General features: G+C 44.6%; 1 protein-coding gene, 2 long non-coding RNA genes and 1 other non-coding gene across 4 annotated transcripts; 1 reads left to right on the top strand and 3 right to left on the bottom strand.

The window, feature by feature from the left end:
* Nucleotides 1-44,509: 44,509 nt before the first annotated feature.
* Nucleotides 44,510-44,995, bottom strand: LOC115201781 (uncharacterized). The gene is made up of 2 exons (XR_003879818.1): nt 44,943-44,995; nt 44,510-44,628 (listed from the first exon to the last, which is right to left on the bottom strand). It is a non-coding gene; the product is annotated as an uncharacterized LOC115201781 (long non-coding RNA).
* Nucleotides 44,996-50,307: 5,312 nt separating this feature from the next.
* Nucleotides 50,308-130,209, bottom strand: LOC115201779 (kelch domain-containing protein 3). Its single transcript, XM_029765668.1, has 11 exons — nt 130,121-130,209; nt 116,505-116,804; nt 111,492-111,668; nt 99,101-99,216; nt 96,946-97,017; nt 88,088-88,301; nt 86,684-86,770; nt 77,952-78,060; nt 74,037-74,110; nt 58,980-59,058; nt 50,308-51,117 (listed from the first exon to the last, which is right to left on the bottom strand). Exons 2-11 carry the CDS (start codon nt 116,656-116,658, stop codon nt 51,051-51,053), a joined length of 1,149 nt encoding a protein of 382 aa, XP_029621528.1. The 5' UTR covers nt 116,659-116,804; nt 130,121-130,209; the 3' UTR covers nt 50,308-51,050.
* LOC115201780 (uncharacterized) lies at nt 83,219-84,188 on the bottom strand. The gene is made up of 2 exons (XR_003879817.1): nt 83,698-84,188; nt 83,219-83,329 (listed from the first exon to the last, which is right to left on the bottom strand). It is a non-coding gene; the product is annotated as an uncharacterized LOC115201780 (long non-coding RNA).
* Nucleotides 96,769-96,843, top strand: trnas-uga (transfer RNA serine (anticodon UGA)). The gene has a single exon. It is a non-coding gene; the product is annotated as a tRNA-Ser (tRNA).
* Nucleotides 130,210-144,179: the final 13,970 nt, after the last annotated feature.

Genomic DNA, 144,179 nt, shown 5'->3' with positions numbered 1-144,179 from the left:
AGACAACACCTTCTGGTGTAAAGAACAGTATCTCTAGACTGTAAAAGACAACACCTTCTGGTGTAAAGAACAGTATCTCTAGACTCTGTTAAAGACAACACCTTCTGGTGTAAAGAACAGTATCTCTAGACTCTGTTAAAGACAACACCTTCTGGTGTAAAGAACAGTATCTCTAAACTCTGTTAAAGACAACACATTCTGGTGTAAAGAACAGTATCTCTAAACTCTGTTAAAGACAACACCTTCTGGTGTAAAGAACAGTATCTCTAGACTGTAAAAGACAACACCTTCTGGTGTAAAGAACAGTATCTCTAGACTCTGTTAAAGACAACACCTTCTGGTGTAAAGAACAGTATCTCTAGACTCTGTTAAAGACAACACCTTCTGGTGTAAAGAACAGTATCTCTAAACTCTGTTAAAGACAACACATTCTGGTGTAAAGAACAGTATCTCTAAACTCTGTTAAAGACAACACCTTCTGGTGTAAAGAACAGTATCTCTAGACTCTGTTACAGGCTTCCTTTCCCCTGTGGATTTATTGAATAATGAATGTTTTATAATTAAACAAAAAAACAAGAAGTAAAATACAGGTTAAGATAAATACTTGCATTATTAGAATATAACAATAGATGGTTGTTTCTATGCTGTAGTGTACAATTCAGTTTTAATCAGTTGAGTGTTGGAGTCATTGATACTACAGAGTTGGGAGCTAATGGGCACGTTCCAAGCTGACTGCATTGCAAACATTTCATTTCATCAAATAATAGTTGTGAGCATCAGCTTACTTTATCATATGGTATGGAATGCTGATATGTTAAAGCTATCCAGGCTTGTAAGATCTGGCATGGTCCGCAATGTAGTCATTTTGGAATACCAGCATTGACACAGAGAATTAAAAGGATTTACATTTTAAACAAAATGCTTTGGCATTAAATGAAAGTGGTTTTCTATGTCATTATTTGATCAAGTATTATGTATATACAAGACCCCTGATCTGCTGTGCTTTACTGCTCTCCTGTGGGTTTCAGTACAGGGGCCATTCAATGCTTATGTAGTCATTTACCGGTTATTGAGTTGATTTCATTTTAGAATTAGAATTCAGTGGAGTCTTTTTAATTAAGAAGAATTACAAAGGAAATAGCCTAACAGTGTTGTGACAGTCTCCTGCCTGGTTAGTACTGAGTATAATAAATGAGGGATGGAGAGGAAAAGGAAAAAATGAAATTAGAGGTAAAGAGAGATTACAGCTACTGCTATTACGAACGGTGATGTATTGGAGATTACAGCTACTGCCATTATGAACAGTGATATATTGGAGATTACAGCTACTGCCATTACGAACAGTGATGTATTGGAGATTACAGCTACTGCCATTACGAACAGTGATGTATTGGAGATTACAGCTACTGCCATTACGAACAGTGATGTATTGGAGATTACAGCTACTGCCATTACGAACAGTGATGTATTGGAGATTACAGCTACTGCCATTATGAACAGTGATGTATTGGAGATTACAGCTACTGCCATTATGAACAGTGATGTATTGGAGATTACAGCTACTGCCATTACGAACAGTGATATATTGGAGATTACAGCTACTGCCATTATGAACAGTGATGTATTGGCGATTACAGCTACTGCCATTATGAACAGTGATGTATTGGAGATTACAGCTACTGCCATTACGAACAGTGATGTATTGGAGATTACAGCTACTGCCATTATGAACAGTGATGTATTGGAGATTACAGCTACTGCCATTATGAACAGTGATTTGTATGTGTATTTATTATGGATCGAAGAAGCTACTCTTCCTGGGGCAAAATTAAGGCAGTTATACAATTTTAAAAACATTACAACACATTTCCCACAGAATTCACAACACACTAAGTGTGTGCCCTCAGGCCCATACTCCACTTCCACATATCTACAACGCAAAATCCATGTGTACGTGTGTGTATAGTGTGCATGTTATCATGTGTTTGTATGCATGTGTCTGTGCCAATGTTTGTGTTGCTTCACAGTTTCCAATGTTCCATAAGGTGTATTTTTACCTGCTTTTTAAATCTGATTCTACTGCTGCATCAGTTACCTGATGTGGAATAGAGTTCCATGTAGTCATGGCTCTATGTAGTACTGTAAGCCTCCCATAGTCTGTTCTGGACTTGGGAACTGTGAAGAGACCTCTGGTGGCATGTCTTGTGGGTGGGGTATGCATGGGTGTCAGAGCTGTGTGCTAGTATTTTAAACAGACAGCTCAGCCCGTCAGGAAGTCCAGGATGCAGTTGCAGAGGGAGGTGTTTAGTCCCAGGGTCCTTAGCTTAGTGATGAGCTTTGAGGGCACTATGGTGTTGAACGCTGCGCTGTAGTTAATGAATAGCATTCTCACATAGGTGTTAATTTTGTCCAGGTGGGAAAGGGCAGTGTGGAGTGCAACAAAGATTGCATTATCTGTGGATCTGTTAGGGTGGTTTGCAAATTGGAGTGGGTCTAGGGTTTCTGGGATAATGGTGTTGATGTGAGCCATGACCAGCCTTACAAAGCACTTAATGACTACAGACGTGAGTGCTACGGGTCGATAGTCATTTAGGCAGGTTATCTTACTGTTCTTGGGCACAGGGACTATGGTGGTCTGCTTGAAACATGTTGGTATTACAGACTCAGTCAGGGACATGTTGAAAATGTCAGTGAAGATACTTGCCAGTTGGTCAGCGCATGCTCGGAGTACACGTCCTGGTAATCCGTCTGGCCCTGCGGCCTTGTGAATGTTGACCTGTTTAAAGGTCTTACTCACTTCGTCTGTGCAGAGCATGGTCACACAGTCGGCCTAAACGGCTGATGCTCTCATGCATGTTTCAGTGTTACTTGCCTCGAAGCGAGCATAGAAGTAATTTAGCTCGTCTGGTAGGCTTGTGTCACTGGGCAGCTCTTGGCTGCGCTTCCCTTGGTAGTCTAATAGTTTGCAAGTCCTGCGTCGGAGCTGATGTAGTACGATTTACTCTTAGTCCTGTATTGATGCTTTTCCTGTTTGATGGTTCGTTGGAGGGTATAGCGAGATTTATTATAAGCTTCCGGGTTAGAGTCCCGCTCCTTGAAAACGGCAGCTCTAGCCTTTAGCTCAGTGTGAATGTTGCCTGTAATCCTTGGCTTCTGGTTGGGGTGTGTACGTACAGTCACTGTGGAGATGACGTTATGGATGCACTTATTGATGAAGCCAGTGACTGATGTGGTGTACTCCTAACTGCCATCGGAAGAATCCCGGAACCTACACTACCGGTCAAAAGGCACATTTGTACCTTTTCAAAAGCGATAAGACTGTATGTAAGAAAGGTACTATGTACCTACACTACCGGTCAAAAGTTTTAGAACATCTACTCATTCAAGAGTTTTTCTTTATTTTTACTATTTTCTACATTGTACAATAATAGTGAAGACATAAAAATTATGAAATAACAAATATGGAATCATGTTGTAATCAAAAAAGTGTTAAACAATATATTTTATATTTGAGATTCTTCAAATAGCCACCTTTTGTCTTGATGACAGCTTTGCACACTCTTGGCATTCTTCAACCAGCTGCATGATGTAGTCACCTGGAATGCATTTCAATTAACAGGTGTCCCTTCTTAAAAGTTAATTTGTGGAATTTCTTTCCTTCTTTTGAGCCACTCAGTTGTGTAGTGACAAGGAAGGGGTGGTATACAGAAGATAGCCTTATTTGGTAAAAGACCAGTCCATATTATGGCAAGAACAGCTCAAATAAGCAAAGAGAAATGACAGTCCATCATTACTTTAAGACATGAAGGTCAGTCAATATGGAACATTTTAAGAACTTTGAAAGTTTCTTCAAGTGCAGTCGCAGAAACCATCAAGAGCTATGAAGAAACTGGCTCTCATGAAGACCACCACAGGAATAGAAGATCCAGAGTTTCTTCTGCTGCAGAGGATAAGTTCATTAGAGTTACCAGCATCAGAAATTGCAGCCCAAATAAATGCTTCACAGAGTTTAAGTAACAGACACATCTCAACATCAACTGTTCAGAGGAGACTGCGTGAATCAGGCCTTCATGGTCGAATTGCTGCAAAGAAACCACTACTAAAGGACACCAATAAAAAGAAGAGACTTTCTTGGGCCAAGAAACATGAGCAATGGACATCAGACCGGTGGAAATTTGTCCTTTGGTCTGGAGTCCAAATTGGAGATTTTTGGTTCCAGTGTGGGTGAACAGATGGTTGAGGATCTCTGCATGTGTATTTCCCACCATGAAGCATAGAGGAGGAGATGTTATGGTGTGGGGGTGCTTTGCTGGTGACACTGTCTGTGATTTATTTAGAATTCAAGGCACACTTAACCAGCATGGCTTACAAAGCATTCTGCATCAATACGCCATCCCATCTGGTTTGGGCTTAGTGGGACTATCATTTGTTTTTCAACAGGACAATGACCCAACACACCTCCAGGCTGTGTAAGAGCTATTTTACCAAAAAGGAGTGTGATGGAATGCTGCATCAGATGATCTGGCCTCCACAATCACCCGACCTCAACCAAATTGAGATGGTTTGAGATGAATCAGACCACAGAGTGAAGGAAAAGTAGCCAACAGTGCTCAGCATATGTGGGAACTCCTTCAAGACTGTGCAAAGCTGTCATCAAGGCAAAGGGAGGCTATTTGAAGAATTTCAAATATAAAATATATTTGATTTGTTTAAAACTTTTTGGGTTACTACATGATTCCATATGTGTTATTTCAAAGTTTTAATGTATTCACTATTATTCTACAATGTAGAAATAGTAAAGATAAAGAAAAACCCTTGAATGAGTAGGTGTTCTAAAACTTTTGACTGGTAGTGTATTCCAGTCTGTGATAGCAAAACAGTCCTGTAGTTTAGCATCTGCTTTATCTGACCACCTTTTTTATTGACCGAGTCACTGGTGTATACTGCTTTAATTTTTGCTTATAAGCAGGAATCAGGAGGATAGAATTATGGTCAGATTTGCCAAATGGAGGGCGAGGGAAAGCTTTGTACGGGTCTCTGTTTGTGGAGTAAAGGTTGTCTAGAGTTTTTTTCCCTCTGGTTGCACATTTAACATGCTGGTAGAAATGAGGTAAAACTGATAAGAGTGCTAAGGAAAAAAACACAATGCTATTTCCGGTCGCAACTTGTGGACTTGTTAACGTGCTGCTGTGCGGTTTGTTGCTAACGTTACTGTGCTACCTGCCAACTTTACGTTTTTTAATTACAGTTTTATATTTAAAAAAATTCCTCTCGCTCAACGATCCGGCTGGCGACGGTGAAACTCCCGCAGCAGTTCGGGGTCCAAAACATCCGCAACCGGGACCCAGCACCTCTCCTCCAGACCGTAGCCCTCCCACTCCATGAGGTACTGAAGGCCCCCTGCCCGACGCCTCGAATCCAGGATGGAACAAACGGAGTACGCCGGGGCCCCCTCGATGTCCAGAGGGGGCGGAGGGACCTCCCGCACCTCAGATTCCTGGAGCGGACCAGCCACCACCGGCCTGAGGAGAGACACATGGAACGAGGGGTTAATACGGTAATCAGAGGGAAGCTGTAATCTGTAACACACCTCGTTCACCCTCCTCAGGACTTTGAATGGGCCCACAAACCGCGGACCCAGCTTCCGGCAGGGCAGGCGGAGGGGCAGGTTTTGGGTTGAGAGCCAGACCCGGTCTCACTGCGGTGACGGTCCGCGCTGGTCTTTTGGCAAAGCTGGAGGTGAACATGGGCGGCCTCCCATGTCTCCTCCATGCGCCTGAACCAGTCGTCCACCGCAGGAGCCTCGGTCTGACCCTGATGCCACGGCGCCAGAACCGGCTGGTACCCCAATACGCACTGAAAGGGGGAGAGGTTAGTGGAGGAGTGGCAAAGTGAGTTCTGTGCCATCTCGGCCCAGGGCACGAACGCCGCCCACTCCCCCGGCCGGTCCTGGCAATAGGATCGCAGAAACCTGCCCATGTCCTGGTTGACTCTCTCTACCTGCCCGTTACTCTCAGGGTGAAAACCCGAGGTAAGGCTAATCGAGACCCCCAGACGTTCCATGAACGCCTTCCAGACTTTCGACGTGAACTGGGGACTCCGATCAGACACTATATCCTCAGGCACCCCGTAGTGCCGGAAGACATGAGTAAACAGGGCTTCCGCAGTCTGTAGGGCCGTAGGAAGACCGGGCAGAGGGAGGAGACGACAGGACTTAGAGAAACGATCCACAACGACCAGGATCGTAGTGTTTCCCTGTGAAAAAGGTAGATCGGTTAAAAAAATCCGCAGACAGGTGTGACCTAGGTCATTGTGGAACGGGTAAGGGGTGTAGCTTACCTCTGGGAAGGTGTCTCGGAGCCTTACACTGGGCACACACCGAGCAGGAGGAAACATAAACCCTCACGTCCTTAGCTAAGGTGGGCCACCAGTACTTCCCAGTCAGACAGCGCACCGTCCGACCAATCCCCGGATGACCAGAGGAGGGTGACGTGTGGGCCCAATAGATCAACTGTCACGGACAGAAGACGGAACGTACATACGCCCGACAGGACACTGGAGGGGAGCGGGCTCTGTACGCAATGCCTGCTCAATGTCCGCGTCCAGCTCCCACATGACCGGCGCTACCAGGCAAGAGGCCGGGAGTATGGGAGTCTGATCCATGGGCCGCTCCTCTGTGTCATACAGCTGGGACAGTGCATCTGCCTTCGTATTCTGGGAATCTGGTCTGTAGGACAGGGTAAACAAAAAACGAGTAAAGAACATGGCCCACCTTGCCTGATGAGGATTCAGTCTCCTCGCTGCCTGGATGTACTCCAGGTTGCGGTTGTCAGTCCAGATGAGGAAATGGTATTTAGCCCCCTCAAGCCAATGTCTCCATGCCTTCAACGCATTAACCACAGCCAACAGCTCCCGGTTCCCCACATCAGAGTTACGCTCTGCTGGGCTGAGCTTCTTCCAGAAGAAAGCACAGGGGCGGAGTTTTGGTGGCGTACCCGGGCGCTGTGAGAGCATGGCTCCTATCCCAGCCTTGGAACGCGTCCACCTCCACTATGAACGCCAAAGAGGGATCCGGATGGGCCAGCACGGGAACCAAAGTAAACAGAGCTCCTAGCTTCCCAAAAGCCCTGTCCGCCTCAGCCGACCACTGCAACCGTACAGGACCCCCCTTCAGCAGTGAGGTAATGGGAGCAACCACCTGGCCAAAACCCCGGATAAATCTCCGGTAGTAATTGGCAAACCCTAAAAATCGCTGCACCTCCTTTACCGTGGTGGGAGTCGGCCAATTACGCACGGCTGCAATGCGGTCACTCTCCATCTCCATCCCTGATGTGGAAATGCGATACCCTAGGAAGGAGACGACCTTCTGAAAGAACAGGCATTTCTCGGCCTTGATGTACAGTTCATGCTCCAACAGTCGTCCAAGTACCTTGCGTACCAAGGACACATGCTCGGCGCGTGTAGCGGAGTATATCAGAATGTCATCGATATATACCACTACACCCTGCCCGTGCAGGTCCCTGAAAATCTTGTCTACAAAGGATCGGAAAACTGATTCATTCATCAACCCGTACGGCATGACTAAGTACTCATAATGCCCTGAGGTGGTACTAAACGCTGTCTTCCACTCGTCTCCATCCCAGATACACACCAGGTTATACGCACTCCTGAGATCCAGTTTCGTGAAGAAGCGCACCCAATGCATTGACTCAATCGCCGTGGTGATAAGAGGTAGCGGGTAACTGTACCTCACCGTGATTTGATTGAGACCCCTATAGTCAATGCACGGGCGTTAACCTCCATCCTTCTTCACAAAAAAGAAACTCGAGGAGGCGGGTGAAATGGAGGACTGAATATACCCCTGACGCAGGGATTCAGAGACATATGTCTCCATAGCCACCGTCTCCGCTTGCGACAGGGGAAACACGTGACTCCTGGGAAGCACAGCGTCTGCCATGAGATTTATCGCACAATCCCTCCGTCGATGAGGTGGTAATTTAGTCGCCTTTTTTTTACAGAAGGCGAGAGCCAAATCGGCATGTTCTGGGGGGATGCGCACGGAGACCTGGTCTGGACTTTCCACCGTGGTAGCACCAACGGAAACCCCTACACACCTCCCCGAGCACTCTTGCGACCACCCCGTGAGAGCCCTCTTTTGCCAGGAAATAGTGGGGTTATGATGAGCTAACCAGGGAAGGCCTAGTACCATGGGAAACGCAGGACAGTCAATGAGGAAGAGACTGATTTTCTCCTCGTGACCCCCCTGCGTCTCCATGGCCAGGGAGATGGTGGCTTCCCTGATTAGCCCGGACCCTAATGGTCAACTTTCCAGGGCGTGAACCGGGAAAGGTCTAACTACAGGAATAATGGGGATCCCTAAACTAACGGCTAACGCTCTGTCGATAAAATTCCCAGCTGCGAATCGACGAGCGCCTTATGCTGGGAATGCGGGGAAAAATCAGGGAAACAAACAGGTACAAACAGGTGGTCAACAGAGGACTCTGTGGTGCAGTGTGGTGCAGACTCACCTGACACCAGAGTGCCCTGCCTGTTGCCTTGACGCCCAGAGGAACCGACATGGCACCGACCGGCAGTGTGCCCTCTGCGGCCACAGATGGTGCACGTGATGGCTCCTCCTCCAGTCTCCCTACGCCCTGTCGTTCTAGCCTGCTCCGGCGGCCAAGGTCTGGAATTCCAGGACGAATTCCTGGGCGCTACTCGTCCCCTGCCTCAAATGGAAGAGCCGTTCCCCCGCCGCTCTACCTTCGGGCGGATGGTCGAAGATGGCCTGGAAGCGACGGGTGAACTCCTCGAAGTGGTCCAACGCCGCGACTCCTTCTCCCCACACGGCGTTTGCCCACTCCAGAGCTCTCCCCGAGAGGCATGAGACGAGGGCAGACACTTTCTCCCTTCCCGAGGGAGCTGGGTGCACAGTGGCCAGGTAGGGGTCCAGTTGTAACAGGAATCCCTGGCACTATGCTGCCGTTCCATCATACTCCCTGGGAAGGGAGAGACGCATCCCACTGGGACAGGCTCCGGACGGGACAGGTAGAGGTAACCCCGTTTGCGCTGGTCGAGGCTCCTGCTGACTCCATGGTTTGGTGTGTAATTCTGGTAGGAGTGTGTACGGAGGTGAAGTCAGGTGCAGGTTATCAGAGTGTAGTAAACAGGCGCACTTTAATTCCAGTCCAAAAACACGGAACATAACAAAAGTATGGCGCTTGACAATATCCACATAACAATAAATAATTACACACAAAGACATGGAGGGGAACAGAGGACACATGCAGTGTGATTATGGAATGAAAACCAGGTGTGTATGGAACAAGACAAAACAAATGGACATATGAGAAATGGAGTGGCAATGGCTAGAAAGCTGGTGATGTCGATCGCCGAACGAACAAGGAGAGGAGCCGACTTCGGCGGAAGTCGTGACAGTAACATTAACATTATGTCTTCTAATTGCAGTCGCTGTACTCATAATATACAGAAGAACGATCGGCTTATGGTGAGGATAGTTGTGCTGCAAGCCCAACTTCAGATGCAATCGTTAGGCAAGGGTAATTTAAGTGTAGGAAAGGGTGAAACAGCATCTGTGCCACCAATAAGTACAGATAGTAATATAAATCCCCTCGCACAGTCCCTGCAGCCGGACAATTTTCTCATGCCTTCTGGAAGGAAATGCTGTAGGAATGCTTAACCAGTGTCGCTCATTCAAACGACAGAAACTTTCAACCGGTTCTCCCCATTAAGCAACGAGTCGGAGTCAGAGGCCGAGCCTTCTCTGGTCTCTCCTTCAACCGTTACAGGGTCTGAGATGCCGAAGCCTCCCACCATTAGCTCTGACAAATTGAAAACCCTAGTCATTGGTGACTCCATTACCCGCAGTATTAGACAAAAAAAATAAAAATCATCCAGTGATCATACACTGTTTACCAGGGGGCAGGGCTACCAACGTTAAGGCTAATCTGAAGACGGTGCTGGCTAAGGCTAAAACTGGCGAGTGTAGAGAGTAAAGGGATATTGTTATCCACGTCGGCACCAACGATGTTAGGATGAAACAGTCAGGAGGTCACCAAGCGCAACATAGCTTCAATGTGTAAATCAGCTAGAAAGATGTCGGCATCGAGTAATTGTCTCTGGCCCCCTCCCAGTTAGGGGGAGTGATGAGTTCTACAGCAGAGTCTCACAACTCAATCGCTGGATGAAAACTGTTTTCTGCCCCTCCCAAAAGCCAAGGCTTTCGACTCTGTTAATCACCACATTCTTATCGGCAGACTCAATAGCCTTGGTTTCTCAAATGACTGCCTCGCCTGGTTCACCAACTACTTCGCAGACAGAGTTCAGTGTGTCAAATCGGAGGGCCTGTTGTCTGGACCTCTGGCATTCTCTATGGGGGTACCACAGGGTTCAATTCTCGGGCCAACTCGTTTCTCTGTATATATTAATGATGTCGCTCTTGCTGCTGGTGATTCCCTGATCCACCTCTACGCAGACAACACCATTATGTATACATCTGGCCCTTATTTGGACACTGTGTTAACTTGTTATGGATAGAGGGCAGTATTTTCACGGCCGGATAAAAAACATACCCGATTTAATCTGATTATTACTCCTGCCCAGAAACTAGAATATGCATATAATTATTAGCTTTGGATAGAAAACACTCCAAAGTTTCTAAAACTGTTTGAATGGTGTCTGTGAGTATAACAGAACTCATTTGGCAGGCCAAAACCTGAGAAGATTCCAAACAGGAAGCGCCCTCTCGGACTATTTCTTGGCCTTCTTGATCATCTCTATCCAAAACAGGGGATCTCTGCTGTAACGTGACATTTTCTAACGCTCCCATAGGCTCTCAGAAGGCGCCAGAACGCTGAATGATGACTTTGCAGGCCATGGCTGAAAAACAGTAGCGCATTTGGATAGTGGTCGATCTGAGAACAATGAGACTGGGGGCGCGTGCACGAGAAGACTTATCGCTTTTTTACGAGAAAAATCGCATAAAAATGGATTTTAAACAGCGTTTGACATGCTTCTAAGTACGGTAATGGAATATTTTGAATTTTTTTGTCACGAAACGCGCTGGGTGCGTCACCCTTCTTTACCCTTCGGATAGTGTCTTGAACGCACGAACAAAACGCCGCTATTTGGATATAACTATGGATTATTTGGAACCAAACCAACATTTGTTATTGAAGTAGAAGTCCTGGGAGTGCATTCTGACGAAGAACAGCAAAGGTAATCCAATTTTTCTTATAGTAAATCGGAGTTTGGTGAGTACCACACTTGGTGGGTGTCAAAATAGCTAGCCATGATGGCCAGGCTATCTACTCAGAATATTGCAAAATGTGCTTTCACCGAAAGGCTATTTTAAAATCGGACATAGCGATTGCATAAAGGAGTTCTGTATCTATAATTCTTAAAATAATTGTTATGTTTTTTGTGAACGTTTATCGTGAGTAATTTAGTAAATTCACCGGAAGTGTTCGGTGGGAATGCTAGTTCTGAACGTCACATGCTAATGTAAAAAGCTGGTTTTTGATATAAATATGAACTTGACTGAACAAAACATGCATGTATTGTAATACATAATGTCCTAGGAGTGTCATCTGATGAAGATCATCAAAGGTTAGTGCTGCATTTAGCTGTGGTTTTGTTTTTTGTGACATTATATGCTAGCTTGAAAAATGGGTGTCTGATTATTTCTGGCTGGGTACTCTGCTGACATAATCTAATGTTTTGCTTTCGCTGTAAAGGCTTTTTGAAATCGGACAGTGTGGTTAGATAAAGGAGAGTCTTGTCTTTAAAATGGAGTAAAATAGTCAGATGTTTGAAAAATTGACGTTTTTGGATTTTTGAGGAATTTGTAATTCGCTCCACGCCGATCATTGGATATTGGAGCAGGTGTTCCGCTAGCGGAACGTCTAGATGTAAGAGGTTATTAACTAACCTCCAAACGAGCTTCAACGCCATACAACACTCCTTCCGTGGCCTCCAACTGCTCTTAAACGCTAGTAAAACCAAATGCATGCTTTTCAACCGTTCGCTGCCCGCACCCACCCGCCCGACTAGCACCACCACTCTGGATGGTTCTGACCAAGAATATGTGGACAACTACAAATACCTAGGTGTCTGGCTAGACTGTAAACTCTCCTTCCAGACTCATATTAAACATCTCCAATCCAAAATCAAATCTAGAATCGGCTTTCTATTTCGCAACAAAGCCTCCTTCACTCACTCCGCCAAACTCACCCTAGTAAAACTGACTATCCTACCGATCCTCGACTTCGATGATGTCATCTACAAAATAGCTTCCAATACTCTACTCAAAAAAGTGGATGCAGTCTATCACAGTGCCATCCGTTTTGTTACCAAAGCCCCTTATTCCACGCACCACTGCAACCTGTATGCTCTCGTGGGCTGGCCCTCGCTACATATTCGTCTCCAAACCCACTGGCTCCATCTATAAGTCTTTGCTAGGTGAAGCCCCGCCTTATCTCAGATCACTGGTCACCATAGCAACACCCACCCCTAGCACGTGCTCCAGTAGGTATATTTCACTGGTCCTCCCCAAAGCCAACACCTGCTTTGGCCGCCTTTCCTTCCAGTTCTCTGCTGCCAGTGACTGGAACGAATTGCAAAAATCGCTGAAGCTGGAGACTTATATTTCCCTCACTAACTTTAAACATCAGCTATCTGAGCAGCTAACCGATCGCTGCAGCTGTACATAGTCCATCTGTAAATAGCCCACCCAATCTACCTACCTCATCCCCATATTGTTTATATTTACTTTCTGCTCTTTTGCACACCAGTATCACTACTTGCACATCATCATCTGCTCATCTATCACTCCAGTGTTAATCTGCTAAATTGTAATTACTTCGCTACTATGGCTTATTTATTGCCTTACCTCCTCACGCCATTTGCACACAGTGTATATAGACTTTCTTTTTTTTCTATTGTGTTATTGACTGTACGCTTGTTTATTCCATGTGTAACTCTGTGTTGTTGTTTGTGTCGCACTGCTTTGCTTTATCTTGGCCAGGTCGCAGTTGTAAATGTGAACTTGTTCTCAACTAGCTTACCTGGTTAAATAAAGGTGAAATTAAAAACTAAATAAAAATTATTTTGTGAGTGATTGGAAACCCAAATTGGTCAACACCAGGGCTGCCCAACCCATTTCCTGGAGATCTACCATCCTGTGGGTTTTCAGTCCAACCCTAATTTAACACATCGGAATCTACTAATTAGCTGCTCAACAAGACCTTAACTAGCTGAATCAGATATGCTAAATTAGGGTTGGACTGAAAACTACAGGACAGTAGATCTCCAGGAAGAGGGATGGGCAGCCCTAGTCAGCACGGACAAGTTCTGGCCTGGTTTTATCTGTTGGAAAGATATCAGTTTGTCTCTGTGGAAGGTTTGTCCTCTGACAAATCAACTGTAAATGTTAGTGTTCCGCAAGGTTCCGTTTAAGGACCACTGTTGTTTTCACTAAATATTTGACCTCTTGGTGATGTCATTTGGAAACATAATGTTAAGGAAGAGGATGGCGGCAATTTTTTTAACTTTAAAACTCAGACAAAACATAGATGCTTGCTTTAGGTCACAAGAAACAAAGATAACTTCTGTTGGATCTGACAATTAATCTTGATGGTTGTACAGTCGTCTCAAATAAAACTGTGAAGGACCTCGGCGTTACTCTGGACCCTGATCTCTCTTTTGACGAACATATCAAGAATACTTCAAGGACAGCTTTTTTCCATCTACGTAACATTGCAAAAATCAGAAACTTTCTGTCCAGAAAAGATGTAGAAAAATTAATCCATGCTTTTGTCACTTCTAGATTAGACTACTGCAATGCTCTACTTTCCGGCTACCTGGAAAAAGTATTAAATAAACTTCAGTTAGTGCTAAACACGGCTGCTAGAATCTTGACTAGAACCAAAAAAATTGAGTGCTAGCCTCTCTAGACTGGCTTCCTGTTAAGGCAAGGGCTGATTTCAAGGTTTTACTGCTTACCTACAAAGCATGATATGTGTTTGCTCCTACCCATCTTTTTGATTTGGTCCTGCCGTACATACCTGCACGTTCGCTACAGTCACAAGACACAGGCCTCCTTATTGTCGCTTGAATTTCTAAGCAAACAGCTGGAGGCAGGGCTTTCTCCTGTAGAGCTCCATTTTTATTGAATGGTCTGCCTATCCGTGTGAGAGACAAACTCAGTCTCAACCTTTAAGTCTTTACTGAAAGACTCATCTCTTCAGTAGGTCCTATGATTGAGTGTAGTCTGGCCCAGGGGTGTGAAGGCAAATTGAAAGGCACTGGAGCAACGAACCACCCTTCCTGTCTCTGCCTGGCCGGTTCCCCTCTCTCCACGGGGATTCTCTGCCTTTAACCCTATTACGGGGGCTGAGTCACTGGCTTACTGGTGCTCTTCCATGCCGTCCTAAGAAGGGGTGCGTCACTTGAGTGAGTTGAGTCACTGACGTGATCTTCCTGTCCTGGTTGGCGCCTTCCTTGGGTTTGCGCCGTGGGGGAGTTCTTCGTAGGCTACACTCGGTCTTGTCTCAGGATGGTAAGTTGGTGGTTGAAAAATATCCCCCTAGTGGTGTGGGGGCTGTGCTTTGGCAAAGTGGGTGGGGTTATATCCTGCCTGGTTGGCCCTGTCCAGGGGTATCATCGGACAAGACCCCTTCTGTCTCAGCCTCCATTATTTATGCTGCCATAGTTTATGTGTCGGGGGGCTAAGGTCAGTCTGTCTTATCCGGTGTCCTGTGTAAATTTAAGTATGCTCCCTCTAATTCTCTCTCTCTTTCTCTCCGAGGACCTGAGCCCTAGGACCATGCCCCAAGACTACCTGGCCTGATGACTCCTTGCTGTCCCCAGTCCACCTGGTCGTGCTGCTGCTCCAGTTTCAACTGTTCTGTTTGCGGCTATGGAACCCTGACCTGTTCACCGGATGTGCTACCTGTCCCAGATCTGCTGTTTTCAACTCTCTAGAGATAGCAGGAGCGGTAGAGATACTCTGAATGATCGGCTATGAAAGCCAACTGACATTTACTCCTGAGGTGCTGACCTGTTGCACCCTCTACAACCACTGTGATTATTATTATTTGACCCTGCTGGTCATCTATGAACGTTTGAACATCTTGGCCATGTACTGTTATTATCTCCACCTGGCACAGTCAGAAGAGGACTGGCCACCCCTCAGAGTCTGGTTCCTCTGTAGGTTTCTTCCTAGGTTCCTGCCTATCTAGGGAGATTTTCCAAGCCACCGTGCTTCTACATCTGCATTGCTTGCTGTTTGGGGTTTTAGACTGGGTTTCTGTATAGCACTTTGTGACATCGGCTGATGACAAAAGGGATTTATAAATACATTTATTTGATTGATTTAAGTTTCCCTGCATTAAAGTCCCCGGCCACTAGGAGCGCTGCCTCTGGATGAACGTTTTCCTATTTGCTTATTGAGGTATACAGCTCATTGTGTGCGGTCTTAGTGCCAGCATCAGTCTGTGGTGGTATGTAGACAGCAAAAATACAAGATAAACTCTCTAGGTAGATAGTGTGGTCCATAGCTTATCATGAGATACTCCACCTCAGGCGAGCAAAACCTTGAGACTTCATTTAGGGTTACATTTACATTTAAGTCATTTAGCAGACGCTCTTATCCAGAGCGACTTACAGTAGTGAATACATACATTTCACAGATTTTTTTTTGTTTTTGTACTGGCCCCCCTGTGGGAATCGAACCCACAACCCTGGTGTTGCGCACACCATGCTCTACCAACTGAGCCACAGGGAAGACTTCCTTAGATATCATGCACCAGCTGTTGTTTACAAATATACATAGACTGTCACCCCTTGTCTTACCAGAGGCTGCTGTTCTATCCTGCCGATACAGTGTATAACCCGCCAGCTGTATGTTATTCATGTCGTCGTTCAGCCACGACTCTGTGAAACATAAGATATTACAGTTTTTAATGTCTCGTTGGTAGGATATACGTGCTTTTAGGATATACGTGCTTTTAGTCCAATTTATAATCCAGCGAGTGTACGTTGGCTAATAATACGGATGGCAAAGGCAGATTAGCCACTCGTCGGCACATCCTCACAAGGCACCCCGATCTCCTTCCACGAAGCCTCTTCTGTCTCTTTCTCCTGTGAATGACGGGGATGAGGGCCTGTTCAGGTCCCTCGCGTCCAACTCATTAAAGAGAAATTATTAATCCAGTTCAAGGTGAGTAATTGCTGTTCTGATATCCAGAAGCTCTATTCGGTTATAAGAGACGGTAGCAGCAACATTATGTACAAAATAAGTTACAAAAAATGGGAAAAAAATATCAAAATAGCACGACTGGTTAAAAGTCCATAAAACGGCAGCCATCCCCTCCGGCACCATTGTGGCCAAATGTCTGACCATATTAGAGACACAGTGTATGTCCCTCAGATTACACAGATCCACAAAGAATTCAAAAACAAACCCCATTTTGATAAACTCCCATATCTAATGGGTGAAATACCACAGTGTGACATCACAGCAGCAAGATTTGTGACCTGTTGCTACAAGAAAAGGGGAACCAGTGAAGAACAAACACCCTTGTAAACACAACCCATATTTATGTTTATTTTCCCTTTTGTACTTTAACTATTTGAACATCGTTACAACACTGTAAAAAGACAATTACATTTTAAATGTCTCTATTCCTTTGAAAGTTTTGTGAGTGTAATGTTTACTGTTCATTTATGATTGTTTATCAAGTTGCACCCCTACATTTTGCCCTCAGAACAGCATTCGAAAAGCCTCCCACAGGGATACTGGCCCATGTTGACTCCAATGCTTCCCACAGTTGTGCCAAATTGGCTGGATGTCCTTTGGGTGGTGGACCATTGTTGATTCACACAGGAAACGGTTGAGCGTGAAAAACCCAGCAGCGTTGCAGTTCTTGACTCAAACCGGTCTTTTGTCTTGCCCATTCACTCACTGAATGGCACACAATCCATGTTTAAATAGTCTCGAGGCTTATAAATCCTTCTTTAACCTGTCTCCTCCCCTTCATCTACACTGATTGAAGTGGATTTAACAAGTGACATCAATAAGAGATCATAGCTTTCACCTTGATTCAACTGGTCAGTCTATGTCATGGAAAGTGCAGGTGTCCTTAATGTTTTGAATGCTCCGTATGTGTTTCCCATGCCAATAAAGCCCTTATGGATTGAGAGAGGCAGGTAGCCTAGAGAGATAGCGAGAGAGAAGACTGCAACTGGAGATTTGCCGATTCAAATCCCAAGTCCAACGAGGAAATCCAGGTGGGATTCTCGGTATCCTAGGTGCCATCTCTTGATGTTGTGCCCATTGTGTTACGACTGGGTAAGCTTGGAAACTCAGAACCAAACCTTGTGTGAGCGTTAAGGGACTGGGTGAGGAGTGAACAAGAGGGTGAGAGACAGGGTGAGAGGGAGTCTTGTCTGGCGGAGTTGGGTTGATGACAGGGTGAGAGTGAGCCTTGTCTGGGGAGTTTTATCTGGGTCCTGAAGGGAAAATCCTCCTCTTCTCAAGGACCAGGGAGGTTTATCTGGGTCCTGAAGATAATTAAGCTTAGTGTCTCCCTGCATTAGAGCCTGGTGCCCCCTGGGCTGGGCTAGGCTGGGGCCCCTGGGGTCTGGGGTCAGACGTGGATTCAGTGCGTCTGCTAGGGACCCACTTCCTGTGTGCAGCATGGACCGAGGCCAGGAGAGGTGCAAGGGCCAGGTGGGACAGGGGGTCTCTGCCTCTCCACCCTAAGCTGATCTGCCATCTGGGACCTGCACTTAACACTGCAGATAACACAGGCTGCTGACAGACAGGAACAAACTGCCGGAGAGAGAGAGGGGTTGGCAGTGAGACACCACATTATGATTGCAGTGGCTTGTCTCCCAGTTTAAGCTGCCTGGTGTGTGAGGGAGGAGGTGGGGCGCTGTAAGACGGGACATCCCAGAGTACCAGTTGGTGTCCAACCATCCGAGTGGTCTGTCCGGGGCCAGTCAGACGGGACATCCCAGATCACCAGTTGGCATCCAACCATCCGAGTGGTCTGTCCATGGCCAGGCAGACGGGACATCCCAGAGTACCAGTTGGTGTCCAACCATCCGAGTGGTCTGTCCATGGCCAGGCAGACGGGACATCCCAGAGTACCAGTTGGTGTCCAACCATCCGAGTGGTCTGTCCATGGCCAGGCAGACGGGACATCCCAGAGTACCAGTTGGTGTCCTACCATCTGAGTGGTCTGTCCATGGCCAGGCAGACAGGACATCCCAGAGTACCAGTTGGTGTCCAACCATCTGAGTGGTCTGTCCGGGGCCAGTCAGACGGGACGACTAGAGCAGAGGGTGAGTCAGCCACTAGCTTTCAGCAGGACCCTGCAGCTAGGGGCCAGGGAGCCTCAGGGGCCACATGGCAGTAGTCCGGGGACCATGAAGTACCACAAGATGGGATTTATAACAGACTGACAAGAGACTGTTTAATGGCCACGAACACCTTAGACACTAAGAGAGACTCTATGACAGAAGTGAGTGGGACCCTACTGGTAGATAGAACATAGACTGATGGTTGGTCCCCAGTCAGATCTAATGGAATAATAACAGAGGTAACAGGATACTACATATCTCCACTAAACAAGATTTAAATGTCTCAGATCAGGTGGTTGACAGTGGCTAAATCTCTTAACTAATCCCTTTTTTGTAACAGACTAGTAAGTGTTTAGCGTCATGGCTTGATAATCATAATGTTGAACTTCACTAATTTAGAATCAATCTAGAATGGTTGTGAGTTTTGGGACACTGCCATGGGAACACCAAGCCATAACAACCCTCAGCCTGATTCACACGTCATTTAGATCCACAGCCTTAAGTACTTCACAGGCCATTAGGAGCCACACACAGGGAAGTAGCAGAATGAGTCCATCAGGACTGACCCGCACTGACACTTAACCTCTGTCATTTATCAACCTTGACCACAAACTGCAGTTAGGAGACTAATCGCTGTGGTCAACACGGTCAATAACTTTGATGACAGGCTGCATTAAGAGATAAACCTTAACAACTTGACCAACAATTAGCATTTATTTAGGTATACAGGAGAACATCCTTCTAATTTGAACTATTTGCAGTTCGTGACTTGGACTGCAATGGGTGCAGCCCGGTACTGTTTACATTTCGATGTAGGAACGGCGCAGCAATTTTTAACCAATTATCGTGTCTTTGGCATCATTAAAAGTGAAGACTGTTATTTTATCAAATCAATTCCCTGTAATTATTATCACGTGATTAAACTAATCATGTAAATGAATTAACTAGGAAGTTGGGGCACCAAGGAAAATCTTCAGATTACAAAGTTATAATTTTCCTAATATAACTCTTCAGATATTTTATTATCTGATCAATTAGTCTTCTAATTAATGAATTATTCTTTACCCCACGTCAGTCTTATTCCAAACGTCGTAAATTGTTGGTTATCTGCAGCCTTTACTATGAATCATCCGTACATCAATTGGCTTAATTATTTATTTACTAACTAACTAACTAAATAATCACAGAAATGCATAAACAAACAAACAGTGGACCTGTTACTAACAAATGATAGGGAAGATTCTCTAGTGGGCTAAGCCGACATGACGGCTTGGTGGACAAAGGGAAGTGGGTGTGGACTGAGCAAGAGAGAGAAAGACAAAAGGGCTCACTACACACAGTTGATGATTATATTAATAGAAATGTTTATCCTTTGAATTTAATCCTTTGCACACTCACTCATTCGGGAATAATTGCAATCAATATATATTTACGCCCATGTGTCGTAAACTTTTATGTTGGAATCCGGTCCGTCTGCTGGAGAGTCAGTTCATCTGCTTCTCTTTCTCTCTCTCTGTTTCCCTGAAGATCAGTATTTCGTGGTTAGAAATGATACTTCCGAGTACCCTTCAGAAATGTTCTCATATAATAGATGTTTCGGCGGTTGTCAGTCTTCGCATCCCAGGTTTTCATAATTGATAGCTGCAGACTAGTAATTAGTGTCTAAGATTCTCTTATTCTGTCGGGATCGATAGTCTCAGAGTTGAACCATTTCCAGCTGTGTAGCCAATGCTCCACCTGGTATGGTTAGGAATTCAATGACTATTCACAACCACCAGTCACGCTGTGGGTTTGCTTAGTCTTGATACTCAAACCTGTGCCACCTCAGTTTACACCGAGGTACGCGTGGTCTCAAGAGGATTTCCTCGGGAGGGGGTTTTATTCGTAACAGTAGAAAAGGTGGTTCTATGACGCCTGATCATGTCTGTGTTCACGGGGGCGGGCCAGTGACTTAGTTAAACTTTAAAGGGAATACAATTCTCTCACATTAAAGGTTTAACATCACATTACATCATTTCACAAATAGTTTCATCTTTACTCATTTATTTTATACAAGTATTAGATGCAAACCCCATAATTGAGAAATGTACACATTCAGAGATATAGTTGTGTTTCCTGTCCTCTCTGAGGTCACCAAATGAAACACACTCATCATACCCATCTCTTAAATGTCCACGGACTATTCCCACAAGTGGACATTTTGTTTCATATTGCCATTTTGGGGATTTAGGAGTTTGCCATGTGAAATCCTTTGTTCTCTCTGTGTCTCTCTTTCTGCATGGCCAGGGGTAGAGAGTCTCCGCCAGGAATTTACAACCTGAGAACAGAACCTGGGTGTAGGAAAGAGTGATCTATACCCAGAAAGGGCCACGTCATGACACAATATTTTATAAGAGGTACAGGAACTCAAGCAGTAGAAAATGTGAATTGCCAGAACCACAGAACTAGAATGATATTATGGTCGAGCATTGACTATATGTACAGCCAGATACAGAAACCCAACACAACAGAATGGTGACAGCTGACAGGAAAAAAAACTCTCATCCATTTGATTCTTTATACAGTGAGGAAAAAAAGTATTTGATCCCCTGCTGATTTTGTACGTTTGCCCACTGACAAAGAAATGATCAGTCTATGATTTTAATGGTAGGTTTATTTGAACAGTGAGAGACAGAATTACAACAAAGAAACCCAGAAAAACGCATGTCAAAAATGTTAGAAATTGATTTGCATTTTAATGAGGGAAATAAGTATTTGATCACTCTGCAAAACATGACTTAGTACTTGGTGGCAAATCCCTTGTTGGCAATCACAGAGGTCAGACGTTTCTTGTAGTTGGCCACCAGGTTTGCACACATCTCAGGGCGGATTTTGTCCCACTCCTCTTTGCAGATCTTCTCCAAGCCATTAAGGTTTCGAGGCTGACGTTTGGCAACTCGAACCTTCAGCTCCCTCCACAGATTTTCTATGGGATTAAGGTCTGGAGACTGGCTTGGCCACTCCAGGACCTTAATGTGCTTCTTCTTGAGCCACTCCTTTGTTAGTCTTGGCCATGTGTTTCGGGTCATTGTCATGCTGGAATGCCTATCCACGACCCATTTTCAATGCCCTGGCTGAGGGAAGGAGGTTCTCACCAAAGATTTGACGATACATAGCCCCGTCCATCGTCCCTTTGATGCGGTGAAGTTGTCCTGTCCCCTTATGTTTGACGGTGGGGATGGTGTTCTTGGGGTCATAGGCAGCATTCCTCCTCCTCCAAACACGGCGAGTTGAGTTGATGCCAAAGAGCTCCATTTTGGTCTCATCTGACCACAACACGTTCACCCAGTTGTCCTCTGAATCATTCAGATGTTCATTGGCAAACTTCAGACGGGCATGTATATGTGCTTTCTTGAGCAGGGGGACCTTGCGTGCGCTGCAGGATTTCAGTCCTTCACGGCGTAGTGCGTTACCAATTGTTTTCTTGGTGACTATGGTCCCAGCTGCCTTGAGATCATTGACAAGATCCTCCCATGTAGTTCTGGGCTGATTCCTCACCGTTCTCATGATCATTGCAACTCCACAAGGTGAGATCTTGCATGGAGCCCCAGGCCGAGGGAGATTGACAGTTCTTTTGTGTTTCTTCCATTTGCGAATAATCGCACCAACTGTTGTCACCTTCTCACCAAAATGCTTGGCGATGGTCTTGTAGCCCATTCCAGCCTTGTGTAGGTCTACAATCTTGTCCCTGACATCCTTGGAGAGCTCTTTGGTCTTGGCCATGGTGGAGAGTTTGGAATCTGATTGATTGATTGCTTCTGTGGACAGGTGTCTTTTATACAGGTAACAAACTGAGATTAGGAGCACTCCCTTTAAGAGTGTGCCCCTAATCTCAGCTCGTTACCAGTATAAAAGACACCTGGGAGCCAGAAATCTTTCTGATTGAGAGGGGGTAAAATACTTATTTTATTATTTGATTTGATTTACTGCACAGGGAACCTTCATGACTCCTTGCCAGATAGATAACATTGCTTTCCCCCAATATTTAATAAATGTAAAAACACAACTTCAGTACTGGGACCTAAATACAACCAACTCACTGAGACCTCTGGACCTCTCCTGAATACAACCAACCCACTGGGACCTCTGGACCTCTCCTGAATACAACCAACCCACTGAGACCTCTCCTGAATACAACCAACCCACTGGAACCTCTGGACCTCTCCTGAATACAACCAACCCACTGGGACCTCTCCTGAATACAACCAACCCACTGAGACCTCTGGACCTCTCCTGAATACAACCAACTCACTGAGACCTCTCCTGAATACAACCAACCCACTGGACCTCTGGACCTCTCCTGAATACAACCAACCCACTGAGACCTCTCCTGAATACAACCAACCCACTGGACCTCTCCTGAATACAACCAACCCACTGGGACCTCTCCTGAATACAACCAACTCACTGAGACCTCTGGACCTCTCATGAATACAACCAACCCACTGGGACCTCTGGACCTCTCCTGAATACAACCAACCCACTGGACCTCTCCTGAATACAACCAACCCACTGGACCTCTCCTGAATACAACCAACTCACTGAGACCTCTCCTGAATACAACCAACCCACTGGGACCTCTGGACCTCTCCTGAATACAACCAACCCACTGGACCTCTCCTGAATACAACCAACCCACTGGACCTCTGGACCTCTCCTGAATACAACCAACTCACTGAGACCTCTCCTGAATACAACCAACTCACTGAGACCTCTGGACCTCTCCTGAATACAACCAACCCACTGGGACCTCTGGACCTCTCCTGAATACAACCAACTCACTGGGACCTCTGGACCTCTCCTGAATACAACCAACCCACTGGGACCTCTCCTGAATACAACCAACCCTCTGGACCTCTCCTGAATACAACCAACCCTCTGGACCTCTCCTGAATACAACCAACTCACTGAGACCTCTCCTGAATACAACCAACCCACTGGGACCTCTGGACCTCTCCTGAATACAACCAACCCACTGGACCTCTCCTGAATACAACCAACCCACTGGACCTCTGGACCTCTCCTGAATACAACCAACTCACTGAGACCTCTCCTGAATACAACCAACTCACTGAGACCTCTGGACCTCTCCTGAATACAACCAACCCACTGGGACCTCTGGACCTCTCCTGAATACAACCAACTCACTGGGACCTCTGGACCTCTCCTGAATACAACCAACCCACTGGGACCTCTCCTGAATACAACCAACCCTCTGGACCTCTCCTGAATACAACCAACCCTCTGGACCTCTCCTGAATACAACCAACCCACTGAATTTGAATAAAACAATTTAATTTGTGTTAGAGCTCCTGGTGTAAAAACAATACAGAGTGGCTAACGTTGTATACTTCCTGGTTACTTCATGGCAACCCAGTACAGGTTTTAATGATGGCTGTGATGAGGTTGATCATGAATGTGATGTCCATGTCTCTGTGAAGTAGTGGGACTGATTGGCACTTGCTAGTCTGGAAATAAACCTTTAAACAAACATCCATCCTCAGACTTTTATTGAGCATGCAGCTTGAGTGATATTTTAGGCAAAAAAACAGCATTGATCTCCTCATTAAGGCCTGAACAGGTCTAGAGTGTAGAATTGATTAGACAAAAACTGCATTGATCTCCTCATTAAGGCCTGAACAGGTCTATAGTGTAGAATTGATTAGACAAAAACAGCATTGATCTCCTCATTAAGGCCTGAACAGGTCTATAGTGTAGAACTGATTAGACAAAAACAGCATTGATCTCCTCATTAAGGCCTGAACAGGTCTATAGTGTAGAACTGATTAGACAAAAACAGCATTGATCTCCTCATTAAGGCCTGAACAGGTCTAGAGTGTAGAATTGATTAGACAAAAACAGCATTGATCTCCTCATTAAGGCCTGAACAGGTCTATAGTGTAGAATTGATTAGACAAAAACAGCATTGATCTCCTCATTAAGGCCTGAACAGGTCTAGAGTGTAGAATAGATTAGACAAACACTGTGTGAATCATGTTTAGCCAGACCAGCGTTTCACTGTGTTCCCACAACTATATGTAAATACGCTAGATGAGCACAGCAACTCTGCCGGCATGTGATGTAGACCGCAACTCTGGCCAGCTTACATTAGTCAGTTCACAAGACCGCTCTCTCTAACCATGGTGCATTCTGTGACTACTACAAACAGGGTCTGAACTATTAGGATGAATCCAAAACACTTTCAGGTGTAGAGTGGTCAGGTAGGCTGTAGGCCAGTCAGGTAGGGTGTAGGCCAGTCAGGTAGGTTATAGGGTGGTCAGGTAGGGTGTAGGCCAGTCAGGTAGGTTATAGGGTGGTCAGGTAGGGTGTAGGCCAGTCAGGTAGGTTATAGGGTGGTCAGGTAGGGTGTAGGCCAGTCAGGTAGGTTATAGGGTGGTCAGGTAGGGTGTAGCGCAATCAGGTAGGTTGTAGGGTGTAGGCCAGTCAGGTAGGTTATAGGGTGGTCAGGTAGGGTGTGGGCCAGTCAGGTAGGTTATAGGGTGGTCAGGTAGGGTGTAGGCCAGTCAGGTAGGTTGTAGGGTGGTCAGGTAGGGTGTAGGCCAGTCAGGTAGGTTATAGGGTGGTCAGGTAGGGTGTAGACCAGTCAGGTAGGTTATAGGGTGGTCAGGTAGGGTGTAGGCCAGTCAGGTAGGTTATAGGGTGGTCAGGTAGGGTGTAGGCCAGTCAGGTAGGGTGTAGGGCGGCTAGGTAGGTTGTAGGCCAGTCAGGTAGTGTGTAGGGCGGCCAGGTAGGTTGTAGGGTGGTCAGGTAGAGTGTAGGCCAGTCAGGTAGGTTATAGGGTGGTCAGGTAGGGTGGTCCGGTAGACTGTAAAGTTGTCAGGTAGGGTGGTCAGGTAAGGATTAGGGTGGCCAGGTAAGGTTGTCAGGTAGACTCTTGAGTGTAGGGTGTTCTGGAAGGGTGGTCATGTAGGCTGTAGGGTGGTCAGGTAGATTGGTCAGGAAGGCTGGAGGGTGGTCAGGTAGGCCGTAGGGTGATCAGGTAGAGTGGTAATGTAAGGTGTAGGGTCATCAGGTAGGCTGTAGACTGGTCAGGTAGGGTGTAGGCTGGTCAGGTAGGCTGTAGGCTGGTCAGGTAGGCTGGAGGGTGGTCAGGTAGGCTGGAGGGTGGTCAGGTAGGGTTGAGGGTGGTCAGGTAGGCTGGAGGGTGATCAGGTAGGGTTGAGGGTGGTCAGGTGTGGTGGTTCAGTAGGCTGTAGAGTGGTAAGGTAGGATGTTTAGGTAGGCTGTAGGATGGTCAGGTAGAGTGGTCCAGTAGGCTGTACAGTGGTAAGGTGTTAAGGTAGAATGTTTAGGTAGGATGTAGGATGGTCAGGTAGGGTGGTCCAATAGGCCATACAGTGGTCAGGTAGTGTGGTCCAGTAGGCTGTACAGTGGCCAGGTAGAGTGGTCCAGTAGGCTGTACAGTGGTAAGGTAGGGTGTTAAGGTAGGATGTTTAGGTAGGCTGTAGGATGGTCAGGTAGGGTGGTCGAATAGGCTATACAGTGGTCAGGTAGTGTGGTCAGGTAGGGAGTGTATAGGTAGGCTGTAGGATGGTCAAGTAGAGTGCAGGGTGGTCAGGTATGGTGGTCCGGTAGGGTGTTTAGGAAGGCTGTAGGATGGTCAAGTAGAGTGTAGGGTGGTCTGGTATGGTGGTCCGGTAGGGTGTTTAGGTAGACTGTAGGATGGTCAGGTAGAGTGCAGGGTGGTCAGGTATGGTGGTCCGGTAGGGTGTTTAGGTAGACTGTAGGATGGTCAGGTAGAGTGCAGGGTGGTCAGGTATGGTGGTCCGGTAGGGTGTTTAGGTAGGCTGTAGGATGGTCAGGTAGGGTTGAGGGTGGTCAGGTAGGCTGCACAGTGGTCAGGTAGAGTGGTCAGGTAGGGTGTTAAGGTAGGCTGTAGGGTGATCAAGTAGAGTTCAGGGTGGTCAGGTAGAGTGTAGATTGGTTAGGTAGTGTGTAGGGTGGAAGGTGTCAGGTAGGGTGTAGTAAGATAGGGTTTCGGGTGGTCAGTTAAGGTAGAGGGCGTTCAGGTCGGCTATAGGGTGGTCAGGTAGGGTGTAGGGTGGTCAGGTAGGGTAGAGGGTGGCCAGGTAGGGTGGGGCCAGGTAGGGTGTATGGTGGTTAGGTAGAGTGTAGTATGGTGAGCGAGGTTGGTTCCGGTAGTCTGTAGGGTGGTCCGGTAGGTTGTAGGGTGGTCAAGTGGGGTGTATGGTGGTCAGGTCGGGTGTAGGGTGTTCAGGTAGGACGTATGGTGGTCAGGGAAGGTAAATGGGGTCAGGTAGGGTATAGGGTGGTCAGGTAGGGTGTAGGTTGGCCAAGTAGGGTGGTCAGGTAGGGTGGAGGGTGGTCAGGTAGGCCGTAGAGTGATCAGGTAGAGTGGTAATGTAAGGTGTAGGGTCATCAGGTAGGCTGTAGACTGGTCAGGCAGTGTGGTCAGGTAGGGTGGAGGGTGGTCAGGTAGGGTGGAGGGTGGTCAGGTAGGGTGGTCAGGTAGGGTGGAGGGTGGTCAGGTAGGGTGGTCAGGTAGGGTGGTCAGGTAGGGTGGTCAGGTAGGGTGTAGGTTGGCCAGGTAGGGTGGTCAGGTAGGGTGGAGGTTGGCCAGGTAGGTTGGCCAGGTAGGGTGGTCAGGTAGGGTGGTCAGGTAGGTTGGCCAGGTAGGGTGGTCAGGTAGGGTAGTCAGGTAGGGTAGTCAGGTAGGGTGGTCAGGTAGGGTAGTCAGGTAGGGTAGTCAGGTAGGGTAGTCAGGTAGGGTGGTCAGGTAGGGTAGTCAGGTAGGGTGGTCAGGTAGGGTGGTCAGGTAGGGTAGTCAGGTAGGGTGGTCAGGTAGGGTAGTCAGGTAGGGTGGTCTGGTAGGGTAGTCAGGTAGGGTAGTCAGGTAGGGTAGTCAGGTAGGGTGGTCAGGTAGGGTGGTCAGGTAGGGTGGTCAGGTAGGGTGGTCAGGTAGGGTAGTCAGGTAGGGTGGTCAGGTAGGGTGGTCAGGTAGGGTAGTCAGGTAGGGTGGTCTGGTAGGGTAGTCAGGTAGGGTAGTCAGGTAGGGTGGTCTGGTAGGGTAGTCAGGTAGGAATGGAGATGGCCAGGATAACAGAAACAGTGAGAAAAACACTGCAAAGCTCAATGCAAAAGAGGAATACAACTACTGGATCAACAAAATAGTTACATAAAGATCTAATAGATATCCAGGAAATTGCAGTCCTTCCTGCAAGTTGCAGTCCTTCCTGCAACCCTTTATGGATTCTACCAACAAAAAGGTTGATGATCTGTTTAAGGATGTAATGGAATTTAAACACAGTTTGGAATTTATCCAGTCAGAGGTGGGGGAGCTAAATGGCGTGAATGTCACTAGCCAGACCACAGCCAGCCAGAGTGAGGAATTCACAATTTTCCAAACATCACTTGACTCTTCTAAAGGAGACTACCTCGAAAATCAATCGAGGCACATTAACATTTCAATCGATGGAATTGTCAATGTCGACTAAACAACGGAGCTGGTCGTGGACTTCAGGAAACAGCAGAAGGAGCATGCCCCTATCCCCATAGACGGGACAGCAGTGGAGAAGGTGGAAAGCTTCAAGTTCCTCGGCATACACATCACTGACGATCTGAAATGGTACCCACACAGACAGTGAGGATGAAGAAATTTGGCTTGGCACCTAAAACCGTCACAAACTTTAACAGATGCATCCTGTCGGGCTGTATCACCACCTGGTATGGCAACTGCACCGCCCGCAACAGCAGGGCTCTCCAGAGGGTGGTGCAGTCTGCCCAACACATCATCGAGGGCAAACTACCTACCCTCCATGACACCTACAGCATCTGATGTCACAGGAAGGCCAAAAAGATCATCAAGGACAACAACCACCCGAGCCACTGCCTGTTCACCCCGCTATCATCCAGAAGGCGAGGTCAGTACAGGTGCATCAAAGCTGGGGACCGAGAGACTGAAAAACAGCTTCTATCTCAAGGCCATCAGACTGTTAAACAGCCATCACTAACATTGAGTGGCTGCTGCCAACATACTGACTCAACTCAAGCCACTTTAATAATTCAAAATTGGATGTAATAAATGTATCACTAGTCACTTTAAACAATGCCACTTTATATAATGTTTACATACCCTACATTACTCATCTCATATGTATATACTGTACTCTATACCATCTACTGCATCTTGCCTATGCCGTTCGGCCATCGCTCATCCATATATTTATATGTACATATTCTTATTCATTCCTTTACACTTGTGTGTAAAAGGTATTTGTTGTGGAATTGTTAGATTACTTGTTAGATATTACTGCATTGTCGGAACTAGAAGCACAAGCATTTCGCTACACTCGCATTAACATCTGCTAACCATGTGTATGTGACCAATAAAATTTGATTTGATTTAAGATGGGGAGAAGTCTGTCCATAATAAAGCTCTACCTTCTTAACAACACTATCAACAAGGCAGGTCCTACAGGCCCTAGTTTTGTCGCACCTGGACTACTTTTCAGTAGTGTGGTCAGGTGCCACAAAAAAGGATTTAGGAATATTGCAATTGGTTCAGAACAGGGCAGCATGAGAGCTAATATTAGTAATATACATGTCAATCTCTCCTGGCTCAAAGTGGAGGAGAGATTGACTTCATCACTACTTATATTTGTGAGAGGTATTGACATGTTGAATGAACCGAGCTGTCTGTCTAAACTACTGGCAGACAGCTCAGACACCCATCCATACCCCACAAGACATGCCACCAGAGGTCTCTTCACAGTCCCCAACTCTAGAACTGACTATGGGAGACGCACAGTACTACATAGAGCCATGACTACATGGAACTCTATTCCACATCAGGTAACTGATGCAGCAGTAGAATCAGATTTAAAAAGCAGGTAAAAATACACCTTATGGAACAGCGGGGACTATGAAGCAACACAAACTTTGGCACACACACGCACACGCACACACACACACAGTAGCATATGCACTATACTCACACGTACACATGGATTTAGTACTGTAGATATGTGGTAGTGGTGGAGTAGGGACCTGAGGGCACACAGTCTGTGAATGTATTGTAATGTTTTTAACATTTTATAAACTGCCTTAATTTTGCTGGACCCCAGGAAGAATAGCTGCTGCCTTGGCAGGAACTAATGGGGATCCATAATAAACCCCAGGAAGAGTAGCTGCTGCCTTGACAGGAACTAATGGGGATCCATAATAAACCCCAGGAAGAGTAGCTGCTGCCTTGGCAGGAACTAATGGGGATCCATAATAAACCCCAGGAAGAGTAGCTGCTGCCTTGGCAGGAACTAATGGGGATCCATAATAAACCCCAGGAAGAGTAGCTGCTGCCTTGGCAGGAACTAATGGGGATCCATAATAAATACAAAAGGTGTTTCTAACATCTATTGACCCGGGGAGCAGAATACTTATGCAATGACTATACTTTAGTTAGACATTTTTTCCCCACTTTTTAACACAATGTGAAGAAATCCAAGGGGTCTGAATTAGGGATGCACAATATAATGTTAAGCAATTTAACAACTTGTATAGCAGTTTATCTAATTCCAATACAACCTTATTTTCTACCTTTCATTTGAATGTTTGCAGTCTTCCTAAAAAAATCATGACCACCTTGTTCATTATCTGTCTTCTCTCAGTCATGAATGTTCCATTGTTGCCCTTTCAGAAACATGCTTTATGACACGTCTCCTTATAATGCTGTTTACCACTGTAGTGTCTATTTTTGTTCATAAACGTGTTTAAATTCTTTGTAAGAGAATCTGATAACATTGATGTCGAATCTCTTTTCATAGAAATTCCTTCCTGTTCATTTCTTGGTGGTAAAAAGTGGTCATTGGATGCATCTATCAGTCACCCGATTCTGACATTGGTAGTTTCATTGATATCCTTGTATCAACCTTGGATTTGATTAATAATGAAGATACTATTTGTTTTCTATTGAGTGATTACATCATAAACGTATTTAAAAGTGAGAACCACTCACTGACATCTGACTTTCTGAATACTTTATACTCCATCTATCAGAGTGAATACTTTATACTACATCTATCTGTATTCCCTCATCTACAAGACCAGAGACTGAATACTTTATACTCCATCTATCTATATTCCCTCATCTATCAGACTGAATACTTTATACTACATCTATCTGTATCCCCTCATCTATAAGACCACAGACTGAATACTTTAAACTCCATATATCTGTACCCCCTCATCTACAGTGAGGGAAAAAAGTATTTGATTCCCCTGCTGATTTTATACGTTTGCCCACTGACAAAGAAAGGATCAGTCTATAATTTTAATGGTAGGTTAATTTGAACAGTGAGAGACAGAATAACAACAAAAAACGCATGTCAAAAATGTTATAAAATTATTTGCATTTTAATGAGGGAAATAAGTATTTGACCCCCTCTCAATCAGAAAGATTTCTGGCTCCCAGGTGTCTTTTATACAGGTAACGAGCTGAGGTTAGGAGCACACTCTTACAGGGAGTGCTCCTAACCGCAGCTTGTTACCTGTAAAAATGACACCTGTCCGCAGAAGCAATCAATCAATCAGATTCCTAACTCTCCACCATGGCCAAGACCAAAGAGCTCTCCAAGGATGTCAGGGACAAGATTGTAGACCTACACAAGGCTGGAATGGGCTACAAGACCATCGCCAAGCAGCTTGGTGAGAAAGTGACAACATTTGGTGCGATTATTCACAAATGGAAGAAACACAAAAGAACTGTCAATCTCCCTCGGCCTGGGGCTCCATGCAAGATCTCACCTCATGGAGTTGCAATGATCATGAGAACGGTGAGGAATCAGCCCAGAACTACACAGGAGGATCTTGTCAATGATCTCAAGGCAGCTGGGACCATAGTCACCAAGAAAACAATTGGTAACACACTACGCCGTGAAGGACTGAAATCCTGCAGCGTCCGCAAGGTCCCCCTGCTCAAGAAAGCACATATACATGCCCGTCTGAAGTTTGCCAATGATCATCTGAATGACTCAGAGGACAACTGGTGAAAGTGTTGTGGTCAGATGAGACCAAAATGGAGCTCTTTGACATCAACTCAACTCGCCGTGTTTGGAGGAGGAGGAATGCTGCCTATGACCCCAGACCACCATCCCCACCGTCAAACATGGAGGTGGAAACATTATGCTTTGGGGGTGTTTTTCTGCTAAGGGGACAGGACAACTTCACCGCATCAAAGGGACAATGGACGGGGCCATGTACCGTCAAATCTTGGGTGAGAACCTCTTTCCCTCAGCCAGGGCATTGAAAATGGGTCGTGGATGGGTATTCCAGCATGACAATGACCCAAAACACACGGCCAAGGCAACAAAGGAGTGGCTCAAGAAGAAGCACATTTAGGTCCTGGAGTGGCCTAGCCAGTCTCCAGACCTTAATCCCATAGAAAATCTGTGGAGGGAGCTGAAGGTTCGAGTTGCCAAACGTCAGCCTCAAAACCTTAACTTCACTACGGTAGGGGGCAGTATTTTCACGGCCGGATGAAAAACGTACCCACTTTTACAATTATTTTTTTAAACATTTTAGTCATTTAGCAGACGCTCTTATCCAGAGCGACTTACAGTAGTGAATGCATACATTTCATATTTTTTTTTCTCCGCACTGGTCCCCCGTGGGAATCGAACCCACAACCCTGGCGTTGCAAACACCATGCTCTACCAACTGAGCCACACGGGACCACGTTAAACGTCCTACTACTCGGGCCCAGGAACTGGAATATGCATATTATTAGTAGATTTGGATAGAAAACACTCTGAAGTTTCTAAAACTGTTTGAATGATGTCTGTGAGTATAACAGAACTTGTAGGTTTTTCAAGTCTTGCCAATCGAACACACAGTGACTAAGGATTCATTTTGTGACTAAGGATTCACTTCCTAAGGCTTCCACTAGATGTCAACAGTCTTTAGAACCTTGTTTGAGGCGTCTACGATGAAAAGAGACCCAACTGGAAGGCTGGGAAGTTGGTAACCCAAGGAATGACATCACTTCATTAGTGCGCGTTCATGAGAGTGTTAGCTCTGTTCCAAAACCTTTTTCAAGACACAGGAACCGTCCGGTTGAAATATTACTGAATCTTCACGTTCTATAGGCCCTAAAGATTGATCTTTTACAACGTTTGACATGTTTGAACGAACGTAAATACCATTTTTTTTAACTTTTCGTCGTGACATTTCCCTCGCGCACCCTACATTTGGAGTACCTTACTGACATAAATTATGGATTTTATCGAACAAAACAACATTTGTTGAGTACCTGGAAGTGCTATTTTGAAATCGGGCAATGCGGTTGCATTCAGGAGATATTAATCTATAATTCTTTGAATGACAGTTTAATATTTTATCAATGTTTTTGACGAGTATTTTTGTAGAATGTGGTGCTGATTCACCGGCAGTATTGGAGGCAAAATATTTTCTGAACGTCATGTGGCAATGTAAAATGCTGTTTTTATATATAAATATGAACTTTATCGAACAAAAAAATGCATGTATTGCATAACAATGTCCTAGGAGTGTCATCTGATGAAGATCGTCAAAGGTTAGTGCTTCATTTAGCTGTGTTTTGTGTATTTGTGATGCATGCTAGTTGCTTAGAAAATGGCTGTGTGGTTATTGTGTCGATGTACTCTCCTAACATAATCTAATGTTTTGCTTTCGCTGTAAAGCCTTTTGGAAATCAGACAACATGGTTCGATTCAGGAGAAGTGTATCTATAAAATGGTGTAAAATAGTCCTATGTTTGAGAACTTTGAATTATGACATTTTGTGGTTTTAAATCTGGCGCTCTGATTTTTCACTGGCTGTTGAATAGGGTGGGATTTCGTCCCACCTTCCCTAGAGAGGTTAATGACTTGGAGAAGATCTGCAAAGAGGAGTGGGACAAAATCCCTCCTGAGATGTGTGCAAACCTGGTGGCCAACTACAAGAAACGTCTGACCTCTGTGATTGCCAACAAGGGTTTTGCCACCAAGTACTAAGTCATGTTTTGCAGAGGAGTCAAATACTTATTTCCCTCATTAAAATGCAAATAATTTTATAACATTTTTGACATGCGTTTTTCTGGATTTTTTTGTTATTATTCTGTCTTTCACTGTTCAAATAAACCTACTATTAAAATTATAGACTGATCATTTCTTTCTAAATGGGCAAACGTACAAAATCAGCAGGGGATCAAATACTTTTTCCCCCCACTGTATAAGACCACAGACTGAATACTTTATACTCCATCTATCTGTGTCCCCTCATCTATAAGACCAGACTGACCAGTTCATCTGCTAGCCTTATTGATCATATGTTTACTAATTATATTAATAATGTGGCTAATAGAGGTATACTTTATACTGACATTTCTGACCACTTTCCATTTTTCCAAGTCGGAAGCCAATTACATTTAAAGTCAGTTTTTCACAATTCCTGATATTTAATCCTAGTAAAAATTCCCTGTCTTTTTTTTCCCTTCTTTTTTTCCAAAGGGGTGGATCAGCTTAATATTGCGTAAAGAATGTTGCTTCCATCAGTGTAATTGTCTGCATCATTTCCAATCCCCCATATATTTTGGGGGAAAATATATATATCCATATACATACACGCATGCATACATATACACATACATACATATACACATACCTATATAGACATACCTATATAGACATGCCTATATAGACATACATACTTTTTAAAGAATATACCTTTATTATTATTCCCCAAACCCTACCACCCTTCCCCCAACTGGAGTAAACTAATAAACACTTAGGCTTTTACCTTCAGTTTATACATCTTATACACATTTTACAGACACAATCTATTTTACAATAGTTATATTTTGTTTGTTTTTAGTCCTTCCTCTATTTCTGATGTCCATCCAGTTTGATTTCTATTTGTAACTGTGCCATTTCACAAAAGTTCTGAACCTTTATCCATTTTACAGACCCTGTATGTTTTACATTGTTTATCTTGTTATTAGTCCCACCCTTCAGCTCCATTCAACCCCTCCCATCTATCTCTCAACATCATCCATTTTGGATTTCTATTTGCCATCTATTTTTCAACTGTGCTGTGATGCTTCACAAAACTATTTCTAACCTTTCTATTCTCATAGCTTCTACAGATTGTAAATTAAAAATGTTTTTTTTTTGCTAAAATAATTATTATATTATTGATTGACTATGGCTTTTCAAATCACCCAGTATTGCTATATGCAGCATTAGTTCTAGGCAAATGTTGCAATTCTTCAGCCATTCCTGGACCTGTGACCAAAAACGAGCTACATATGGACAGTGCCAAAACAAATGATCTAATGACTCTGCCTCCTCACAGCAGAATCTGCAGAGCTGGGAAGATTGTATCCCCCATATATATAACATTCTATTGGTTGCAATAATTTTTTATAGTAATTTAAATAGAAAAATTCTAAGTTTTGAATCCGGCGTTGTTTTCCGTATCAATTCATAAACCATGTGCCATGGAATGGGTACATCGAAAATCTCTTCCCAACTATTTTGCAATTTATATGGCACAGCTGTCAGTTTTTTGGTCCTTAAATGAAATTAGAATATGTTTTTATTTATCACACTTTTCTTTAACCATTTATGTTCTTTAATACAGGGCCGACAGACAAGTTCCTTACTTTTTTCCCCTTCTACTTGCCTCTTCCATTTTTGTGGTAAAGCTGCAATTAATTGGTCGTAATTGTGGGTAGAGCAGACATTTCCATATGTCTGTGTTAGCTGCATGTGTGACATAACTCCACCAGCCCTATTTATGATATCATTCACTAAAATTATACCTTTATTAGACATTTCTTAAAAAAAATACGTTTTTTTTTTAAATCAATTAGTATATTTGAGTTTAACCACAATATTTGTTGTATTATTTGTTCTGTCTTTTCAGGTGGATTAAACTGAAATTGCAACCAACTTTCTAAGGCTTGTTTAAAAAATAACGATATTTAGGAGATTATTTCCTTTTCAAACAACCGAAAGTGAGCAGGTGTAATCTGAATAAAGGGAAAAAGGCCATTCTTGAACATAGGACGAGACATTCTTACCAATTTACTAGAGAACCAGTTTGGATTTAAGTATAACTTTTGTTTGACTAATGCCTTTAGTGAGAGGTCTAATGCTTTAATATTTAATCATTCCTGCCCTCCGAATTAATATTCGTTATATAAATAGGCCCTTTTAATTTTGTCTGACTAAAGAGTTCATCAGTGTGATTTTTCCACAAATAGACAGGTATTTTCCTTTCAATAGTTGCAAGATCTTATCTATTTTTGCTAACTTTCTATAAAAATGTATTGGAGTGAGATCATTTCTTTCTTTTTGGAATTTGTATACCTAGTATTTCCACATCTCCGTCAGACCATTTAATTGGTAAACTACATGGTAATGTAAAATGTGCATTTTTTTGTGATCCAATACGTAATATTATCATAATTTGGTTTTAATCCAGAGAGGAGAGCAAAATGTATCTAGATCCTCTATGAGGTGGAGAGACTCTAATTGTGGATTTAAAAGAAAACATGAATCATCGGCGTACAATGACACCTTGATTTTTAAGCCACGGATTTCTAATCCCTTAATATTATTATTTGATCTAATTTTAACAGCTAACATTTCGATGGCAATAATAAATAGATATGCCGATAGTGGACAACCTTGTTATACTCCTCTAGATAGTTTAAAACTTTCTGAGATGTAGCTATTATTTACTATTTTACACATAGGGTTACTATACATAACTTTAACCCATTTTATAAGAGATTCTCCAAAATTTAAATATTCTAGGCATCTATATATAAACTCCAGTCGTACTTTATCAAAAGCCTTTTCAAAGTCAGCTATGAATAGCAGGCCTGGTTTCCCAGATTTTCATAGTGTTCTATTGTTTCCAGTACTTGTCTTATATTATCTCTAATGTATCGTCCATGTAAAAAACCTGTCTGATTAGGATGAATAATATCTGACAATACATTTTTAATTCTATGAGCCAAGCATTTTGCTAGGATTTTTGCATTACAACACTGAAGAGGTCTCCAATTTTTTAAATGGACTGGATCTTTATATATACCACTTGGGTCCTGTTTCAGTAATAATGATATCAGACCTTGTTGCGTGTCTGATAATCTACCATTAATATAGGAGTGGTTAAAACATGCTAATAATGGTCCTTTGAGTATATCAAAAAAGGTTTTGTATACTTCCACTGGTATACCATTCAGCCCTGGAGTTTTCCCATCCTTAAAGGCCCCAAATGCATCAAGAAATTCCTCCTCTGTAATTTGGCCTTCACATGAGTCTTTCTGTACAGATGTTAATTTTACATTATTATTAGGAAAAAAATCCATACAAATAGTTTCAGTTAGTGGAGATGGAGGAGACTGAAATGAAAACATATTCTTAAAGTACTTTACTTCCTCTTTCAAAATATCATTTGGTGAATCATGCGTGACTCCATCATTTGTAACAAGTATTAATTTAAAAAAAATTGGTATCATTTCTATATTGAAGTTTGAAAAAGAATTTGGTGCATTTTTCCCCAAATTCCAACCAGTTCGCTTTATTTTTTATAATATACTGCTCAAAAAAATAAAGGGAACACTTAAACAACACATCCTAGATCTGAATGAAAGAAATAATCTTATTAACTACTTTTTTCTTTACATAGTTGAATGTGCTGACAACAAAATCACGCAAAAATAATCAATGGAAATCCAATTTATCAACCCATGGAGGTCTGGATTTGGAGTCACACTTAAAATTAAAGTGGAAAACCACACTATAGGCTGATCCAACTTTGATGTAATGTCCTTAAAACAAGTCAAAATGAGGCTCAGTAGTGTGTGTGGCCTCCACGTGCCTGTATGACCTCCCTACAACGCCTGGGCATGCTCCTGATGAGGTGGCGGATGGTCTCCGGAGGGATCTCCTCCCAGACCTGGACTAAAGCATCCGCCAACTCCTGGACAGTCTGTGGTGCAACGTGGCGTTGGTGGATGGAGCGAGACATGATGTCCCAGATGTGCTCAATTGGATTCAGGTCTGGGGAACGGGCAGGCCACTCCATAGCATCAATTCCTTCCTCTTGCAGGAACTGCTGACACACTCCAGCCACATGAGGTCTAGCCTTGTCTTGCATTAGGAGGAACCCAGGGCCAACCGCACCAGCATATGGTCTCACAAGGGGTCTGAGGATCTCATCTCGGTACCTAATGGCAGTCAGACTACCTCTGGCGAGCACATGGAGGGCTGTGCGGCCCCCCAAAGAAATGCCACCCCACACCATGACTGACCTACCGCCAAACCGGTCATGCTGGAGGATGTTGCAGGCAGCAGAACGTTCTCCACGGCGTCTCCAGACTCTGTCACGTCTGTCACATGTGCTCAGTGTGAACCTGCTTTCATCTGTGAAGAGCACAGGGCGCCAGTGGCGAATTTGCCAATCTTGGTGTTCTCTGGCAAATGCCAAACGTCCTGCACGGTGTTGGGCTGTAAGCACAACCCCCACCTGTGGACGTCGGGCCCTCATACCACCCTCATGGAGTCGGTTTCTGACCGTTTGAGCAGACACATGCACATTTGTGGCCTGCTGGAGGTCATTTTGCAGGGCTCTGGCAGTGCTTCTCCTGCTCCTCCTTGCACAAAGGCGGAGGTAGCGGTCCTGCTGCTGGGTTGTTGCCCTCCTACGGCCTCCTCCACATCTCCTGATGTACTGGCCTGTCTCCTGGTAGAGCCTCCATGCTCTGGACACTACGCTGACAGACACAGCAAACCTTCTTGCCACAGCTCGCATTGATGTGCCATTCTGGATGAGCTGCACCACCTGAGCCACTTGTGTGGGTTGTAGACTCCGTCTCATGCTACCACTAGAGTGAAAGCACCGCCAGCATTCAAAAGTGACCAAAACATCAGCCAGGAAGCATAGGAACTGAGAAGTGGTCTGTGGTCACCACCTGCAGAACCACTCCTTTATTGGGGGTGTCTTGCTTATTGCCTATAATTTCCACCTGTTGTCTATTCCATTTGCACAACAGCATGTGAAATTTATTGTCAATCAGTGTTGCTTCCTAAGTGGACAGTTTGATTTCACAGAAGTGTGATTGACTTGGAGTTACATTGTGTTGTTTAAGTGTTCCCTTTATTTTTTTGAGCAGTGTATATTACACTGAATCTTTCTTGAATAAGTTCCTCCATTTCTTTTTGTTTTTCCTCTAACTTTTTCTGTGCCTCTATGGTACAGTTTTTATTTTTATCTAACTGTACTGTTAGTCCTTCAATTTCCTTTGTTAATATGGACTCATTTGATATAATTTTTTTTGTTTTATAGATGAGTACTGAATTGCATGGCCACTAAAGTCACATTTAAAAGTGTCCCATACAATAAGGGGATCTGCTGTACCTGTGTTATATCTGAAAAAGTCAGTTATAAATTCTTCTGTCCTATTTCTGAACAATTTATCATCTAGTAGGCTTTGATTAAATGTCCAATATCCTCGCCCACGTGGAAATTCTGTAAGAGTAATATATATGCCAATTATGTGATGATCCGACCGCATTCTGTCCCCATCACCGCATTCTGTCCCCATTACTTTTGGTTCCAGAGAGAATGACATAAGAAAGTAGTCAAGACGACTAGCTTGATTAAGCCTCCACCATGTATATCTCACTAGGTCAGGGTATTTAAGTCTCCATATATCCACTAATTCCAATATATCCATGACATTCATGATTTCCTTAAGTGCCTGAGGGTGATAGTTTGTAGTGTGATGTCTAGTGTTGCTTGTTGAGTTGATAAATTCTTATATTTTCAAAGAAGCTTGGATCATCATTATTCGGACCGTATAGGTTAATAAGCCATATCTGTTTATTGTCTAATAACATATTTAAAATAATCCATCTACCTTGATCATCTGTTTGGACAATTTGCACATTTGGATCAAAATTACTGTTAATTAAAGCCATCACCCCTTTTGAATTTCTTTGCCCCATGGGAGAAATATATTTCACCCCCCCAGTTCTTTTTCCACAAAACTTCATCTAAAATTGTTGAATGAGTTTCCTGTAAACAATAGATACTATATTCCTTCTCTTTTAACCAGGTAAATACTGATCGTTTTATCTGCTAGGCCATTACAGTTGTAACTGGCTATACTTATTTCACCACTTACCATAATGAGACACAACTTTAAATTCTATTTATCAAAATATATGTTTGTAAACGTACCAAAGTAACATGATGATTGAGTGTCTATATAGCTGTACCATGATATTTGCATTGTTACTAAGTAAACCTCCAATTGGTCCCCACTATTCCACCCGCTAAAAGCCCTCCTCATCCCGAGTTGGGTTGTCATCCCAATGCCCGGCAGACCACCCCCGACCCCCCGTATCCCAGGGCCCTGAACAGACTGGGATCCATCCTGGGAAAAGAGCACACAGAGCCATTTACAGAACAGAAGTAGATCAACCACCAAATGCATTTCCATCACCCTCACCTCCATTTGTATTATATATAGCTGTGGATCATCCTCTATCGTCCCTAACGTCTTTTACTCCTTCGCAACAGTTGTGGGATACACACATACACCCACCCACACACTCATACACACACTCATACACCCACACACTCATACACCCACACACTCATACACCCACACATACACCCACACACACACTCATACACCCACACACTCATACACACACACACCCACCCACACACTCATACACCCACACACACACACACCCACCCACACACTCATACACCCACACACTCATACACCCACACACACACTCATACACCCACACACTCATACACACACACACCCACCCACACACTCATACACACACACACCCACACACTCATACACCCACACACACACTCATACACCCACCCACACACTCATACACCCACACACTCATACACACACACCCACACACTCATACACACACACCCACACACTCATACACCCACACACTCATACACCCACACCCACACACTCATACACCCACACCCACACACTCATACACACACACTCATACACACACCCACCCACACACTCATACACCCACACACTCATACACACACACCCACACACTCATACACACACACCCACACACTCATACACACACACCCACACACTCATACACACACACACACACTCACACACCCACACACGCAACCCTTTCCCCCCACACACTCATACACACACACACCCACACACTCATACACACACAACCTTTCCACCCACACACTCATACATACACACACCCACACACACACACACACCCACACACTCATACACACTCATACACACACACACCCACACACTCATACACACCCACACACTCATATACACACACACACCCACACACTCATACACACACAACCTTTACCCCACACAACCATAGGCTCACATTCTCAACAGTTGCACCATCCCAGAGCCCAACTCAAGAAAGGTCTTGATTTACGAATGCATATACAGTTGCAGCTGTATGAGAAGGCATGCAAGACCATGCAGAGAAAATGGGCAGTAATGGAGAGATTTTATTAACCATTGTCACATCCTAGATGATGGAGGTCAAACCTTTTCCCTGAAACACCCACAACACGGTCCCCCCTATTGACCATATTCCCAAGCATCTCCATGCAGTCAGACTTTAGATTTTGTGCCACCAGGGCCACAATAATATACCCCCTCTCCGAGTGTGACCCCTCCCCCATGGGTTACTGCAGCTAGTGTTGCCAGCACTGCCACTGCCTGGGTGGGGGGGCACCGGAAACCCCACCGGCTAGGTACAAGGACGTCAAGGTTCTCATTAGCAGCTTTGAGAATTTCCTTGTATATTATGCTCTCCCTTTAGGGGGCTTGGGCTTTGCAGGACCAACCCTGCCAAGCAGGATCAGAATCTGGAGGGGGCAGTGCTGCTCTAGGTCTCTGACCACATTTTGGCTGCATAGAGACTGCTTATAGCAGGCCCATAAAACAGTTAGGGACTTCTCCTTAGTATCTGGGTCGTTCAGGTGAGTGTCTAGGGTATAGGGTTGTGTACCGTGCCATTAATATAGGATCATAAATAAATAAATTAGATATATAATTTATTTTAAAAATGTAGTTCCCCATGATAGGACAATAAATAAATAAGACATTTAATTTCATTATAAAAGTATATCCATCATCTGAACAACATTGAAAGCTCTCACACCCCGGCTCTCAGCAATACATTGGTTCTAGGATATGCAACCATCTCATTACTAACTCACTCAACTTTCCCAAACATAACAAATAAAATAAAAAATAAACACACCCACCATCCACACATACTGCGCCTTCTGTTTACTGAGTTTTTATCTTCACCGTGTTGAATTAGTGCTTTTGTGTTCCAATTAGTTATATTTGAAGATATATAGAAAAGCTATATTTTTTTACTGTATTGTTACAATCCATAACCGGGCTAGAATTGTGTTTCATTATTTTCCTCATCTATGAGAACTTTGTAATTTTTAAAATAGCCATGGAGTAGTCTTTGTGTCTCTGAACAACTGGTTATCAATATATAGTTTATCAACGACGAGATTATTTTATCTTTAAAGGAAGCAAATTTGGCAACGATTGGGCGTTCATACCTTTGCCCTCTCTGTCCGAAGCGGTGTACACGTTTGAGTTGGATTTTGTCAATAGCTTCGCGTGGAATCTGAAGCGCTGTAAGGAGGCTCTCTCTAACGACAGATTCAGGAACTTCTCCTTCTTCTCTTGGATACCTGTAAGTACCAGATTCTCTCTCATGGATCTAGTCTGTATGTCAAGTAAGGCTTCTCTCAGAACGGTGTTCTCCTTTTTAAGTTCATTCACTTCGGTTTCAATCCTTCTCCAATGTCACGGCTTTTTCATCACTCATCTCGAGGCCTTCAGCTCTTTTATATTCTTACTGACTAATTCAAGTATACCCAGTTTGTCATTTATTGATTTTAACAGATCTGTTTTGACCTTTACCATTCCTGGTGAAAATATTAAATTGTCTGTAAGAGAGTCACGTTTTTGTTTTGAAATCGGTTGCCCTGTCTTACTCTCCGTGATGTTTGGGTGTTGCTTGTCTTCGTAATACTTGTCGATAAATGTCTCTAGTCTTAAGATTTGTTTTGTGTTGTTATCCAGATTGAAGGTTATCACCCACCAGATTGTGTAGTGATAATATTTAGTCTAACTTGCCGATATTGAATATAACGTTTTTATCTTGAGGTGCTCTACATAACTTCGTTCAGTCCGCCATTACCTGTCTCAGTCCCGCCTCCAAAGAATGCATCTTTGCTTGTGTTTGAGTGAGTGCAAACATTCAACAACAATGAAACATCTTAGGTCAGTTAGGATCACCACTTTATTATAAGAATGTGAAATGTCAGAATAATAGAAGACAGAATTATTTATTTCAGCTTTTATTTCTTTCATCACATTCCCAGTGGGTCAGAAGTTTACATACACTCAATTAGTATTTGGTAGCATTGCCTTTAAATTGTTTAACTTGGGTCAAACGTTTCGGGTAGCCTTCCACAAGCTTTCCACAATACGTTGGGTGAATTCTGGCCCATTCCTCCTGATAGGACTGGTGTAACTGAGTCAGGTTTGTAGGCCTCCTTGCTCGCACACACTTTTCCAGTTCTGCCCACAACCTTTCTATGGGGTTGAGATCAGGGCTTTGTGATGGCCACTCCAATACCTTGACTTTGTTGTCCTTAAGCCATTTTGCCACAACTTTGGAAGTATGCTTGGGGTCATTGTCCATTTGGAAGACCCATTTGCGACCAAGCTTTAACTTCCTGACTGATGTCTTGAGATATTGCTTCAATATATCCACATAATTTCCCTCCTCATGATGCCATCTATTTTGTGAAGTGCACCAGTCCCTCCTGCAGCAAAGCACCCCCACAAAATGATGCTGCCACCCCTCGTGCTTTACAGTTGGGATGGTGTTCTTCGTCTTGCAAGCATCCCCCTTATTCCTCCAAACACAACGATGGCCATTATGGACAAAATGTTATATTTTTGTTTCATCAGACCAAAGGACATTTCTCAAAAAAGAACAATCTTTGTTCCCATGTGCAGTTGCAAACCGTAATCTAGCTATTTTACGGTGGTTTTGGAGCAGTGGCCTCTTCCTTGCTGAGCGGCCTTTCATGTTATGTCGATATAGGACTCGTTTTACTGTGGATATAGATACTTTTGTACCCGTTTCCTCCAGCATCTTCACAAGATCCATTGCTGTTGTTCTGGGATTGATTTGCACTTTTCGCACCAAAGTACGTTCATCTCTAGGAGACAAAACGCGTCTCCTTCCTGAGCGGTATGACGGCTGCGTGGTCCCATGGTGTTTATACTTGCGTACTATTGTTTGCACAGATGAACGGGGTACCTTCAGGCGTTTGGAAATTGCTCCCAAGGATGAACCAGGCTTTTGGAGGTCTCAAATTTTCTTCTGAGGTCTTCTCTGATTTCTTTTGATTTTCCAATGACGTCAAGCAGAGGCACTGAGTTTGAAGGTAGGCCTTGAAATATATCCACAGGTACACCTCCAATTGACTCAAATGATGTCAATTAGCATATCAGAAGCTTCTAAAGCCATTACATCATTTTCTGGAATTTTCCAAGCTGTTTAAAGGCACAGTCAACTTAGTGTATGTAAACTTCTGACCCACTGGAATTGTGATACAGTGAATTATAAGTGAAATAATCTGTCTGTAAACAATTATTGGAAAAATTACCTGTGTCATGCACAAAGTAGATGTCCTAACCGACTTGCCAAAACTATAGTTTGTTAACAAGAAATTTGTGGAGTGGTTGAAAAACGAGTTTTAATGACTCCAACCTAAGTGTATGTAAACTTCTGACTTCAACTGTATATCAATAACCTTGCTGCTGGTTCTTCTACCATTCCATACTAATCTATATCAATAACCTGCTGGTTCTTCTACCATTCCATACTAATCTATATCAATAACCTGCTGGTTCTTCTACCATTCCATTCCATTCCATACTAATCTATATCAATAATCTTACTGCTGGTTCTTCTACCATTCCATACTAATCTAAATCAATAACCTGCTGGTTCTTCTACCATTCCATACTAATCTATATCAATAACCTGCTGGTTCTTCTACCATTCCATACTAATCTATATCAATAACCTGCTGGTTCTTCTACCATTCCATACTAATCTATATCAATAACCTTACTGCTGTGTCTTCTACCATTCCATACGAATCTATATCAATAACCTGCTGGTTCTTCTACCATTCCATTCCATACTAATCTATATCAATAACCTGCTGGTTCTTCTACCATTCCATACTAATCTATATCAATAACCTGCTGGTTCTTCTACCATTCCATACTAATCTATATCAATAACCTGCTGGTTCTTCTACCATTCCATACTAATCTATATCAATAACCTTACTGCTGTGTCTTCTACCATTCCATACTAATCTATATCAATAACCTTACTGCTGTGTCTTCTACCATTCCATACGAATCTATATCAATAACCTGCTGGTTCTTCTACCATTCCATACTAATCTATATCAATAACCTGCTGGTTCTTCTACCGTTCCATACTAATCTATATCAATAACCTGCTGGTTCTTCTACCATTCCATACTAATCTATATCAATAACCTGCTGGTTCTTCTACCATACTAATCTATATCAATAACCTGCTGGTTCTTCTACAATTCCATACTAATCTATATCAATAACCTGCTGGTTCTTCTACCATTCCATACTAATCTATATCAATAACCTTGTTGCTGGGTCTTCTACTGTACTTCTCATTCTCTTTGCTGATGACACCAAATAGATTTTATAACACAATAATTTTGATTCACTAATTAATGAAGCTAACTCAGGCATTGCCAAATTTTCTGAATGGTTCCAAATACACACTTCATCTTTAAATGTTAAAAACTCCTACGTCATTGTATTCACTAGTAAGAATAAGAAATATTATTTAAAAAAGAGACAGAATCTCAATTGGTTGGAATGAAATGGAACAAGTCACATCCACTAGATTCCTCAGTTTTAATAGATGAAAAGTTATCCTGGAAAGATCACATTCAGTCTGCAGTAAAGTGATGAAATGTGTTGATATCAGAGAGATGAGGGGTTTGGTTCATCATGCTTGCTTCCTAACTCTATACTAGAGCTTCATTTACCCATATCTCATTTACTGTAATATTGTCTGGGCCAGTAGATATGCCTTCTACCTACACAAATTACTCATCATACGAAAGAAATGTGCAAGACTAGCCACTTCTTCTAATTACCTGGCTCCATCTGCACCTTTGTTTAAGAAACTCAATATCTTGTCTATTTACAACATTAATGTACACCAATTATGCCCTTTCATCTACATATACTCATACCTCCCAGACAGTTTATCCAAACCCTTCAATGGATTCTTCCATGTCCAAGACAGTTTACCTAAACCCTTCAATGGATTCTTCCATGTCCCAGACAGTTTACCGAAACCCTTCAATGGATTCTTCCATGTCCCAGACAGTTTACCGAAACCCTTCAATGGATTCTTCCATGTCCCAGACAGTTTACCGAAACCCTTCAATGGATTCTTCCAGGTCCCAGTTTACCTAAACACTTCAATGGATTCTTCCAGGTCCCAGTTTACCGAAACCCTTCAATGGATTCTTCCAGGTCCCAGTTTACCTAAACCCTTCAATGGATTCTTCCAGGTCCCAGTTTACCTAAACCCTTCAATGGATTCTTCCAGGTCCCAGTTTACCTAAACCCTTCAATGGATTCTTCCAGGTCCCAGTTTACCTAAACCCTTCAATGGATTCTTCCAGGTCCCAGACAGTTTACCTAAACCCTTCAATGGATTCTTCCAGGTCCCAGTTTACCTAAACCCTTCAATGGATTCTTCCAGGTTAATTCTGAAATCCATCTATATAACCTTCACCCTCCCCACTGTCGGACATCATCTAGTCAATTCTCTATCAGATACAGAGGTACCACACACTGGAATTCTTATCTTCACATTGCCAAAACATCATCATCCCTCAATAACTTCATGTGAAGACTGGAGGTCAGCCTGATGAACCAAACTACTCAGTAATCTCCTCCATGAAGACTGGGGGTCAGCCTGATGAACCAAACTACTCAGTAATCTCCTCCATGAAGACTGGGGGTCAGCCTGATGAACCAAACTACTCAGTAATCTCCTCCATGAAGACTGGGGGTCAGCCTGATGAACCAAACTACTCAGTAATCTCCTCCATGAAGACTGGGGGTCAGCCTGATGAACCAAACTACTCAGTAATCTCCTCCATGAAGACTGGGGGTCAGCCTGATGAACCAAACTACTCAGTAATCTCCTCCATGAAGACTGGAGGTCAACCTGATGGTAGTCAGGTAGGGTATAGGGTGGAGGGTAGGGTGGAGGGAAGTCGGGTAGGGTGGAAGGTAGGGTGGAGGGTAGTCGGGTAGGGTGGAAGGTAGGGTGGAGGGTAGTCAGGTAGGGTATAGGGTGGAGGGTAGTCGGGGAGGGTATAGGGTAGTCGGGTATAGGGTAGTCAGGTAGGGTGGAGGGTAGTCAGGTAGGGTATAGGGTGGAGGGTGGTCAGGTAGGGTGGAGGGTAGTCAGGTAGGGTGGAGGGTAGTCAGGTAGGGTAGAGGGTGGTCAGGTAGGGTAGAGGGTGGTCAGGTAGGGTAGAGGGTGGTCAGGTAGTCAGGTAGGGTGGAGGGTGGTCAGGTAGGGTGGAGGGTGGTCAGGTAGGGTGGAGGGTGGTCAGGTAGGGTGGAGGGTGGTCAGGTAGGGTGGTGGGTGGTCAGGTAGGGTGGAGGGTAGTCAGGTAGGGTGGTCAGGTAGGGTGGAGGGTGGTCAGGTAGGGTGGAGGGTGGCCAGGTAGGGTGGAGGGTAGTCAGGTAGGGTGGAGGGTAGTCAGGTAGGGTGGAGGGTAGTCAGGTAGGGTGGAGGGTGGTCAGGTAGGGTGGAGGGTAGTCAGGTAGGGTGGAGGGTAGTCAGGTAGGGTGGAGGGTAGTCAGGTAGGGTGGAGGGTAGTCAGGTAGGGTGGAGGGTAGTCAGGTAGGGTGGAGGGTAGTCAGGTAGGGTGGAGGGTAGTCAGGTAGGGTAGAGGGTGGTCAGGTAGGGTGGAGGGTAGTCAGGTAGGGTAGAGGGTGGTCAGGTAGGGTAGAGGGTGGTCAGGTAGGGTAGAGGGTGGTCAGGTAGGGTAGAGGGTGGTCAGGTGGTCAGGTAGGGTAGAGGGTGGTCAGGTGGTCAGGTAGGGTAGAGGGTGGTCAGGTAGTCAGGTAGGGTGGAGGGTGGTCAGGTAGGGTGGAGGGTGGTCAGGTAGGGTGGAGGGTGGCCAGGTAGGGTGGAGGGTAGTCAGGTAGGGTGGAGGGTGGTCAGGTGGTCAGGTAGGGTAGAGGGTGGTCAGGTAGTCAGGTAGGGTGGAGGGTGGTCAGGTAGGGTGGAGGGTGGTCAGGTAGGGTGGAGGGTGGTCAGGTAGGGTGGAGGGTGGCCAGGTAGGGTGGAGGATGACCTGCCCCAGCTCAACTCTCTGTTTTTGTCTATCTGCAGTCCATTTCTACGCTAGCTTTAGTCCTCATCCATTGGCCATTAGGGTTAGCTGTAGCATGAAACCATTAGGGTTAGCTGTAGCATGAAACCATTAGGGTTAGCTGTAGCATGAAACCATTAGGGTTAGCTGTAGCATGAAACCATTAGGGTTAGCTGTAGCATGAAACCATTAGGGTTAGCTGTAGCATGAAACCTAACTATATTTGGCACAAAATAAACAGGAACAGAATAGAATATCCCACCTCCTTGGCTTTGAGCAGGGGCTGAAGGTATGCATGTTGATCAGTCGGGCTGAAGGTATGCATGTTGATCAGTAGGGCTGAAGGTATGCATGTTGATCAGTAGGGGCTGAAGGTATGCATGTTGATCAGTAGGGCTGAAGGTATGCATGTTGATCAGTAAGCTGAAGGTATGCATGTTGATCAGTAGGGCTGAAGGTATGCATGTTGATCAGTAGGGGCTGAAGGTATGCATGTTGATCAGTAGGGCTGAAGGTATGCATGTTGATCAGTAGGGGCTGAAGGTATGCATGTTGATCAGTAGGGCTGAAGGTATGCATATTGATCAGTAGGGCTGAAGGTATGCATGTTGATCAGTAGGGCTGAAGGTCTGCATGTTGATCAGTAGGGCTGAAGGTATGCATGTTGATCAGTAGGGGCTGAAGGTATGCAGATTGATCAGTAGGGGCTGAATGTATGCAGATTGATCAGTAGGGCTGAAGATATGCGGGTTGATCAGTAGGGCTGAAGGTATGCAGGTTGATCAGTAGGGCTGAAGGTATGCAGGTTGATCAGTAGGGCTGAAGGTATGCATGTTGATCAGTAGGGCTGAAGGTATGCATGTTGATCAGTAGGGCTGAAGGTATGCATGTTGATCAGTAGGGCTGAAGGTATGCATATTGATCAGTAAGGCTGAAGGTATGCATGTTGATCGGTAGGGCTGACGGTCTGCATGTTGATCAGTAGGGCTGAAGGTATGCATGTTGATCAGTAGGGGCTGAAGGTATGCAGATTGATCAGTAGGGGCTGAAGGTATGCAGATTGATCAGTAGGGCTGAAGGTATGCGGGTTGATCAGTAGGGCTGAAGGTATGCAGGTTGATCAGTAGGGCTGAAGGTATGCAGGTTGATCAGTAGGGCTGAAGGTATGCGGGTTGATCAGTAGGGCTGAAGGTATGCAGGTTGATCAGTAGGGCTGAAGGTATGCATGTTGATCAGTAGGGAAGCACCTAGGGGTTAATTAAATAGCTGTTCTTCTGCCTGGGCTAAAATAGATGGCTAATGTCAGGAAGGTCTAGTGTAGGACAGCTGTTTCTAGTATAGACGATAGTACCCTAGTATTGTAGTAGTATAGTATACTAGTAGTACAGTAGTATAGTACCCTAGTAGTACAGTAGTAGTATATTACTACAGTACCCTAGTCGTAGTATAGTATTGTACTACTACTGTATTACTAGGGTACTATCATACTATACTGCTACTAGGGTACTGTAGTACTACACTACTACTGTACTATTAGGGTACTATCATACTATACTACTACTAGGATACTGTACTACTACACTACTACTAGGGTACTCCAGTAGTATAATACTATAGCACCCTAGTAGTGTCATATAGTACCCTAGTAGTATAGTACTATAGCACCCTAGTAGTATAGTATTATAGTACCCTAGTAGTGTAGTATAGTACCCTAGTAGTATAGTAGTTGTAGTAGTATAGTACCCTAGCAGTGTAGTAGTAGTAAAGTACTATAGTAGCCTAATACTATAGTACCCTAGTAGTATAGAAGTAGTATATTACTATAGTACCCAGTAGTATAGTACCCTAGTAGTAGTATAGTACTGTAGTACCCTGGTCGTAATATAGAATAGTACTATAGTACTCTCCTCTACACCCAATGACCTGTTGTATTCTAGGTTGGTTCAACAGGCAGGCTCCCTGTGGTGGGTCCAAAACCTGTTGCATGAATGACAGTTAAAGACCAACCAGGAGATGAATGGAACGTTTAACTTTGTTAAGCTAATTCTAACTTCTAGAGTCAGCTGGAAGCAGTGAGCAGCACAGCCGTACGGGGCTCTATGGTGGTTGGCTGTGACAGATGCATTCTAGAGGCTGATGACACATCCTACACTTCCACAGAGAGAAGAGAGGTTAGTTATCCACTCAGGACATTCAGAGTTCAGAACTTCTGTCCCTTCCCTGATGAGAAAACTAAATGTCAAAATGTCAGCATTCACTTCTGCAACTCTTTCAAAAAAAGAGAAATCCGTGTTGAGTGAAGAATATGTTCTGCTTGTCGTAATACTGGTAAAACAATCAAGGTGATTCACATTGAGTTGTGAGTAATAGAGCAACACAAACCCAGATACTAATGCACCAGTAGAACCCCCTCCTGATAGTGTCCAGGGAGGACAACAAGAGAAGCGAGAGCGATAGAGAAAAAGAAAGAGAGAGAGCGATAGATAGACAAACCAAGGGAGAAGAAAACTCCAATCCAGACCAGATCAAAATGTTACTGTAAAAACAGACAGGCAGACAGCCTCCAGGTCTACAGGTCCAGTAAATTCAAACAACCCTGGCAGGTGGAGAACCAGACCTAGGACAACCAGACAGGTTCTGATGTAGAACTAAGAGAAACATGGTTTTACTGACAGGACTTCAGAGCGTTAAGGTTCTGGGTCAGTTCAGCCCTGAGACTGCTGGAGCTCTGTGCTGTTGGCTAAGGCCAGACCGTAGGGTTCTCTGCCAGGTTCTAGTAGGGTCAAAGGCCAGCTCAGATGGCAGATCATCTTCTGGTCCAATAAGAGCCCAGCTAGCTTCTGGGTCAGTTCAGCCCTGGTGTTCTGGTACTGTGGTAGCTCTGGGTCAGTTTAGCCCTGGTGTTCTGGGTCAGTTCAGCCCTGGTGTTCTGGGTCAGTTCAGCCCTGGTGTTCTGGGTCAGTTCAGCCCTGGTGCTCTTTGTCAGTTCAGCCCTGGTGTTCTGGGTCAGTTCAGCCCTGGTGTTCTGGCTCAGTTTAGCCGTGAGAGGAGAAGATGGGTCTGCTGATGTTACTGTTGGTGGTCATGGCGTTCAGCTCCCACCTAAAACAGAGACAGTGACAGTTAAAGACACAGGCCGAGTGTCCTGCTGTGGAACTGAGGGTTAGGACCAGTGAGGGAGCATTTTAGGCTGAGGGTCCTGCTGTGGGACTGAGGGTTATGACCAGGGAGGAGCATTTTAGGCTGAAGGTTAGGACCAGGGAGGGAGCGTTTTAGGCTGAGGTTCCTGCTGTGGAACTGAGGGTTAGGACCAGGGAGGGAGCGTTTTAGGCTGAGTGTCCTGCTGTGGGACTGAGGGTGAGGACCAGGGAGGGAGCGTTTTAGGCTGAAGGTTAGGACCAGGGAGGGAGCGTTTTAGGCTGAGGGTCCTGCTGTGGGACTGAGGGTGAGGACCAGGGAGGGAGCGTTTTAGGCTGAGTGTCCTGCTGTGGGACTGAGGGTTAGGACCAGGGAGGGAGCATTTTAGGCTGAGGGTTAGGACCAGGGAGGGAGCGTTTCAGGCTGAGGGTTAGGACCAGGGAGGGAGCGTTTCAGGCTGAGGGTTAGGACCAGGGAGGGAGCGTTGTAGGCTGAGGGTTAGGACCAGGGAGGGAGCGTTTTAGGCTGAGTGTCCTGCTGTGGGACTGAGGGTTAGGATCAGGGAGGGAGCGTTTCAGGCTGAGGGTTAGGACCAGGGAGGGAGCGTTGTAGGCTGAGGGTTAGGACCAGGGAGGGAGCGTTTTAGGCTGAGTGTCCTGCTGTGGGACTGAGGGTTAGGACCAGGGAGGGAGAGTTTCAGGCTGAGGGTTAGGACCAGGGAGGGAGCGTTGTAGGCTGAGGGTTAGGACCAGGGAGGGAGCGTTGTAGGCTGAGGGTTAGGACCAGGGAGGGAGCGTTTTAGGCTGAGGGTTAAGACCAGGGAGGGAGCGTTTTAGGCTGAGGGTTAGGATCAGGGAGGGAGCGTTTTAGGCTGAGGGTTAGGACCAGGGAGGGAGCGTTTTAGGCTGAGGGTTAGGACCAGGGAGGGAGCGTTTTAGGCTGAGGGTTAGGACCAGGAAGGGAGCGTTTTAGGCTGAGGGTTAGGACCAGGAAGGGAGCGTTTTAGGCTGAGGGTTAGGACCAGGGTTGGAGCGTTTTAGGCTGAGTGTCCTGCTGTGGGACTGAGGGTTAGGACCAGGGAGGGAGCGTTTTAGGCTGAGGGTCCTGCTGTGGGACTGAGGGTTAGGACCAGGGAGGGAGCGTTTTAGGCTGAGGGTTAGGACCAGGGAGGGAGCGTTTTAGGCTGAGGGGCCTGCTGTGGGACTGAGGGTTAGGACCAGGGAGGGAGCGTTTGGAACAGCGAGGGAGCGTTTTAGGCTGAGGGGCCTGCTGTGGGACTGAGGGTTAGGACCAGGGAGGGAGCGTTTTAGGCTGAGTGTCCTGCTGTGGGACTGAGGGTTAGGACCAGGGAGGGAGCGTTTTAGGCTGAGGGTTAGGACCAGGGAAGGAGCGTTTTAGGCTGAGGGTTAGGACCAGGGAGGAAGCGTTTTAGGCTGAGGGTTAGGACCAGGGAGGGAGCATTTTAGGCTGAGGGTTAGGACCAGGGAGGGAGCGTTTCAGGCTGAGTGTCCTGCTGTGGGACTGAGGGTTAGGACCAGGGAGGGAGCGTTGTAGGCTGAGGGGCCTGCTGTAGGGCTGAGGGTTAGGACCAGGGAGGGAGCGTTTTAGGCTGAGGGGCCTGCTTTATGGCTGAGAGTCCTGCTGTATGGCTGAGGGTTTTAGGCTGAGGGTTAGGACCAGGGAGTGAGTGTTTTAGGCTGAGGGGCCTGCTTTATGGCTGAGAGTCCTGTTGTATGGCTGAGGGTAAGGACCAGGGAAGGAGGTTGAAACATGAGAAGCAGAGAGCAGGCTGACGATGAAGACGACACTAGAGGGGCTGAGGGCCAGGGAGGGACGCTGATGGAGACTGATGGCCAGGGAGGGTCACAAAGGGAGACTAGAGGGACTGAGGTTAGAGAGGGCGACTGATAGAGACTAGAGGGACTGAGGGTTAGAGAGGGTGACTGATAGAGACTAGAGGGACTGAGGGTTAGAGAGGGTGACTGATAGAGACTAGAGGGACTGAGGGAGAATGATGGAGACTAGAGGGACTGAGGGTTAGAGAGGGTGACTGATAGAGACTAGAGGGACTGAGGGTTAGAGAGGGTGACTGATAGAGACTAGAGGGACTGAGGGAGAATGATGGAGACTAGAGGGACTGAGGGAGACTAGAGGGACTGAGGGTTAGAGAGGGCGACTGATAGAGACTAGAGGGACTGAGGGAGAATGATGGAGACTAGAGGGACTGAGGGTTACAGAGGGAGACTGATGATTAGAACATTGGTAGTAGTGGTAGCAGCTGACATGCAGAACATTATCAGAACATTAGTAGTAGTGGTAGCAGCTGGCATGCAGAACATTATCAGAACATTAGTGGTAGTGGTAGCAGCTGGCATGCAGAACATTATCAGAACATTATCAGAACATTAGTAGTAGTGGTAGCAGCTGCCATGCAAAACATTATCAGAACATTAGTGGTAGTGGTAGCAGCTGGCATGCAGAACATTATCAGAACATTAGTGGTAGTGGTAGCAGCTGGCATGCAGAACATTATCAGAACATTAGTAGTAGTGGTAGCAGCTGGCATGCAGAACATTATCAGAACATTAGTAGTAGTGGTAGCAGCTGGCATGCAGAACATTATCAGAACATTATCAGAACATTAGTAGTAGTGGTAGCAGCTGCCATACAGAACATTATCAGAACATTAGTAGTAGTGGTAGCAGCTGGCATGCAGAACATTATCAGAACAGTAGTAGTAGTAGTGGTGGCAGCTGGCATGCAGAACATTATCAGAACATTATCAGAACATTAGTGGTAGTGGTAGCAGCTGGCATGCAGAACATTATCAGAACAGTAGTATAAGTGGTATCAGCTGGCATGCAGAACATTATCAGAACATTAGTAGTAGTGGTAGCAGCTGGCATGCAGAACATTATCAGAACATTAGTAGTAGTGGTAGCAGGTGACATGCAGAACATTATCAGAACATTAGTAGTAGCGGTAGCAGCTGACATGCAGAACATTTTCAGAACATTATCAGAACATTAGTAGTAGTGGTAGCAGCTGGCATGCTGAACATTATCAGAACATTAGTAGTAGTGGTAGCAGCTGACATACAGAACATTATCAGAACATTAGTAGTGGTGGTAGCAGCTGCCATGTAGAACATTATCAGAACATTAGTAGTAGCGGTAGCAGCTGACATACAGAACATTATCAGAACATTAGTAGTAGCGGTAACAGCTGACATGCAGAACATTATCAGAACAGTAGTAGTAGTGGTAGCAGCTGGCATGCAGAACATTATCAGAACATTATCAGAACATTAGTAGTAGTGGTAGCAGCTGACATGCAGAACATTACTAGAACATTAGTAGTAGTGGTAGCAGCTGCCATGCAGAACATTATCAGAACATTAGTAGTAGTGGTAGCAGCTGACATGCAGAACATTATCAGAACATTAGTAGTAGTGGCAACAGCTGACATGTAGAACATTATCAGAACATTAGTAGTAGTGGTAGCAGCTGACATGCAGAACATTATTAGAACATTAGTAGTAGTGGTAGCAGCTGGCATGCAGAACATTATCAGAACATTAGTGGTAGTGGTAGCAGCTGGCATGCAGAACATTAGTAGTAGTGGTAGCAGCTGGCATGCAGAAGATTATCAGAACATTATCAGAACATTAGTAGTAGTGGTAGCAGCTGAAATGCAGAACATTATCAGAACATTAGTAGTAGTGACACGCAGAACATTATCAGAACATTAGTGGTAGTGGTAGCAGCTGGCATGCAGAACATTAGTAGTAGTGGTAGCAGCTGGCATGCAGAACATTATCAGAACATTAGTAGTAGTGGTAGCAGCTGACATGTAGAACATTATCAGAACATTAGTAGTAGTGGTAGCAGCTGCCATGCAGAACATTATCAGAACATTATCAGAACATTAGTAGTAGTGGTAGCAGCTGCCATGCAGAACATTATCAGAACATTAGTAGTAGTGGTAGCAGCTGACATGCAGAACATTATCAGAACATTAGTAGTAGTGGCAACAGCTGACATGTAGAACATTATCAGAACATTAGTAGTAGTGGTAGCAGCTGGCATGCAGAACATTATCAGAACATTAGTAGTAGTGGTAGTAGCTGACATGCAGAACATTATTAGAACATTAGTAGTAGTGGTAGCAGCTGGCATGCAGAACATTATTAGAACATTAGTAGTAGTGGTAGCAGCTGACATGCAGAACATTATCAGAACATTAGTAGTAGTGGTAGCAGCTGGCATGCAGAACATTACCAGAACATTAGTACTAGTGGTAGCAGCTGGCATGCAGAACATTATCAGAACATTATCAGAACATTAGTAGTGGTGGTAGCAGCTGGCATGCAGAACATTATCAGAACAGTAGTAGTAGTGGTGGCAGCTGCCATGCAGAACATTTTCAGAACATTATCAGAACATTAGTAGTAGTGGTAGCACCTGGCATGCAGAACATTATCAGAACATTAGTAGTAGTGGTAGCAGCTGACATGCAGAACATTATCAGAACATTAGCAGTAGTGTTAAAAGCTGGCATGCAGAACATTATCAGAACATTAGTAGTAGTGTTAAAAGCTGGCATGCAGAACATTATCAGAACATTAGCAGTAGTGTTAAAAGCTGGCATGCAGAACATTATCAGAACATTAGTAGTAGTGGTAGCAGCTGACATGCAGAACATTATCAGAACATTAGTAGTAGTGTTAAAAGCTGGCATGCAGAACATTATCAGAACATTAGTAGTAGTGGTAAAAGCTGGCATGCAGAACATTATCAGAACATTAGTAGTAGTGGTAGCAGCTGGCATGCAGAACATTATCAGAACATTAGTAGTAGTGGTAAAAGCTGGCATGCAGAACATTATCAGAACATTAGTAGTAGTGGTAGCAGCTGACATGCAGAACATTATCAGAACATTAGTAGTAGTGTTAAAAGCTGGCATGCAGAACATTATCAGAACATTAGTAGTAGTGGTAAAAGCTGGCATGCAGAACATTATCAGAACATTAGTAGTAGTGGTAGCAGCTGGCATGCTGAACATTATCAGAACATTAGTAGTAGTGGTAGCAGCTGACATACAGAACATTATCAGAACATTAGTAGTGGTGGTAGCAGCTGCCATGTAGAACATTATCAGAACATTAGTAGTAGCGGTAGCAGCTGACATACAGAACATTATCAGAACATTAGTAGTAGCGGTAACAGCTGACATGCAGAACATTATCAGAACAGTAGTAGTAGTGGTAGCAGCTGGCATGCAGAACATTATCAGAACATTATCAGAACATTAGTAGTAGTGGTAGCAGCTGACATGCAGAACATTACTAGAACATTAGTAGTAGTGGTAGCAGCTGCCATGCAGAACATTATCAGAACATTAGTAGTAGTGGTAGCAGCTGACATGCAGAACATTATCAGAACATTAGTAGTAGTGGTAGCAGCTGACATGCAGAACATTATTAGAACATTAGTAGTAGTGGTAGCAGCTGGCATGCAGAACATTATCAGAACATTAGTGGTAGTGGTAGCAGCTGGCATGCAGAACATTAGTAGTAGTGGTAGCAGCTGGCATGCAGAAGATTATCAGAACATTATCAGAACATTAGTAGTAGTGGTAGCAGCTGAAATGCAGAACATTATCAGAACATTAGTAGTAGTGACACGCAGAACATTATCAGAACATTAGTAGTAGTGGTAGCAGCTGGCATGCAGAACATTATCAGAACATTAGTAGTAGTGGTAGCAGCTGACATGTAGAACATTATCAGAACATTAGTAGTAGTGGTAGCAGCTGCCATGCAGAACATTATCAGAACATTAGTAGTAGTGGTAGCAGCTGACATGCAGAACATTATCAGAACATTAGTAGTAGTGGCAACAGCTGACATGTAGAACATTATCAGAACATTAGTAGTAGTGGTAGCAGCTGGCATACAGAACATTATCAGAACATTAGTAGTAGTGGTAGCTGCTGACATGCAGAACATTATCAGAACATTAGTAGTAGTGGCAACAGCTGACATGTAGAACATTATCAGAACATTAGTAGTAGTGGTAGCAGCTGGCATGCAGAACATTATCAGAACATTAGTAGTAGTGGTAGCAGCTGGCATGCAGAACATTATTAGAACATTAGTAGTAGTGGTAGCAGCTGACATGCAGAACATTATCAGAACATTAGTAGTAGTGGTAGCAGCTGGCATGCAGAACATTACCAGAACATTAGTACTAGTGGTAGCAGCTGGCATGCAGAACATTATCAGAACAGTAGTAGTAGTAGTGGTGGCAGCTGCCATGCAGAACATTTTCAGAACATTATCAGAACATTAGTAGTAGTGGTAGCACCTGGCATGCAGAACATTATCAGAACATTAGTAGTAGTGGTAGCAGCTGACATGCAGAACATTATCAGAACATTAGCAGTAGTGTTAAAAGCTGGCATGCAGAACATTATCAGAACATTAGTAGTAGTGTTAAAAGCTGGCATGCAGAACATTATCAGAACATTAGCAGTAGTGTTAAAAGCTGGCATGCAGAACATTATCAGAACATTAGTAGTAGTGGTAGCAGCTGACATGCAGAACATTATCAGAACATTAGTAGTAGTGTTAAAAGCTGGCATGCAGAACATTATCAGAACATTAGTAGTAGTGGTAAAAGCTGGCATGCAGAACATTATCAGAACATTAGTAGTAGTGGTAGCAGCTGGCATGCAGAACATTATCAGAACATTAGTAGTAGTGGTAAAAGCTGGCATGCAGAACATTATCAGAACATTAGTAGTAGTGGTAGCAGCTGACATGCAGAACATTATCAGAACATTAGTAGTAGTGTTAAAAGCTGGCATGCAGAACATTATCAGAACATTAGTAGTAGTGGTAAAAGCTGGCATGCAGAACATTATCAGAACATTAGTAGTAGTGGTAAAAGCTGGCATGCAGAACATTATCAGAACATTAGTAGTAGTGGTAGCAGCTGACATGCAGAACATTATCAGAACATTAGTAGTAGTGTTAAAAGCTGGCATGCAGAACATTATCAGAACAGTAGTAGTAGTGGTAGCAGCTGGCATGCAGAACATTATCAGAACATTATCAGAACATTAGTAGTAGTGGTAGCAGCTGACATGCAGAACATTATCAGAACATTAGTAGTAGTGGTAGCAGCTGGCATGCAGAACATTATCAGAACATTAGTAGTAGTGGTAGCAGCTGGCATGCAGAACATTATCAGAACATTAGTAGTAGTGGTAAAAGCTGGCATGCAGAACATTATCAGAACATTATCAGAACATTAGTAGTAGAGAGTGGAATATAAAACGATGACCACATTATCGGACGAGACACTGGCAAGGCTGTGCTATAGTAACAAGAATATAAAGCTGTGATAAAATAACCCACATGAGTACCGGTTGGGGGAAGAAGAGAGAAGAAGAGAGAAGAGAAAAGGAAAAGAGAAAAAGAGGAGAGATGAAATAAGAAGAGATATGGAGTGATGAAGAGGAGAAGAAGATATATGGAGCGATGAACAGGAGAGAAGAGATATGAGGAGATGAAGAAGAAGAACAGAGATGAGAGGAGAAGAAGAAGAGATGAGAGAAGAAGAGAGATGGCGAGAAGAAGAGGAGAGAAGGAGAGGAGAAGAGAGGAGAGAAGAGACAATATGTCTGGTTTGATGAGGAATAGGAGATAAGAGGAGGAAGAGGGGAAAGAGGAAGAGTGAAAAGGAGGATAAAAGGAAGGGAAGGAAAGAGAAGAGAGGAGGACAAAAGGAAGAAGCGTAGGAAAGAGAAGGAAGAATTACCTGATGTCGTGTGGTAGACCACCCTGGTCAAGACTGTAGTTAATAACAGCTAGCTTGCATAATGTCTTCAGATTAGGACCTGGTACAGGAGAAGACATAAACACCTTTAACATGATGAGTCACAGGAGGTATCATAGCTCTAATATAATCATTCACACAAAGACACACAGAGAGAGTCAATTTATTTGAGCGATTAAACATATTCAGTAGAAGGTCAGAGGGGGGGTAGAATTCAGACTGATTCAGTAGAAGGTCAGAGGGGGGGGGGGGGTAGAGTTCAGACTGATTCAGTAGAAGGTCAGAGGGGGGGTATAGTTCAGACTGATTCAGTAGAAGGTCAGAGGGGGGGTAGAGTTCAGACTGATTCAGTAGAAGGTCAGAGGGGGGGGGGGGGGTAGAGTTCAGACTGATTCAGTAGAAGGTCAGAGGGGGGGTAGAGTTCAGACTGATTCAGTAGAAGGTCAGAGGGGGGGTAGAGTTCAGACTGATTCAGTAGAATTCCTCAGGCATCCTCTACTGACGGGATGAGGTCAATATCCTTCCAGGATATCCGGGCCAGGTGGATTAGAAAGGCCTGCTCGCAGAAGTGTTTTAGGGAGCGTTTGACAGTGATGAGGGGTGGTCTGACCCCAGACCCATAACGGATGCAGGCAATGAGGCAGTGATCACTGAGATCCTGACTGAAAACAGCAGAGGTGTATTTGGAGGACAAGTTGGTCAGGATAATACCTATGAGGGTGACCATGTTTACGGATTTAGGGTTGTACCTGGTGGGTTACTTGATCATTTGTGTGAGATTGAGGGAATCCAGCTTAGATTGTAGGACGGCCAGGGTGATAAGCATATCCTAGTTTAGGTCTCCTAACACAACTAACTCTGAAGATAGATGGGGGGGAAATCAAATCAAATTGTATTTGTCACATACACATGGTTAGCATGTGTTAATGTGAGTGTAGCGAAATGCTACACTTCTAGTTCCGACAGTGCAGTAATATCTAACAAGTAATATAACCTAACAATTTCACAACAACAAATACCTTTTACACACAAGTGTAAAGGAATGAAAAAGAATATGTACATAAAAATATACGAATGAGCGATAGCTGAACGGCATAGGCAAAATGCAGTAGATGGTATAGAGTTCAGTATATACATATGAGATGAGTTATGTAGGGTATGAAAACATTATATAAAGTGGAATTGTTTAAAGTGGCTAGTGATACATTTATTACATCCATTTTTAATTATTAAAGTGGCTAGAGATTTGAGTCAGTATGTTGGCAGCAGCCACTCAATGTTAGTGATGGCTGTTTAACAGTCTGATGGCCTTCAGATAGAAGCAGTTTTTCAGTCTCTCGGCCCCCGCTTTGATGCACCTGTACTGACCTCGCCTTCTGGATGATAGCGGGGTGAACAGGCAGTGGCTCGGGTGGTTGTTGTCCTTGATGATCTTTTTGGCCTTCCTGTGACATCGGGTGCTGTAGGTGTCCTGGAGGGCAGGTAGTTTGCCCTCGATGATGTGTTCGGCAGACTGCACCACCCTCTGGAGAGCCTTACGGTTGTGGGGGGTGCAGTTGCCGTGGCGGTGAAACAGCCCGACAGGATGCTCTCGATTGTACATCTTTAAAAGTTTGTGAGTGTTTTGGTGACAAGCCAAATTTCTTCAGCCTCCTGAGGTTGAAGAGGAGCTGTTGTACCTTCTTCACCACACTGTCTAACCATTTCAGTTAGTCCGTGATGTGTACGCCCAGGAACAACTTTCCACCTTCTCCACTACTGTCCCGTCAATGTAGATAAGGGGCTGCTCCCTCTGCTGTTTCCTGAAGTCCACGATCAGCTCCTTTGTTTGTTGACAATGAGTGAGAGGTTATTTTCCTGACACCACACTCCGAGGGCCCTCACCTCCACCCTGTCGGCCGTCTCGTCGTTATTGGTAATCAAGCCTACCACTGTAGTGTCGTCTGCAAACTTGATGATTGAGTTGGAGGCGTGCATGGCCACACAGTCGTGGGTGAACAGGGAGTACAGGAGAGGGCTGAGAACGCACCCTTGTGGGGACCCAGTGTTGAGGATCAGTGGGGTGGAGATGTTGTTTCCTACCCTCACCACCTGGGGGCAGACCATCAGGAAGTCCAGGACCCAGTTGCACAGGGCGGGGTCGAGACCCAGGGTCTCGAGCTTAATGCCGAGCTGTAATCGATGAACAGCTTTCTTACATAGGTATTCCTCTTGTCTAGATGGGTTAGGGCAGTGTGCAGTGTGATTGCGATTGCGTCGTCTGTGGACCTATTGGGGCGGTAAGCAAATTGGAGTGGGTCTAGGGTGTCAGGTAAGGTGGAGGTGCTATGATCCTTGATTAGTCTCTCAAAGCACTTCATGATGACGGAAGTGAGTGCTACGGGGCGATAGTCATTTAGCTCAGTTACCTTCGCTTTCTTGGGAACAGGAACAATGGTGACCCTCTTGAAGCATGTGGGAACAGCAGACTGGGATAAGGCTTGATTGAATATGTCCGTAAACACACCAGCCAGCTGGTCTGCGCATGCTCTACGGATGCAGCTGGGGATGCCGCCTGGGCCGGCAGCCTTGTGAGGGTTAACACGTTTAAATGTTTTACTCACGTTCGCTGCAGTGAAGGAGAGCCCACAGGTTTTGGTAGCGGCCGTGTCAGTGGCACTGTATTGTCCTCAAAGAGAGCAAAGAAGTTGTTTATGTGGGTCTGGGAGCAAGACATCGTGGTCCGCGACGGGGCTGGTTTTCCTTTTGTAATCTGTGACTGCCACATACCTCTCGTGTCTGAGCTGTTGAATTGCGACTCCAGTCCACGTGATCGAAGCAATCTTGAACCGTGGAATCCGATTGGTCGGACCAGCGTTGAACAGACCTGAGCACGGGCGCTTCCTGTTTTAGTTTCTGTCTATAGGCTGGGAGCAACAAAATGGAGTCGTGGGGGAGGGCTTTATATGCGTCGCGGAAGTTAGAATAACAATGATCCAGGGTTTTGCCAGCCTGGGTCGCGCATTCGATATGCTGATAAAATTTAGGGAGCCTTGTTTTCAGATTAGTTGTTAAAAGCCCCAGCTACAATTAATGCAGCTTCAGGATATGTGGTTTCCAGTTTACATCAATGAAGTTCTTTCAGGGCCGTCAATGTGTCTGCTTGGGGTGGGGGGATCACGATTGTGATTATGATCGAAGAGAATTCTCTTGGTAGATAATGCGGTCGGCATTTGATTGTAAGGAATTCAAGGTCAGGAGAACAATAGGACTTGAGCTCCTGTATGTTGTTGTTATCACACCACGTCTCGTTAATCATAAAGCATACACCCCCGCCCTTCTTCTTACCAGAGAGATGTTTGTTTCGGTCAGCGAGATGCGTGAAGAAGCCAGGTGGCTGTACCGACTTTGATGACGTATCCCGAGTGAGCCATGTTTCCGTGAAACAAAGAACGTTACAATCTCTGATGTCTCTCTGGAAGGCAACCCTTGCTCGGATTTCATCTACCTTGTTGTCAAGAGACTGGACATTGGCGAGCAGTATGCTCGGGAGTGGTGCGCAATGTGCCCGTCTACGGAGCCTGAGCAGAAGACCGCTCCGTCTGCCCCTTCTGCAGCGCCGTTGTTCTGGGTCGCCGGCTGGGATCCAATCCATTGTCCTGGGTGGTGGACCAAACAGAGGATCCGCTTCGGGAAAGCCGTATTCCTGGTCGTAATGTTGGTGAGTTGACATTGCTCTTATATCCAATAGTTTCTACGACTGTATGTAATAAAACCTAATATTTCCTGAGGACCTGAGCCCTAGGACCATGCCTCGGGACTACCTGGCATGATGACTCCTTGCTGTCCCCAGTCCACCTGGCCATGCTGCTGCTCCAGTTTCAACTGTTCTGCCTGCGGCTACGGAACCCTGACCTGTTCACCGGACGTGCTTGTTGCACCCTCGACAACTACTATGATTATTATTATTTGACCATGCTGGTCATTTATGAACATTTTAACATCTTGACCATGTTCTGTTATAATATCCACCCGGCACAGCCAGAAGAGGACTGGCCACCCCTCATAGCCTGGTTCCTCTCTAGGTTTCTTCCTAGGTTTTTGGCCTTTCTAGGGAGTTTTTCCTAGGGAGTTTTTCCTAGCCACCGTGCTTCTTTCACATGCATTGCTTGCTGTTTTGGGTTTTAGGCTGGGTTTCTGTACAGCACTTTGAGATTTCAGCTGATATACGAAGGGCTATATAAATAAATTTGATTTGATTTGATTAACTATGTAAGAAATAACACATAAATAAACAAAACACTGCATAGTTTCCTAGGAACGCGAAGCGAGGCAGCCATCTCGGTCGGCACCGGAAATCAATTCACATATGGTGTCCAGGGCACAGCTGGGAGCTGAGGGGGGGTCTATAACAGGCGGCAACAGTGAGAGTTATTTCTGGAGAGATTAATTTTTAACATAGAAGCTCGAACTGTTTGGGCATAGACCTGGAAAGTATGACAGAACTTTGCAGGCTATCTCTGCAGTAGATTGCAACTCCTCCCCCTTTGGCAAAATGTTGTAGTTGGGGATGGAAATCTCAGAATTTTTGGTGGCCTTCCTAAGCCAGGATTCAGACACAGCAAGGACATCAGAGGACATGGCGGAGTGTGCTAAAGCAGTGAGTAAAACAAACTTAGGGAGGAGGCTTCTGATGTTAACATGCATGAAACCAAGGCTTCTACCGTGAAAGAAGTCAACAAATGAGAGCACCTGGGGACACACAGGGTCTAGGTTAACCTCTACATCACCCGAGAAACAGAGGGGGAGTAGGATGAGAGTATGGCTAAAGGCTATCAAAACTGGTTGTCTAGTACGTTGGGGACAGAGAATAAAAGGAGCAGATTTCTGGGCGTGGTAGGATAGATTCAGGGCATAATGTACAGACGGGTATGGTAGGGTGCGGGTACAGTGGAGGTAAACCTAGGCATTGAGTGACGATAAGAGAGGTAGGACCAAATCGGAACGATAGGTAGGAGCAAGCCCATGTAATGCTTTGTAGGTTAGCAGTAAAACCTTAAAATCAGCCCTTGCCTTAACAGGAAGCCAGTGTAGACAGGCTAGCACTGGAGTAATATGATCCAATTTTTGTTGGTTCTAGTCAAGATTCTAGCAGCCGTGTTCAGCACTAACTGAAGTTTATTTAGTGATTTATCCGGGTAGCCGGAAAGTAGAGCATTGCAGTTGTCTAATCTAGAAGTGACAAAAGCATGGATTTTGCAATGTTACGTAGATGGGAAAAAGCTGTCCTTGAAGTATTCTTCATGTGTTCGTCAAAAGAGAGATCAGGGTCCAGAGTAACACCGAGGTCCTTCACAGTTTTATTTGAGATGACTGTACAACCATCCAGATTAATTGTCAGATTCAACAGAAGATATTTTTGTTTATTGGGACCTAGAACAAGCATCTCTGTTTTGTCCGAGTTTAAAAGAAGAACATTTGCCGCCATCCACTTCCTTATGTCTGAAACACAGGCTTCCAGGGAGGGCAATTTTGGGGCTTCACCATGTTTCATCGAAATGTACAGCTCTGTGTCATCCACATAGCAGTGAAAGTTAACATTATGTTTCCAAATTACATCACCAAGAAGTAAAGTATATAGTGAAAACAATAGTGGTCCTAAAACAGAGCCTTGAGGAACACCAGAATTTACAGTTGATTTGTCAGAGGACAAACCATCTACAGAGACAACCTGATATCTTTCCGACAGATAAGATCTAAACCAGGCCAGAACTTGTCCGTGTAACCCAATTTGGGTTTCCAATCTCTCCAAAAGAATGTGGTGATCGATGGTACCAAAAGCAGCACTAAGGTCTAGGAACGCGAGCACAGATGCAGAGCCTCGGTCTGACGCCATTAAAAGGTCATTTACCACCTTAACAAGTGCAGTCTCAGTGCTACGATGCGGTCTAAAACCAGACTGAAGCGTTGCATATACAGGAACTGATGGGTGGCCTCTTCTGGCTACCGAAAAGTTCCTTTCTTAAACGTACTAGGATCCCGTATGCAGCTTGAAGGTTTAGAGGCCATGATTATTTTCATCAATGTGACAAAGAGATATAGTACTTGAGTGTCTCCCTTGATCCTAGGTCCTGCCAGAGTTGTGCAGACTCAGGACAACTGAGCTTTGGAGGAATACACAGATTTCAAGAGGAGTCTGTAATTTTCTTTCTAATGATCATGATCTTTTCCTCAAAGAAGTTCATGAATTTATCACTGGTGAAGTGAAAGCCACCCTCTCTTGGGGAATGCTGGTTTTTAGTTAGCTTTGCGACAGTATCAAAAATAAATGTTGGATTGTTCTTATTTTCCTCAAATAAGATGGAAAAATAGGATGATCGAGCAGCAGTGAGGGCTCTTCGATACTGCACGGTACTGTCTTTCCAAGCTAGTCGGAAGACTTCCAGTTTGGTGTGGCGCCATTTCCGTTCCAATTTTCTGGAAGCTTGCTTCAGAGCTTGGGTATTTTCTGTAAACTAGGGAGCTAATTTCTTATGACAAATGTTTTTGTTTTTAGGGGTGCGACTGAATCTAGGGTATTGCGCAAGATTAAATTGAGTTCCAACTGATTTTTGTACTCTGACGTCCTTGGGTAGGCGGAGGGAGTCTGGAAGGGCATCTAGGAATCTTTGGGTTGTCCGAGAATTTATAGCACGACTTTTGATGATCCTTGGTTGGGGTTTGAGCAGATTATTTGTTGTGATTGCAAACGTAATAAAATAAAATGGTGGTCCGATAGTCCAAGATTATGAGGAAAAACATTAAGATGCACAATATTTATTCTACGGGACAAAACTAGGTCCAGAGTACGACTGTGGCAGTTAGTAGGTCCGGAGACATGTTGGACAAAACACACTGAGTCGATGATGGCTCCGAAAGCCTTTTGGAGTGGGTCTGTGGACTTTTCCATGTGAATATTAAAGCCACTAAAAAATTGGAATATTATCTGCCATGACTACAAATAGGAATTCAGGGAACTCAGTGAGGAACGCTGTATATGGCCCAGGAGGCCTGTAAACAGTAGCTATAAAAAGTGATTGAGTAGGCTGCATAGATTTCATGACTGGAAGCTCAAAAGACAAAGCGTCGTTTTTTTTGTGTAAATTGAAATTTGCTATCGTAAATGTTAGCAACACCTCCGCCTTTGCGGGATATGGTCACTAATGTAACCAGGAGGTGAGGCCTCATTTAACACAGTAAATTCATCAGGCTTAAGCCATGTTTCAGTCAGGCCAATCACATCAAGATTATGATCAGTGATTAGTTCATTGACTATAACTGCCTTGGAAGTGAGGGATCTAACATTAAGTAGCCCTATTTTGAGATCTCTTTCAATAAATGGCAGGAATGGAGGAGGTCTTTATTCCAGTGAGATTGCTAAAGCGAACACCGCCATGTTTAGTTTTTCCCAACCTAGGTCAAGGCACAGACACGGTCTCAATGGGGATAGCTAAGCTGAATATACTGACTGTGCTAGTGACAGACTCCACTAAGCAGGCAGGCTGGTTAACAGCCTGCTGCCTGGCCTGCACCCTATCTCATTGTGGAGCTAGGGGAGTTAGAGCCCTGTCTATGTTTGTAGATAAGATGAGAGCACCCTTCCAGCTAGGATGGAGTCTATAACACTTCAACAGGCCAGGCTTGGTCCTGTTTGTGGGTGAGTCCCAGAAAGAGGGCCAATTATCTACAAATTCTATCTTTTGGGAGGGGCAGAAAACAGTTTTCATCCAGCGATTGAGTTGTGAGACTGCTGTAGAGCTCATCACTCCCCTAAATGGGAGGGGGCCAGAGACAATTACTCGATGCCGACACATCTTTCTAGCTGATTTACACGCTGAAGCTATGTTGCGCTTGGTGACCTCTGACTGTTTCATCCTAACATCGTTGGTGCCGACGTGGATAACAATATCTCTATACTCTCTACACTTGCCAGTTTTAGCTTTAGCCAGCACCGTCTTCAGATTAGCCTTAACGTCGGTAGCCTTGCCCCCTGGTAAACAGTGTATGATCGCCGGATGATTCGTTTTAAGTCTAATACTGCGGGTAATGTAGTCACCAATGACTAAGGTTTTCAATTTGTCAGAGCTAATGGTGGGAGGCTTCGGCATCTCAGACCCTGTAACGGATGGAGGAGAGACCAGAGAAGTCTCGGCCTCTGACTCCGACTCGCTGCTTAATGGGGAGAACCGGTTGAAAGTTTCTGTTGGCTGAATGAGCGACACCGGTTGAGCATTCCTACAGCATTTCCTTCCAGAAGCCATGAGAAAGTTGTCCGGCTACAGGGATTGTGCGAGGGGATTTATACTACTATCTGCACTTACTGGTGGCACAGACGCTGTTTCATCCTTTCCTACACTTAAATTACCCTTGCCTAACGATTGCGTCTGAAGCTGGGCTTGCAGCACAGCTATCCTCGCCATAAGGCGATCGTTCTCCTGTATATTATGAGTACAGCAACTGCAATTAGAAGGCATCATGTTAATGTTACTACTTAGCTTCGGCTGGTGGAGGTCCTGACGAACCACGTCCAGATAAAGCGTCCGGGGTGAAAAAATTGAATGAAAAAAGTTGAGTGAGGGAAAACTAAAAATATAAACGTAATTAGAAAGTAAAAACCATAAAGTTGGCGGCATATTGACAGAGAGAGACATAAAGCGAGGCATAAAGCAATCACAGGTGTTGAGTGGGAGAGCTAGCTAAGTCAACAACAGCTAATCAGCTTAAGACAACAACAGGTAAAATGGTGATGAATGGGCAGAGAGGTCAGTTAACTACACACAGGGCCTGAGTTCGAGGCTGGGGCCGACAGATAAACAAAATAAAACAAAATGGAGTACAGTGATTAATGAACAGTCCAGCAGACATCAGCTATGTATTAAAGTGATCATAGGGTCCAGTGAACAGCAATAGATGAAATAGGGAAGCCGTTATGTAGTCGTTACTAAGCTTGCAAGCGGGAAACACGGCGTTCATAAAGTTAGCAGGCCAGGGTTAGCAGAAGCGTCTTCACCGACGTCCGGCAAATGCCGGTTGAGGGCACATCGGACGGAATTACGCAGACAGACCAGCCGTGATGGATCGGCGGGGCTCTGTGTCGACAAAGGGTCCAGGCCAATTGGCAAAAGAGGTATTGTAGCTGGAGTCATTTTGTTTGCTAGCCGGGAGATGCGCCTGGCTCGAGGCTAACTGGTGCTAGCTTCGAGACAAGGGCGTTAGCCACTATAGCCACTCAGTAGCAGCTAGCTAGCTACGATGATCCGATGCAAAGGTCCAGAGCTTACGGCAGGAATCTGGTGATGTAGTGGCTTTTAGTTGTGTTAGTGAAGAGTCTGGGAGGCATCAGCTGTGTAGCCGAGTGATCATGGTGTCCGCTGAGCAGGCCGGGACATGGGCTTTGCTCAAGGCTAGCTTCGGGGCTGGGCCACTCGGTAGCAGCTAGTTAGCTGTGATGACCTGGAGTAATGGTCCAGAGCTTACGGCAGGAATCTGGTGATGTAGTGGCTTCTAGTCGTGTTAGTGAAGAGTCCAGGAGGCATCAGCCGAGTAGCCGAGTGGAGAAAAGCAGTCCGATATGCTCAGGGTTGATTTCGCACTGTGCAGACTGGCAGGTATTATCCAGGCTAAAAGCGGCTGGAGTCTGAGCTAAAGGTAAAGGCCGCTAGCAGTGGCTAACAATGGCTAACAGTGGCTAACAGCTAATTAGCTGGTTAGCTTCTGATGGCTAGCTTCTGATGTAGGTTCTAGCTATAAGGTCTAAAAATAGCAGATCCGTATCACATTGGGTGAGGCGGGTTGCCGGAAGGTATATTTAATTAATAAATGGAAAAAGAGATTGAAATATACAAAAAAAGACAAAACAAAACCAATAGATTTACACGAGACAACAACAAACAGTCAGGAACTGTTCTCCCGCTCCGGTGGGAGAATTCAATAGGCCAATATCAAAACCAATTACAACACTGGCAGGTAAGTAATACTGTGAAACACTATCATTCCATTATTACTGCAGATATAAACTGCGTGTTCCAAACATTAACACATTCCTAATATTGAGTTGCACTCCCTTTTGCCGTCAGAACAGCCTTAATTTGTTGGGACATGGACTCCACAAGTTGTCGAAAGCGTTCCACAGGGATTCTGGCCCATGTTGACTCCAATGCTTCCCAAAGTTGTATCAAGTTGGCTAGATGTCCATTGGGTGGTGGACTATTCTTGATACACACGGGGAACTGTTGAACGTGAAAAACCCAGCAGGGTTGCAGTTCTTGACTCAAACCGGTGCAGCTGGCACCTACCGGTACTACCATACCCCGTTCAAAAGCACTTAAATATGTTGTCTTGCCCATTCACCCTCTGAATGACACACATACACAATCCATGTCTCACTTGTCTCAAGGCTAATAAATCCTTAATTAACCTGTCTCCTCCCCTTCATCTACTCTGATTGAAGTGGATTTAACAAGTGACAATAAGGGATAAGGGATCATAGCTTTCACCTGGATTCACCTGGCCAGTCTGTCATGGAAAGAGCAGGAGTAATTCATGTTTTGTAAAGAGTGTATTATGGACATTTTCTGAAATTACAACAAAAATATTGAAGTAGAAGTCCTGGGAGTGCATTCTGACGAAGAACACCAAAGGTAATCAAACTTTTCTAATAGTAAATCGGAGTTTGGTGAAGGCTAAACTTGCTGGGTGTCTAAATAGCTAGCCCTGTGATGCCGGGCTATCTACTTAGAATATTGCAAAATGTGCTTTCACCAAAAAGCTATTTTAAAATCGGACATATCGAGTGCATAGAGGAGTTCTGTATCTATAATTCTTAAAATAATTGTTATGCTTTTTGTGAACGTTTATCGTGAGTAATTTAGTAAATTGTTAGTAAATTCGCCGGAAGTTTGCGAGGGGTATGCTAGTTCTGAACGTCACATGCTAATGTAAAAAGCTGGTTTTTGATATAAATATGAACTTGATTGAACAAACATGCATGTATTGTATAACATAATGTCCTAGGTGTGTCATCTGATGAAGATCATCAAAGGTTAGTGCTGCATTTAGCTGTCTTCTGGGTTTTTGTGACATTATATGCTAGCTTGAAAAATGGGTGTCTGATTATTTCTGGCTGGGTACTCTGCTGACATAATCTAATGTTTTGCTTTCGTTGTAAAGCCTTTTTGAAATCGGACAGTGTGGTTAGATTAACGAGAGTCTTGTCTTTAAAATGCTGTAAAATAGTCATATGTTTGAGAAATTGAAGTAATAGCATTTCTAAGGTATTTGAATAACGCGCCACAGGATTCCACTGGCTGTTACGTAGGGTAGGTGCCACCTACCCTAGAGAGGTTAAACAATTTAAAGGCAATGCTACCAAATACTAATTGAGTGTATGTAAACTTCTGACCCACTGGGAATGTGACGAAACAAATAAAAGCTGAAATAAATAACTCTACTATTATTGACATTTCACATTCTTAAAATAAAGTGGTGATCCTACCAGACCTAAAACAGGGAATTTTTACTAGGATTAAATGTCAGGAATTGTGAAAAACTATGTTGAAATTTATTTGGCTAAGACTTCAACTGTATTAATTACACTTTGGATGGTATATTAATATACCCAGTCACTACAAAGATACAGGCGTACTACCTAACTCAATTGCAGGAGAGGAAGAAAACCACTCAGGGATTTTACCATGAGGCGGCCAATGGTGAGGTTAATGGCTTTGATAGGAGAAAACTGAGGATGGATCAACAACATTGTAGTTATTACTCTACAATACTAACCTAAATGACAGTGAAAAGAATGAAAATATTCCAAAACATTTATCCTGTTTGCAATAAGGCACTAAAATAAAATATGCGTTATGTCTGGGGCAGATCCAACACAACACTTTCTTATTTACCTTCATTTAACTAGGCAAGTCAGTTAAGAACAAATTATTATTTTCAATGACAGCCTACCAGAAGGCAAAAGTTTTACCTAATTTCTATCAGCATGTTACACGTGCAACCAGAGGGAAAATAATTCTAGACCACCTTTACTCCACACACAGAGACGCATACAAAGCTCTCCCTCGCCCTCCATTTGGCAAATCTGACCATAATTCTATCCTCCTGATTCCAAGTAAACATTAAAGCAGGAAGCACCAGTGACTCGGTCTATAAAAAAGTAGTCAGATGAAACAGATGCTACACTACAGGACAGTTTTGCTAGCACAGACTGGAATATGTTCCAGGATTCTTCCGATGGCATTGAGGAGTACACCACATCAGTCACTGGCTTTATCAATAAGTGCATTGAGGACATCGTCCCCACAGTGACTGTACGTACATACCCCAACCAGAAGCCAAGGATTACAGGGAACATTCACACTAAAGGGTAGAGCTGCCTCTTTCAAGGAGCGGGACTCTAACCCGGAAGCTTATAATAAATCCCACTATGCCCTCTGACGAACCATCAAACAGGCAAAGCATCAATACAGGACTAAGATCGAATCGTACTACACCAGCTCCGGCGCTCGTCGAATGTAGCAGGGCTTGCAAACTATTACAGACTACAAAGGGAAGGACAGCTGAGATCTGCCCAGTGAAACGAGCCTACCAGACGAGCTTAACTACTTCTATGCTCGCTTCGAGGCAAGTAACTGAAACATGCATGAGACGACTGTGTGATCATGCTCTCCGCAGCCGATGTGAGCAAGACTTAAATAGGTCAATATTCTCAAGGCCGCAGGGCCAGACGGATTACCAGGACGTGTACTCCAAGCAAGCACTGACCAACTGGCAAGTGTCTTCACTGACATGTTCAACCTCTCCCTGTCTGAGTCTGTAATACCGACATGTTTTAAGTCCCTGTGCACAAGAAAGCGAAGGTAACCTGCCTAAATGATTACCACCCCGTGGCACTCACGTCTGTAGCCATGAAGTGCTTTGAAAGGCTGGTCATGGCTCACATCAACACCATTATCCCAGAAACCCTAGACCCACTCCAATTTGCATACCGCACCAACAGATCCACAGATGATGCAATCTCTATTGCACTCCACACTGCCCTTTCACACCAGGACAAAAGGAACAACTATGTGAGAATGCTATTCATTGACTACAGCTCAGTGTTCAACACCATAGTGCCCTCAAAACTCATCACTAAGCTAAGGACTCTGGGACTAAACACCTCCCTCTGCAACTGGATCCTGGACTTCCTGACGGGCCACCCCCATGTGGTGAGGGTTGGTAACAACACATCCACCACGCTGATACTCAACACAGGGGCCCGTCAGGGGTGCGTGCTTAGTCCCCTCCTGTAATCCCTGTTCACTCATGACTGCACGGCCAGGCACGACTCCAACACCATCATTAAGTTTGCTGATGACACAACAGTGGTAGGCCTGATCACCGACAACGATGAGACAGCCTATAGGGAGGAGGTCAGAGACCTGGCCGGGTGGTGCCAGAATAACAACCTCTCCCTCAACGTAACCAAGACTAAGGAGATGATTGTGGACTACAGGAAAAGGAGGACCGAGCACGCACCCATTCTCATCAACGGGGCTGTAGTGGAGCAGGTTGAGAGCTTCAAGTTCCTTGCCGTTCACATCACCAACAAACTATCATGGTCCAAACACACCAAGACAGTCGTGAAGAGGGCACGACAAAACCTATTCCTCCTCAGGAGACTGAGAAGATTTGGCCTTGGGTCCTCAGATCCTCAAAAGGTTTGTCAGCTGCACCATCGAGAGCATCCGGACGGGTTGCATCACTGCCTGGTATGGCAACTGCTCGACCTCCAACCGCAAGGCACTACAGACGGTAGTGTGTACGACCCAGTACATCACCGGGGCCAAGCTTCCTGCCATCCAGGACCTCTATACCAGGCGGTGTCAGAGGAAGGCCCTAGAAATTGTCAATGACTCCAGCCACCGTAGTCATAGACAAGTCTCGGTCCAAGAGGCTTCTAAACAGCTTCTACCCCTAAGCTATAAGACTCCTCAACATAACATTTGATTTGAAAGCCATCACTGAGTACCACTTCATATTTCAAGCATGGTGGTGGCTGAATCATGTTATGGGTATGCTTTCCATTTTCTTGTCGTGATGTGTTTTGTCCTATATTTTTAATCCCAGCCCCCAACCCCGCAGGAGGCCATCATTGTTCTTAACTGACTTGCCTAGTTAAACAAAAGTTTAAAATAAAATAAATTAATTGGCAAGGACTAGGGAGATGTTTTTAGGATGAAAAGGAATGTAATAGAGTGAGGCACAGGCAAAATCCTAGAGAAAAACCTGCTTCAGTCTGCTTTCCACCAGACACAGGGACATGAAGCACAGGCAAAATCCTAGAGCCTTCCCTGTGGCTCAGTTGGTAGAGCAAGGTGTTTGCAACGCCCGCATGGTGTGTGCAACGCCAGGGTTGTGGGTTCGATTCCCACGGGGGGCCAGTACAAAAAATAAAAATGTATGAAATGTATGCATTCATTACTGTAAGTTGCTCTGGATAAGAGCGTCTGCTAAATGACTAAAATGTAAATGTAAAATGTGGTTCAGAAAACCTGGTTCAGTCTGCTTTCCACCAGACACTGGGAGACAAATTCACCTTTCAGCAAGACAATAACCTAAAACACAATGCCAAATATACACTGGAGTTGCTTACCAAGAGTGGCCTTGTTACAGTTTTGATTTAAATCGTCTTGAAAATCTATTGCAAGACTTGGAAATGTCTGTCTAGCGATGATCAACAACAAATTTGACAGAGCTTGAATCTTTATAAATTACGGGGTATTGCGTGAGAAAAAAATCTATTTAATCAATTTTGATTTCAGGCTGTAACAACAAAATAAGTCAAGGGTATGAACACTTTCTGAAGGCACTGTAGGTGTTTACTATGGCCAGGCCATTCACTCTCATTCATTCATTGTTTATTTCACTTTTGTTTATTATCTATTTCACTTTCTTTGGCAATGTAAACATATGTTTCCCATGCCAATAAAGACTTTTGAATTGAAAGAGAGAGGGGATACTTACTGAAGTCTAGTATGTAGAGGTCAGAATGATCCATGAGGTTAAACTCATCTCCCATCCCCTGTTCTGGACATGGACTGTAGAGAGGAGACACCATGTTATACTGCTGTTCTGGACATGGACTGTAGAGATGAGACAACATGTTATACTGCTGTTCTGGACATGGACTGTAGAGATGAGACAACATGTTATACTGCTGTTCTGGACATGGACTGTAGAGAGGAGACACCATGTTATACTGCTGTTCTGGACATGGACTGTAGAGAGGAGACACCATGTTATACTGCTGTTCTGGACATGGACTGTAGAGATGAGACACCATGTTATACTGCTGTTCTGGACATGGACTGTAGAGATGAGACACCATGTTATACTGCTGTTCTGGACATGGACTGTAGAGAGGAGACAACATGTTATACTGCTGTTCTGGACATGGACTGTAGAGAGGAGACATGTTATACTGCTGTTCTGGACGTGTAGCTTCAGAGCATAATATCCACGTATACGCTGATTCGGTGAGTGAGTTTATAAGGAAGTGTAAAGGAGATGTTGTACCTACTGTGACTATTAAAACCTTCCCTAACCAGAAACCGTGGATAGATGGCGGCATTCGTGCAAAACTGAAAGCGCGAACCACCTTATTTAACCATGGAAAGATGACCGAGAATATGGGCGAATACAAACAGTGTAGTTATTTCCTCCGCAAGGCAATCAAACAAGCGACATGTCAGTATAGAGACAAAGTGGAGTCAAAATTCAACGGCACAGACACAAGACGTATGTGGCGGAGTCTACAGACAATCAAAGACTACAAAAAGAAAATCAGCCACGTCACGGACACCGACGTCTTCCTTCCAGACAAACTAAACACCTTCTTTGCCCGCTATAACGCAGTGCCACCGACGCGGCCCGCTACCAAGACCGTGGGCTCTCCATCTCCGTGGCCGACGTGAGTAAGACATTTAAACGGGTTAACCATCGCAAGGCTGCCGGCCCAGACGGCATCTCTAGCCGCGCCATCAGAGCATGTACAGACCAGCTGGCTGGTGTGTTTACGGACACATTCAATCTCTCCCTATCCCAGTCTACTGTCCCCACATGCTTCAAGATGGCCGACCTTTGTTCCTGCAAAGACAACTGAACTAAATGACTATCGCCACGTAGCACTCACTTCTGTCATCATGAAGTGCTTTGAGAGACTAATCAAGGATCATATCACCTCCACCTTACCTGTCATCCTAGACCCATTTCAATTTGCTTATCGCCCCAATAGGTCCACAGACGACGCAATTGTCATCACACTGCACACTGCGCTATCACATCTGGAGGAATACCTATGTAATAATGCTGTTCATCGACTACAGCTCAGCCTTCAACACCCTAGTACCCTCCAAACTCGTCATTAAGCTGGAGGCCCTGGGTCTCAACCCCGCCCTCTGCGATTGGGTCCTGGACTTCCTGACGGGCCGCCCCCAGGTGGTGAAGGTAGGAAACAACATCTCTACTTCACTGATCCTCAACACTGGGGCCCCACAAGGGTGCGTTCTCAGCCCCCTCCTGTACTCCCTGTTCACCCATGACTGCGTAGCCATGCACGCCTCCAACTCAATCATCAAGTTTGCAGACGACACAACAGTAGTAGGCTTGATTACCAACAAAGACTAGACAGCCAACAGGGAGGAGGTGAGGGCCCTCGGAGTGTGGTGTCAGGAAAACAACCTCTCACTCAACGTCAACGAAACAAAGGACATGATTGTGGACTTCAGGAAACAGCAGAGGGAGCACCCACCTATCCACATCGACAGGACAGTAGTGGAGAAGGTGGAAAGTTTTACGTTCCTGGGCGTACACATCACAGACAAACATAAATGGTCCACCCACACAGACAGTGTGGTGAAGAAGGAGGCTGGTGAACCTCAGGAGGCTGAAGAAATGTAGCTTGTCATCTAAAACATTCACTAACTTTTACAGATGCACAATTGAGAGCATCCTGTCGGGCTGTATCACCGCCTGGTACAGCAGCTGCTCCGCCCACAACTGCAAGGCTCTCCAGAGGGTAGTGAGATCTGCACAACACATCATCGAGGGCAAACTACCTGCCCTCCAGGACACCTACAGCACCCGATGTCACAGGAAGGCCAAAAAGATCATCAAGGACAACAACCATCCGAGCCACTGCCTGTTCACCCCGCTATCATCCAGAAGGCGAGGTCAGTACAGGTGCATCAAAGCTGGGACTGAGAGACTGAAAAACTGCTTCTATCTCAAGTCCATCGGACTGTTAAACAGCCATCACTAACAGAGTGGCTGCTGCCTACACTGAGACCCAATCACTGGCCACTTTAATAAATGGATCATTAGTCACTTTATACAATGCACTCTAAATAATGCCACTTTAATAATGTTTACATACCCTACATTACTCATCTCACATGTATATACTGAACTCTATGCCATCTACTGCATCCTGCCTATGACGCTCGGTCATCGCTCATCCATATATTCATGTCTAGATTCTTATTCCATTCTTTCACACACACACACACACACACACACACACACACACACACACACACACACTGAACAAAACACACACACACAAACAGGACAAAACACGCACACACAGTGAACACACACACACTGAACAACACACACACACACAGTGGACAAAACACACACAGGACAAAACACACACAAACACAGGACAACACACACACTGGACAAAACACACACACTGGACAAAACACACACACACACTGGACAACACACACACTGGACAAAACACACACACACACACACACACACACACACACTGGACAAAACACACACACTGGGCAACACACACACACAAAGGACAACACACACACACAGACACGCACGCTGGACAACACACACACACACACACACACTGGACAACACACACACACACACACACACAGGACAAAACACACATAGGACAACACACACTGGACAACACACACACACACTGGACAACACACACACACTGGACAACACACACACACACACACACACACACTGGACCACATACACAAACACACACTGGACAACACACACACACGCAAACACACACACACACACACACTGGACAACACACACACAAACACACACACACACACACAGGACAACACACACTGGACAACACACACACACACAAACACGACAACACACACACACACACACACACACACACACACACACCCCCCAATACACTACTACCACACACCACTACAACTACTGAACACCACAAATACTACTACACACTACAAAACACTACTACTAATACGTGTACTAAACAATACTACTAATACGTGTACTAAACATTACTGTGTGTACTAAACACTACTACTGCTACTGTGTGTACTAAACACTACTACTGCTAATGTGTGTACTAAACACTACTACTGCTACTGTGTGTACTAAACACTACTACTGCTACTGTGTGTACTAAACACTACTACTGCTACTGTGTGTACTAAACACTACTACTGCTACTGTGTGTACTAAACACTACTACTGCTACTGTGTGTACTAAACACTACTACTGCTACTGTGTGTACTAAACACTACTACTGCGTGTACTAAACACTACTACTACTGTGTGTACTAAACACTACTACTGCTACTGTGTGTACTAAACACTACTACTGCAACGTGCACTAAACACCACTACTACTACACACTACTCCTACTACTAAGTGTACTAAACACTACTACTACATGTACTAAACACTACTACTAACTACTGCTAACTACTACTATGTGTACTAAACACTACTACTACTATGTGTACTAAACACTACTACTACTACAACTACTACATATACTAAACACTACTACTACTGCTAACTACTACTGTAAACACTATTACGATGTGTACTCAACACTACACCCTCTTACCTGGTTCCTCCGAACAGGATGATCCGATCTCCCACCATGCAACAGCACTGTCTTCTCCTGGGGCACGGCCCTTTACCCTGCGGCTCTACCTTCTTCCACGAAAACGTCTCTGGAGGACGTGTTCACACACAGGCACACGCAAAACACACACACACGAACAAATACATTTAAACACTCAGACAAACATACACAAATCACATGTAGACATTTATAGTAAAACATTGTATATCCACTACTCCATGCCATTTCAGTGGGATCTGAATAAAACATCTACAGCTATATTCTATGTAAATGTATAAATAGCTACAATGCTACTCTGGATAAGATCAGGGCAAAAGGTGTTGTATCCCTTTATGGCTGTAGACAACCTCAGGTAGATATGAGAGAGAGAGAGACGTAAACTTGCTTTGACAATGTAAACATGTTTCCCATGCCTATAAACCCCATTAAATTAAAATTGAATTGAGAGAGAGACAGGGAGAGACAGAAAGAAAAGGTCAGAGAGACAGAGAGAAAGACAGAGACGGAGAGAGACAGGGAGAGAGAGAGAGACAGGGAGAAGGTTAGAGAGTGAAAGAGAGACAGAGTCAGAGAGAGACAGCCAGGGAGAGAAAAACAGAGACAGAGAGAGACAGACAGGGAGAGAAAAACAGAGACAGAGGGAGAGAAAAACAGAGACAGAGAGAGAGAACAGCCAGGAGGACAACATGAGTTTATTAATATAGAACTTTGAGGATCTGTGTGGCTGCCAGGAGAGTGCCTGCTGAATGTCGATGTGGTGCATCATCCCTTATAAAACAGCACCATGGACATCCACTTAGACTGGCTAGCTATGTAATCACTACGACAACGTCTATTACATCGATAGACAGACAATGGAATGTGGATGGAACAGGTTACACTGCTGTCTAGTGGACAGATTTAGAACTGCAGATGGCTTCGTGACTCAGTCAAATCCAATCCCCCAAAATATTGTCACATGCTTCATAAACAACAGGTGTAGACTAACAGTGAATTGCTCTCTTACGGGCCATTCCCAATAAAGCAGAGACAACATTTGAAAAATAATAACACAAGGAGATAAATACACAAAGAGTAACGATAAATAGGACACAGGTTACTAGTTCCAAGTCGATGTGCATGGGTACGAGGCAATACAATGTGTACAAATAGGTAAGAATAAAGTGACTAGGAAATCAGGATAGATAATAAACAGCAGTGTATGTGATGAGTCAAAAGAGTTAGTGCAGAAAGCATCAACACAGTTAGTCCAGGTAGCTATTAGTGAAATAGTTGACCAATAGCTACCCGGACTAACTATTTGACTTGAGGGTATAAGCGATTCATGGTCCTGTCGGTCCCAGACTTGGCCTTCCGGTACCGCTTGCCGTGCGGTAGCTTGGCCTTCCGGTACCGCTTGCCGTGCGGTAGCTTGGCCTTCCGGTACCGCTTGCCGTGCGGTAGCTTGGCCTTCCGGTACCGCTTGCCGTGCGGTAGCTTGGGCTTCCGGTACCGCTTGCCGTGCGGTAGCTTGGCCTTCCGGTACCGCTTGCCGTGCGGTAGCTTGGCCTTCCGGTACCGCTTGCCGTGCGGTAGCTTGGCCTTCCGGTACCGCTTGCCGTGCGGTAGCTTGGCCTTCCGGTACCGCTTGCCGTGCGGTAGCTTGGGCTTCCGGTACCGCTTGCCGTGCGGTAGCTTGGGCTTCCGGTACCGCTTGCCGTGCGGTAGCTTGGCCTTCCGGTACCGCTTGCCGTGCGGTAGCTTGGCCTTCCGGTACCGCTTGCCGTGCGGTAGCTTGGGCTTCCGGTACCGCTTGCCGTGCGGTAGCTTGGCCTTCCGGTACCGCTTGCCGTGCGGTAGCTTGGCCTTCCGGTACCGCTTGCCGTGCGGTAGCTTGGCTTCCGGTACCGCTTGCCGTGCGGTAGCTTGGGCTTCCGGTACCGCTTGCCGTGCGGTAGCTTGGCCTTCCGGTACCGCTTGCCGTGCGGTAGCTTGGCCTTCCGGTACCGCTTGCCGTGCGGTAGCTTGGCCTTCCGGTACCGCTTGCCGTGCGGTAGCTTGGCCTTCCGGTACCGCTTGCCGTGCGGTAGCTTGGGGCTTCCGGTACCGCTTGCCGTGCGGTAGCTTGGGATTCCAGTACCGCTTGCCGTGCGGTAGCTTGGGCTTCCGGTACCGCTTGCCGTGCGGTAGCTTGGGATTCCAGTACCGCTTGCCGTGCGGTAGCTTGGGCTTCCGGTACCGCTTGGGCTTCCGGTACCGCTTGCCGTGCGGTAGCTTGGGCTTCCGGTACCGCTTGCCGTGCGGTAGCTTGGGCTTCCGGTACCGCTTGCCGTGCGGTAGCTTGGCCTTCCGGTACCGCTTGCCGTGCGGTAGCTTGGCCTTCCGGTACCGCTTGCCGTGCGGAAGCAGAGAGAATATAGGAGTACATTCTGTTGGCTTACAGCCCTATACAGCTTGTTGAGTTAGGGTTAGACTATATAGCTATAGTCTAGATATATTATAAACACAGTAACACACATAATAAACACGCATTATAAACACACTAACAATCATAAACACGCATTATAAACACACAGTAACAAATATTATAAACAAACATTATAAACACACATAATAAACACTGTAATACACATTATAAACACACAGTAACAAACATTGTAAACAAACAAACACACAGTAACAAACATTATAAACAAACAGTAACAAACATTATAAACAAACAAACACAGAGTAACAAACATTATAAACACACTGTAATACACATTATAAACACACATTATAAACACACTAATACACATAATAAATACACATTATAAACACACTGTAATACACATAATAAACACACATTATAAACACACGAATACACATTATAAACACACAGTAACAAACATTATAAACACATTTTAAACACACTGTAATACACATTATAAACACACATAAACACACATTTTAAACACACTGTAATACACATTATAAACACACATTAATACACATTATAAACACACATTATAAACACAAATACACATTATAAACAAACATTATAAACACACATTATAAACACACAAATACACATTATAAACAAACATTATAAACACACATTATAAACACACAAATACACATTATAAACACACATTATAAACACACAAATACACATTATAAACAAACATTATAAACACACATTATAAACACACTCTAATACACATTATAAACACACATTATAAACACAAACACACTGTAACACACATTATAAACAGGGATGCACAATATATCGGAAAGCATATCGGAATCGGACGATATTTTATAAAAAATGTCAACATCGGCATCATGTCTAGTTTAATGCCGATGTGCAAAATCAATGTCAAAGCTGCATACCTATGTGCATACCTATGTGCATACCTATATAACGTAGGTAGATGACGTAATGACGCCACAAAAAATACAGCGCTACACAGAACAAAGAAAAATACTAAGCGCACACTTCCAACAACTGAACAAGTTCAAGTCCAGCAGTCTTTTGAAAGAGTAAGAACATTTCAGCGAGACAACTCAAAGGCCAAATCCATTTTGCCAGACGGTAATTGTGCAAATGACTGCCGGTTTAGCGTCTCAGGGCTTCCACGCACACAAGCTGCTTGGATCAGCTACATTTCAAAGGCCAAATCCATTTCATATAGCCTACACCATCACAATAATATAGATTATTTATTTAGTGGCCTAGAAACCTGGGAATGTCTTCGAAATCAAAACACAAGGGTTGCATGATGTGACTAACAACTGATTGATTTGAAAAAAGGTTTTTTAAAAGGCATGCTCTCTGATCCTTCCTGCAGAGAGAGAATGCATTACATTGCTGCTCTGCTTGTGTGGCAAGCAATTTAGTGGATATCAATGGAAGATGGAATTAAAATGACAGAATTAAAAGTGAAATGAGAAAGGCTACAATGACCAAAAGCCAACAGGTAGGATGCTATTTAGGCTATAATCTGAATGGAGTTGTTATCTGTAGATAACTGTATGACGGTGCATTATCTTCTCTCTGCATAGGTGCTCTGAGCCTCCTCTGCTCCGGTGCTCTGAGCCTCCTCTGAGCCTCCTCTGATCCGGTCCTCTGAGCCTCCTCTGATCCGGTGCGCTGAGCCTCCTCTGCTCTGAGCCTCCTTTGCTCCGGTGCTCTGAGCCTCCTCTGTATAGGTGCTCTGAGCCTCCTCTACTCCTCTGCTCTGAGCCTCCTCTACTCCTCTGCTCTGAGCCTCCTCTACTCCTCTGCTCTGAGCCTCCTCTACTCCTCTGCTCTGAGCCTCCTCTACTCCTCTGCTCTGAACCTCCTCTGATCCGGTCCTCTGAGCCTCCTCTGATCCGGTGCTCTGAGCCTCCTCTGCTCTGAGCCTCCTCTACTCCTCTGCTCTGAGCCTCCTCTACTCCTCTGCTCTGAACCTCCTCTGCTCCGGTCCTCTGAGCCTCCTCTGCTCCGGTCCTCTGAGCCTCCTCTGATCCGGTGCTCTGAGCCTCCTCTGATCCGGTGCTCTGAGCCTCCTCTGCTCCGGTGCTCTGAGCCTCCTCTGATCCGGTGCTCTGAGCCTCCTCTGATCCGGTCCTCTGAGCCTCCTCTGATCCGGTGCTCTGAACCTCCTCTGATCCGGTGCTCTGAGCCTCCTCTACTCCTCTGCTCTGAGCCTCCTCTACTCCTCTGCTCTGAGCCTCCTCTACTCCTCTGCTCTGAGCCTCCTCTACTCCTCTGCTCTGAGCCTCCTCTACTCCTCTGCTCTGAGCCTCCTCTACTCCTCTGCTCTGAACCTCCTCTGCTCCGGTCCTCTGAGCCTCCTCTGATCCGGTGCTCTGAGCCTCCTCTGATCCGGTGCTCTGAGCCTCCTCTGCTCTGAGCCTCCTCTACTCCTCTGCTCTGAGCCTCCTCTGCTCCTCTGCTCTGAGCCTCCTCTGCTCCGGTGCTCTGAGCCTCCTCTGCTCCGGTGCTCTGAGCCTCCTCTGCTCCGGTGCTCTGAGCCTCCTCTGCTCCGGTGCTCTGAGCCTCCTCTGCTCCGGTGCTCTGAGCCTCCTCTGATCCGGTGCTCTGAGCCTCCTCTACTCCTCTGCTCTGAGCCTCCTCTACTCTGAGCCTCCTCTACTCCTCTGCTCTGAGCCTCCTCTACTCCTCTGCTCTGAGCCTCCTCTACTCCTCTGCTCTGAACCTCCTCTACTCCTCTGCTCTGAACCTCCTCTGCTCCGGTCCTCTGAGCCTCCTCTGATCCGGTGCTCTGAGCCTCCTCTACTCCTCTGCTCTGAACCTCCTCTGATCCGGTGCTCTGAGCCTCCTCTGATCCGGTGCTCTGAGCCTCCTCTGATCCGGTGCTCTGAGCCTCCTCTGATCCGGTGCTCTGAGCCTCCTCTGCTCTGAGCCTCCTCTGCTCCGGTCCTCTGAGCCTCCTCTGATCCGGTGCTCTGAACCTCCTCTGATCCGGTGCTCTGAGCCTCCTCTACTCCTCTGCTCTGAGCCTCCTCTACTCCTCTGCTCTGAGCCTCCTCTACTCTGAGCCTCCTCTACTCCTCTGCTCTGAGACTCCTCTACTCCTCTGCTCTGAACCTCCTCTGCTCCGGTCCTCTGAGCCTCCTCTGATCCGGTCCTCTGAGCCTCCTCTGATCCGGTGCTCTGAGCCTCCTCTACTCCTCTGCTCTGAGCCTCCTCTACTCCTCTGCTCTGAGCCTCCTCTACTCCTCTGCTCTGAGACTCCTCTACTCCTCTGCTCTGAACCTCCTCTGATCCGGTGCTCTGAGCCTCCTCTGATCCGGTGCTCTGAGCCTCCTCTGATCCGGTCCTCTGAGCCTCCTCTGATCCGGTCCTCTGAGCCTCCTCTGATCCGGTGCTCTGAGCCTCCTCTACATAGGTGGCGCATCGGTTTCAAGTTTGGGGAAGCACATTTTCACCGTAAAAATCATCATGTTCGAGAGAGATTTACATGATTATCAAAACATCATGCCAGGGTCAGCCTATACAAAACATAGTCATTGTTTTAAATGGCCTATGGGGAAAAGTTAATGTTGGAAAAACAAGTGGAATCATTTTCCTGTTTGACCACTAGGTGTTATGGGTATTATGACACCTCCACTGTGGGGCCCTATAGAGAGGGCATCATCTGTGGATCTGAGGGGGCGGAATGCGAATTGAAGTCGGTCCAGGGTGTCTGGGATGATGGTGTTGATGTGGGCCATGATCAGCCTTTCAAAGCATTTCATGGCTACAGATGTGAGTGCAACAGGGCGATAGTCATTTAGATAAGTTACCTTGGCGTTCTTGGGTACAAGGACCATGGTGGTCTGCTTGAAACACGTACAGTGGGGGAAAAAAGTATTTGATCCCCTGCTGATTTTGTACGTTTGCCCACTTACAATGAAATGATCAGTCTATAATTTTAATGGTAGGTTTATTTGAACAGTGAGAGACAAAATAACAACAAAAAAATCCAGAAAAACGCATGACAAAAATGTTATAAAATGATTTGCATTTTAATGAGGGAAATAATCAGAACCGTCCAGAGTAGTGATGCTAGTTGGGCAGGCAGGTGCGGGCAGCGATCGGTTGAATAGCATGCATTTAGTTTTACTTGCATTTAAGAGCAGTTGGAGGCCACGGAAGGAGAGTTGTATGGCCTTGAAGCTTATCTGGAGGTTAGTTAACACCGTGTCCAAAGAAGGGCCAGATGTATACAGAATGGTGTCGTCTGCGTAGAGGTGGATCAGAGAATCACCAGCAGCAAGAGCAACATCATTGATGTATACAGAGAAAATAATTTCTAAGTGACCTGAAACTATTCAACGGTCGTGTATATAACTCATTCTCCATCAGTACTGCCATAGTTACTGTATATAACTCATTCTCCATCAGTACTGTCATAGTTACTGTATATAACTCATTCTCCATCAGTACTGTCATAGTTACAGTATATAACTCATTCTCCATCAGTACTGCCATAGTTACTGTATATAACTCATTCTCCATCAGTACTGTTATTGTATATAACTCATTCTCCATCAGTACTGTTACTGTATATAACTCATTCTCCATCAGTACTGCCATAGTTACTGTATATAACTCATTCTCCATCAGTACTGTTACTGTATATAACTCATTCTCCATCAGTACTGTTACTGTATATAACTCATTCTCCATCAGTACTGTTACTGTATATAACTCATTCTCCATCAGTACTGTCATAGTTACTGTAAATAACTCATTCTCCATCAGTACTGCCATAGTTATTGTATATAACTCATTCTCCATCAGTACTCTCATAGTTACTGTAAACACTAGCTCCCTGCCTGTCCTACCAACCCAACACTAGCTCCCTGCCTGTCCTACCAACCCAGCACCAGCTCCCTGCCTGTCCTACCAACCCAGCACCAGCTCCCTGCCTGTCCTACCAACCCAACACTAGCTCCCTGCCTGTCCTACCAACCCAACACTAGCTCCCTGCTCCCTGCCTGTCCTACCAACCCAACACTAGCTCCCTGCCTGTCCTACCAACCCAACACCAGCTCCCTGCCTGTCCTACCAACCCGACACCAGCTCCCTGCCTGTCCTACCAACCCGACACCAGCTCCCCGCCTGTCCTACCAAGTCGACACTAGCTCCCTGCCTGTCCTACCAACCCAACACTAGCTCCCTGCCTGTCCTACCAACCCAACACTAGCTCCCTGCCTGTCCTACCAACCTAACACTAGCTCCCTGCCTGTCCTACCAACCCAACACTAGCTCCCTGACTGTCCTACCAACCCAACACTAGCTCCCCGACTGTCCTACCAACTCAACACTAGCTCCCTGCCTGTCCTACCAACCCAACACCAGCTCCCTGCCTGTCCTACCAATCCGACACCAGCTCCCAGCCTGTCCTACCAAGTCCACACTAGCTCCCTGCCTGTCCTACCAACCCAACACTAGCTCCCTGCCTGTCCTACCAACCCAACACTAGCTCCCTCCCTGTCCTACCAACCCAACACTAGCTCCCTGCCTGTCCTACCAACCCAACACTAGCTCCCTGACTGTCCTACCAACCCAACACTAGCTCCCTGACTGTCCTACCAACCCAACACTAGCTCCCCGACTGTCCTACCAACTCAACACTAGCTCCCTGCCTGTCCTACCAACCCAACACTAGCTCCCTGCCTGTCCTACCAACCCAACACCAGCTCCCTGCCTGTCCTACCAACCCAACACTAGCTCCCTGCCTGTCCTACCAACCCAACACTAGCTCCCTGCCTGTCCTACCAACCCAACACTAGCTCCCTGCCTGTCCTACCAACCCAGCACTAGCTCCCTGCCTGTCCTACCAACCCAACACTAACTTCCTGCCTGTCCTACCAACCCAACACCAGCTCCCTGCCTGTCCTACCAACCCAACACCAGCTCCCTGCCTGTCCTACCAACCCAACACTAGCTCCCTGCCTGTCCTACCAACCCAACACTAGCTCCTTGCTCCCTGACTGTCCTACCAACCCAACACCAGCTCCCTGCCTGTCCTACCAACCCAACACCAGCTCCCTGTCTGTCTGTCCTACCAACCCAACACCAGCTCCCTGCCTGTCCTACCAACCCAACACTAGCTCCCTGACTGTCCTACCAACCCAACACTAGCTCCCTGCCTGTCCTACCAACCCAACACTAGCTCCCTGACTGTCCTACCAAACCTCACACTTTAAAATGGATGTATATATCATTTTATATTTTTTGTACGGTTTATCACCTGGCTTGAACTTCCAAAGGTCGTTGAAGTGTCGGTCCAGACGAGCGTTGTAACCCCCAAATATATACAGCTCCCCGTTATAGGAAACTGGAGGACAGAAAGGAAAATGAATAGAACATGACCATTTAGGAGATCTGTCTTTTTGTTTTAGAAAAATAATATTTCATATGGTGAGTAACAAAGGAAGAAGCATATAAACACACCCCAACAGGAGCAGCGGGGCCCTAAAGACACCCCAACAGGAGCAGAGGGGCCATAAAGACACCCCAACAGGAGCAGAGGGGCCCTAAAGACACCCCAACAGGAGCAGAGGGGCCCTAAACACACCCCAACAGGAGCAGAGGGGCCCTAAAGACACCCCAACAGGAGCAGAGGGGCCCTAAACACACCCCAACAGGAGCAGAGGGGCCCTAGAGACATAAAAACACCCCAACAGGAGCAGTGAGGCCCTAAAGACACCCCAACAGGAGCAGAGGGGCCCTAAAGACACCCCAACAGGAGCAGAGGGGCCCTAAACACACCCCAACAGGAGCAGAGGGGCCCTAAAGACACCCCAACAGGAGCAGAGGGGCCCTAAAGACACCCCAACAGGAGCAGAGGGGCCCTAAACACACCCCAACAGGAGCAGAGGGGCCCTAAAGACACCCCAACAGGAGCAGAGGGGACCTAAAGACACCCCAACAGGAGCAGTGAGGCCCTAAAGACACCCCAACAGGAGCAGAGGGGCCCTAAACACACCCCAACAGGAGCAGAGGGGCCCTAAAGACACCCCAACAGGAGCAGAGGGGCCCTAAACACACCCCAACAGGAGCAGAGGGGCCCTAAAGACACCCCAACAGGAGCAGAGGGGCCCTAAACACACCCCAACAGGAGCAGAGGGGCCCTAAAGACACCCCAACAGGAGCAGAGGGGCCCTAAAGACACCCCAACAGGAGCAGAGGGGCCCTAAAGACACCCCAACAGGAGCAGTGGGGCCCTAAAGACACCCCAACAGGAGCAGAGGGGCCCTAAAGACACCCCAACAGGAGCAGAGGGGCCCTAAAGACACCCCAACAGGAGCAGTGAGGCCCTAAAGACACCCCAACAGGAGCAGAGGGGCCCTAAACACACCCCAACAGGAGCAGAGGGGCCCTAAAGACACCCCAACAGGAGCAGAGGGGCCCTAAACACACCCCCCATGTGACAGGGAGACTGAAAGGTCACAGAGGAGAGAACTGCAGTCAACAGAACATAATTACAGAAAAGAAAGATGGAACATTTGAATTCAGACATTTTTCCTATAATGAATGCATTGACATGAGCCTTTTATTCAACACTGCCATTAAACTACAATACAAGGTAAAGGGTTGAAAAATGCAATGGGTGTTTGTGTGTGCCATTAAGCTGTGTGTGTCTCTCTCTTACAGGCTGAGTGGCTACGTCGTCCCTCTGGAAGGAGCTGGGCAGTAGCAGTGTTCAGCCAGCTGTTGGTCTCTGTATCAAACACCTTTATCTTGTTGCAGTAGATCTCATTATTAGAGTGGAACGGACCGAAGCGATCTGCTCTGCCTCCAAACACAAACATCTTAGTGCCAATGATGGTGGCAGAGTGGAAGTCCCTCCAACGAGCTGGAGTACCCTGAGAGGAGAGAGAGAAGACAGGAAAGGAGGAAGAGGAGAGATTTAGTGGTGATGGAGTACCCTAGAGAGAAGAGGAGAGAGGGGAGGAGAGAGACTTAGTGGTGATAATGGTGGCAGAGTGGAAGTCCCTCCAATGAGCCTAAAGAGGAGAGAGGAGAGATGGCGACGAGAGCGGAAAGCGGAGAGGAGAAGGTGACAGAGTGGCAGGAGTACCCTGGGGAGAGGAGTTGGGAGAGGGGGAGAGGGTTGGTGATGATGGTGGCAGGAGTACCCTGGGGAGAGGAGTTGGGAGAGGGGGAGAGGGTTGGTGATGATGGTGGCAGGAGTGCCCTGGGGAGAGGAGTTGGTGATGATGGTGGCAGGAGTACCCTGGGGAGAGGAGTTGGGAGAGGGTTGGTGATGATGGTGGCAGGAGTACCCTGGGGAGAGGAGTTGGGAGAGGGGGAGAGGGTTGGTGATGATGGTGGCAGGAGTACCCTGGGGAGAGGAGTTGGTGATGATGGTGGCAGGAGTACCCTGGGGAGAGGAGTTGGTGATGATGGTGGCAGGAGTACCCTGGGGAGAGGAGTTGGTGATGATGGTGGCAGGAGTACCCTGGGGAGAGGAGTTGGTGATGATGGTGGCAGGAGTACCCTGGGGAGAGGAGTTGGTGATGATGGTGGCAGGAGTACCCTGGGGAGAGGAGTTGGTGATGATGGTGGCAGGAGTACCCTGGGGAGAGGAGTTGGGAGAGGGTTGGTGATGATGGTGGCAGGAGTACCCTGGGGAGAGGAGTTGGGAGAGGGGGAGAGGGTTGGTGATGATGGTGGCAGGAGTACCCTGGGGAGAGGAGTTGGGAGAGGGGGAGAGGGTTGGTGATGATGGTGGCAGGAGTGCCCTGGGGAGAGGAGTTGGTGATGATGGTGGCAGGAGTACCCTGGGGAGAGGAGTTGGGAGAGGGTTGGTGATGATGGTGGCAGGAGTACCCTGGGGAGAGGAGTTGGGAGAGGGGGAGAGGGTTGGTGATGATGGTGGCAGGAGTACCCTGGGGAGAGGAGTTGGTGATGATGGTGGCAGGAGTACCCTGGGGAGAGGAGTTGGTGATGATGGTGGCAGGAGTACCCTGGGGAGAGGAGTTGGTGATGATGGTGGCAGGAGTGCCCTGGGGAGAGGAGTTGGTGATGATGGTGGCAGGAGTACCCTGGGGAGAGGAGTTGGGAGAGGGTTGGTGATGATGGTGGCAGGAGTACCCTGGGGAGAGGAGTTGGTGATGATGGTGGCAGGAGTACCCTGGGGAGAGGAGTTGGTGATGATGGTGGCAGGAGTACCCTGGGGAGAGGAGTTGGTGATGATGGTGGCAGGAGTACCCTGGGGAGAGGAGTTGGTGATGATGGTGGCAGGAGTGCCCTGGGGAGAGGAGTTGGTGATGATGGTGGCAGGAGTACCCTGGGGAGAGGAGTTGGGAGAGGGTTGGTGATGATGGTGGCAGGAGTACCCTGGGGAGAGGAGTTGGTGATGATGGTGGCAGGAGTACCCTGGGGAGAGGAGTTGGGAGAGGGGGGAGAGGGTTGGTGATGATGGTGGCATGATTTCAGATTCAGAAAACTTTAATGTCCTCAAAGAGGCAATTCATCTTGCAGCAGTCAGAAAACATACAACATACAATAGGCAGGATAAGTGCAATTTCATAGTGCAAGTGCTAAGTGCAATTAGTCCAACGTTTGTTAAGTTGCAGAAATGCATTCGGAATAAAAGAGAATCCTCCTTCTGGAGGAGAGAGAGATGGAGGGCTCTGCCCAGGTAGAGAGATGGAGGGCTCTACCCAGGTAGAGAGATGGAGGGCTCTGCCCAGGTAGAGAGATGGAGGGCTCTGCCCAGGTAGAGAGATGGAGGCCTCTGCCCAGGTAGAGAGATGGAGGCCTCTGCCCAGGTAGAGAGATGGGAGGGCTCTACCCAGGTAGAGAGATGGAGGGCTCTGCCCAGGTAGAGAGATGGAGGGCTCTGACCAGGTAGAGAGATGGAGGACTCTGCCCAGGTAGAGAGATGGGAGGGCTCTACCCAGGTAGAGAGATGGAGGGCTCTGCCCAGGTAGAGAGATGGAGGGCTCTGCCCAGGTAGAGAGATGGAGGGCTCTACCCAGGTAGAGAGATGGAGGGCTCTGACCAGGTAGAGAGATGGAGGGCTCTGCCCAGGTAGAGAGATGGAGGGCTCTGACCAGGTAGAGAGATGGAGGACTCTGCCCAGGTAGAGAGATGGAGGACTCTGCCCAGGTAGAGAGATGGAGGGCTCTGCCCAGGTAGAGAGATGGAGGGCTCTACCCAGGTAGAGAGATGGAGGGCTCTGCTCAGGTAGAGAGATGGAGGGCTCTGACCAGGTAGAGAGATGGAGGGCTCTGCCCAGGTAGAGAGATGGAGGGCTCTGACCAGGTAGAGAGAGATGGAGGGCTCTGACCAGGTAGAGAGAGATGGAGGGCTCTGACCAGGTAGAGAGAGATGGAGGGCTCTGACCAGGTAGAGAGAGATGGAGGGCTCTGCCCAGGTAGAGAGATGGAGGGCTCTGCCCAGGTAGAGAGATGGAGGGCTCTGCCCAGGTAGAGAGATGGAGGGCTCTGACCAGGTAGAGAGATGGAGGGCTCTGACCAGGTAGAGAGATGGAAGGCTCTGCCCAGGTAGAGAGATGGAGGGCTCTGACCAGGTAGAGAGATGGAGGGCTCTGACCAGGTAGAGAGATGGAGGGCTCTGACCAGGTAGAGAGATGGAGGACTCTGACCAGGTAGAGAGAGATGGAGGGCTCTGACCAGGTAGAGAGATGGAGGGCTCTGACCAGGTAGAGAGAGATGGAGGGCTCTGACCAGGTAGAGAGATGGAGGGCTCTACCCAGGTAGAGAGATGGAGGGCTCTGCCCAGGTAGAGAGATGGAGGGCTCTGACCAGGTAGAGAGATGGAGGGCTCTGCCCAGGTAGAGAGATGGAGGGCTCTGACCAGGTAGAGAGATGGAGGGCTCTGACCAGGTAGAGAGATGGAGGGCTCTGACCAGGTAGAGAGAGATGGAGGGCTCTGACCAGGTAGAGAGATGGAGGGCTCTGCCCAGGTAGAGAGACGGAGGGCTCTGACCAGGTAGAGAGACGGAGGGCTCTGACCAGGTAGAGAGATGGAGGGCTCTGCCCAGGTAGAGAGATGGAGGGCTCTGCCCAGGTAGAGAGATGGAGGGCTCTGCCCAGGTAGAGAGATGGAGGGCTCTGCCCAGGTAGAGAGATGGAGGGCTCTGACCAGGTAGAGAGATGGAGGGCTCTACCCAGGTAGAGAGATGGAGGGCTCTGACCAGGTAGAGAGATGGAGGGCTCTGCCCAGGTAGAGAGATGGAGGGCTCTGCCCAGGTAGAGAGATGGAGGGTTCTGCCCAGGTAGAGAGATGGAGGGCTCTGCCCAGGTAGAGAGATGGAGGGTTCTGCCCAGGTAGAGAGATGGAGGGCTCTGCCCAGGTAGAGAGATGGAGGGCTCTGCCCAGGTAGAGAGATGGAGGGCTCTACCCAGGTAGAGAGATGGAGGGCTCTACCCAGGTAGAGAGATGGAGGGCTCTGACCAGGTAGAGAGATGGAGGGCTCTGACCAGGTAGAGAGATGGAGGGCTCTGACCAGGTAGAGAGATGGAGGGCTCTGCCCAGGTAGAGAGATGGAGGGCTCTGCCCAGGTAGAGAGATGGAGGACTCTGCCCAGGTAGAGAGATGGAGGGCTCTGCCCAGGTAGAGAGATGGAGGGCTCTGCTCAGGTAGAGAGATGGAGGGCTCTGCCCAGGTAGAGAGATGGAGGGCTCTGACCAGGTAGAGAGATGGAGGACTCTGCCCAGGTAGAGAGATGGAGGACTCTGCCCAGGTAGAGAGATGGAGGACTCTGCCCAGGTAGAGAGATGGAGGGCTCTACCCAGGTAGAGAGATGGAGGGCTCTACCCAGGTAGAGAGATGGAGGGCTCTGCTCAGGTAGAGAGATGGCCGTTCTTGCTGCCCCATGATTTCCTGACTATCTTGCCCAACCTATTTTTCTGTGCAGCCTTGATATTCCCAAACCGCAGGTCAAGCAGTAGGACAGAATGCTCTCAATTAATGATTTATAAAGAGAACCATGATGGTTAGATCAACATTCAAAAGTACAGTTTCCATAGGAAATACATTCTCTGTTGGCCTTTCTTCAAAATACTGTCAGCACACTGATCCCAGGACAGCTTGTTGTCAATGACTAGCCCAAGGTATTTGTACTCCTCCACTATGTCAATGGGCTCACCTTTTATCAGGGATGGTGTGTGCATGGCAGTGTTCCTTCCAAAGTCAAACACCAGGTCCTTTGTTTTTGATGTATTTAATATTAGATGGGATGACTCACAAAAGATGATCTTTGTAAAACCAATTATTAGCCTAAGCAGGGGATGGAGGTACAGTACGTTCGGGAAGTATTCAGATCCCTTGATTTTTGCCACATTTTGTTATGTTTCAGCCTTATTCTAAAACAGATAAAATACAAATCCTCAGCAATCTACACACAATACCCCATAATGACAAAATGACATTTTTTGCAAATGTTTTAAAAACAAAAAACAGAAATCCCTTATTTACATAAGTATTCAGACCCTTTGCTATGAGACTTGAAATTGAGCTCAGGTGCATCCTGTTTCCATTGATCATCCTTGAGATGTTTCTACAACTTGATTGGAGTCCACCTGTGGTAAATTCATGAACATGATTTGGAAAGGCACACACCTGTCTATATAAGGTCCCACAGTTGACAGTGTATGTCAGAGCAAAAACAACGGTCTGAAGACATAATGTATTACAACAGTTTTTTTTATTTCACCTTTATTTAACCAGGTAGGTTAGTTGAGAACAAGTTCTCATTTACAACTGAGACCTGGCCAAGATAAAGCAAAGCAGTGTGGCACAAACAACAGAGTTACACATGGAGTAAAACAAACATACAGTCAATAATAACAGCTGAAGAAAATCTATATACAGTGAGTGCAAATGAGGTAAGAAAAGGGAGATAAGGTAATAAATAGGCCATAGTGGCGAAACAATTACAATATACCAATTAAACACAGGAATGGTAGATGTGCCGATGATGAATGTGTAAGTAGAGATACTGGGGTGCAAAGGAGCAAGATAAATAAATACAGTATGGGGATGAGGTAGGTAGATAGATGGGCTGTTTACAGATGGGCTATGTACAGCTGCAGTGATCTGTGAGCTGCTCTGACAGTTGGTGCTTAAAGTTAGTGAGGGAGATATGAATCTCCAGCTTCAGTGATTTTTGCATTTCGTTCCAGTCATTGGAAACAGAGAACTGGAAGGAGAGACGGCCAAATGAGGAATTGGCTTTGGGGGTGACTAGAGAGATATACCTGCTGGAGCGCGTGCTACGGGTGGGTGCTGCTATGGTGACCAGTGAGCTGAGATAAGGCGGGGCTTTACCTAGCAGAGACTTATAGATGACCTGGAGCCAGTGGGTTTGGCGACGAGAATGAAGCGAGGGCCAACCAACAAGAGCGTACAGGTCGCAATGGTGGGTAGTATATGGGGCTTTGGTGACAAAACGGATGGCACTGTGATAGACTGCACCCAGTTTGTTGAGTAGAGTGTTGGAGGCTATTTTATAAATGACATCACCGAAGTCGAGGATCGGTGAGATGGTCAGTTTTACGAGGGTATGTTTGGCAGCATGAGTGAAGGATGCTTTGTTGTGAAATAGGAAGCCGATTCTAGATTTAATTTTGGATTGGAGATGTTTAATGTGAGTCTGGAAGGAGAGTTCAGTCTAACCAGACACCTAGGTATTTGTAGTTGTCCACATATTCTAAGTCAGAACCGTCCAGAGTAGTGATGCTGGACGGGCGGGCAGGTGCAGGCAGCGATCGGTTGAATAGCATGCATTTAGTTTTACTTGCATTTAAGAGCAGTTGGAGGCCACGGAAGGAGAGTTGTGTGGCATTGAAGCTTATCTGGAGGTTAGTTAACACCGTGTCCAAAGAAGGGCCAGAAGTATACAGAATGGTGTCGTCTGCGTAGAGGTGGATCAGAGAATCACCAGCAGCAAGATCGACATCCTTGATGTACAAAGAGAAAAGAGTTGGCCTGAGAATTGAACCCTGAGGCACACCCATAGAGACTGCCAGAGGTCCGGAAAACAGGCCCTCCGATTTGACACACTGAACTCTATCAGAGAAGTAGTTGGTGAGCCAGGCGAGGCAGTTATTTGAGAAACCAAGGCTAACGAGTCTGCCGATAAGAATGTGGTGATTGACAGAGTCGAAGGCCTTGGCCAGGTCGATGAAGACGGCTGCACAGTACTGTCTTTTAACGATGACAGTTATGATATCGTTTAGGACCTTGAGCGTGGCTGAGGTGCACCCATGACCAGCTCTGAAACCAGATTGCATAGCGGAGAAGGTACGGTGGGATTCGATGAGGGTCAGGGTGTAAACTATAACACTACAGGGTAGGGTCAGGGTGAAAACTATAACACTACAGGGTAGGGTGAAAACTATAACACTACAGGGTAGGGTGAAAACTATAACACCACAGGGTAGGGTGAAAACTATAACACTACAGGGTAGGGTCAGGGTGAAAACTATAACACCACAGGGTAGGGTGAAAACTATAACACTACAGGGTAGGGTGAAAACTATAACACTACAGGGTAGGGAGTAAACTATAACACTACAGGGTAGGGTGTCAAACTATAACACTACAGGGTAGGGTCAGGGTGAAAACTATAACACTACAGGGTAGGGTTAAAACTATAACACTACAGGGTAGGGTCAGGGTATAAACTATAACACTACAGGGTAGGGTGAAAACTATAACACTACAGGGTAGGGTGAAAACTATAACACTACAGGGTAGGGTGAAAACTATAACACTACAGGGTAGGGTGTAAACTATAACACTACAGGGTAGGGTGAAAACTATAACACTACAGGGTAGGGTCAGGGTGAAAACTATAACACTACAGGGTAGGGTGAAAACTAAAACACTACAGGGTAGGGTGTAAACTAACAACACAGGGTAGGGTGTAAACTATAACACTACAGGGTAGGGTCAGGGTGAAAACTAAAACACTACAGGGTAGGGTCAGGGTGAAAACTATAACACTACAGGGTAGGGTCAGGGTGAAAACTAACAACACAGGGTAGGGTGAAAACTATAACACTACAGGGTAGGGTGAGGGTGTAAACTATAACACTACAGGGTAGGGTGTAAACTATAACACTACAGGGTAGGGTCAGGGTGAAAACTATAACACTACAGGGTAGGGTGAAAACTATAACACTACAGGGTAGGGAGTAAACTATAACACTACAGGGTAGGGTCAGGGTGTAAACTATAACACTACAGGGTAGGGTGAAAACTATAACACTACAGGGTAGGGTCAGGGTATAAACTATAACACTACAGGGTAGGGTCAGGGTGTAAACTATAACACTACAGGGTAGGGTGTAAACTATAACACTACAGGGTAGGGTGTCAACTATAACACTACAGGGTAGGGTGAGGGTGAAAACTATACCACTACAGGGTAGGGTAGGGGAATAAACTAAAACACTACAGGGTAGAGTCAGGGTGTAAACTATAACACTACAGGGTAGGGTGAGGGTGAAAACTATAACACTACAGGGTAGGGTGAAAACTAAAACACTACAGGGTAGGGTGAAAACTATAACACTACAGGGTAGGGTCAGGGTGAAAACTATAACACTACAGGGTAGGGTCAGGGTGAAAACTATAACACTACAGGGTAGGGTGAAAACTATAACACCACAGGGTAGGGTGAGGGTGAAAACTATAACACCACAGGGTAGGGTGAAAACTATAACAGTACAGGGTAGGGTGAGGGTGAAAACTATAACACCACAGGGTAGGGTGAAAACTATAACAGTACAGGGTAGGGTGAGGGTGAAAACTATAACACCACAGGGTAGGGTGAAAACTAAAACACTACAGGGTAGGGTCAGGGTGAAAACTATAACACTACAGGGTAGGGTGTAAACTATAACACCACAGGGTAGGGTGAAAACTAAAACACTACAGGGTAGGGTCAGGGTGAAAACTAAGCATCCCTGTGGAACGCTTTGGACATCTTGAGTCCATGACAAATTGAGGCTGTTCTGAAGGCTAAAGGTTTTCCTATCGTTTTGTACTGTGTATAATCTTCTCTCCCAGGCTCTTAGTGCTCGTCTGTCCCCCAACGGATGGTGAAGGGCCTCTGTTACATCTGCTCAATAAGACCACTGTACTGGACTAGTAATGCCAAGAAACTGAAATCTGACACTCTTGGATGCAGCAACAGAAAATATGATGGACCATCTCTGAGCCGTATGGTGCTGTGCGCAGTAAGCCAGGTATAACATGGACGTCTCATCTTAGGACAACACCTGTTCAAACGGTGCACTGACTAGTACCAGGCCATAGTGGTGGGTTGGGGTTAGAGGTCAGGGGACAGAGGGTCCCGTGCCGCTCAGTTGGTAGAGCATGGCGCTTGAAACGCCAAGGTTGTGGGTTCAATTCCCACGGGGGACGAGTACGAAGAAGTACATTAATGTACGTTCTGGATAAGAACATCTACTAAACGACTAATGTAATGTAATGTAATGTAATGTAAGGTAAGGTAAAGTAACTCACCCTTGCATTGATTAGTGACCAGGTCATGGTGGTGGTGTCCAGCTTGTGGATGTCATTGGAGAAGCAGTCAGCCTGGAACAGAAAAGGAGGAGAGACGACAGGAGAATGTCATGGTAACATCATACAGAGCAAACAGAAGTGAGAGAGCTACTGTTGGTAGCTCATTCACTGCCATGTTGTGCAGAGAGAACAGAGATGTGCAGAGAGAACAGAGATGTGCAGAGAGAACAGAGATATGCAGAGAGAACAGAGATGTGCAGAGAGAACAGAGATGTGCAGAGAGAACAGAGATATGCAGAGAGAACAGAGATGAACAGAGATATGCAGAGAGAACAGAGATATACAGAGAGAACAGAGATATGCAGAGAGAACAGAGATATGCAGAGAGAACAGAGATATGCAGAGAGAACAGAGATATGCAGAGAGAACAGAGATATGCAGAGAGAACAGAGATATGCAGAGAGAACAGAGATATACAGAGAGAACAGAGATATACAGAGAGAACAGAGATATGCAGAGAGAACAGAGATATGCAGAGAGAACAGATGTACAGAGACGTACAGAGAACAGAGATGTGCAGAGAGAACAGCATTAACCATCACTCATTAACCATCACTCATTCACCATCACTCATTCACCATCACTCATTTACCATCACTCATTCACCATCATTCATTAACCATCACTCATTAACCATCACTCATTTACCATCACTCATTCACATCACTCATTCACCTTCACCATCACTCATTAACCATCACGCATTAACCATCACGCATTAACCATCACGCATTAACCATCGCTCATTAACCATCGCTCATTCACCATCGCTCATTCACCATCACTCAGTCACCATCACTCAGTCACCATCACTCAGTCACCATCACTCAGTCACCATCACTCAGTCACCATCACTCAGTCACCATCACTCATTCACCATCACTCATTCACATCACGCATTAACCATCACTCATTCACCATCACTCATTCACATCACGCATTAACCATCACTCATTCACCATCACTCATTCACCATCACTCATTCACCATCACTCATTCACCATCACTCATTCACCATCACTCATTAACCATCACTCATTAACCATCACTCATTAACCATCACTCATTAACCATCATTCATTAACCATCACTCATTAACCATCACTCATTAACCATCATTCATTAACCATCATTCATTAACCATCATTCATTAACCATCATTCATTAACCATCATTCATTAACCATCATTCATTCACGTCACTTTAATCAAATATTAGTTTTATTTGATGACTATCATTAAATTCCAAGTCATCATCTCATCACTATAGAGCTGCTGCTGTCTGACAAAATCACTATTTTAGTAGTTCTTCAACGTAAATAAGACATTGTTTGTATTCAGCAGTCATAAAAGTTTCAAGATCAACTGCTTTCTATCTCTCTCAATCGCGTTGGCACTTCTCTCATGCCCCGTTCACATCGTGACGTATATTAGTGCTGAGCGATTAACCGAAATGTTGGTTAATTTTCGGTTTTAAAATAACTTACTGATCGACGTCTGTTGAATTATTTGAATTCCATTTCGTAGTTTTTTTTCTGTGAGTTCGATGTGCAGTTTCTGTAGAGAAAAATCAGATCAAGGCTGAACTGTGCGATGTAGTAGGGAGTTGTAGTTTCTCTAGAGATAAATCAGATCAAGCCTGAACTGTGCGATGTAGTAGGGAGTTGTAGTTTCCAACAGGTCAATATAACATGCCCTGTAAACGGGGCATGATTCTTGCTCCGCACAGACTGGACATGTTTAAGCGGGCGGCAATGGATCATGGTCATTGTAGTTAATTACCACGTTTTCTGAGCTAAACTACAGGATGTAGGATATTGGCCTGATGAAAACTACAACTTCCTACTACATCGCACAGTTCAGCCTTGATCTGATTTATCGCTACAGAAACTGCACATCGAGCTCACAGGAAAAAAAACTACATGAAATGGAATTCAAATAATTTAACTGACGTCGTTCAATTAGTTGTTTAAAAAAGTAAAAATAACCCAAATGTTGGTTAATTGCTCAACACTAATACCAGCTGCTCGTACCCTCAAAAGATGTACCTGGCCTTTCCCAGGACAAAGGGGTCAGGGTTAGAGGTCAGGACTCACCAGCTGCTCGTATCCTCCAAAGATGTACATGGCCTTCCCCAGGATGCAGGCTGAGTGGCCATCCCTCGCCCCCGGAACTGTCCCAGAAATCTTAGGGGTGAACCACCGGTGGTTGTCTAAAGTTCAAAACAGACATGTTGACCTCACACAGAGAAACACATCATCACAGACAGACACAGACACACACAAAGAAACACATCATCACAGACACACACAGACACACACAAAGAAACACATCATCACAGACACACAGAAACACAGAGAAACACATCATCACAGACACACACACACACAAAGAAACACATCATCACAGACAGACACGTTAACCTCACACAGAGAAACACATCATCACAGACACACAGAGAAACACATCATCACAGACACACACAGACACACACAGAGAAACACATCATCACAGACACACAGAGACACACATCATCACAGACACACACAGACACACAGAGAAACACATCATCACAGACACACAGAGAAACACATCATCACAGACACACACAGACACACAGAGAAACACATCATCACAGACACACAGAGAAACACATCATCACAGACACACACAGACACACAGAGAAACACATCATCACAGACACACACAGAGAAACACATCATCACAGACACACACAGAGAAACACATCATCACAGACACACACAGAGAAACACATCATCACAGACACACAGAGAAACACATCATCACAGACACATACAGACACACAGAGAGAAACACATCATCACAGACACACACAGAGAAACACATCATCACAGACACACACAGACACACAGAGAGAAACACATCATCACAGACACACACAGAGAAACACATCATCACAGACACACACAGAGAAACACATCATCACAGACACACACAGAGAAACACATCATCACAGACACACAGAGAAACACATCATCACAGACACATACAGACACACAGAGAGAAACACATCATCACAGACACACACAGAGAAACACATCATCACAGACACACAGAGAAACACATCATCACAGACACATACAGACACACAGAGAGAAACACATCATCACAGACACACACAGAGAAACACATAATCACAGACACACACAGAGAAACACATCATCACAGACACACACAGAGAAACACATCATCACAGACACACACAGACAGATGTTGGAGGTCCACTGGAAACTAGACTGCTTTATTCTTCATAAAATGCATCTTCACTTACAAAACAAACTGACCCAAAGTGAAGCCTTCTAGAACAATGATAAGGCCTGTTTGGTACATCTGGTGTAGCCTTCTAGAACAATGATAAGGCCTGTTTGGTACATCTGGTGTAGCCTTCTAGAACAATGATAAGGCCTGTTTGGTACATCTGGTGTAGCCTTCTAGAACAATGATAAGGCCTGTTTGGTACATCAGTTGTAGCCTGCTAGAACAATGATAAGGCCTGTAAAAAGGTTAATAGGGTCTGCCATTTGGCTGAGTTCACTACTCCAGGTGTGTACATGCTGGTGTTCCTTGTTATAAAGAATGTTCTAAATAATAATTGGTTTTATCTGATTGTACATTTAGGATTCTGACAGTTCGACAGCCAAAAGGCATAGCTTAAGGATAAAAGGCCTATTCGTTTTAAGACTAAGTCAATGTTCATTCAAGTGTTATAAAATGTTATAAGCTAAATAACACTGTTTTATCTGATTGTTGTTGACTTCTATAAATGCACAGTATGTAAGCTATTCAAAATAAAGTTGTTTGCGTGAGAACTCCGACATAGACTCTTCATTTGTAATTTGATTTTTTGTTTCTGCTTATTGAAAGTGCTGGTGCAGGACCTTATGCCCGATTGCCCAATTTCAAGGACATTAATAAACATTTAAAAATAAACCCTGAAGTATGTGTGGTGCCTCAACTCATCTCCCTTCGGTCTCTCGGTGGACCCACTCTCCCCAAGTAGAACCTCACCAGCCACAACACTTTCATTTACAGGGTAATAAAAACTGACCAGAAGTTTTTTGTTCGTTTCTTTGCGTTGTTTGTAACATATTGTTTTGTAACTTATTTTGTACATAATGTTGCTGCTACCATCTCTTATGACCGAAAATAACTTTTGGACATCAGAACTGCGATTACTCACCACGGACTGGCAAAATCCTTTATTTCCTTTAAAAAGTCCGACGTGAATGATATACTGCTTCCCAGGAACAGGCCCAGATCCCCGTCAATTGCGTGAAGAGAAGGCGGAGAAAAGGGGTCCAAGTGCGGGGTGCCTTCTGAGAATTCGTAGGCGATTGAATAAACCTCCACTTCCTTCCATTCTGCTGGCTAACGTGCCAAACTTTGGAGAATAAAATCAATGACCTACGCAGAAGATTAAACTACCAACAGAACATTCAAATGTGTAACATCTTATGTTTCACGGAGTCGTGGCTGAACGACGACATTATCAACATACAGCTGGCTGGTTATACGCTGTATCGGCAGGACGGAACAGCGGCAAAAATTAAAGCAGGGAGCACCAGTGACTGGATCAATAAAAAAAGTTGTCAGATGAAGCAGATGCTAAGCCACAGGACTGTTTTGCTAGCACAGACTGGAATATGTTCCGGGATTCTTCAGATGGCATTGAGGAGTACACCACATCAGTCATTGGCTTCAGCAATAAGTGCATTGATGACGTCGTCCCCACAGTGACCGTAAGAACATACCAACCAGAAGCCATAGATTACAGGCAACATCCGCACTGAGCTAAAGACTAGATCTGCCACTTTCAAGGAGCGGGACTATAAACAGGAAGCTTATAAGAAATCCCGCTATGCCCTCCGACGAACCATCAAACGGGCAAAGCGGCAATACAAGACTAAGATCGAATCGTACTACACCGGCAGGGGTTGTGGCAGGGGTTGCAAACTATTACAGAATAAAAAGGGTAGCACAGCTGAGAGCTGCCCAGTGACACGAGTTTACCAGACGAGCTAAATTACTTCTACGCTCGCTTCGAGGCAAACAACACTGAAACATGCATGAGAGCACCTGCTGTTCCGGAAGACTGTGTGATCACTCTCTCCGCAGCTGATGTGAGTAAGACCTTTAAACAGGTCAGCATTCACAAGGCCGCAGGGCCAGACGGATTACCAGGACGTGTACTCAGAGCATGCACTGACCAACTGGCAAGTGTCTTCACTGACATTGTAATACCAACATGTTTTAAGCAGACCACCATAGTCCCTGTGCCCAAGAACACTAAGGTAACCTGCCTAAATGACTACCGACCAGTAGCACTCAAGTCTGTAGCCATAAAGTGCTTTGAAAGGCTGGTCATGGCTCACATCAACTCCATTATGCCATTAACACTAGACCCACTCCAATTTGCATACCGCCCCAACAGATCCACAGATGATGCAATCTCTATTGCACTTCACACTGCCCTTTCACACCTGGACAAAAGGAACACCTATGTGAGAATGCTATTCATTGACTACAGCTCATCGTTCAACACCATAGTGCCCTCAAAGAGCATCAATAAGCTAAGGACCCTGGGAATAAACACCTCCCTCTGCAAGTGGATCCTGGACTTCCTGACGAGCGCCCCCAGGTGGTAAGGGTTGGTAACAACACATCCGCCACGCTGATCCTCAACACAGGGGCCCCCACAGGGTTGCGTGCTCAGTCCCTTCCTGCACTCCCTGTTCACATATGACTGCACGGCCAGGCACAACTTTAACACCATCATTAAGTTTGCAGATGACACAACAGTGGTAGGCCTGATCACCGACAACGATGAGACAGCCTATAGGGAGGAGGTCAGAAACCTGGCCGTGTGGTGCCAGGACAACAACCTCTCCCTCAACGTGATCAAGACAAAGGAGATGATTGTGGACTACAGGAAAAGGAGGACCGAGCGCGTCCCCATTCTCATCGACGGGGCTGTAGTGGAGCAGGTTGAGAGCTTCAAGTTCCTTGCCGTTCACATCACCAACAAACTATCATGGTCCAAACACACCAAGACAGTCGTGAAGAGGGCACGACAAAACCTACTCCCCCTCAGGAGATTGAAAAGATTTGGCATGGGTCCTCAGATCCTCAAAAGGTTTTACAGCTGCACCACAGAAAGCATCCTGACTGGTTGCATCACTGTCTGGTATGGCAACTGCTCGGCCTCCGACTGCAAGCCACTACAGAGGGTAGTGCGTACAGCCCAGTACATCACCGGGGCCAAGCTTCCTGCCATCCAGGACCTCTACACCAGGCGATGTCAGTTCCTTGCCGTTCACATCACCTAAAAATTGTCAGACTTCAGCCACCCCAGTCATAGACTGTTCTCTCTGCTACCTCACGGCAAGCGGTACCGGAGCACCAAGTCTAGGTCCAAGAGGCTTCTAAACAGCTTCTGCCCCCAAGCCATAAGACTCCTGAACATCTAATTAAATGGCTACCCAGACTATTTGCATTGTCCTCCCCGCTGTTTTATACTGCTGCTACTCTCTGTTGTTATCTATGCATAGTCACTTTAATAACTCTACCTACATGTACATAATACCTCAACTAACCAGTGCCCCCGCACAATGAATCTTTACCCTGTATATAGACTCGCTATTGTTATTTTACTGCTGCTCTTTAATTACTTTTTACTTCTATTTCTTTTTTTGTTAGTCATATTTTTTTTTAACTGCATTGTTGGTTAAGGGCTCGTAAGTAAGCATTTCATTGTAAGGTCTACACCTGTTGTATTCGGCGTATGCAACTAATACATTTTGATTTGATGAATACAATAACTACGTATTCATACCATGACTCTCCCATCCCATGGAATGTCCACCGCCCTCATGTGACATGTCCGCTAAAATGTTATCTGGTTCTTCGATGATAGACGGGAGAGACAAGGTTAACTGAGTTTATACAAGTAAAGACCATCAAAATACATGTAATGTTCACAGGCTTCATGTTGGGGTAAAAAAGCATATGGTTATCAAAGACTTAGAGATTGTCAGTAGATGTGGTTTTCCTGCCAGAGTTACATTTAAAGAGGAGCTGGGTTGGAGAGGCCTATGCTGCCACCTACTGTAGTAACAGCAGAGGTGTAGGCATCCTGATAAATAACAATACACCATGTTCTCTTATATCCAGCACATGGACCAAGAAGGATGTTTTCTAATGTTGAATTATACCATATATGGTGAAAAATTCACATCGATTTCATTGTATATCCCCCAAGGGGCAAATATGGTGTTGTTTTCTTGTATAGAATTTAAGCTATATTTGATGAAATCCAGGCAGGAACTATTATCTTAGGTGACCAAAATCATACAAAATCGATAAGATTGACAGACGTAGCAATAAAAAAGGGAAATTCAAGGAGCATCGAACGAGGATGAAAAATGTAATCTCTACAAATAATTTCCAGGACAACTGGAGATTACTATTCCCAACTACAAAAGACTACTCCTTTTTTCTCTCAAAGTAAGAAAAGCTATTCAAGACTTAACTACATTTTTTTCCCTAAAAAATGCTCAACAATTTACTGGGTTAAAAAAAATCATGATATTTTGATATCAGATCATTCTCCAGTATCATGCTTAATTACACCAACAGAAAATGCACTGAGTGACAGAATATGGAGAATAAACAGCACATTGTCAAGACCCGAAAATCCATTAAATATGCAACTAAAAAAAATAAAACCTTCACCATTACAAATGTAGACATGAGAGAAAAGAGAAAAGCCCCGATGTAATTTGGATGCTTTTAAGGCACGTGTCAAACTCATTCCATGGAGGGCCGAGTATCGGCGGGTTTTCACTCCTTCCTTGTACTTGATTAACGAAATAAAGGTCACTAATTAGTAAGGAACTCCCCTCACCTGGTTGTCTATGTCTTAACTGAAAGAAAGAAAAAAAATACCTACAAGACACTAGGATGAGTTTGACACCCCTGTTTTTAGGCGTACAATAGGGGAATGATAATTTCATACCCTGCAAAAGTTAAATATGAGTTTGAAATTAAAATGTAAGAAAAATCCATAAGCAGGAATAAACTTTTCACTGTTGAAGAGAGCCAACTACAGTTTACGCAAGTGACAACACACGTCACTAAATTCAGCACCTTCTAATTCCATGTATCAAACAGTTATTTCAGATATATTAAAATCAGGAACACCCTGCTGATAATATACCCATACATTTAATCAATTGCAATACAATAATAAAGCTGATAAACAATAGAATGGCAAAAGTCTTATCAGACTTGATAAATACCAATCAAACAGGGTTTATTAAAAATAGACACAAACAAATAGAAAAACATGATTCAGTATAATACACAAAAAAAAAAAGATTTATCAATAATGGCTGTTGCCGAAAAGGCCTTTTCTATTCAAAACTTTGGAAGCCTTCAACTTTCCTGCTGAAAAAATACATGTAATAAAAATATTATACAAATATCCTAACTCAAAAATAAGACAAGAAGTCCTCTCTCCCCCGTCCTGTTTGCACTGGCAACTGAACCAGGACCCAAAGGTAACAGGTGTCAGTATCGGTAAACATGAATATAAACTAAACTGATCTGCAGATGATCTCCTGACATACCTGACGAATAATAAAAACTCAATGCCCCCTTCGCTAAAAATATATTCAGAATCTCAGGAAAAATACAAAATAATGATCTACAACAATCCTTTAAGTGGACCGCAAAACATATCAAATAATGAGGATGTTTAATAAATAACAACAAATATATAAAGATGACTTGACCCATTACTGAACAATTAAAAGCGGATCGATTTCAAATGGAACAATTTTCCCATAAATCTTACAGGTAGAGTAAACCTATTCAGAATGGCACGGCTCCTAAAGTTTGTATATTTATTCTCGGTAAACCAATTACCCCACCGAAGACATTCTTTAAAAAAATATACTCGGCCATAATAGACTTTATATGTGACCACCACCTCGATTCGGCCTTATGTAGCAACATTTGAAATTGTGTTTTTTTTTTTTTACATTGGAGAAAAGTAGACCCTTTACTAGGAGTCCCGAAATTGAGCTCAGGTGCATCCTGTTTCCATTAATCATCCTAGACATATTTCTACAATTTGACTGGAATCCACCTGTGGTAAATTCAATTGATTGGACATGATTTGGAATGGCACACACCTGTCTATATAAGGTCCCACAGTCCGGTGTAGAGCATGGCGCTTAGAGCACCAGGGTTGTGGGTTCGATTCCCACAGGGGACCAGTACGAAAAAAGTATTCAAATGTATGCACTCACTACTGTAAGTCACTCTGGATAAGAGCGTCTGCTAAATGACTCAAATGTAAATGTTGACAGTGCATGTCAGAGCAAAAACCAAGCTATGAGGTCAAAGGAATTGGCCGTAGAGCTCCAAGACAGGATTGTGTTGAGGCACAGATCTGGGGAAGAGAACCAAAAAATGTCTGCATCATTCTTAAATTGAAGAAGTCAGAAGCAATCAGGGGGAGAAGGGCCTTGGTCAGGGAGGTGACCAAGAACCCAATGGTCACTTTGACAGAGCTCCTCTGGAGATGGGAGAACCTTCCAGAAGGACAACCATCTCTGCAACACTCCACCAATCAGGCCTTTATGGTAGAGTGGCCAGACGGAAGCCACTCCTCAGTAAAAGGCACATGACCGCCCCCTTGGAGTTTGCCAAAAGGCACCTAAAGGACTCTCAGACATTCTCTGGTCTGATGAAATCAAGATTGAATGAGTGGCCCGGACTTGAACCCTATCGAACTCTGGAGAGACCTGAAAATAGCTGTGCAGCAACGCTCCCCATCCAAAGTACTGAGTAAAAGGTCTGAATACTTATGTAAATGTGATAAGGTTTTTATTTTTTATACATTTGAAGAAAAAACAAACATTAAAACTGTTTTTGCTTTTTCATTATGGGGAATTGTGCGTAGATTGATGAGGGGTAAAACAATGTTTCAATACATTTTAGAATAAGGCCGTAACGTAACAAAATGTGTAAAAAGTAAAGGGGTCTGAATACTTTTCGAATGCACTGTATATCATACACTGCAGTTGAGGAACACTGGGAAAGTAATTCTGCTTTGAAAGTTAATAAACTTGTAACCCCACTTTGGAGAAATGGTCCTTGAATATTTTGGTACACCTACTGGAGAGCTCTTTGTCTAAACCCATTGGGCATCGTTCACACCCTCATAAGCCTTAGCCCCACCCATCTCTTTAAGGATTCACACTTGAGGCCATGTGCTAAACAGAATGAGCTCAACAATAAACCATAATCCCAAACCATACTACTAGCAATACAAACTGATTGTCATAGCTAGCCACCAGGCATGAATCTGCAGGTAGCTTACGCTAACCAACTAGGTTCAATGTTAGCCAGCTAGCTAACATTAGGCTACAACTAGCAATGCAAACAGATTTCTGGAAAACAAATAATATTGCTACACAGATCATACACGTAACATTAGCTTGTGAGCTAGCCAGCTAATGTTATCTAGCTAGCTAACAATATGCTTTAACACGCAATGAAAACTACTTTGACAAAATTAATAAAGTATAATATCTGAAAATGTAGCTAGACCCTTACCCATATACATGGAAGAACGCTTCTCCCTATCCGTTATGCCATTAGTTTGAAGATGCAAAGCAGAGACAAATGTTTTATACAACAGCCTTCTATGTTCTCTTTTCGGCTTCCTCCGCATTTACAATCATACTCTGCTTCCACCGGTCATTCCATTGACTTCACCTTATATAGACTAGAGGTCGACTAGATTTCAAGTTCTCATAACAATCGGTAATCTGCCTTTTTGGACGCTGATTACATTGCAATCGACGAGGAGACTGCGTGGCAGGCTGACCACCTGTTACGCGAGTGCAGCATCAAATGAACCTTGTAGCTGCAAAGTAATTACAATATACCAATTAAACACTGGAGTGAAATATGTGCAGAAGATGAATGTGCAAGTAGAGATACTGGGGTGCAAAGGAGCAAGATAAATAAATACAGTATGGGGATGAGGTAGTTGGGTGGGCTATTTACAGATGGGCTATGTATAGGTGCAGTGATCTGTGAGCTGCTCTGACAGCTGGTGCTTAAAGTTACTGAGGGAGATATGAGTCTCCAGCTTCAGTGATTTTTGCAATTCGTTCCAGTCATTGGCAGCAGAAAACTGGAAGGAAAGGCGGCCAAAGGAGGAATTGGCTTTGGGGGTGACCAGTGAGATATACCTGCTGGAGCGCGTGCCACGGGTGGGTGCTGCTATGATGACCAGTGAGCTGAGATACGGTGGGGCTTTACCTAGCAGAGACTTGTAGATAACCTGGAGCCAGTGGGTCTGGCGATGAGTATGAAGCGAGGGCCAGCCAACGAAAGTGTACAGGTTGCAGTGGTGGGTAGTATATGGGGCTTTGGTGACAAAACGGATGGCACTGTGATAGACTACATCCAATGTTTTGAGTAGAGTGTTGGACGCTATTTTGTAGATGACATCGCCGAAGTCGAGGATCGGTAGGACGGTCAGTTTTACGAGGGTATGTTTGGCAGCATGACTGAAGGTTGCTTTTTTACTAGCTAGCAATAGACTTCTCTTACAAAAAACAATCAATCTTCACATAATCACTAGTTAACTACACATGGTTGATGATATTACTAGGTTAACTAGCTTGTCCTGAGTTGCATATAATCAAAGCGGTGCCTGTTAATTTATCATCGAATCACAGCCTACTTCAACTTCGCCAAACGGGTGATGATTTAAAAAGCGCGTTCGCGAAAAAAAGCACAATCGTTGCACAAATGTACCTAACCATAAACATCAATGCCTTTCTTAAAATCAACACACAGAAGTATTTTTTTAAACCTGCATATTTAGTTAAAATAAATGCATGTTAGCAGGCAATATTAACCAGGGAAATTGTGTAACTTCTCTTGCGTTCAGTGCAAGCAGAGTCAGGGTATATGCAGCAGTTTGGGTCGCCTGGCTCGTTGCTAACTGTGTGAAGACCATTTCTTCCTAACAAAGACCGTAATTAATTTGCCAGAATTTTACATAATTATGACATAACATTGAAGGTTGTGCAATGTAACAGCATTATTTAGACTTAGGGATGCCACCCGTTAGATAAAATACGGAACGGTTCCGTATTTCACTGAAAGAATAAACGTTTTGTTTTTTAAATGATTGTTTCCGGATTTGACCATATTAATGACCTAAGGCTCGTATTTCTGTGTGTTCATTATATTATAATTAAGTATATGATTTGATATAGCAGTCTGACTGAGTGATGGTAGGCAGCAGCAGGCTCGTAATCATTCATTCAAACAGCACTTTACTGCTTTTGCCATCAGCTCTTAACAAGGCTTGAAGCACAGCGCTGTTTATGACTTCAAGCCTATCAACTCTCGAGATTAGGATGGCAATACTAAAGTGCCTATAAGAACATCTAACAGTCAAAGGTATATGAAATACTAACGGTATAGAGAGAAATAGTCCTATAATTCCTAGAATAACTTCAACCTAAAACTTCTTACCTGGGAATATTGAAGACTAACGTTAAAAGGAACCACCAGCTTTCATAAGGAACTTAAACCTTAGCTTATTTACATGGCACATACTGCACTTTTACTTTCTTCTCCAACACTGTGTTGTTGCATTATTTAAACCAAATAGAACATGTTTCATTATTTATTTAAGACTAAATTGATTTAATTTATGTATTATATTAAGTTAAAATAAGTGTTCATTCAGTCTTGTTTTAATTGTCATTATTACACATACACATATATATATATATATATATACACACACACACACACAAATCGGCCGATTAATCAGTATCGGCTTTTTTGGTCCTCCAATAATCGGTATCGGCATTGAAAAATCATATCGGTCGACCTCTAATATAGGCAGGTGTGTGCCTTTCCAAATCATGTCCAATCAATTGAATTTGCCACAGGTGGACTCCAATCAAGTTGTAGAAACATCTCAAGGATGATCAATGGAAACAGGATGCACCTGAGCTCAATTTCGAGTCTCTTAGCAAAGGGTCTGAATACTTATGCAAATATGGTATCTGTTTTTTATTTTTAATAAATTAGCAAATTTTTGGAAAAACCTGTTTTCGCTTTGTCATTATCAGGTATTGTGTGTAGACTGCTGAGGATTTCATCCATTTTAGAATAAGGCTGTAACTTAACAAAATAAGGAAAAAGTCGCAGAGTTTGAATACTTTCTGAATGCACTGTAAGTCTAGTTACCACATGTATTTAAGCCACTTGGCATGTTGCCTTTAACATGATGGCTATAGCAAACAGGGAATAGGCCACTTGGCATGGTGCCTTTAACATGACGGCTATAGCAAACAGGAAATAGGCCACTTGGCATGGTGCCTTTAACATGACGGCTATAGCAAACAGGGAATAGGCCACTTGGCATGGTGCCTTTAACATGACGGCTATAGCAAACAGGGAATAGGCCACTTGGCATGGTGCCTTTAACATGACGGCTATAGCAAACAGGGAATAGGCCACTTGGCATGGTGCCTTTAACATGACGGCTATAGCAAACAGGGAATAGGCCACTTGGCATGGTGCCTTTAACATGACGGCTATAGCAAACAGGGAATAGGCCACTTGGCATGGTGCCTTTAACATGACGGCTATAGCAAACAGGGAATAGGCCACTTGGCATGGTGCCTTTAACATGACGGCTATAGCAAACAGGAAATAGGCCACTTGGCATGGTGCCTTTAACATGACGGCTATAGCAAACAGGGAATAGGCCACTTGGCATGGTGCCTTTAACATGACGGCTATAGCAAACAGGGAATAGGCCACTTGGCATGGTGCCTTTAACATGATGGCTATAGCAAACAGGGAATAGGTCACTTGGCATGGTGCCTTTAACATGATGGCTATAGCAAACAGGGAATAGGCCACTTGGCATGGTGCCTTTAACATGATGGCTATAGCAAACAGGGAATAGGCCACTTGGCATGGTGCCTTTAACATGACGGCTACAGCAAACAGGGAATAGGCCACTTGGCATGGTGCCTTTAACATGATGGCTATAGCAAACAGGGAATAGGTCACTTGGCATGGTGCCTTTAACATGACGGCTACAGCAAACAGGGAATAGGCCACTTGGCATGGTGCCTTTAACATGATGGCTATAGCAAACAGGGAATAGGTCACTTGGCATGGTGCCTTTAACATGACGGCTATAGCAAACAGGGAATAGGCCACTTGGCATGTTGCCCAGCTGTGTGCTCACTGCGCTACACTGTTGTGTGCTGCCAGACGCCAGCGGTGCAGTCAAGTTCAAATATGTCAAACCATAATTTGTGACATCTCGATGTTGTCACCATCAACGATGGCTGATAGACGAAGCAATCGCTGAAGTGTACTTACTGATGTCAAAGGCATAGAGGACGTTGCAGGCCCCCTCCGTGTCGTTACGACCCCCCCATATGTAGATGGTATCCTCCAGCAGCACAGCTGTGTGACCGTAGCGCATGTAGGGGACGTCCCTGGCATGTTCCCGACCACCGGTTCTCACTGGAGGCAACTTCATCCACCGCAGAGAAACTAGAGAGAGGAGACCGAGACTAGTATTACTACAAAGAGACACTAGTATTACTACAGAGGACAGCGAAACACTAGTATTACTACAGAGAGATACTAGTATTACTACAGAGGACAGAGAGACACTAGTATTACTACAGAGAGATACTAGTATTACTACAGAGGACAGAGAGATACTGGTATTACTACAGAGAGATACTGGTATTACTACAGAGGACAGCGAAACACTAGTATTACTACAGAGAGATACTAGTATTACTACAGAGGACAGAGAGACACTAGTATTACTACAGAGAGACACTAGTATTACTACAGAGAGACACTAGTATTACTACAGAGGACAGCGAAACACTAGTATTACTACAGAGAGATACTAGTATTACTACAGAGGACAGAGAGACACTAGTATTACTACAGAGAGACACAAGCATTACTACAGAGAGATACTCGTATTACTACAGAGAGACACTAGTATTACTACAGAGAGATACTAGCATTACTACAGAGAGACACTAGTATTACTACAGAGGACAGAGAGACACTAGTATTACTACAGAGGACAGAGAGATACTAGTATTACTACAGAGAGATACTAGCATTACTACAGAGAGATACTAGTATTACTACAGAAGAGAGAGAGACACTAGTATTACTACAGAGAGATACTGGTATTACTACAGAGAGATACTCGTATTACTACAGAGAGACACTAGCATTACTACAGAGGACAGAGAGATACTAGTATTACTACAGAGAGACTAGTATTACTACAGAGAGATACTCGTATTACTACAGAGAGACACTAGCATTACTACAGAGGACAGAGAGATACTAGTATTACTACAGAGAGATACTCGTATTACTACAGAGAGACACTAGTATTACTACAGAGGACAGAGAGATACTAGCATTACTACAGAGAGACACTAGTATTACTACAGAGAGACACTAGTATTACTACAGAGAGATACTCGTATTACTACAGAGGACAGAGAGACACTAGTATTACTACAGAGAGACACTAGTATTACTACAGAGAGATACTGGTATTACTACAGAGGACAGAGAGACACTAGTATTACTACAGAGAGACACTAGTATTACTACAGAGACACTAGTATTACTACAGAGAGACACTAGCATTACTACAGAGAGACACTAGTATTACTACAGAGGACAGAGAGACACTAGTATTACTACAGAGAGACACTAGTATTACTGCAGAGAGACTAGTATTACTACAGAGACACTAGTATTACTACAGAGAGACACTAGTATTACTACAGAGAGACACTAGTATTACTACAGAGAGATACTAGTATTACTACAGAGGACAGAGAGACACTAGTATTACTACAGAGGACAGAGAGACACGAGTACTACTACAGAGAGATACTGGTATTACTACAGAGATACTAGTATTACTACAGAGATACTAGTATTACTACAGAGAGACTAGTATTACTACAGAGAGACACTAGCATTACTACAGAGAGACAGTAGTATTACTACAGAGACACACTAGTATTACTACAGAGGACAGAGAGACACTAGTATTACTACAGAGAGATACTCGTATTACTACAGAGAGATACTAGTATTACTACAGAGAGACACTAGTATTACTACAGAGAGACACTCGTATTACTACAGAGAGATACTAGTATTACTACAGAGGAGAGAGAGACACTCGTATTACTGCAGAGAGACACTAGTATTACTACAGAGAGACACTAGCATTACTACAGAGAGATACTAGCATTACTACAGAGAGACACTATTATTACTACAGAGAGACACTAGTATTACTACAGAGAGACTAGTATTACTATAGAGGACAGAGAGACACTCGTATTACTACAGAGAGACACTAGTATTACTACAGAGAGACACTAGTATTACTACAGAGAGACACTCGTATTACTACAGAGAGATACTAGTATTACTACAGAGGAGAGAGAGAGACACTCGTATTACTACAGAGAGACACTAGTATTACTACAGAGAGACACTAGCATTACTACAGAGAGATACTAGCATTACTACAGAGAGATACTAGCATTACTACAGAGAGACACTATTATTACTACAGAGAGACACTAGTATTACTACAGAGAGACTAGTATTACTACAGAGGACAGAGAAACACTAGCTTTACTACAGAGAGACACTAGTATTACTACAGAGAGACTAGTATTACTACAGAAAGACACTCGTATTACTACAGAAAGACACTCGTATTACTACAGAGAGACACTAGTATTACTACAGAGAGACACTAGTATTACTACAGAGAGACACTAGTATTACTACAGAGAGACACTCGTATTACTACAGAGAGACACTCGTATTACTACAGAGAGACACTCGTATTACTACAGAGAGACACTAGTATTACTACAGAGAGACTAGTATTACTATAGAGGACAGAGAGACACTAGTATTACTACAGAGAGACACTAGTATTACTACAGAGATACTAGTATTACTACAGAGAGACACTAGTATTACTACAGAGAGACACTCGTATTACTACAGAGAGACACTAGTATTACTACAGAGAGACACTAGTATTACTACAGAGAGACTAGTATTACTACAGAGAGACTAGTATTACTACAGAGAGACTAGTATTACTACAGAGATACTAGTATTACTACAGAGAGACACTAGTATTACTATAGAGGACAGAGAGACACTAGCATTACTACAGAGAGACACTATTATTACTACAGAGAGACACTAGTATTACTACAGAGGAGAGAGAGACACTCATATTACTACAGAGAGACACTAGTATTAATACAGAGAGACACTATTATTACTACAGAGAGACACTATTATTACTACAGAGAGAAACTAGTATTACTACAGAGGAGAGAGAGACACTAGCATTACTACAGAGACACTAGTATTACTACAGAGAGACACTAGTATTACTACAGAGGACAGAGAGACACTAGTATTACTACAGAGAGACACTAGTATTACTACAGAGAGACACTAGTATTACTACAGAGAGGCACTAGTATTACTACAGAGAGACACTAGTATTATTACAGAGAGATACTAGTATTACTACAGAGGACAGAAAGACACTAGTATTACTACAGAGAGATACTGGTATTACTACAGAGAGATACTGGTATTACTACAGAGAGACACTAGTATTACTACAGAGGGATACTGGTATTACTACAGAGAGACACTAGTATTACTACAGAGGACAGAGAGACAATAGTATTACTACAGAGGACAGAGAGACACTAGTATTACTACAGAGAGACACTAGTATTACTACAGAGAGACACTAGTATTACTACAGAGAGACACTAGTATTACTACAGAGAGACACTAGTATTACTACAGAGAGATACTAGTATTACTACAGAGGACAGAGACACTAGTATTACTACAGAGAGACACAAGTATTACTACAGAGAGACACTAGTATTACTACAGAGAGATACTAGTATTACTACAGAGGACAGAGAGACACTAGTATTACTACAGAGAGACACTAGTATTACTACAGAGAGACACTAGTATTACTACAGAGAGATACTAGTATTACTACAGAGAGACACTAGTATTACTACAGAGGACAGAGAGACACTAGTATTACTACAGAGAGACACTAGTATTACTACAGAGAGACACTAGTATTACTACAGAGAGATACTAGTATTACTACAGAGAGACACTAGTATTACTACAGAGGACAGAGAGACACTAGTATTACTACAGAGAGATACTAGTATTACTACAGAGAGATACTAGTATTACTACAGAGAGACACTAGTATTACTACAGAGAGATACTAGTATTACTACAGAGAGATACTGGTATTACTACAGAGGACAGAGAGACACTAGTATTACTACAGAGAGATACTAGTATTACTACAGAGAGATACTAGTGTTACTACATTTGGTCATTTATGAACATTTGAACATCTTGGCCATGTGCTGTTATAATCTCCACCCGGCACAGCCAGAAGAGGACTGGCCACCCCTCATAGCCTGGTTCCTCTCTAGGTTTCTTCCTAGGTTTTGGCCTTTCTAGGGAGTTTTTCCTAGCCACCGTGCTTCTACATCTGCATTGCTTGCTGTTTGGGGTTTTAGGCTGGGTTTCTGTACAGCACTTTGAGATATCAGCTGATGTAAGAAGGGCTTTATAAATACATTTGATTTGATTACTGTATTTAATCTATTGACCTTGGCTACACAATTTAATCTATTAAACAAAATCAAACAGGTATAGGACATACACACATTAACCTGACCTGAGTTTTAGTGATTTAGGGAGACAAATCAAACAGGTAAAGGACATACACACATTAACCTGACCTGAGTTTTAGTGATTTAGGGAGACAAATCAAACAGGTAAAGGGAAAACTCTGGTCAGGATAACGTGTGTTAGTGATTTAGGCCTAGAGAAGACAGTAATATCAGAAAGAATATATGAAGATGAACTGGTTTCTATATAGTTTCCTGAACTACTTCCTTCATAGTACCATTTCCATCAACCCACCTGTGTTGAAGACGTCTACCTGTGTTGAAGACGTCTACCTGTGTTGAAGACGTCTACCTGTGTTGAAGACGTCTACCTGTGTTGAAGACGTCTACCTGTGTTGAAGACGTCTACCTGTGTTGAAGACGTCTACCTGTGTTGAAGACATCTACCTGTGTTGAAGACATCTACCTGTGTTGAAGACATCTACCTGTGCCAGAGTATCCTGGTCCTCCTCAGTCCCCATACACACATTATCCACAGGTGTACTGATGTAGCCCTAGACAGTCATAGCAGTACTTTAGAAAGTCTATAACAGTAACCTACCTGTGTTGAAGATGTGTACATCTATCTGTCTCAGCGTCTCGTAGTCCTCTCCAGAGCAGTACCCTCCGAAGGAGAACACCTTGTGTCCCACGGAGACGGCAGCATGGTTCACCCTCCGCGGCCCTCCTTCCAGGTGGGTCGTCCAGCGTAACATCCCACACTAACAGCGTTCCGCTAGCAGCTAGACCTCCAATAGCACCGCTCCTCGCCTGTCCTCCTCTCGGCTCCCTGGCAGCCTGTCACCCTGTACTAGTCCATTACCCTCTCTTCTGCTGTCACTCCATCCACCCTCAAACAGACCTGGGGAAAGAAAGAAACACAAAGACAGAGGTCAGAGTAGTAGGAGAGATCAGACAGAGAGATCAGACTATTAGGAGAGATCAGACCGAGAGAGGTCAGAGTAGCAGGAGAGATCAGACAGAGAGACCAGAGTAGTAGGAGAGATCAGACAGAGAGACCAGAGTAGTAGGAGAGATCAGACAGAGAGATCAGATGTAGAGGAGAGGTCAGATGTAGAGGAGAGATCAGATGTAGAGGACAGATCAGATGTAGAGGACAGAGCAGATGTAGAGGAGAGGTCAGATGTAGAGGAGAGGTCAGATGTAGAGGAGAGGTCAGATGTAGAGGAGAGGAGAGATCAGATGTAGAGGAGAGATCAGATGTAGAGGAGAGATCAGATGTAGAGGAGAGGTCAGATGTAGAGGAGAGGTCAGATGTAGAGGAGAGGAGAGATCAGATGTAGAGGAGAGATCAGATGTAGAGGAGAGGTCAGATGTAGAGGAGAGATCAGATGTAGAGGAGAGGTCAGATGTAGAGGAGAGGAGAGATCAGATGTAGAGGAGAGATCAGATGTAGAGGAGAGATCAGATGTAGAGGAGAGGAGAGATCAGATGTAGAGGAGAGATCAGATGTAGAGGAGAGGTCAGATGTAGAGGAGAGGTCAGATGTAGAGGAGAGGAGAGATCAGATGTAGAGGAGAGATCAGATGTAGAGGAGAGGTCAGATGTAGAGGACAGAGCAGATGTAGAGGAGAGGTCAGATGTAGAAGAGAGGTCAGATGTAGAGGAGAGGAGAGATCAGATGTAGAGGAGAGATCAGATGTAGAGGAGAGGTCAGATGTAGAGGAGAGGAGAGATCAGATGTAGAGGAGAGATCAGATGTAGAGGAGAGATCAGATGTAGAGGAGAGGTCAGATGTAGAGGAGAGGTCAGATGTAGAGGAGAGGAGAGATCAGATGTAGAGGAGAGGTCAGATGTAGAGGAGAGGAGAGATCAGATGTAGAGGAGAGATCAGATGTAGAGGAGAGATCAGATGTAGAGGAGAGGAGAGATCAGATGTAGAGGAGAGATCAGATGTAGAGGAGAGGTCAGATGTAGAGGAGAGGAGAGATCAGATGTAGAGGAGAGATCAGATGTAGAGGAGAGGTCAGATGTAGAGGTCAGATGTAGAGGAGAGGTCAGATGTAGAGGAGAGATCAGATGTAGAGGAGAGATCAGATGTAGAGGAGAGGTCAGATGTAGAGGAGAGGTCAGATGTAGAGGAGAGGTCAGATGTAGAGGAGAGGTCAGATGTAGAGGACAGATCAGATGTAGAGGACAGATCAGATGTAGAGGAGAGATCAGATGTAGAGGAGAGATCAGATGTAGAGGAGAGATCAGATGTAGAGGAGAGGAGAGGTCAGATGTAGAGGAGAGGAGAGGTCAGATGTAGAGGAGAGGTCAGATGTAGAGGAGAGATCAGATGTAGAGGAGAGATCAGATGTAGAGGAGAGATCAGATGTAGAGGAGAGGTCAGATGTAGAGGAGAGGTCAGATGTAGAGGAGAGATCAGATGTAGAGGAGAGATCAGATGTAGAGGAGAGATCAGATGTAGAGGAGAGGTCAGATATGAAAGGAAACGGTTAGGCCTAGCTCTAACAGAAAAGGACACTGAGGAGGACGACGCAGCATGCAGACAGAGGGGAACTCAGCTCTGCTGTTGACAGCTCCTCAGGACCCTGCATTATCTCCGCTAGGAGGTGGTCACTACGGTTGGGCGGTATCTATATGTTCATACTGTCAGACCGTTTCTCTACCATACAGGGGTGTTCGGTATTAACGGAAGTGCACACAAGGGCCGGTATTTTTTTAGTTTTTTTTCGCACAAAACAATTTAGGCAGCATGGATCTCGATCCAAGAGGGGATTAATTGTCTCTGCTGTAACCAAGAAGCTTGATCTTGACATCTAGCCGCCTGGCTAGCAAGTTAGCAAACCAAATACATAGTTGAAGCCCTGAGCTGAATATAACTTATTTGACAAATCTTAGATAGTTAACTTATAGTTATAAGCAGTGACGGAGCAATCACCCCCCGCGAGACAAGGGAGCCCCCATCTCAAATGATAAAAAATATATATATATTACAGTGCATTCGGAAAAAATTCAGAACCCTTGACTTTTTCCACATTTTGTTAGGTTACAGCCTTATTATAAAATTTATTAAATTGTTTTTTCACCTCATCAAACTACACACAATAATGAAATATCACATTTACATAAGTATTCAGACCCTTTCCGCAGTACTTGGTTGAAGCACCTTTGGCAGTGATTACAGCCTTGAGTCTTCTTGGGTATGACGCTACAAGCTTGGCACACCTGTATTTGGGGAGTGTCTCCCATTCTCCTCGGGGCGGCAGGTAGTCTAGTGGTTAGAGCATTGGGCCAATAGCCAAATGGTTACTAGATTCAATTCCCGAGCTGACAAGGTAAAAATCTGTCGTTCTGCCCCTGAATAAGGCAGTTAACCCACTGTTCCTAGGCCGTCATTGAAAATAAGAATTTGTTCTTAACTGACTTGCCTAGTTAAATAAAGGTTAAATATAAAATGCTCTGCAGATCTTGTCAGCTCTGTCAAATTGGATGGGGAGTGTTGCTGCACAGCTATTTTCAGGTCTCTCCAGAGACGTTAGATTGAGTTCGAGTCCGGGCTCTGGCTGGGCCACTCAAGGACATTCAGCGACTTGTCCCAAAGCCACTCCTGCGTTGTCTTGGCTGTTGGAAGGTGAACATTTGCCCCAGTCTGAGGTCCAGAGCACTCTGGAGCAGGATTTCATCAACAACCTCAGTACTTTGCTCTGTTCATCTTTGCCTCGATCCTGACTAGTCTCCCAGTCCCTGCCTTTTATTTATGTATTATATTAAGTTAAAATAAGTGTTCATTGTTCATTCAGTATTGCTGTTATTGTCATTATTACATACACACATACATATATATATAAATATATATACACACACACACACACACACACAAATCGGCCGATTAATCGGTATCGGCTATTTTTGGTCCTCCAATAATCGGTATCGGCATTGAAAAATCATATCGGTCGACCTCTAATATAGACAGGTGTGTGCCTTTCCAAATCATGTCCAACCAATTGAATTTACCACAGGTTGACTCCAATCAAGTTGTAGAAACATCTCAAGGATGATCAATGGAAACAGGATGCACCTGAGCTCAATTTCGAGTCTCATAACAAAGGAGCTGAATACTTTATGTAAATAAGGTATCAGTTACCTTTCCTTATACATTTGCAAACATTTCTAAAAATCTGTTTTCACTTTGTCATTCAAATCAAAATCAAATCAAATCTTATTGGTCACACACACACAGTTAGCAGATGTTAATACGAGTGTAGCGAAATATTTGTGCTTCTAGTTCTGACAGTACCACCCACCATCAGGTGCTGTAGGTGTCATGGAGGGCAGGTAGTTTGCCCCCGGTGATGCGTTGTGCAGACCTCACTACCCTCTGGAGAGCCTTGCGGTTGAGGGCGGTGCAGTTGCTGTACCAGGCGGTGGTACAGCCCGACAGGAGCTTTCTATTGTGCATCTGTAGGAGTTTGTCAGGGTTTTGGGCGACAAACCAAATTTCTTCAGCCTCCTGAGGTTGAAGAGGCGATGTTGCGCCTTCTTCACCACGCTGTCTGTGTGGGTGGACCATTTCAGTTTGTCAGTGATGTGTACGCCAAGGAACTTCAAACTTTCCACCTTCTCCACTACTGTCCCGTCGATGTGGATAGGGGAGTGCTCCCTCTGCTGTTTCCTGAAGTCCACAATCGTCTCCTTTGTTTCGTTGAGTAAGAGGTTGTTTTCCTGACCCCACACTCCGAGGGCCCTCACCTCCTCCCTATAAGCTGTCTCGTCATTGTTGGTAATCAAGCCTACCACTGTTGTGTCGTTTGCAAACTTGATTAAGTTGGAGGCGTGCATGGCCACGCAGTTGTTGGTAAACAGGGAGTACAGAAGGGGGCTGAGCACACACCCTTGTGGGGCCCCTGTGTTGAGGTTCAGAAAAGTGGAGATGTTTTTTGTACCTTCACCAGCTGGGGGTGGCCCGCCAGGAAGTCCAGGATCCAATTGCAGGGTGTTGAATGCTTAGCTATAGCCAATGAACAGCATTCTTACATAGGTATTCCTCTTGCTCAGATGGGATAGGGCAGTGTGATGGCAATTGCATCGTCTGTGGACCTGTTGGGAGGTATGCAAACTGAAGTGGGTCTAGGGTGGCCGGTAAGGTAGAGGTGATATGATCCTTAACTTGCCTCAAAGCACTTCATGATGACAGAAGTGGGTGATACGGGGCGATAGTAATTTAGTTCAGTTCTCTTTGCCTTCTTGTATACAGGAACAATGGTGGCCATCTTGCATCTGGGGACAGCAGACTGGGATAGGGAGCGATTGAATATGTCCGTAAACACTCCAGACAGCTGGTCTGCACATGCATTATGGGGTATTGTGTGTAGATTGAAGAAATACATTCTAAAATTAATTAAATAAATGTAACGTAACAAAACGTGGAAGGGGTCTGAATACATTCCAAATGCACTATGTATACACACACACACAACTAGTCAAAAGTAAGGACACCTACTCAGTCTAGGGATTTTATTTTTAATATTCTCTACATTGTAGAATAAGTGAAGACATTAAAACTATGAAATCATGTAGTAACCAAATAAGCATTAAACAAATCAACATATTTTATATTTGAGATTCTTCAAAGTAGCCACTCTTTGCCTTGATGACAGCTTTGCACAGTCTTGGCATTTTCTCAACCAGCTTCATGAGGTAGTCACCTGGAATGCATTTCAATTAACAGGTGTGCCTTGTTTAAAGTTAATTTATGGAATTTATTTTACATTACTCCTAAAGTGCTGAGTCAATCAGTTGTGTTGTGACAAGGTAGGGCTGGTGTACAGAAGATAGCCCTATTTGGTAAAAGACCAAGTCCATATTATGGCAAGACCAGCTCAAATAAGCAAAGAGAAACGACAGTCCATCATTACTTTAAGAGATGATGGTCAGTCAATACGGAAAATAAATACGAACCAAATCACTCTAGAACAGTCACGCAAATCCATACCACAACTTGTATTGCACACCAAATCAAAGTAATCAAGATTTATTGACCAAAATAACCATTTCAGATGCAACAAAACAGCTTTTGGTAAAGGTGGTACAGAGCATCAAACAACAACTCCTGTCTTCAAGTCTTTATAGACAGATAGTCATATATGGGGATCTCAGAGATGCTCTTAACCTGCAGGAAAATACAATGTCAGTACGTATCAAATAACAATACCACCTCTAACTTGCTATTTTCTTGTACCTTAATTCTGAATATCTCACCTGAAGCAGAAAGCCTGCCGTCCATGAGTGCTTTCTGTTTGACATGAATCAGTTAAGCACTCTGTCCACATGGGAAGAAAGGAACATTGTATGCGTCTTGTTCCTTTTTGCAATGCTCTCACTTGTATTTGCTGGGTGACAGCTGATGTCTTCCATCCACGTATCCTGTCAAAAGAAAAATAGGACATGTTCATTACACAATAACTATCAAAGCACATGTAAAAGGAAGATGCAGATAAGCATCCAGTCTTACCTCAGACTATCCATGTAGAGGTCAGCAGTCAGATAAGTCCAGTCTACTCTGCAGCACGAGGACGGCATCTTGACCAATACATGCATCAGCTATTTATCAAATTTATTTTAGGTGCGCAAATATATATATATATATATATATATATATATATATATATATATATATATATATATAAAATCACACACAGTACCAGTCAAAAGTTGACACCTACTCATTCCAGGGTTTCTTTATTTTGACTATTTTCAACATTGTAAACTATTAAATAACATATGGAATCATGTTGTTAGCTTTGCTGGTGATACTGCCACTAATTTATTTACAATTCAAGGCACACTTAACCAGCATGGCTACCACAGCATTATGCAGCGATACGCCATCCCATCTGGTTGGCGCTTAGCGGGACTATCATTTGTTTCTCAACAGGACAATGACCCAACACACCTCCAGGCTGTGTAAGGGCTATTTGACCAAGGAGTGATGGAGTGCTGCATCAGATGACCTGGCCTCCACAATCACCCGACCTCAACCCAATTGAGATGGTTTGGGATGAGTTGGAACGCAGTGAAGGAAAAGCAGTCAACAAATACTCAGCATATGTGGGAACTCCTTCAAGACTGTTGGAAAAGCATTCCAGGTGAAGCTCAATAAGAGAGTGCCAAGAGTGTGCAAAGCTGTCAAGGCAAAGGGTAGCTCCTTTGAAGAATCTAAAATATATTTTGATTAGTGTAACACTTTTTTGGTTACTACATGATTCCATGTGTGTAATTTCGTAATTTTGATATCTTCACTACTTTTCTACAACGTAGAAAATTGAAAAATAAACAAAAACCCTTGAATAAGTAGGTCTCAAAATTTTTGACTGGGTCTGTGTCTATATAAAACACACACAGTTGAACTCGTTTTTCAACTACTCCACAAATTTCTTGTTAACAAACTATAGTTTTGGCAAGTCGGTTAGGACATCTACTTTGTGCATGACAAGTCATTTTCTCAACAATTGTTTACAGAGAGATTATTTCACTGCATCACAATCCCAGTGGGTCAGAAGTTTACATACACTCAATTAGTATTTGGTAGCATTGCCTTTAAATGGTTTAACTTGGGTCAAATGTTTCAGGTAGCCTTCCACAAGCGTCCCACAATAAGTTGGGTGAATTTTGGCCCATTCCTCCTGACAGAGCTAGTGTAACTGAGTCAGGTTTGTAGGCCTCCTTGCTAACACATGCTTTTTCAGTTCTGTTCACAAATTTTCTATAGGTTTGAGGTCTGGGCTTTGTGATGGCCACTCCAATACCTTGACTTTGTTGTCCTTAAGCCATTTTTCCACAACTTTGGAAGTATACTTGGGGTCATTGTCCATTTGGAAGACCCATTTGCGACCAAGCTTTAACTTCCTGACTGATGTCTTGAGATGTTGCTTCAATATATCAACATAATGTTCCTACCTCATGATGCCATCTATTTTGTGAAGTGCACCAGTCCCTCCTGCAGCAAAGCACCCCCACAACATGATGCTGCCACCCCCATGCTTCACAGTTGGGATGGTGTTCTTCAGCTTGCAAGCATCCCCCTTATTCCTCCAAACATAACAATGTTCATTATGGCCAAACAGTTCTATTTTTATTTCATCAGACCAGAGGACATTTCTCCAAAAAGTATGATCTTTGTCCACATGTGCAGTTGCAAACCGTAGTCTGCCTTTTTTATGGCGGTTTTGGAGCAGTGGCTTCTTCCCTGCTGAGCGGCCTTTCAGGTTATATCGAAATAGGACTCGTTTTACTGTGGATATAGATACTTTTGTACCCGTTTCCTCCAGCATCTTCACAAGGTCCTTTGCTGTTGTTCTGGGATTGATTTGCACTTTTCGCACCAAAGTACATTCATCTCTAGGAGACAGAACGTGTCTCCTTCCTGAGCGGTATGACAGCTGCGTGGTCCCATGGTGTACAGATGAACATGGTACCTTCAGGCATTTGGGAATTGCTCCCAAGGATGAACTAGACTTGTGGAGGTCTACAATTTTTTTTCTGAGGTCTTGGCTGATTTCTTTTGATTTTCCCATGATGTCAAGCAAAGAGGCACTGAGTTTGAAGGTAGGCCTTGAAATACATCCACAGGTACACCTCCAATTGAATCAAATTATGTCAATTAGCCTATCAGAAGCTTCTAAAGCCATGACATTTTCTGGAATTTTCAAAGCTGTTTAACTTAGTGTATGTAAACACAGTCAACTTAGTGTATGTAAACTTCTGACCCACTGGAATTGTGATACAGTGAATATTAAGTGAAATAATCTGTCTGTAAACAATTGTTGGAAAAAGTACTTGTGTCATGCACAAAGTAGATGTCCTAACCGACTTGCCAAAACTATAGTTTGTTAACAAGAAATGTGTGGATTGGTTAAAAAACGAGTTTTAATGACGCCAACCTAAGAGTATGTAAACTTCCAAATTCAACAGTATATACATTTAATTTTCTGTAATATTTAGATGGTCCATTTTTTTTTTTTTAAACTGCACAGAAAATACCAGAATTAAGTATTAAAATGCTTTGCTTGCTTACCTCAAGTAGGAAAAAAAAGTTTGTAAATCCTCCAGGTTTGACAGATTGTCGTTTTTTTGTCTTGCATCAACTGTGAGTTGACTGAAGAATGTTCCATGAATTTCAAAATGTCCAACATTCCTAAAATGTCTCAAGACATAGCACTATTTGACATTAGTGTCTTGAGACGTCTTGACGACACACAGAAAATGTCTCAGGACATTGCATTGACACGTCTTCAAAATGTTTAAGATGTTAAACATATCTTGAGACATCTCAATTGCATGTCTCAAGACATCAAGACCAAGGTGATGGGTATATAACATGTCTGTGTCCAGTTGCAGGTGGTTCGTTTGAATTTAGAAAATGCTCTGAAAACGCTCCATGAAGTAATCCAACAATGTGTACACTGCCGTTTTGTCGATTTCAAATCTTTGATCGAGACAGGTGGGTCGACCCCAAAGTGCCACGTCATGATAACAATCACCTGTCTCAATCAATGAAAGAAGTCAGAGGAAGACACGAAGCAAGAAGTTTTACTCTGCCCATGAAAAATAAGAGTACAAAATGAAGAATTTTTGTATGGAGGTCAATGAGAGTGTGTGAATTAGGTCAACAAAATGATTTAATTTCTAATATGCTACTTGGTGGCATATTTTCTCTAATAGAAGTTGTCATTGTTAGGTTGTTACGAATGCACTGATAAGTGGCATTTCGGCAAAATTTGAATAAAACGACTTGATATCGAAGTTGTGCCTGTTATAGAGAGAGGACGCGTCATGGATTTAACCCACTAACATGGACATTGAGGACTTCTACTAGGGGTGTGAATGTTTTAAATGTTAAAACATTTAAACGAAGTTGGCATCCTTAACGTTAAGAAAAATCCCTAACCGTTTTTTCCCCCCACTTAATTAAAAATCACAGTGCAGTTATCACAAGACATTTTTTTCAGCGTTCTAGCCGACGGGCTATAAAGGCCTGGGGGAAGTTCTAGCCGACGGGCAATAAAGGCCTGGGGGAAGCTCTAGCCGACGGGCTATAAAGGCCTGGGGGAAGCTCTAGCCGACGGGCTATAAAGGCCTGGGGGAGCTCTAGCCGACGGGCTATAAAGGCCTGGGGGAAGCTCTAGCCGACGGGCTATAAAGGCCTGGGGGAAGCTCTAGCCGACGGGCTATAAAGGCCTGGGGGAAGCTCTAGCCGACGGGCTATAAAGGCCTGGGGGAAGCTCTAGCCGACGGGCTATAAAGGCCTGGGGGAAGCTCTAGCCGACGGGCTATAAAGGCCTGGGGGAAGCTCTAGCCGACGGGCTATAAAGGCCTGGGGGAAGCTCTAGCCGACGGGCTATAAAGGCCTGGGGGAAGCTCTAGCCGACGGGCTATAAAGGCCTGGGGGAAGCTCTAGCCGACGGGCTATAAAGGCCTGGGGGAAGCTCTATAATTCAAATAAAACCAGAGAGGAAGAAGAGGCCAACTTTAGGCTACTTAGTGAATTTGCAAAGCATGCAAGACATTGCGAGATGCAGATTACCAAAACATGAGCAGGCTTCTGCCTTCCTCTCCCTCACACTGGCCTTGTGCTCTTCACTAATGCTGCCAGGTCTCTTCACTAATGCTGCCAGGTCTCTTCACTAATGCTGCCAGGTCTCTTCACTAATGCTGCCAGTGTGTGTTCTGTCTTTGGTCTGTTGAGTGTAGAATATCCTAGCCTATTCATGGCACTGATGTCTTCGGGCCAGAATAGCATACACTTCATTTCTGCCTCATGAAATGACAGTAGGCTACCAGTAGCCATTATCGCATACGCTTTTCAGACATAATGTAATGTGGCCCCTTGAAAGCGCCTCGGCTACAGCATGTCTGTCTCTTAGGGTAGGCTACACTACGTTTTTTTTAAAAGCAGACAAAACATTCTCTAGTGATTTAAATTACATTTGACTTCATGTAAAGTCCATTACTAGGCAACCAGAACTGTCAATCAAATAATCTTGAGCTGCTGTGTGCACCAATCTCCTAAAAAAAGTACTTCAAAGTTTGTTAAATACCGTGACTTACCAAGACATTTAGTAGAAATAAAAACACTTCTAGCTATCATACCATAAAAACAACTGTATAGAAAACACAGCAGCGACATTTGTTGTTATCAAGGAAACCCTACAGAACATTTTACACAAGAGCAGAATTCTGTCTGAAAAAGACCTGATGCAGCACTGTTTTTAATTGTCTGAAAAGTTATCAAATGTCACTATTGACATGTTACTGTAACTGCGTTCTGTCTGAAGGGTTGAGGGAGACGTAATTTCATTAACCCGAGAGGTCAAACATACGTAACAGGGTCATTATTCTGCATTGTAAATTGATGTGGAATTGTATGTTTTTTAGGTTTTTAAAAAAAATCATGGTCAATCGAGTATCTTGTCACTATAATAGACAATCTTTCGAGAAGATGTAATATAGACGAGGCGGCGGCATACACATTGTTGAATTAATTCATGGAGCAAAAAAAAAACAATATTTATTTTAATACTAACATTTTCTAAATTCCAAAGAAACACCTGAAACTGGACACAGACATTTAAGAAGATACGTTTGAGAAGGAAGATAGCATTGCCAAGTTAAAGTTGGTTAAAAATTAACCTATCCTGTAAGGGTAAAGGAGAATCACATCTATAACTCTGGTCCTCTCTCAACCAGTGTGTCTGCTGTACCACTCACCTCTAACCTTAAACAGCGCTCATAAATAAACCCTCAGAGGACCCTTCTATTTCCAGATGACCTCATGGAGAAAGGCCCCTACCACAGGACACATGCTAAAGCATTACTACCTACTGATTTCAGAAAATAATATGGTTCCTTAGGTATCTAGCTAGCATGATTGTGAGAAATATATGATCTAGCCAGATAGCTGCTAGCTAAGATTTGAGTTTCTATAACTAGCTGGCTAAAAGTCTGTCAAAGCAGCTACCAATGAGAGCATACTACAAAGCAGAATCAATGAGTTAGCCACCTAACTTGCCTAAATATGACATTTTAATTTAACCTTTATTTAACTATGCAATCAATTGGCATGGTCTAATTGACTCAACCAAATACATAAGTTCATATTTCTTAATTAATCAGAAAATCAATAGTTATTGATGATTGTTTAACTTTTTATTTATTTGTTTTATTTCACCTTTATTTAACTAGGTAGGCTAGTTGAGAACAAGTTCTCATTTACAACTGCGACCTGGCTAAGATACAGCGTAGCAATTCAACACATACACATGGAATAAACAAAACATAGTCAATAATACAGTAGAACAAAAGAAAACAAAATGTCTATATACAGTGAGTGCAAATGAGGTAAGTTAAGGCAATAAATAGGCCATGGTGGCGAAGTAATTACAATATACCAATTAAACACTGCAATGGTAGATGTGCAGAAGATGAATGTGCAAGTAGAGATACTGGGGTGCAAAGGAGCAAGTTAAATAAATAAATACAGTATGGGGATGAGGTAGGTAGATTGGCTGTTTACACATGGGCTATCTATGTACAGGTGCAGTGATCTGTGAGCTGCTCTGACAGGTGATGCTTAAAGTTAGTGAGGGAGATATGAGCCTCCAGCTTCAGAGATTTTTGCAATTCGTTCCAGTCATTGGCAGCAGAGAACTGGAAGTGAGATATACCTGCTGGAGCGCGTGCTACGGGTGGGTGCTGCTATGGTGACCAGTGAGCAGAGATAAGGTGGGGCTTTACCTAGCAGAGACTTGTAGATAACCTGTAGCCAGTGGGTTTGGCGACGAGTATGAAGCGAGGGCCAACCAACGAGAGCGTATAGGTCGCAATGGTGGGTAGTGTATATGGGGCTTTGGTGACAAAACGGATGGCACTGTGATAGACTGCATCCAGTTTGTTGAGTAGAGTGTTGGAGGCTATTTTATAAATGACATCACCGAAGTCAAGGATCGGTAGGATAGTCAGTTTTACGAGGGTATGTTTGGCAGCATGAGTGAAGGATGCTTTCTTGCGATATAGGAAGCCGATTCTAGATTTAATTTTGGATTGGAGATGCTTAATGTGAGTCTGGAAGGAGAGTTTACAGTCTAACCCGACACCTAGGTATTTGTAGTTGTCCACATATTCTAAGTCAGAACCGTCCAGAGTAGTGATGCTAGTTGGGCAGGCAGGTGCGGGCAGCGATCAGTTGAAGAGCATGCATTTAGTTTTACTTGCGTTTAAGAGCAGTTGGAGGCCACGGAAGGAGAGTTGTGTGGCATTGAAGCTTATCTGGAGGTTAGTTAACACCGTGTCCAAAGAAGGGCCAGAAGTATACAGAATGGTGTTGTCTGCGTAGAGGTGGATCAGAGAATCACCAGCAGCAAGAGCAACATCAAAGTTAGCTGGCTAACTCATTGATCCTGTTTTGTAGTGTAACAGTGCTGCTAGCTGACAGATATAGCTAGCTAAGTAGTTAATGTTAGCTAACGTTACCTGGCTAGAGTAGCTAACCAGCCAACTAGGTATATTTTACTGATTAAATAAAATGTCCACACATTGGGATAATACATTTAAACATCTTCTGAATAATGTTCATACATCTTTACAATGTCCACACAGCTTATTTGACGACTATAGTAACGCCAGTACGAATAAACTGTCAACTATGCAAATGTTCCTAGCTAACTAATAACTTCTAGCTAGTTAGCTAGCTAAGTTAACTCACCTACATCTAGTATGCTAGCTATCTGTTAGCAAAACACCTCATACTGTATCAATAGAAGCCAGATAGCTTAGAAAAGTTACGTTGCGCTACCCCGCCAGCTAGCTTCGTAAACCAGCTAGTTAGCCAACTTAAATAGCTAACATTAACCTTAGTTCGGATATAGCTAACGTTAGACAACATTGAACGTTACTAAAACTAGTTAGATAGGAAACGTATATAACACTTTGGCCAACTGTAAAGTATCTTCTTTGGGGCTAGCGAACGTTAGCAATATCGTTGGGCTAGCTAAATAGACAGCAATCCAAACGGTGGTACGCAAACTTGGCAGCTAACGACCCACACGAGAGCTATTAAACAATTGAAATCACCAACTTCAGATATGTGTATTAATCAAAGCTGTAACTCAGAGTGTACACAAACATACATGTATGTTTGTTAACCAACGTTACCTTGGAAGCTGGATCCACTCTCTTCTCGGCCCTCGAAAAGTAATGTTTACTTCTTCTTCTTCTAAAGGTTGAACTTCTTCTTCTTCTTCTTCTTCTATGAGGTTTAACGGCGGTTGGCATTCAATTTGTTGCATTACCGCCACCTACTAGACTGGAGGACAACTCGCTTATACTTTACTTGAAAAATAAAAATGTGCTAAATAAATAGCCTACCATTTGTTTATTTATTTTTATTTATTTCACCTTTATTTAACCAGGTAGGCTAGTTGAGAACAAGTTCTTTATTTAACCAGGTAGGCTAGTTGGGAACAAGTCCTTTATTTAACCAGGTAGGCTAGTTGAGAACAAGTTCTCATTTGCAACTGCGACCTGGCCAAGATAAAGCATAGCAATTCGACACATACAACAACACAGAGTTACACATGGAATAAACAAAACATACAGTCAGTAATACAGTAGAACAAAAGAAAACAAAAGGTCTATATACAGTGAGTGCAAATGAGGTAAGTTAAGGCAATAAATAGGCCATGGTGGCGAAGTAATTACAATATAGGAATTAAACACTAGAATGGTAGATGTGCAGAAGATGAATGTGCAAGTGGAGATACTGGGGTGCAAAGGAGGAAGTTAAATAAATAAATACCATCTAACACTATACTCACTAATTTCAAAATGATACAAAATAAAATTAACACCCTCCTACTCCACTAATTAAATGTATTTATTCTTACCTTATTCCATCACCCTGAAAGGATGGGACATCACCACTTAACACACCCTGTTACTCTTTCTATTGTCAAGTCTCCCACACACCCAACTACCTCTCTGCAGCTGCCACCACAACCTCTATTTCCGTTCCATCCCTGCAGTACAGTTGATAACCATTGCTATAAATGCTAAAAATCCAATCTTACTGAAACTTATTTCACTTTTTGGCCTATCCCTCTGTACTGGTATATCTCTACTACTCTCACCACTCCTCCCCCTTAACCCATCTTCCTGTACTTTCTTCACTGCCTCAGCATAGGACACCTTCTGCACTACTCTAACCCTGGAAACCTCAACCTCAACCTCGCATGGGACATTTCTGATCCCCAGCTCCATGGGCACCCCTACAATTAACACATTCCACTACTTTCCCCAGTACTGCACATTCCTTTGTCTCGTGCCCTTCTGCACATTTCTCACACCTTGGACCCTCCCTCCTACACACTGCTGCCACCTGCCCATAAGCTGGACGCCTGTAACATCGTAATGTATTCAGAACATACGCTCATACAGGATAACTTATATATCCTAACTTCACTTTGTCAGGCAGAGACTCAACTTCAAAACTCAAAAGAACAAACAATGAGAAAGACAGGCAGACAGGCATACTGACAGGCAGACAGACAGACTGACAGTCAAACAGGCTGACAGTCAGACAGACAGACAGACAGAAAGAAAGGCAGACAGACAGACAGACAGACATACAAACTGACAGACAGACTGACAGGCAGATTGACAGTAAGACAGACAGACAGACAGACAGACAGACAGACAGACAGACAGACAGACAGACAGACAGACAGACAGACAGGCAGGCAGGCAGGCAGGCAGACAGACAGACAGACAGGCAGACTGAGAGTCAGACAGGCTGTCAGACAGACAGAAAGACAGGCAGAAAGACAGATATAACCTGCTGACTGGAGCAACTGGGAGTATGCCAGAGAGCCCAATCCCAGATCTTTCCCCCCCCTTCCTCCAGCTGTCCCAAGATCTGCTCTCTCCTCCAGCTGCCTCTGGCCCTGCCTGCTCTGCTGCCCAGGTCAGAGAACTTAGCCTGGCTGTTATTGATTCGTGATGTGGAGGGAGGGAGGGAGGAATTCATTCACCATGCCAACTGCAGCCTGGTTGAGGCAGGACAATGAGGACATTTTCTTGTCCTCATGGTCTGACATGCCCAGCAACAGCTGCCCCAGCCTTGCCCATAATGTCTTCTCTTCAGACTGGCCTTTGCTCCACTCTCCATGCAAAGTCTACAACTCTACAGTCACTAACCACAGATACATACAGACATACAGACATACATACATACATACAGACAGACAGACAGACAGACAGACAGACAGACAGACAGACAGACAGACAGACAGACAGACAGACAGACAGACAGACAGACAGACAGTTATATCAGGAAATTGAGTTTTTAAACTTTGGAACCATCTCTATAATCTCTTCTGCTCATAAAACATTTAATGAGGAGCTGTTGCTTTTCAGTCTGTGAATATGTAATTTATTAAAGCAATACCGAATTTACACCTAAAAGTATAGACCACAAAATGATCTCAGTATGGGACAGACAGAGACAGACAGACAGACAGAGAAATACACACACAGACAGAGATAGAGAGAGAGAGAGAGAGAGAGAGAGAGAGAGAGAGAGAGAGAGAGACAAAGAGAAAGCGAGAGAGCAAGAGAGAGAAAGAGACAGACAGACAGAAAGACGGTCTCAGTATGGGAGACAGACAGACAGACAGACAGACAGACAGACAGACAGACAGACAGACAGACAGACAGACAGACAGACAGACAGACAGACAGACAGACAGACAGACAGACAGACAGACAGACAGACAGAGAAATACACACACAGACAGAGATAGAGAGAGAGAGAGAGAGAGAGAGAGAGAGAGAGAGAGACAAAGAGAAAGCGAGAGAGCAAGAGAGAGAAAGAGACAGACAGACAGAAAGACGGTCTCAGTATGGGAGACAGACAGACAGACAGACAGACAGACAGACAGACAGACAGACAGACAGACAGACAGACAGACAGACAGACAGACAGACAGACAGACAGACAGACAGACAGACAGACAGACAGACAGACAGACAGACAGACAGTTTCAGTTTGAGACTCATTCTGTACTTGTCTTTTTCTGAAGGAGAATCTGGATATAAATGGAAGAACACTACTGACCTGCCTCATTGGACATTCCATTTCCCTACAGAGGTATTCAAGATGTCCAACATTTCTGACATTTCAATAACGATCCTTATGGAGGTGTGATATATAAATAGTAATGTTTATTATAATCATGACATCATCACACCACAAACAGTAACATAATGCTCAACCCACTGCTAACAGCTGGTTGACTAAAACACACACACACACACACACACACACACACACACACACACACACACACACACACACACACACACACACACACACACACACACACACACACACACACACACTCCTCATGTCCCATTGGTCTAGCATGCCATGCAAACTGTCCTGTGTTAGGACCAGTGTTTAACTTGGGAAGGAGCTCAACGGAGCTGAGTACCTGCATCTCACAGCTTCTGCTGCTGGAGCTTCCTCTTATAGAATATCAGATCAACAGAATAGGGAAGCTCCTGTTCCTCTTATAGAATATCAGATCAACAGTATAGGGAAGCTCCTGTTCCTCTTATAGAATATCAGATCAACAGTATAGGGAAGCTCCTCTTATAGAATATCAGATCAACAGAATAGGGAAGCTCCTGTTCCTCTTATAGAATATCAGATCAACAGTATAGGGAAGCTCCTCTTATAGAATATCAGATCAACAGTATAGGGAAGCTCCTGTTCCTCTTATAGAATATCAGATCAACAGTATAGGGAAGCTCCTGTTCCTCTTATAGAATATCAGATCAACAGTATAGGGAAGCTCCTGTTCCTCTTATAGAATATCAGATCAACAGTATAGGGAAGCTCCTGTTCCTCTTATAGAATATCAGATCAACAGTATAGGGAAGCTCCTGTTCCTCTTATAGAATATCAGATCAACAGTATAGGGAAGCTCCTCTTATAGAATATCAGATCAACAGAATAGGGAAGCTCCTGTTCCTCTTATAGAATATCAGATCAACAGTATAGGGAAGCTCCTCTTATAGAATATCAGATCAACAGTATAGGGAAGCTCCTGTTCCTCTTATAGAATATCAGATCAACAGTATAGGGAAGCTCCTGTTCCTCTTATAGAATATCAGATCAACAGTATAGGGAAGCTCCTGTTCCTCTTATAGAATATCAGATCAACAGTATAGGGAAGCTCCTGTTCCTCTTATAGAATATCAGATCAACAGTATAGGGAAGCTCCTGTTCCTCTTATAGAATATCAGATCAACAGAATAGGGAAGCTCCTGTTCCTCTTATAGAATATCAGATCAACAGTATAGGGAAGCTCCTCTTATAGAATATCAGATCAACAGTATAGGGAAGCTCCTGTTCCTCTTATAGAATATCAGATCAACAGTATAGGGAAGCTCCTCTTATAGAATATCAGATCAACAGTATAGGGAAGCTCCTGTTCCTCTTATAGAATATCAGATCAACAGTATAGGGAAGCTCCTGTTCCTCTTATAGAATATCAGATCAACAGAATAGGGAAGCTCCTGTTCCTCTTATAGAATATCAGATCAACAGTATAGGGAAGCTCCTGTCCCTCTTATAGAATATCAGAGGGAAGGGAAACGCAAGTCTGAAATTTCAAAGTGGAAATGACAAACTTCCGAAGCCTTTTTTAAACCTCAAATACACTACAAGTTAAACATTTCCTGCATTGTTCTCCTGAAACAGGGTGATCAAATTAAGATACTACGTCTGGACTATTTTATGAATCATTATCTTAATGGTATGTTTTACACTCTTTATACCCCTAACACACGTGATTGGTGTCTGCTCTGCTCTGTCACCTGACACTCAAAAGTAGTGCGCTATATAGGGAATAGGGGTCATTATGTAGTGTACTATATAGGGAATAGGTGGTCATTATGTAGTGCACTACATAGGGAATAGGGGGTCATTATGTAGTGCACTACATAGGGAATAGGGTGTCATTATGTAGTGCGCTATATAGGGAATAGGGTGTCATTATGTAGTGCACTATATAGGGAATAGGGTGTCATTATGTAGTGCGCTATATAGGGAATAGGGTGTCATTATGTAGTGCGCTATATAGGGAATAGGGTGTCATTATGTAGTGCGCTATATAGGGAATAGGGTGTCATTATGTAGTGCACTACATAGGGAATAGGGTGTCATTATGTAGTGCACTATATAGGGAATAGGGTGTCATTTGGGAAAGACTCAGCCAAACTGTTACAAATTGACTTACAGATGTAGGAAACGTAAAATGTGTACTGTATTTGAGGTTTTAAAAGGCTTCTGAAGTTAGCAATTTCCACTGACATTTTAGACTAGATGTTCCCTTGTGAAAAATGGATGAACGTGGTGTGTGTCCGTCTGCTGCCCTGCCACCTGATACACCCAACAGGAGGTGTCCAACTGCAGCATAGCTCTGCTGGTCAACAACAACTGGTAAACAACCAACTGTTGTTCTGGAAGCATGGGCCCTGGGCAGGACCAGTGATGGCAGAGTTTAGCAATGCTTTGTTGGTAGCGGAAAGTATAGCCTCTCCTTCTGACTGGTCGGGCTGGTTAACCCTCCTACCGCCCACCGAGAGGACAGGAAGGAACCCTGAGGGTTCTGAGGGTTCTGACTGGTCGGGCCGGTAAACCCTCCTACCGCCCACCGAGAGGACAGGAAGGAACCCTGAGGGTTCTGAGGGTTCTGACTGGTCGGGCCGGTTAACCCTCCTACCGCCCACCGAGAGGACAGGAAGGAACCCTGAGTGTTCTGACTGGTCGGGCCGGTTAACCCTCCTACCGTCCACCGAGAGGACAGGAAGGAACCCTGAGGGTTCTGAGGGTTCTGACTGGTCGGGCTGGTTAACCCTCCTACCGCCCACCGAGAGGACAGGAAGGAACCCTGAGGGTTCTGAGGGTTCTGACTGGTCGGGCTGGTTAACCCTCCTACCGCCCACCGAGAGGACAGGAAGGAACCCTGAGTGTTCTGACTGGTCGGGCCGGTTAACCCTCCTACCGCCCACCGAGAGGACAGGAAGGAACCCTGAGGGTTCTGAGGGTTCTGACTGGTCGGGCCGGTTAACCCTCCTACCGCCCACCGAGAGGACAGGAAGGAACCCTGAGGGTTCTGAGGGTTCTGACTGGTCGGGCCGGTTAACCCTCCTACCGCCCACCGAGAGGACAGGAAGGAACCCTGAGGGTTCTGAGGGTTCTGACTGGTCGGGCCGGTTAACCCTCCTACCGCCCACCGAGAGGACAGGAAGGAACCCTGAGGGTTCTGAGTGTTCTGACTGGTCGGGCCGGTTAACCCTCCTACCGCCCACCGAGAGGACAGGAAGGAACCCTGAGTGTTCTGACTGGTCGGGCCGGTTAACCCTCCTACCGCCCACCGAGAGGACAGGAAGGAACCCTGAGGGTTCTGAGGGTTCTGACTGGTCGGGCTGGTTAACCCTCCTACCGTCCACCGAGAGGACAGGAAGGAACCCTGAGGGTTCTGACTGGTCGGGCTGGTTAACCCTCCTACCGTCCACCGAGAGGACAGGAAGGAACCCTGAGTGTTCTGAGGGTTCTGCCGCAGTTGACAGTAAATTTAACTGGAGCGGAAATAAACCAATTCATAAAGAAACCTTTTTCTACTGATTTATGTCCAACACATAGAGCAACAACCTTCTGGTAAAGTGCAGTTGTACCTCCCTGGTTTAGAGAGACGGGCTGGATGTCATTCCATGGATGGTAGAGTCAGGGTTAGTTGTAGGATGTGGGGGACAGCAGCACTGCCACAATGAATGGACGTGGGGGACAGCAGCACTGCCACAATGAATGGATGTGGGGGACAGCAGCACTGCCACAATGAATGGATGTGGGGGACAGCAGCACTGCCACGACTCCAAGTAGCTCTCCTGCTGCTCCTTCCTCTGCTGCTTGGTCCTTCTTTGGTGGGTGGTTCTGTAACAAGCGTCGTTGTAGGTAGACCAAAATGCAGCGGGTATATTTATCATCTTTTTTATTGAAGGAAAAACACTTAAACAAAACAAACAATGAAAACAGTCCTGTAAGGTGCACAGACTATACAGGAAACAACCACCCACAAAACACAAGTGAAACAAACCCCAACTAAATATGGCCTCCAATTAGAGTCAACGACCACCAGCTGCCTCTAATTGGAGGTCCTACCAAAACCCCAACATAGAAATAGAAAAACTAGATAAACACATAGAAATAGAAAATGTAGAACATAAACCAAAAAACCCGAACCATACAAAACAAATACCCCCTGCCACGTCCTGACCAAACTACAATAACAAATAACCCCTTTTACTGGTCAGGACGTGACACTTATGCTGTACTTCCTCCACCTTTTTTCATCTTTTTTGATCTCTATCTCTATTCATCTCTCTCTCTCTCTCTCTCGGTCTCTCTCACTCCATTCACCCTCCTATGTACGTCTATATCTCTTTCCCTCTCTATCCCTTTTCCTGCCGTCCGTCCTACATTGTTTAACATACCATTTTGCATATCTCCAGCAGGCACGCCCTGGCACTCTGGCTGTAGTCGTGGTTGGGTGCCCATATGCAAACCGCTCGCCCACACGACGCCATACACATGACCTGCGGCTGTGACGCCGGTTGGACGAACTGCAAAATTCTCTATATAGTAGTACTGTAAATACTACATGTTGTGTTTATATTATTGTTCAGCGTACGTAATAGTACTGTAAATACTACATGTTGTGTTTATATTATTGTTCAGCGTACGTAATAGTACTGTAAATACTACATGTTGTGTTTATATTATTGTTCAGCGTACGTAATACTACTGTAAATACTACATGCTGTGTTTATATTTTTGTTCACCGTACATAATAGTACTGTAAATACTACATGCTGTGTTTATATTTTTGTTCAGCGTACGTAATAGTACTGTAAATACTACACGCTGTGTTTATATTCTTGTTCAGCGTACGTAATAGTACTGTAAATACTACACGCTGTGTTTATATTTTTGTCTTGTACATTAAACATCAAACATATTTATTTTATTTATTTATTTCATTTAACCTTTATTAACTAGTCAGTTAAGAAAAAACATATGCATATATTATTTTTATTTATTTTATTTCACCTTTATTTAACCAGGTAGGCCAGTTGAGAACAAGTTCTCATTTACAACTGCGACCTGGCCAAGATACAGCAAAGCAGTGTGACACAAACAACAAAACAGAGTTACACATGGAGTAAACAAACATACAGTCAATAACAGAATAGAAAAAAAGTATATGTACAGTGTGTGCAAATGAAGTAAGATAAGGGAGGTAAGGCAATAAATAGGCCATAGTGGCAGAATAATTACAATATACCAATTAAACACTGGAGGGATAGATGTGCAGAAGATGAATGTGCAAATAGAGATACTGGGGTGCAAAGGAGCAAAAAAATGGAAATAACAGTATGGGGATGAGGTAGTTGGATGGGCTATTTAAAAGATGGGCTATGTACAGGTGCAGTGATCTGTGAGCTGCTCTGAAAGCTGGTGCTTAAAGTTACTGAGGGAGATATGAATCTCCAGCTTCAGTGATTTTTGCAATTCGTTCCAGTCATTGGCAGCAGAGAACAGGAAGGAAAGGCGGCCAAAGGAGGAATTGGCTTTGGGGGTGACCAGTGAGATATACCTGCTGGAGCGCGTGCTACGGGTGGGTGCTACTATGTTGACCAGTGAGCTGAGATAAGTCGGGGCTTTACCTAGCAAAGACTTATATATGACCTGGTTCCAGTGGGTTTGGCGACGAGAATGAAGCAAGGGCCAGCCAACGAGAGCATACAGCTCACAGCGGTGGGTAGTAAATGGGGCTTTGGTGACAAAACGAATGGCACTGTGATAGACTGCATCCAATTTGCTGAGTAGAGTGTTGGAGGCTATTGTGTAAATGACATCGCCGAAGTCAAGGATCGGGAGGATAGTCAGTTTTACGAGGGTATGTTTGGCAGCATGAGTGAAGGATGCTTTGTTGCGAAATAGGAAGCCGATTCTAGATTTAATTTTGGATTGGAGATGCTTAATGTGAGTCTGGAAGGAGAGTTTACAGTCTAACCAGACACCTAGATATTTGTAGTTGTCCACATATTCTAAGTCAGAACCGTCCAGAGTAGTGATGCTGGACGGGCATGCAGGTGCGGGCAGCAATCGGTTGAAGAGCATGCATTTAGTTTTACTTGCATTTAAGAGCAGTTGGAGGCCACGGAAGGAAAGTTGTATGGCATTGAAGCTCATCTGGAGGTTAGTTAACACAGTGTCCAAAGAAGGGCCAGAAGTATACAGAATGATATCGTCTGCGTAGAGGTGGATCAGAGAATCACCCGCAGCAAGAGCAACATCATTGATGTATACAGAGAAAAGAGTCGGCCCGAGAATTGAACCCTGTGGTACCCCCATAGAGACTGCCAGAGGTCCGGAAAACAGGCCCTCCGATTTGACACACTGAACTCTGTCAGAGAAGTAGTTGGTGAACCAGGCGAGGCAGTCATTTCAGAAACCAAGGCTGTTGAGTCTGCCGGTAAGAATACGGTGATTGACAGAGTCGAAAGCCTTGGCCAGGTCGATGAAGACGGCTGCACAGTACTGTCTTTTATCGATGGCGGTTATGATATCGTTTAGTACCTTGAGCGTGGCTGAGGTGCACCCGTGACCAGCTTGGAATCCGGATTGCACAGCTGAGAAGGTACGGTGGGATTCGAAATGGTCAGTGATCTGTTTGTTAACTTGGCTTTCGAAGACTTTAGAGAGTCAGGGCAGGATAGATATAGGTCTATAGCAGTTTGGGTCTAGAGTGTCACACCCTTTGAAGAGGGGGATGATCGCGGCAGCTTTCCAATCTTTAGGGATCTCGGACGATAGTTGTAGTAATTTAGTTTGCTAGCCGGGAGATGCGCCTCGCTCACGGCTAACTGGTGCTAGATTCGGGGCAGGGGTATTAGCCACTATAGCCACTCAGTAGCAGCAGTGATCCGGTGCCAAGGTCCAGAGCTTACGGCAAGGATCCGGTGGAGTAGTGGATTCTAGCCGTGTTTGGGTGGAGTCCGGGTGAACAACTGAGTAGGCAGGGAGGTGGGCCTGGCTCAGGGCTAGCTTCGGTTCTGGGTCACTCGGTGGCAGCTAGCTAGCTGTGAAGATCAGGAGTATTGGTCCAGGGTTTACGGCAGGAATCCGGCGCTGTAGTGGAGAAAGTCCGATACTGGTAGGCTGGTGAATATTATCCAAGCTAAAAAAAAGGGCTGGTATCTGTGCAAAAGGTAAAGCCCGCTAGCAGTGGCTAACAATGACTAAATAGCTTGTAGCTAATTAGCTGGTTAGCCTCTGATGGCTAGCTTCTGATGGCTAGGTGGTTCTGGTTAGCCTCTGATGGCTAGCTTCTGATGGCTAGCCTCTGATGGCTAGCCTCTGATGGCTAGGAGGTTCTGGTTAGCCTCTGATGGCTAGCTTCTGATGGCTAGGTGGTTCTGGCTATAAGGTCAAAAAAGAAATTGCGGTTCCGTATCACATTGGGTGAGGCAGGTTACCGGAAGGTATAATTGATTTCAAATGGAAAAGAGATTGAAAATAAAATTGAAATTTATACAAAAAAGTACGAAAAATACAAAAGTACACGAGAGGACGAGCAAAACACGTCTGCACTGCTACCCCATCTTGGATGCCAAGACAAAATGTCTTTTGGCCACTTGAAACCAGTTGCGACTGGTTTGGGTAGTGAGCCACTGTGCCAAAAAGGCTGAATGGATTTTCAAGCCTGACATCTTAAAATGAGCTTAGCAATCAGGAATTTGTTTTTGAAATATGACTCTGAGACAGTTGTGGAAAATTCGAACTTATTTTTCCATTCACTCTCCCTATTGTAAACGACAAGCTAGCTAAACGGAGCATCTGGAGGATGAGTACAAGGTAATGTTGATGGAGAAGTAAATGCATTGCTTTACAATGACCATCAGGGTGTACTAAATGTTTGCACTTTTGATGACTTGACCAACATTGTAAACTCTATTAATATAACCTTAGCGCATTATTTATTGCCTTTTCGGGGGGTGGTGACGGGGGAGGGGAGATTCTTATGACAGCAGTAAGATTTTAATTACATTTCCAAAAAGACAAGGTCTCTAGTAAGTCACTTTCTATTTTCTGTACCCCCCAAACTCGCCCCAAACTCCAAAACAACCACTCAGAGTTTAACATGTTAATAGCCGTATTTTGTTACTGTTAGCATTCTCGGTAACACCTACTTTTGGAGCAACATTTTATTAGCATGTTGTTACATAATACCTTGGTAACTGCATTTTAATTGGATCGCAATGAGCTGAGAGTTTTTTGTCCACAAGATGAATAGTGACTATTTCTTTTTCCACTTATGTAATACCTCCATTATTATGCAATTATAAAGTCCTGTGTAACAACTATGTTGCTATTGTAATAACCACAGAGTTACTACTGTCACGATCCTCTTTGTCTGAAGATATGGAGAAACCCTTCTGCCACGTCCTGACCAAAATACTAATACAATACTCCCTCTGCTGGTCAGGACGTGACAACTACACATAAGAACTGGACGTCAAGTACTGTATTACCTCATGTCACTCATTATGAACATATATTTGTTAGTCATTTTGAAGCTCTAATGTTAAAGTGATTCCATGTACCTCATATATTTAATTCTAAGCTATAGGCTTAGATTATATTATAATTATTAATGATTAATTCATTAATTATTAATTATTAATAATTATATTAATATTGATATTTAAGAGTTGAATTTAGATTAATTCAACTAACTGTGATTGTTTTTGGTTCTTCATCAAATAAATATTAGTTTGTTTTCAAATAACTTGCACATATTCAAATACCATCAAATATTATTTGGTTTTCTGAGAAGTATTCAAAAATAATTTCAAATATTCTTAGTTTTTCTGAGACCGATACTTGAATACCAAAGAAACTAGTTGCCTTTTAGTGTAAACTCTATATAAACAATATTTTACTTCCTCAAGTATTTAAAAGTTGGTATTTTCAAATAAACTCCAAAATACAACTATTTTCTGCCCAGGTCTGTCTCATTCCCCTGCGGTTATTGAACCATATGTCTGTAATCAGACTAATCTTGAACAACTGGCATGTCGTTGATCCACGTCTGCTGTCTGTTCAAAGCCCCCAGCTGTTCAATATGACATGTGTTGAACGTTGTCAGATGGTAACATACTGGTTGAAACAAACTCTGATCAGATAATATGAAGGCTGAAGTCTCTGAATGGGGCATTAGAAAGTATGTTCCAGGGGGCGTGGTCGATAGTTCGCACCTCATCTCTGCTGTCACATCCTACCTGGATCGATATTTGGTTTTAATGCAGACGAGAGCACTGAATCCAGCTTCACACAGATATGAGGGAGACCCATCCATAACTATAGTGTAGAGGCCTGTCCTCCGTCCCATAATAGATGGAGACCCATCCATAACTATAGTGTAGAGGCCTGTCCTCCGTCCCGTAATGGAGACCGATCCATAACTATACTGTAAAAGCCTGTCCTCCGTCCCGTAATAGATGGAGACCCATCCATAACTATAGTGTAGAGGCCTGTCCTCCGTCCCGTAATAGAGGGAGACCCATCCATAACTATAGTGTAGAGGCCTGTCCTCCGTCCCGTAATAGATGGAGACCCATCCATAACTATAGTGTAGAGGCCTATCCTCCGTCCCGTAATGGAGACCCATCCATAACTATAGTGTAGAGGCCTGTCCTCCGTCCCGTAACAGAGGGAGACCCATCCATAACTATAGTGTAGAGGCCTGTCCTCCGTCCCGTAATAGATGGAGACCCATCCATAACTATAGTGTAGAGGCCTGTCCTCCGTCCCATAATAGATGGAGACCCATCCATAACTATAGTGTAGAGGCCTGTCCTCCGTCCCGTAATGGAGACCCATCCATAACTATAGTGTAAAGGCCTGTCCTCCGTCCCGTAATAGATGGAGACCCATCCATAACTATAGTGTAGAGGCCTGTCCTCCGTCCCGTAATAGAGGGAGACCCATCATTAACTATAGTGTAGAGGCCTGTCCTCCGTCCCGTAATAGATGGAGACCCATCCATAACTATAGTGTAGAGGCCTATCCTCCGTCCCGTAATGGAGACCCATCCATAACTATAGTGTAGAGGCCTGTCCTCCATCCCGTAATAGAGGGAGACCCATCCATAACTATAGTGTAGAGGCCTGTCCTCCGTCCCGTAATAGATGGAGACCCATCCATAACTATAGTGTAGAGGCCTGACCTCCGTCCCGTAATGGAGGCCCATCCATAACTATAGTGTAGAGGCCTGTCCTCCGTCCTGTAATAGATGGAGCCCCATCCATAACTATAGTGTAGAGTCCTGTCCTCCGTCCCGTAATAGATGGAGACCCATCCATAACTATAGTGTAGAGGCCTGTCCTCCGTCCCATAATAGATGGAGACCCATCCATAACTATAGTGTAGAGGCCTGTCCTCCGTCCCGTAATGGAGACCCATCCATAACTATAGTGTAAAGGCCTGTCCTCCGTCCCGTAATAGATGGAGACCCATCCATAACTATAGTGTAGAGGCCTGTCCTCCGTCCCGTAATAGAAGGAGACCCATCCATAACTATAGTGTAGAGGCCTGTCCTCCATCCTGTAATAGATAGAGACCCATCCATAACTATAGTGTAGAGGCCTGTCCTCCGTCCCGTAATGGAGACCCATCCATAACTATAGTGTAGAGGCCTGTCCTCTGTCCCGTAATAGATGGAGACCAATCCATAACTATAGTGTAGAGGCCTGTCCTCCGTCCCATAATGGAGACCCATCCATAACTATAGTGTAGAGGCCTGTCCTCCGTCCCATAATGGAGACCCATCCATAACTATAGTGTAGAGAACTGTCCTCCGTCCTGTAATGGAGACCCATCCATAACTATAGTGTAGAGGCCTGTCCTCCGTCCTGCAATAGATGGAGACCCATCCATAACTATAGTGTAGAGGCCTATCCTCCGTCCCGTATTGGAGACCCATCCATAACTATAGTGTAGAGGCCTGTCCTCCGTCCCGTAATAGAGGGAGACCCATCCATAACTATAGTGTAGAGGCCTGTTCTCCGTCCCGTAATAGAT

The sequence above is a fragment of the Salmo trutta genome, chromosome 10 (genome assembly GCF_901001165.1).
Source record: "Salmo trutta chromosome 10, fSalTru1.1, whole genome shotgun sequence".
NCBI lineage: Eukaryota > Metazoa > Chordata > Actinopteri > Salmoniformes > Salmonidae > Salmo > Salmo trutta.
The sequence above is the reverse complement of the archived record's forward strand: the minus strand, read 5'-3'. Positions and strand labels throughout refer to the sequence as shown.

What these genes read in the sequence shown, in the direction of transcription:
- LOC115201779 (XM_029765668.1), bottom strand. Translation starts at nt 116,658, where the DNA reads ATGTTACGCTGGACGACCCACCTGGAAGGAGGGCCGCGGAGGGTGAAC. An exon ending in CCTCTATGCCTTTGACATCA is followed by an intron (nt 99,217 to 111,491) that starts GTAAGTACACTT and finishes TTTGAACTTTAG; the next exon opens with ACAACCACCGGTGGTTCACC. An exon ending in GGTCTACCACACGACATCAG is followed by an intron (nt 51,118 to 58,979) that starts GTAATTCTTCCT and finishes TCTCTGTTTTAG; the next exon opens with GTGGGAGCTGAACGCCATGA.